Here is a 144,179-nt window from a genome sequence, read left to right as displayed (position 1 = left end):
ATCCTGTACTTCAGAAAGGATTCCCCTTATACCTCCTCTTCTAAATTATATAATAAAGTGATTTATGTCTATGACTCCGAGCAACATAATCTAATCAGGTCTGGTGTGTAAAGGGCAGGAAAATATTAAAAAATGTTGTGATGCAAATTGTTAAAGACATCGATGTTTCTCCTAGGTTGACCTGTATCCTTCCTGATGACGATCCATGATAGGAACTGAAGTTGTGTGGAAAACAGGGAGCAAGGAATGAGAGAGTTATCCTACATGAATGAATTCCTGACACACAAAGAACCCAAACCTAAACCCAGAGGTAATCTTTATATGGTGTGACATCTTAGTGCTGTTTAACTTAAAGTGAACAATTAATAATCAGTTGCATGTGGGGTGATTATTTATCATACTCTTTTGTTTCAATTTCTGCCTCCTTCTAAAATGTGTTTTTCTATCCTATTCATGATGTTCTAAAGCATTTTTATATATTTTTTTATGGCAGGCGCATTATTTTATCTTTATCAGTCTTGTCTTGCATTTCATTCCATTCTCATTTTCTTTTAATTCTGGCATATGTGGACCTTATTCCTGTCACGATCAGCATGAAAGTTTTACTTGTGACATCCTGAAATTCATCCTGAGGAAGAATTAAGCAAGGCTGCAGCACACTGCAAACACTGAGGTAGGAGTCTGCGGCTCCCTTCCCAAGTCCCACTGCATTTAATGAAAAGCTACAGACTTGCAGCAAAACCGATGATGAGCTTTAAGTTATTGACCTGAAACTGAATTATCCATAGAAAACCAACTAAACAAGCAATGATATTACAGAGTAGGTAATTGCAGATTACAGAATGGTTCACAGCTCATTTTACTTTTTCAAACACTTATATTGATACAAACATTCCATTAATATTTAATTTTCAATAAGTATGCAGAACTGCTTAGTTATTTTCAATACCTCTTGCTAATAGCAACTATTCTAATGAATTATTTTATTTCAAGATTCTATTATGCATCTACTTCCATAAGAATAGAGTCCTATTTAAATTACCCGATTACTTAAAGTTACAATTTGCTCCCGCTTTATCACCTTGTTTGGCAATATGCACTTTGACTCTAATTAATAATATCAGAATTGAAACTCATAATCAAACATGGCAGATTAAAAAATACCCTTCACTCTCCCCTCATGTTGCTCAGGGTCCACAGAAACATTTGCTGTTTTGAGTTTTGTAATTAGCAATGTACCAATGTTCACTGATCACTTATCAACCTGCAAATTTTGCCATTGAGCACAACAATTTTGCGGACTCCAAGATGGAATTTACTTAGAAACATGATCGCAGTTAGTTATTAGGTATGTTGTTCTCTTGAGCTTAGACCTAGGTCCATTATGCATACAGCTGTGAATAATGAAACAGACACAAACTAGAGAGTTGAGATTTGATTTTGTGTTACTTAAAGGCTCTACCTTTACCTAGGCCATACCTGGAACCACCAAGCTATTCATCAGGTAAGTTCTGTGAGATACATGGTTACTAATGACCCTCAGCGACCATTGCTGCTGGTATTCTTGTGGTCCCTTGCTCAATCAATAATGTAATCTGACAGGTATCAGCGCCTGGATCAGGAGTGTTACCTTGAGGCCTTGTGCTTGTCTCTTTGGTGAAAAAGGCTGACAAGAATGTCCTCCAACGAGCAGGGCTCCATTGGGGTTAGTTTTCCTGACTACTTCCATGCCAAGCAAACCTTGTCAGGGGATTCTGATCTTTCCTCCAGGGCAAAGAAACAACTCTGCAGGCATCTGAAGACCGAGAACCAGCAGAAAGTCAAAACAAGAGGGCATAGTTTTAAGGTGCTGGAGATAGGAGCTGAGGGTACCTAAGAGTAAGTTTTTTTTTACACAGAGGATGGTTGACATGGTGATGAGTGGGCAGACATGGTGATGAATGGGCAAACATCGTAGTGTGTGGGCAGACATGGTGGTGTAGCGGTTAGCATGACACTATTACAGTGCCAGCGACCCGGGTTCAATTCCGGCCACTGTCTGCACAGAGTTTGTACGTTCTCCCCATGTCTGCATGGGTTTCCTCCCACATTCCAAAGACGTACGGGTTAGGAAGTTGTGGGCATGCTATGTTGGCACCGGAAGCGTGGCGACACTTGTGGGCTGCCCCCAGAACACTCTATGCAAAAAAGATGCATTTCACTGTGTGTTTCGATGTGCATGTGACTAATAAAGATATCTTATCTTATCTTATATCTGGAGCACACTGCCAGAGAAAGTGGTGAAATCAGACAGAATTACTACACTTAAGGGGCATTTAGACAGACATTCAAATAGGCAAGACAGCAAGTGCTAATGTGGGCAAATGGGATTAGTGTAGAAGGGCAAAGGTCAGCATGGTTGTGGTGGGCCAAAGGGCCTGTTTCTGCGATGTACAGATCTATGATTCTATGACTCAAAAACTCATGGCCTAGAGAACAGATGGTGGGTAGAAAGAGCTCAGGAGGTCCAGGAACTCCCTGATAACCATGATCTGCTTGGAGTTTTCAGCGCTGTCAAAGATCACTGTGAGCCAAGACCAGAGTTGAGATTATCAAGGACAGAGAGGTAGTCAACAGCCAATGGAAGGAGAACTTCAGAGAACTCCTCAAAAATAATTCTGTCCTTAATATGAGTACCTTTGACTCTATTCCATAGGGAATTGCTTCAATGCCACCCCTGACCAGTAAAAAGCCAGAAAGTGTATCTACCAGCTGAAAAATAACAGCTCATGAACTGACAGCATCCCTTATGAAGTTCTAAAACTTGGCGGAGAGGATCTTCCATCACAAATTCAGAGCAGCATATCCCGCATGTGGGAAGAGGAGGACATGCCAAGAGTCCACAGAGACTTAAAATTATGACCTGCTTCAAGAATGGAGGCATATCTGATTGTAATAACTACAGAGAGGCCTTTTTGCTAACTGCGAAAAGGAAATCAATCACCAGGGTCTTCCTAAACCATCATTTCTCAGTGGTCTCGACACCTGAAACATATCCCCACAAAATATCTCCAAATGGAATCCCCTCTCCTCTCTCTAACCCCTCGTCCATTGATTTCAACCTACAGTGATTTTAATTGCAATGTCAGCATTAGAGCCATTTCTTTCATATTGTTTGATTTAAAAGGTCAAATATGTTCATCTCTTTAAGGAAATAACACATTAGTAATCTTACTATTGTTTTCGAATCTCGCTGTAGTCTCATCCCTCCCTCCCATTGGTACCTTTTCCTGAACTATAACCATCATGGGCAACCACACTCCTCCAATGCAGACTGCTTGAACATTCCCAATTTTAATCACTTCAGCATTGATCACCACGCCTTCACTTGCCAGGACCCCAAACTCTGGAATTCCTTTCTTAAATCTCTCCACCTCTCTTTTCTCTTTCAATCATTCTCTAAAAACAAGTGTCCCAGACCAAGCTTTCACTAATCTGTCCTAATCTCTCCTTTGTGGCTAGGTGTCAATTTTCCCTCAAATTTCTCCATTACCTCCCACCCCTCTAGTTCCTCCATTGCTTTTCCTCCCTGTAAATTATTCTATTGTCTCAGAGCCTTTATAATTACAGCTTTGACTTTCATTCCCTGTAGCCATATCGCCTCTCCACCTGTGCAAATTATAATATTGTTACTCTTTCTCTATAATTACAGCATCACCTCCTGGCATTACTGTTTCTCTGAAGATAGATTAACAAGGTTGATTAGATAAAGAAAGAGCTTTCATGACTTTTTTCACAAAAACTCTTTACAGTTTTATTAAAAACCTCCAAGAGAAAACATTCAGTGGTATCATAGTGTTGCTATTACACACTTGGTCTTTTTTTTCGTATAAATGCAATCTAAGAAAGAGCTTATCACATTCAACTTAGTGCAATGGGCTTGTTTTTATTGGTTTCATGTATTTCTGCTGAAAACCTTTTTTGCATAACTTCATTCTGCAACTCCAGATAGTTTTTTTTCTAAATGCATAGGTTTCCTGGAGGTTTAGATGAGAGAAGAGAAATGAAAAACTATTACATTTATGTATTCGCAAAAATATGAAATGCCTTCAGCAGAGGACAGCAGAGGAATAAACTACAAATTTAACAAAGTTCTATTGTTACCGAATAAGGTACTGGTTAAATCTCAGATAAAGTAATATATGCATTATTGGTTGCTTAATCTTAGAAATAATTTGACTTCCTTGAAGAGGAAAATGGAATTAAGCAAAGGAAAATCACATTTTATCTGCCATTATACAAAAACACTTATTCTAACATACTTAGTTTATTTTTTTCTGCTGGTACTCAAAGCAAAATCACACACAGACCTGGCACTAATCTGTACAATGTATTCCCCCTGAAACTGAAAAAATCAGAAGAGTTGCCTCCAAATATTTCATTTGACCATACTGCTTTCAGCATAGAAAGACTTATGATTTCAGTCCAAATTCTAGAAAGTAGGCGGTAACTTGGAATAAAATGGATGTCTTTTTAATGCAGGGCTGAGGCAATGTTGCTATGCCAAGGGCACCATCTTTCAGGAGACACAAGAGCCTGCAGATGCTGGAATTTAGAGCAACACACAAGCAAAGTAGCAAAATGGACACGGACAAGTGGGGGAATAGACTTTTGTCTATTTTGCTACTACAATGTGAAGTCTCTTCCAGTTATGCCCACTTTAAAAAAGTTTTCCTCTCTTGTGTGTTACACCATCTTTCAGTCCTTGCCATCTCTCTCAGATTCTGTGGCAACATTTCAATGAAGAACAAGAGAATTCTCCCAAAGTCCAGACAAGTAGTTGCCCTCGATCTGTATCACTTAAAAAGATCTGATTATTATTAGATTGCCATTTTTGGGTGCTTGCTGTGTACAAATTGCCTGCTATATCTGCTATGCCCCACAGTAACCAAACTTTAAAACTGGTCCCTTGGCTGGGGAACAGCTTGAGATGTGCTGAGACTATGAAAAGTTCTATATGAACAAATCTTTCCTTTGTTCTTTTCAACCCCTGAGCTCACCATCTCAATTCCTGCAAGTGAACCTTGGAACCAGCCAAGAGCCAGTCAACTCAGAACACATCCAGGTAGTGCAGCCTGTTGTCTCTGCAAAGCAGGGTTTGCATGCAAATATTTCAGTACCTTTTAATATCACTGTTGATAGATTAAAATAAAACACGAACTGAATGAAAAGGCAATCCATGATTCCAGGATATTGAAGTTTCTCACAACGGGAAAAGAACATTTTCTTCTGCTGTGATTTGGGGCTATAAGTGAATACCCAAACATACCTTAGTGAACTTGATGAATAGAAAGAGGATATTTGGGAACTTTGGTCTTCACCCATGATTAATGGTAGCCTGATCCTCATCACTTGATTGTCATCTTAATATAATGGTGCTGCTCTTGACAATTGTCAGAGGTTTGTAGGTTCAATTCCCTGATCAAGCTGTAAATAAACAATCCAAGTTGATGCTTTAATGAAAGCCTGAGAGAGTGTGGCATGGTCAATCGGACATTTAATAAATAACATTATTGCACAAATGCCTTAACTTTCTCGAGAAAAATGTCAAGGAAATCTTACTGTCCAACTGACAGTAAGATGCCATTAAAATAAAACCCAGTCTTTCCGTTCAGTTGGACAATAAGAGTTCTTTGACATTTTTCTAGAGAAAGTTAAGGAATCCATCTTCCAGCAACTAAGATCAACTGATTACTTTTCCACTTCTATTCATGGGGCCTTGCTGAGCATAAACTTATGGCTCCTTCTACCTGTAAAATTGTAGTTCAAAAGTAATTCATTAGCCGTGAAGTGCTTAACGACACCCTTAAGGACATGAAATGCGCTTTCCCTCATAAAAACATAATCACATCATTGAATGCTGCTGCATGCATTTTCTGATAAGAAGAAATTATGTTCCAGCAGTGTCCACTGTCCTGAATATCATTTTTCAGTAAGCATGTCAAGACCTGCTGGGAGGGGTTGGAAAGAGATAAGTTAAATGCATATTAGCATAATTCAAGGACAAGCAGTAAATAAAGGAAACAAGGAAGTGCCAGGAACAGAAACTTTTAACAAGCTCAAGACTAACATTGAAAAGGCAGTTGACGCTGAGAGGAATGTGTCAGTTTAATTGGAGAGCAGGCCCTGATTGGGCTAGACAGCTACTGCTGTAATTTTGTTTTTAGCCATGTAACAATTTCTCATAAAAAAAATCACATGGCTGAATTTTGATGTATTGAGTTATTGGAATTGTGTTATTTTAAATAATGCAAAATCTGACTTGGAGTCTCACCCACATTATTTTGCTCTCTTTGATTTATTTGAAGTGAGTGATGCAGCAGCCACTGTAAAACAGCTACTTGCCCAGACAACGCACTCAAACTCAAAGTCATATTAATTCCAAATATCATGAAGGGCAAGCATCTCTCTTCAAGGCTTCAATTTTGAAACTATCAATTGCATCGAGATCTCCAGCTGCAGTCCTCTTTAACAACCAAGCAAATGACTAGCTTACAAATCAAGATTTGTGAGGGCCAGTTCTTCCAATTCATTCGCATTCCCAGATAAAGCTGTGTAAGATCACAGGTGGCACGATCCTGGTGGCTTTCTGTTAAGAAAGTAGCCTGGGTAATTTTAACTATCTACCTCCTAGTCTGAGTTGTGCAAATAGGTAAAAGCTACCCTCAGAGGAGTCTAATGAACCTTCTGAGGAGTCACCTTCTTTACACATTAAGATCTGTTTGGCAGGTTGCCATTAATATAATTCATCTGTTTCCTAGTCACCGGTGGAGTAACTTGGAGACTGTGCTGAGCAACAAGAGAGAAACATGGAAAGCTTTAGAAGATGCATCAGGTTTATTTAACATTTCGATGCATGCATGTGGTCAAATAACATCATACTTATTTACACATACTATGGTTAGCAAGTTCTTCTTCCAAAAACCTCATCTGTTCAATGCACGTATTAACATCTCTACATGGACACATTACAGCAGCCACATACACTTTCATCAAAATCAGCTTCTGCAATAACTCAGCTAAGGATCCCATTGTTAATTTACTTTTACTTTATTCTACAATATCCTGAAAAATTTCTGGAACATGGATGAAACTAAGTGCGTTCAGGCCTGTCAAAACTCATCCACACAGAAACATATGAACAGTAAGGGACCATTTAACTCTGAAGCCTGTTCCATTATGCAACACCATTGCTAACCAGTTCCTCATCATCTCACTTCAACTAATAAAAGTATCTCAATCCCAGATTTAAAGTTAATTGCTTTAGCATTAGTGGTTGATTACAGAAGAGATTTCCAAATAACTATGCTTGCGTATGTGGTAGTGAATCCCAACCTTCACTTCTGTAACATAGTACATAGTCTGATAATTATCTGTCACAGGTGGTCCAGAAAGTTACACAAATATCAGTTCATCAGTCACATCCAGTTCTTCCATGAAATTTACTTGTCCTAATATACCTCCGAAAGATCAAGTGCCACTGTTTTATGTATTATCTGTTTAATACCCCAATCTAATAACAGGCAGCCACAGGAGACTTCATGTGCATATTAAAATAATGCACTAGATCACCACAGTAGCAGCCATGCATGCACTCTGAATGTTACTTCTGGGCCCTCTTACAGCCATGTCCACGGCACAAAACGTTAAGTACAACACATTACCTAACAGGGCAATGTGCAGCACTATTTAGCAAAATACTATAAACACTAGAAAACTCAAAAGGAAGCAGAAAGCACTATGAACAGTCTGAAGGTTCATTGATCTGAAAAGTTAATTCTCCAAAGATGCTGCCTGACCTGCAGATACTTAGCAGCAGATGGTAGCAACACATTAGAGACTAAATACAAACAAGTTCCTTGTAACGATTCCGCATTCAGCAACACACAGAAATAAACGTTGCAAAATAAAACAACATTTAGCAATACTTTAACAGAATACCATCCAGCAGCCCAGCATATCACAACCCTAGGGCTAATGCACAACCCACTGTCCATTATTGGTATTGGTATTGATATTGGTTTATTATTGTCACTTGTACCAAGGTACAGTGAAAAGCTTGTCTTGCATACTGATCGTCAATTCATTACACAGTGCAGTTACATTGAGTTAGTACAGAGTGCATTGAGGTGGTACAGGTAAAAACAATAACAGTGCAGATTAAAGTGTCACAGCTACAGAAAAAGTGCAGTGCAGGTAGACAATAAGGTGCAAGGTCACAACAAGGTAGATTATAAGTCAGAATTCATCTCATCGTATAAAGGAACCGTTCTTATCACAGTGGGATAGGAGCTGTCCTTGAGCCTGGTGGTACGTGCCCTCAGGCTCCTATATCTTCTACCTGATGGAAGAGGAGAGAAGATAGAATGATCTGAGTGGGCGGGGTCTTTGATTTATGCTGCCGGAATCAGTGAGGATAGGCAGCAATACCTCCAGCACGATTATTCTCAACACTGTGCTCACAAGGCTGCGTCCTCAGCCCTCTACTCTACTCCCTATACACTCACGACTGTGTGGCCAGATTCTGCTCTAACTCCATCTACAAGTTTGCAGATGATACCACCGTAGTAGGCCGTATCTCAAACAACAATGAGTTGGGGTACAGGAGGGAGATAGACAGCTTAGTGGCATGGTGTCATGACAACAACCTTTCCCTCAATGTCAACAAAACAAAAGAGCTGGTCATTGACTTCAGGAAAGGGGGCGGTGCACATGCACCTGTCTACATCAACGTTGCTGAGGTCGAGAGGGTTGAGAGCTTCAAGTTCCTGGGAGTGAACATCACCAATAGCCTGTCCTGGTCAAATCACGTAGATGCCACGGCCAAGAAAGCTCACCAGCGCCTCTACTTCCTCAGGAGGCTAGAGAAATTTGGTACGTCCCCTTTGACACTCACCAACTTTTATTGATGCACCATAGAAAGCGTCCTATCTGGATGCATCACGGCTTGGTATGGCAACTGCTCTGCCCGGGACCACAAGAGACTGCAGATAGTTGTGGACACTGCCCAGCACGTCACAAAAACCAGCCTCCCCTCCATGGACTCTGTCTTTACCTCTTGCTGCCTTGGTGAAGCAGCCAGCATAATCATAATAACACAGTTCATTATTGGTGTAGCGCAGGACCGCGGCAATGTAGCCCATTACCTGCCGGCAAGGTATTACCACATATTATTTTTCAGCAGAGTAAAAAACGGGCTATTATCAAAGTTAGTAGCCCAATGAAACAAAATATATTATCTGGAACAAAAATGAACAGTTCTAGCAACAGACTACAGTACAGGCCATTATCTCACAAAATAAAGGCCAACTATTGACCATCACTAATTCGATAGAGTTCAGCCCCTACCCCTTGACATCTAATGGCCATTGTTAAACAAGACCACCATCAACAGGACCAATGCACTGAGAGTTGAAACTACAGGAACAGGTCAGGCGAGGGTGGCTCACTTCCAGCCCTCTCGGAGCCTTTCCACCATTTGCATTGGGCAGGGGTATGACGGAAAATCTTCAACTTGCTTGAATAATTGCAGCTGCAACACCAAAGAAACACGTCACCATCCAGGACAAAGCAACACCCTTGTTTGGCACCACATTCACCACATTAAACCATCACTCCCTTCAGTGTATACAACTTATAAGACGTGTGGAAATAACTCAGTAAGGATTCTTCAACAGCAACTCCCAAGCCCACTTCTACCACCTGAGAACAAACGTAGCAGACACATGGGAATCTCACCACTTGCAAGTTTTCCTCTAAGCGCTTCAGTATCCTAATTTGAAAAGGCATCACCACTCCTTCAATGTTTTCAGGTCAAAATTCTGGATTATCTCTACCTTCATTGCATAAACTACAGCGTTTACAGAGGTGGCTCACTATCACCTTCTGAATTTCAATAACGGAAGGGCAATAAACAATGCCCATGATGTCCACATTCCATGAATTAGAAATCCCAAGTCTAAATAACACCAAAACCGTAACGTGGCAAATTATTTACCAGTATGTGATGGCACAAAAGCTAACAGATCACAAAGCAACAACAAGAACACTGACCATGAGAAGAAACCTCTTTCCATAATCCATTTATTATAAATTTACTCTCAGCCTCTCTGGATTGAGGATAACTTGTTTCCACTCCAGTGCTGGGGTAGTTGATGAGGCCAATGTGGGATCCACAGCTCCAGGTGGGGCTTGACAGAGCAGAGCTTTTGTGTTGATTGTGCATTGCATTCTCTTTCTGCTGTTTGCACTTGGACTCCATGTACTCCCGGGAAAGAGCCACGGAGTGCTTGGAATTTCCTGTGATACTTCTCTCCCAGTCTGATCCAAGGATTCCCATGGATTGATGAAGATATCAACATTTTTTTAAAGGAGGCTTTGAGAACATCCTTGAAACATTTCCTCTGTCCTCCTGGAAGTCACTCCGTGACAGAGCTCAGAAGAGTGCGCTTATGGCGGGAGTCTCGTATCACGTATGTGAACGATGTGGTCTGCTTACCAAAGCTGGTAGAATATGATCATCGCCTCAAAACTGGCAATGTTGGCCTAGAGGAGAATACTCATGTTAGTTTGCCTATCCTAACTGAGGATTTGGAATATTGTGGAGGAACCTTTGTTGGTACTTCTCAAGTGCCTTGACGTTGCTACTATAAGTTGTCTATGTCTCCAATGCATACAAATAGATATAAACACAAACTAAGCACTCACACATTAAATAAATCAAAATAAATAGTTGAGTGCCTGAGTTTAATAGAAATTGATCTATTGCAAATCACGAGAGTGTTGCAAATTAGCATGAAATGAAAATAGTCAATGCAGAATATAAATTTGAATAGCTTTCTCTTCAGAGGTCTGATGGGACCTTCCTTGCTGCCTTTTCCTTTCGCAGAGTAATTATGAGAAATTTGTCTATTCTCAGTTGTTTTTTTTTAATCCAACTATTTTTCAGCCTATTGAGGTACAGAGAAGAGCCAGAGTGCTAATCTGCTGAACAAAGTAGTCCATGCATTAAGGCCACATCCCAGTGAACAATATAGCTGAGGCACAGAGGAGAACCAGCCAACATACTGAGAAACTACAGTTTAAAGAGTAACACAGATATAGTACAAGGAGGCTGAAGTGTTGAAGATAATTTAGCCTGAGAATTGAAATAACATCCTCAAGATTAACACTGAATATTAGACAGAAACCCACCCAGGACACAGACACAGAGCAACACAGACAGTAATCATCCCTGAATGGCCACAACCAAAATTCTGACAGAGTGCAACCTAAAGTTTAACAGCCACGGTACAGAGAGACTGCAAACATGCTTGTAACCTGATTATTAAAAGACCCTATGCAGAGTTTTGGGTGGTGATACAGAAATTGAGTAACTGAACTAGTAATCCAGACCCTGAACTAACAATCCAGAGACTTGAGTTCAATTCCTTCAAGTGAAGCTGTGGAATTAAAATTAATTAATTAACTAATGGTAACCACAAATCTATCGAATTGTCATAGAAACCCATCGGGTTCATTCATGCTCTCCTTACCTGGTTTGGTCTATATGTGACCCCTAGACCCTGCTACTCAGTTGCTTCAAATCACCCCATTAAAACACAAATAGTACTAAACCAGACATTCTAGATGGGATCCACCCAGGCACCATAGAGTAGGGTTGGGGAGGGGGAATGGTGTCTTTATTTGGAAAACTGGTGTCTGAATTGGAAGAACCGTCACCGAGACATAGTTGCACTCACAGAATCACACCTTACAGACAACATTCCAGACTCCTCACAATCCCTGGGTACATCCTGGCATTCCTTCTGACCCTGCAGAGGTGCTGCAACAGATGTATGCACTGGAGAGTGGGAGTGACCCTGGCAGTCCTCAATGTTGACTCTATGTCCATGAAGCTTTATGGCAACAGATCAAATAGGGATGTAGAAACCTTCTCCTGATCACCATTACTATCCTTCTTTAGCTGATGAATCAATGTTCCTCCATAACAACAATGCTGCAAGTAACAACAGCCCAGAATGACTTCTGGATGGAGGATCTCAGTGTCCATCAGAATATTGTGCTGGGTGGTAGTCTCAGTGTTACTGTTGCAGAGCTGATGAATAAATACATACCAGGAATTACACACATGTTAGACCTTTATCAAAATTAACAACCATAACATGTACTTACATCACATGTACAGTTACATCATTGCATCACAAGTACATTTATATATTTGCGTACAAATAATATACATTGCATTTGCTCTTTCAGAGGATGCTTCAAAGGAAGTTATGAGTTCAGTTTGTTAACTGGTTTTCTCTGACACTTGTAACTTCTTGTAACTGTTTGGGTCTTTGGAGCAGTAGTCGTTGCTCAGTCTGGAGAATGTGCAACTCAACACACAATGTTGACTTCTGAATCTGCGTCAGAGCTGTGCGATGTAGAAACAGGCCCTTCAGCCCACTGCATCTATGCCGACCATCATGCCTATCTGTACTAATACCACTTGCCTGCATTAATTCCATAATCCTCTATGTCTTGCTCATTCTTCTTTAATGGTTGTTTTGTATGAACTTCTGATTTCGACGATATGTTCTGGAGAGTCTTGCTGAAACATTTGCTCAGTGAGGACACTTCTGTGTGTTCCTCTGATTCAAACAAGATATCATTTAGTACAGCAAGCTTGTACTTTTCAACTTCTGCATGTCACACTTGTTCATAGGTTTTAGAACTTCCACTTTCTCATGTTGATTGAATTGCTTTTCTTCGTTCCTTGTTATTGACTTGATTTATCAGGCTGAAAATCATGATTTGCTTTTGTTTCAACTGCTGTTCCACATTCTCTCTCCAACCTCAACCATAGTAAAACTCAAGCACATTTGGAGTCTGCGACACATTGATAGCTCCTCTGGGATAGATCTTGTGATGGAATCTGCTACTGCACGATACTTGAATAAGGCATTAGCTAAGCAATGATTCAAGGTCAGGCTCAAGCAACTTTGGAAAATGTATCTCTTCAAAGCATTGTTGAGAGTGTGTGGAGAATTATCAGCTGCACCATTAGAAGATGGCTTGTGTGGTACATTTGTTCCACCATATAAAGTATTTAAACAGTTATGACCTGAATTGAGGTCTGTTATCTGCCATCAATTCTTCAGGTATGCCATGATATACAAAAGTCAGTCTCTGCTGCTTATTTGTATGTTCTGCTGTTGTGTATGATCTCATACCTTGAACTTCAATACATTTAGAATGAGTGTCGATAAGGTCCAGAAGGTTGCTGTTGTCTTTCAAACAAAAATCTAAATGGTTGTGTTGGCCACCTCATTATCTGTAGAGTTGTTTCTGGAGTTTTAATTCTGCACTGAGAGTCATACAGCATGGAAAGAGGCCCTTCAGCCCAATTGGTCCATGCCAACTGTGTTGCCCAGCGAGCTAGTCCCATCTGCCTGCGTTTGGCCCAGAGCCCTCCAAACCTCTCCTATCCATGAATTTATCTAGATGCTTTTAAATGTTGCTAATGTCCCCGCCTCAACCGCTGTTTCTGGTAGCCCATTCCAAATATGCACCACCATTTGCGTGAAGAATCTGCCCCTGATTTTCCTTTTAAATCTCTTGCCTATGATCTTAAACATATGCCCTCTTGTTTTTAGCACCCCTCCCTGGGAAAAAGACTATGTGCTTTCACCCTGTCAATGCCTCTCGTGATCTTATATACCTCTATCAGGTCACCCCTCAATCTTCTGACAGACTTTTAGTACTGAAAATTTCAGGTGAAGTACTAATGGTACAAGATCTAATACAGTACATCATGTGTTATAATGTCCAACAATTAGATTTGCCAATAGTCATAGTTAATATACAGAGCGACCAACAATACTGGAGAAGGATTATGTAAAGAAGCTAAAGATCAATTGGACAGATATATTTAGTGTCCATGCAGATATTGCAAAATCAGAAATTTTGTTAAACAAATGTGAAGAAACATTTAAAGATGTTTATGCTGGCTTAGCAGCTGATGCCAAATCAGTACATTCTGTAAACTGTAAGTATTAGAGGTGTGTATGAACTCACACTTATGTGGACAGACTCAGACAGCTGTCCACACTTTAACCACTCACAGACAGATTCTAGCCACATGCATACAGATGGATCTAAAAACAATGCTCTTGTCTACATGACTTGCCTCAGTCCTCTTCACTCATCTCCCTCCTCAACACCCCCCATTCATCACTTTCACATTCATCACTGATGGGCAGGCACGGTAGTGTAGCGGTTAGCATAACGCTTTATGGTGCCAGGGACCCCGGTTCAATTCCAGCCACTGTCTGTAAGGAGTTGTATGTTCTCCCTGTGTCTGTGTGGGTTTCCTCCGGGTGCTCCGGTTTCCTCCCACATTCCAAAGACATACGGGTTAGGAGCTGTGGGCATGCTATGTTGGCACCGGAAGCGTGGCGACATTTGCTGGCTGTCCCCAGAACACTCTACACAAAAGATGCATTTCACTGTGTGTTTCGATGTACACGTGACTAATAAAGATATCTTATCTTTCCCCTTCCCGTCGCTCACCCACCTTTCCTACCTCTTAGTCCACTCCACCCTTCTCTCCTCCTTTCCAATTCCCCCCCCCACTCTCTCCTCCTACTCTAATGCTCTGCCAGCTCACTCCTCCCTTCCACTCTTGCTCTTCCATGCTTATATTATGCTTACATAGAGAGGCTTCCAGATACACATAATGGCATCAAATGAAATTCACTGCAAGTTCAAGCATTATTTACCTTAAATTATTTTGCACATCGAGACACAAGAGTCAAATAGAACATAGAAACGGGCCCTTCGGCCCACCACCTTAATGCTGACCTTTTGCCCATTTTCTCTAATCTCATTTGCCTGTACTAGGTCCATGTACTTCTATGCCTTGCCTCTTCAAGTGCCTGTCTAAATGTCTCTTAAACATAGTGATTGTAACTGACTCCACCACCTCCCCTGGCAGCGAGTTCCAACCACTCTCTGTGTAAAAAACTTTCCCATCAAATCCCCTTTCTCCTTTCTCTCACCTTAAACCTGTGCCCTCTTGTTTTTGATACCTGTACCATGGGGAAAAGATTCTGACTATCTACCCTAGCTCTGCCACAAGAACAGCCCAGGCCACTGCTCCTGTGCTACTTAAGTGGAAACTGGCTATTGTGGTAGAGTTCGAGACCCAGATTCTCTTGAAAGTAGATCCCTTTTAATATTTTTTCTTACCCCTTACACACGACCATCTCCACACTGCAGGTTTCCTTCAAATAATCCACCAGTGGGCCCCGGCTTGATTGAATCCATAACCCACCAACCAGCAGCTAGTTGAGACCCCTCTCACCAGAACTGATTACCCAGCCCGACCTAAACGTCCAGGAACCCCATCCTTCACTGCGTCCCGCCAAATGAGACGCAGACTTTCCCTCCACTGTGATCCCTGCCAGTGACCCACAACTTACTTGGCTTCTTAGTTATCTCAACAATGACGGAGATAGCAGTGAAAAGGTGCCAGCCCTGTTGTACTGTACACCTTGCCTTGGGCCTCTTGCACAACCAAATATAAACAAAACATGGAATTGTCCACAACACCTTAACAGCTTGACATACTGAGCTTGATATACTGACCTTCTGAGGTACTGAGCAACTTTTAGGTCAGTTTATGCAATGAATATATGTGAAGACAGGTTTAGATTTTATAATTTTCCTCTTGTATTATTCAACTGAGGGAGGAAGAAATTAGAATAATCAGTTACCCAAGATTATAAAATCCTAAGGGGACAAGACAAGCTAGGTGTTGGGACACAAGTAACTGCAGATGCTGGAATCTGGAGCATAAAGCAAACTGCTGGAGAGACTCAGCAAGTCAGGCAGTATCTGTGGAGGGAAATGGACAGTCAATGTTTCGGGTCGAGAGCCTTTATCAGTTTCCAGGCAGTGACTGAATGGGTGATAGATCTGGTCAAGAGGTAAAAATAGTTACAGGGAAAGCAGATGACTGGGTAGGGTAATGATATCTGGCGCTACCCTCCAGATAATCAGGCTGCAACAAAACAAAATGCTGGAAGAACTCAGTGGGTCAGGCAGCCTCTGTAGAGGAAAACGTATAGGCTACATTTTGGGTTGAGACCCTTCATCTCCACTGGGTTGAGATGGTATTGAGATGCTTCCACTTGTGGAGGAATCTCCAATGAGGGCACATGGTTACAAGAGAAGGCAGCTGTCACTTAAAACGGAGATACATTGGAACTTCGTCACAGAGGGGGTGGTGAAACTCAGGGATTCTCTAACCCAGAGGGTTGTGGAGGGTAGATCACTGGAGGTATTTAAAAAGGAGGTAGATAAATTTTGAAAGATCTGAGGATTGATGGTTAATTGGAACTGGCACAGAAGAAGAGTTGATACATCAACCATGATTATATTAAAATGCAAGCCAGGTTTTAGGAGCTGGAATAGTACTGGAATAAAGACATTTAAGTAATGCTCTTCAGTTCCTTTTGCAATCCATTATTACTTTGCATCTACTGCCTTCAGAATACGTGAATGCTGACTGGGAGAATGGAATGCATCAGTTTATCCACCTCTTCCTGTTCCTCTCTCTAACCTGTAGTTTGAGCCTGTTACAGGTGGAAGGATATCTAATCTCATGGTGATGGATGCTCTCCGATGACTGAGTCAGGAGATCCTCCATGTGCCTCCACTATCCCAGGAGGCCTTTTCAATTCTTGTCATGAGCGAGGTGAATATAAAAAATACGTTTTGCCATCTTGTAGCAAAGAACAGTTTGACTAACCATACCAACTCTTTGCAGGAAGCCGTGAGTCACTATGAAAGCAGATGTAAGGAAAAGAAAAGCTAAGAGAGCAGTCTTCAAAGCCACAAGATATCTATACATATATTGCAATGTGAGTCATGCCTGATCCCAGCAAGGATCAAAGAAAATTGAATGTAGTTAAAATGATAGATTCTGCTTAAAAGACCCTTATCCCCAATAGATAAAATGGTGATTCAAAAAAGGTGGGGATGAAAAAACCTTTACTGATCCTTCAAACACGACTATCTCTGACAGCAGCTTATCACCTTTCATTCTAATAACTGCAAAATGTCACTGCAAACGTAATTTGGCTGAGCTGTACCGATCAAGGAATCTAAGCTGTCGCTCAGTTAATAGCCCTCCCTCTTCTGAAAAGGTTCTGAGTTCAAGCTCCACACCTGAGGCTTGAGCTCAGACAGCTGGGCTTACACTCCAGTGCAGTATTGAGAAGGTGCTGCAATACCAGAGGTGCATTCTTTGTGTTTTGAAATAGTTGTGCTGAGAAGCTATAATCCGCACAGATAAAATTAATGTTTTTTTGGTAAAAGTGTTTGCCAAGCAGCTATTAAAACTCGGTATATCATTAAAAGCTCACTTGGACCTCCAGGAGAACATAAGCCAATGCTGTTTGTAGATCATTCTGTAATTTTCCTAGGTTGCCTTTCTTTAACCCCAATTAGATCTGAAGTCAGTTTGTTATTATTAGACCACAAATTAAAAAGGTGTGGGTAATAGCAGTTTAATGACTATGTTGCTGAACTAGTAATCCAGAGTGTGAACTAAGAAAGGTGGCAGGCAGCATAAAGGAAATTACGGACCTATTAGTCTGACATCGGTGATGGGAAAGTTATTGGAATCGATCCTCAAGGATGAGGTTATGGAATACCTAGAGGTGCAAGGCAAGATAGGTCCTAGCCAACATAGTTTCGTGAAGGGAAGATCCTGCCTGACCAACCTATTGGAGTTTTTTGAGGAAATCTCAGGTAGGGTGGATAAGGGAGAGGCTGTGGATGTTGTGTATTTAGACTTTCAAAAGGCCTTCGACAAGGTGACACACAAGAGGCTGATTAATAAGATGAGAGCTCATGGAATTACAGGTAGGATAGTAGAATGGGTGGAGCATTGGCTGGTTGGCAGAAAGCAAAGGGTGGGAATAAAAGGATCTGTTCTGGTTGGCTACTGGTTACTAGTGGTGTTCCACAGGGGTTGGTGTTGGGGCCGCTTCTTTTTACTTTGTACATTAATGATTTGGATGATGGAGTAAGTGGTTTTGTGGCTAAGTTTGCAGATGACACCAAGATAGATGGAGGAGTAGGTAGTATTGAAGAAACAGGAAGGTTGCAGAGAGACCTAGATAGTTTAGAAGAATGGGCAAGGGAATGGCAGATGAGATTCAATGTTGAGAAATGTGCTGTTGCACACTTTGGAAAAAGAAATAAATGGGCAGATTATTATCTAGAAGGGGAGAAAATTCGAAGTACAGAAGTACAAAGGGACTTGGGGGTACTCGTGCACGATACCTTAAAGGTTAACCACCAGGTCGCATCGGCAGTAAGGAAGGCGAATGCCATGTTGGCATTCATTTCGAGAGGTATTGTGTATAAAAGTAGGGAAGTGTTGATGAGGCTCTACAGGGCACTAGTGAGGCTTCATTTGGAATACTGTGCACAGTTTTGGGCCCCATATCTTAGGAAAGATGTGCTGATGTTGGAGAGGGTTCAGAGGATATTTATAAGGATGATTCCCGGAATAAAAGGGCTTACGTATGATGAGTGTTTGTCGGCTCTTGGACTGTACTCACTGGAGTACAGAAGAATGAAAGGGGACCTCATAGAAACATTTAGAATGTTGAAAGGACTGGACAGAGTAGATGTGGCCAAGCTGTTTGCCTTGGTGGGTGAGTCCAGGACCAGAGAGCACAATCTTAGAATTAAAGGGTACCAGTTTAAAACAGAGATGAGGAGAAATTTCTTTAGCCAGAGGGTAGTGAATTTATTGAATTCTTTGCCATGTACAGCAGTGGAGGCCCTATCATTGGAGGAGTTTAAGGAGGAGATAGATAGGTATCTAAGTAGTCAAGGTATCAAGGGATATGGGGATAAGGCCAGAAATTGGGGCTAGAAAGGAATAGTTTTTTTTTCCTTTTCTTTTTTCTTTTTCTTTTTTCCCTTTTTATATTTTTCTTTTTCTTTTTTTCTTTTCATTTAGCTCATGGAGCAGACTCAATGGGCCGAATGGCCTACTTCTGCTCCCTTGTCTTGTGACCTTGTGAAAATCCAAAGAATTTGAGTTTGAATCCCACCAATGGCAGCTTGAAACTCAGAGAAAAGAATTGAAATAAGGGTCAGTACCAGTAATATTGACTGTAAATTGTCAGATGAAGCTCGTCGTGTTTTGTTCAGAGACGATCAGCCGGTCTCACTTGACTGTTCCTCGAAGGAAAGGCTGCTGAGAGAGAGTGAGCACACCAGCTCAGTGAGCTGATCAGATTTCTGACACCCAAGGCCTTCAGACTAAGTTCAGTGCCTGTCAAATTTTAGCAGAATGGCATTGAGAACTCCCAGAGCAGCAATCTGTTAGCAAGGAATGTTCTTTTCTCCTAAGCAGCAGAGTTCAACTTTTTTGATCATAGACTGTCCAGTTCTTGATATAACTCTGTCAAATTGTGAGGAGACTCTGTAGGAGGATTGCTTTGGTCAGCGATGATTTTCAGGACACCCTTAATGAGAGTCCCAATCACACACCTGTAACCCTTCCAGGTTTTATCTGAAATTCATCTACATAATGGCATGGAAGTCAAGCAGAACAATAACCTACATCCACCAACGCAGACATGAGCAGCTACACAAAGAATATTTTCTTCTGTGGGGTTAATAAGCTTTTAGTGTGATAGTTATGTTTATTTTGCAAAGGGATCTTACTTAACAGCAGATAGAAAGAGCAGGTAAAGCCCGATTATTAGAGACATCAAGGTGACAATATGAAAATCTAACACATATCAAAGCTGCTAAACTTTCAGTGTAACGGCTCACTAAATGTGCTGGAATATCACAAATTCTCTTTAATATTTCATCAAGGTTGAATTTTTTATACAATAGCTATGTTATTGCTTCTTTTCTTCAAACGGGAAGCTATTTTTGATGCATGTAACAGCTACACATTTATGAAACGTAAATCAGAAGAGGCTTGCTTGTTTCAATATTGAGATCAGTCAGTCACAGCTCAGCAACACAATGATCACATGTCCCATCAAAAGCATTGACCACTGACAGCACTACTTCTGATTCACTCCTGTACTCTCCACCGCCCATGCCAACTAGAAGTCCAGGACATTGGACGGCACAGTGGTGCAGCTAGTGGAGCCACTGCTTCACAGTTCCAGTGACCCAAGTTTAATCCTGACCTCCAGTGCTGCCTGTGTGGAGTTTGCATGCTCTCCCTGAGGCTGCATGGATTTCCTTGGGTCCTGCAGTTTCCTCCAACATCCCAAAATGTGCAGATTGTTAAGTAAATTAGCCATTGTGTAAATGCAAGGTTGAATCCAGGAGTGAGCTTCTCGGAATGTGGGACGAATAAAACGGATTGGGGTAGAAATGGGTGCTTGATGGTTAGCATGAAGTCGGTGGACTAAAGGGCCTGTTTCCGTGCTGTATCTCTCTATAACTCTATGAAATTCTGGAGTAAGCAAGCAAAGACAAAATCAGCATGGAAGTACATTCTGCTGCCCTTAATGGTCCAAGAAATTCTGTGCCTTTGTTAATTTGATTTCATATAAAGCCTTGTCTGAAGAGCTCCTACAAAGTTGGCCCTTCTGATCTTTATTATAACCTTCTCCACATCATGAGTAATGACCCTTGTCTTCATTCCAGTTGTTGAGGTCTATAAACAGCTTGATCACAGCCTAATGATACTGTCTCCCCAGTGATCGATTCACTGACTACATAGCAGTACAGAAACAGTAGAAAATGAGCTTATTTTGTCCTAAATCTCCCTCACTAACAAACCCAGTATATTAAGGATGATCTTAATAGTACATGATTCATTACAATGGTCTGAGAGTATAAGAAAAAAGAGAGCAGATGAAATAAGCAAATGAAGAGACTGACGTGAGAAGCAGAAAACCAAGAGGAAATAATGAAAGGGTATGAGAGGATCTAGTAATATGAGAGTTGGAGGAAATTAAGTACATTAGGAACACAAGAATATGCCACCAAAAGCAGGCAGATTTAAAGTCCTGCACTCTGTCCTGGTGGAAAGGTGAGGAGGTTATGAAGATGGAGATCCAAAAGGCCAAAGTCTGAGAAAACTAGGAATCAGGGAGCTGAAGCTAAAACAGAATGAATTAGCGGTTCAGGAATCAGAATCAGATTTATTATTACTGACTCATATGACATGAAATTCATTGTTTTGTGGCAGCAGTACAGTGTAAAGACATAAAATTACTATAAATTACAAAAATAAATAAGTAGTGCAAAAAAGGGAATAACGAGGTAGTATTCATGGGCCATTCAGAAATCTGATGGCGGAGGGGAAGAAGCTGTTTCTGAATTGTTGAGTGTGGGTCTTCAGGCTCCCGTATCTCCTCCCCGATGGTGGTAACATGAAGAGGGCATGTCCCAGATGGTGAGGGTCCTTAGTGATGGATGCCACTTTCTTGCGGCACCACCTCTCAAAGATGTCCTCAATGGCGGGGAGGGTTGTGCCCATGATGGAGCTGGCTGAGTCTATAACCCCCTCCAGCCTCTTGCTATCCTGTGCATTGGAGCCTCCACACCAGGCAGTGATGCAACCAGTCGGAATGCTCTCCACCATATATCTATAGAAATTTGCAAGAGTCTTTTGTGACATACCAAATTTCCTCAAACTCCTAAAGAAGTAGAGCCGCTGGCATCAATGTGTTGGACCCAGGATAGATGCTCCGAGATGTTGATGCCCAGCAACTTGAAGCTGCTAATTCCTTCCACCGCTGACCCCTCAGTGAGGACTGGTGTGTGTCCTTCCGACTTCCCCTTCCTGAAGTTCACAATCAATTCCTTGCTCTTGCTGACATTGAGTGTGAGGTTGTGAAAGAGATGGGTTGCACAAATATTTTGTGGATATTCTAACTGGATGCAGCCCATTGGTCCCTGGTTTGCATGTAATATCAGCTCAGCTATAAGGAACTTTCCTATATCTTTATGGCCCAACGCTAATAGAAGGAGGGGAGCTACATGTCCCACAACAGAGCTGTGCCATCTGCTTGACCTGGACTTGAAATTTACATCAGTCTGGAAATGCAGTTAGTGTCCAATGCTACGTGTGTGGAAAATTATGATGCCACTGCTGGATACCTAAGGAGGTGTCCTGGTTCTGTTATATTAAGAAAGCAAGGAATCCCTGATATCAGTAGGATCTGAGGCATGAGTCTGGTTGATGGAGGAGTGAGGGCTGCCCTTCATAGAACGTAACGTGGGTGGTTTGAATCTGACGTTAGTCGGCTTATGACTTTGAAACAGTTTACTGAGCCAGATCTTCCCTGTGCTTCTTCACTGAATGTTCAGCATCCAGCCTTGACAAAGAGCTACATCTTCCACACACCACCAGCATGGAGTCCCAAGGGGCAGTGGTATCTTCCACAGGCTCCCCACCTCCCCATGCTGGGAAAGTCCATTCACACCGAGCTTCCAGCAGATGAAACCTATGCAAGAAGCCTCATTCAAATGAATGGAACACATTGGCTGCTAGGAGAAAGTTAAATGGACCTACTTTTATTTAGTTAAGTTAGTTTACATGTTTTAATTTTCTTTCGGTATATGTGTGTACTTTTACTATTTTACAACAGATCTCAAATTTAATTGAATGCTTCCAAATATAAAAGACTTTCACAAACATTCAATAAGTGCAACACCTTCGACAGCTGGTGAACCTCCAGGTGGGACCTCACCAGCTGTCAAAGCCTTTCTGTGAGAGCAGCCAACTGCCTGGGCTGAGATGGCCCCAGTGCCACACTTAGCCAGAGAGAAGTACTGGGGTCTGGGCTCCCGGTGGAAGACTGTGCTGGGGGCCACATTAGAAGAAGTAGTGCAGCCCAAGTAGAGGGGACCAGTGTTCTCACAGCAACAGAAGATCTGCCCCTTTGTGTTTGACCATCTCCAGCCATACACCAACTCTTTTAAGCTGTAAGCATACAGTGGCACATACAATATAATGCAAGGCTTTTTCCCGTGTTGAGACGTAGCCATGTCAAAACCAATGCTCTTTACAAATCATTAAAAATACCTTCAGAACTTTATAAGCTGTCTCTCATGTACAATCCCATTGCTAATTTTTAAAGGCATGAGAAGTACAATTGTGAACATGACTCCAGAAAGGAAATATTCCCTTCAAAAGTTGCCAACCATTTCAGAAGTAACTAATTATTCTGAGGTCCATTATCCCAATTCCTTTCCTAAACACTTTTGCTGGCTATCTCATTTCACTAAATGCAAAGTGTCTAGGAAAATGAGACAATGCATCAATCATACATTTGCAGTTTCAGCAAAAAAACAAGCACCAAATGTCAAAGGGTGTTTAATTATGCAGACAGAGCAATTTCTATTGCTGTGCTCCCCTAGAACTACAATTAGATATTCATTTAAATTATGCCTTCTGCTACTCCTTGGTGCTATCCACGTCAAGAGATTCAGAGGTTTATGGTTGATTCACAGTACCTGAGATATGTTCTTAAGGCACTTACTGACAGCTGTAAGAACTGTACTGCTGAAACTCAGATTCACCAGGCTTCATGCTCTCATGTACATGGGCATCCGAGGGCACACTTGTCATGTTACATTGAAAAACAGTATCCCCATGTAAAGTTCATGCCTGCTCCACCATTACTTCTGGTTGAGGTTCTGTCTGCCGACTGATCAGAAGGAAAAGGGAATGAATGGTTCCAATTAGATCTCAGAGACTCTGAGATTCTTGCTTTCTTCAAGAGATGTTCCTCCAAGACCTGACCCAGTTTCTCCTTAAGAAGTCAGGCTTCTAGTCACATTTTCTTTCAATTCTACATTGATTTCCTTTCTGCCTTCTGATTTTTTTAAAAAATCATCATATTAGTGACTCTATTTAATATATACACTCGATCCACATTAATTGCCTTTTATCTCAGCGGTTTTATCTGTAAAACAAAGCAGTGCTTTATTTAAGCATACTGGCCCAGGAGTTCTAAATTGTTACTGGCACTGGTTTAGGGTCAAATCCACAAAAGATAATATTTTTGTTGGACGTGGTGGGTGGTGGAAGCCACTTCTGCCAGCTTTACATCCCAAAATCAATCCCTCCTAATTCCTTCCTGGATCTTTGGCCTTTTCTGCAATCAGCTTGCTGAGTGTCACATCAGTTCATTTAGCTATGTTTTAATGTGGGCCCGTAGAACTGAAGCCTCAAGGTTCCTGCTTTACAATGCACACAGGGTAGGCTATACAGCAAATGGTACAGGACAACTGTTGTTTAGATCAGCAAATGGGGGTTCTGGAGAGTTTCAGAAACTATTGTTGGGAACTCTGTTTGCTTATCACCAGTTCACCAAGACATCTTTAGAATTGCTCCCGACTGGGTCAACTGAGAGAGTGTGGCACCTCACCAATTTTTATAGGTGCACCATAGAAAGCATCCTATCCAGATGCATCACAGCTCGGGACGGCAACTGCTCTGCCCAAGACTGCAAGAAATTGCAGAGAGTTGTGGACACATTTCAGTCCATCATGTAAACCAGCCTCCCCTCCATGGACTCTGTCTACGTTTTCCACTGCCTCGGAAAAGCAGCCAACAAAATCAAAGACCCGTCCCACCCCAGACATTCTCTCTTCTCCCCCCTTCCATTGGGCAGAAGATACAAAAGCTTGAAAACACGCACCACCAGGCTCAAGTACAGCTTCTTTCCTCTGTTATAAGACTATTAAATGTGCCTCTTGTACAATAAAGCTTAACTCTTGACTTCACAATCTACCTCATCATGGCCTTGGCACTTTCTCTGTAACTGTAACACTATATTCTGCATTCTGTATTGCTTTCCCCTTGTACTACATCAATGTATTTATGTTTTGAAATGATCTGTATGGATGACATGCGAGAAAAGTTCTTCACTATTCCTTGGTATATGTGACAATAATAAATCAATTACCATTTACCAGCTCACACCAAAGCAGAGTCAGCAGCAGGTACTGCATTCCTAATAAGCAATCCCCTGCTTGGCATTGTAATGGAGAGCAGAACACAATGGACTTCGGAAGAGTCAGGAGACTTATAAGAAAGATGAACCCCAGAAGATATTCTTTCTCCTCTTCATAACCTCTGCAAGAAACACAGGTAATCTGAGATACCGCATTTGGGTCTGTTACACAATAAACACAGTAGACATTCTTGTAGAACTTCGGACCACACCAACACAACTCTTTCACCAGTTCTTTATAATAAATATCTTGTGGATGATAAAATAAAAGGTATGGTTTTCTGGTCTCCTTACTTGAGGAAAGATATACTGGCTTTGGAGGCAGTGCAGAGGAGGTTGATTCCAGAGCTGAGGGGTTAGCCTAAGAGGAGAGATTGACTCGCCTGGGATTATACTTGCTGGAATTCAGAAGAATTTGATGTTCACAATATTTTGCTGATTCTTTTTTTGGCCAAACTCTATCTATTTGATCTCTAGTTTCTTCAAAACTATTTTTAAATTCAATCAATCCTCAGTTGCATTTTTGTTAATAAAAAATTAAATGTACTAATTTGATGATTTACATAGTTTGCTATTAACTTACTATTTCCCTTATATATAGAAACATCCCACATTCCCCTGTTTATATGAAGTTACTTCAGAAAAAGGCTTGAGATCGAACCAGGGAAGGAGCAACTATCAGAACCTTTCGATTAAGAAAACATTGTTGTATCTGTAGTTGGTTTCCAATGAGGAACAGTGATGAGCAATCTGGTGTAGAGTATCAGTAGGTATACAAGTTGGCAGTTCCCTAAGGTCGGTGACCTGATCTGTCATTATTACTGTGATCCATTCTAAAGCAGCTTGCCTGGAATGATTTAGGATAATAATCCCATGCCTTATAAGAGAGCTTTTAATCCTCTTAACTTTTGTTTTAACGTGCGTCACTTACTCATTATCATGAATTAGTGGAACAGAGCATAGAGTTATACACCCTGGAATCAGTCCATTCCCCCACCACATCCACACTGACTGGTGGGCACATATCCGTATTAATTAATCTCATCTTCCAGCTCTTGGCCCATATCCTTCTAAGGCCAGGCAATTCAAGTGCTTGTCCAGACGCTTCTTAGGTGTTGTCAGCGACTCTGCTTCCACTACTCTCTCTGGCAGTGCGTTCCAGGTACTCACCTCTCTCTGGGTGAAAAAGACCCACTCCAGGGAAAACAGACCCAGCCTCTCTGGTCTATCCTCATAACTGAAACACTCCATCCCAGGCAACATCCTGGTGAATCTCCTCTGCACCCTCTCCAGTGCTATCACATCCTACCCATTGTGTGGTGACCAGAACTGCACACAGTGCTCCAGCTGAGGGCTCACCAATGTTTTATAAAGTTGGAGTATAACCTCCCTGCTCTTGTATTCAATCCCCGACTAATAAAGGCAAGTATCCCATATGCTGCCTTAACCACGTTATCTGCCTGCGCTATCACCTTCAAGGATCTTTGGACTTGTACACCAAGATCCCTCTGTTCCTCAATACTGCCTAGGACCCTACCATTCATGGTGTATGTTCTTGCCTCATTAGTACTCCCAAAATGCATCATCTCACATTTGTCTGGATTAAACTCCATCTGCCATTTCTTAGCCCATTTCACCAACGCATCAATGTCACCCTATATCCAAAGACTAGCCAGCACACTATCAAGAACTCCACTGATCTTTGTGTCATCTGAAAACTTACTGATTAAGTCTCCTACATCCACATCCAAATCATTCACATACATTGCAAACAGCAAAGGTCTCAGCACCGATCCCTGTGCTACACCACTAGTCACAGGCCTCCATTCACAAAAAACAATCCTTTACCATCAGCCTCTGTCTCCTATTGCTAAGGCAATTTTGGATCCAATTTGCCAACTTGCCCTGGATCCCATGGGCCCTAACCTTTTGGACCAGTCTCCCATGTGGAACTTTGTCAAAGTCCATGTAGACTACATCTACAGCACTGCCCTCATCAATACACTTTGTTATCTGCCTTAAAAAATTCAATCAGATTGGTCACGCAAGATCCGCCCTTATCAAAGTCATGCTGGCTATCTCTGCTTAGTCCCTGTCTTCCCAAGTGACCATTAATCCAGTTATCTGAGAGTAACCAAAATGGTCGACAATATTATGTCATGTGATTATTACCTAAGCTGTCACTCCAGCCCCAGCATCGAATTGAAGGATGCAGCAGGTTACGGTGGGACCTCAATTCCCACAATTTTCACTTCAGAAGGGAATCACGCAAAGTAATATTTTTCACATTTGTCCTTGGTTAAAGCTCTATGGCATTTAAAGTTGAATTGTTTGGTTTCTTCCAAAACAAACATCACGTGTGGAAGCTGGCTGTTAATATGACAATATTTTGCTGAACAACTAATGATCCATTTCCTGAGATATATTTTAATATTTTATTATCTTTTAAGATACAATTTTATATATTGCATTTTTACACAATACATACTCCTTTTATTACAAATATGTATTTCTAATTTCTCAAACAGCCACTCCTTGTAATTTTAATATGTGTTTACAATGGGAGAGAAAATCACTAAAGTGCCTTTGAGCCTGCTGTGACTGATTTCAAGTGGCACTGTAACAACTGTGTGTTTCTCAGCTTCTGAATACAAATGTTATGTGTTTTTAAATAATCCTAATAAAATGATTCTTCGCCACTTTGAAGTAAGTGCTAGCTCCATTTTCTGCAGAGGCCGTTGTGTTGTGCACCATGGGCTCTCGCTGGAACAACAAGCAGACATTCAGAGATCTCTCCTCACACTGACCTTTCTGCAACTGGCTGGTAGAGACATAAAAGAATGATTCATAATTGAACCCAAGGCAATTTCCACTGTGCTGTGACCCCCACTTATATGAAACCTAATGTGTTTATTTAGCTGGTTTTCTGAACACTGAAGTTGACTGTTAGACCCCAAGGTACAAAGTTCAGAAGCTGGCAAACCCCAACCCCTGACCCACATTAAAAACTAAAGAGAGACCACTTGCACTAAACTTTACACAGCTCTATTAATAAGAAACATTCTTTTCTTTCCTGTCTACGCTTCTCATAATCTTATAAACTTCTATCAGGTCTGCCCTCAGCCTTCGCTGCTCCAGAGAAATCAATCCAAGTTTTTCCAACCTCTCCTTATAGCAAATGCCCTCTAATCAGGCAACCTCTTCTGCACCCTCTCAAGCCTCCACATCCTTCCTGAAATGGGGCGACCAGAATTGCATGCAATACCAGAGTCATGGAGTTATACAGCATAGAGGTAGGCCTTCAGCCCATCTAGTCCACGCTGACCAAGATGCCTTCCTGAGCTAGTTGTATTTGTCTGCATTTGATTCGTATCATTTCACTGTGTGTTTCGATGTACATGTGACTAATAAAGATGTATTATCTTATCTTAAACCCTTAAATCCTCCAAACCTTTCCTATCCATGACCCTGTCCAAATGCCTTTTAAACATTGTAATTGTACCTGCTGCTACCACTTCCTCTGGCATTCTCCATTTGTGGCCAACCAATGTTTTATAAAGAGAAACAAAGGACTACAGATGCTGGAATCTAGATGAAAAAGACTATGATGCTGGAGGAACTCAGCAGGCCAGGCAGCATCCGTGGAGAAAAGCAGACGGTCAACGTTTCGGGTTAGGACCCTTCTTCAAGACTATTCTTCAAGATAAGTTCCCAAAGACTATTATTAACTTCTTCAGAGCTCTCTATACTGGTGGCAAAGTGATGCACGGTGCCTGTGCCTCAGAGCTGGTGTTTCCTGTAACTCAGACACTTTTCTATCCATGTTGCAACTACACTTTTTATTTCCATGGGCTTCAATTTTGATGACAAGCCTCTTATCAAAAGCCCTTTGGAAGTCCATATGGACCACATTAATCACGTTTCTCTCATCGGCCCTGTCACAGCACCAGTAACCCAGCTTCAATCTTCACTCTGGAGCTGTCGGTGTGGAGCTTGCACATTCTCACTGTGACCACATGGCTTTCCTTTGGGTGCTCCGGTTTTCTCCCACAACCCAAGGACATGCAGGTTGGCCACTGCAAGTGAGGTGTGGGTGTGGGGTAGAGTCTGAGGGAAAGTTGATGGGAATGTGGGGAGAATCAGCTGCAGGGAAAATTAATGGAGGGATGGGATTGTTCTGTGAGCCAGCAGACTCGATGGACTGAATGGCCTCTCTGTCTGTCATGGGAAATGTGGAGAACACCTCCAAGTTTTGGAAATTCTGCCCTCTATACCCACGTCCAAATCATTACATTATATCGAGAAAAGCAGTGGTCCCAGTACTGACCCCTCTGTGCATTGTACAATGATCTCTGTTTCCTGCAACTCAGACACTTTACTATCCATGTTGCAACTACCCTTTTTATTTCCATTGGCTTCAATTTTGATAACAAGCCTCTTATCAAAAGCCCTTTGGAAGTCCACATAGACCACATCAATCACATTTCTCTCATTGACTCTGTTGGTTACTTCAACAGAAATCACTGTAATGTTAGCTGGACAAAATTTGCCGTTAACAAATTCACGCTGACTTTCCCTAAACTATCTATCCTTGCCCAAGTGATGACTAAGTCTGACCCTGATTATTGTTTCTACACACTGTGAGGATCATTGCTGCACTTTGCAGATGACATGCAATAATAATTTGCAAACTTAATTCCACTCATTTTGCACAAGGTTAATTCTTTCCAGGGCAGTATGTGTTAATTCTTCCAAATGATACTAATTTCATTGATTAAAAAAAAGCAGAGTTTGAAAACTGTTTCAGATTTTAGTTATCAGTCCAGATCTCTACTGACCCATTTGGTATCTTTATAAACTGTTCATTTGTGTTCCTGCAATTTTATGATGTTAGTGTCTCAATATTCATGCTGTGTAACCAGTAGGTTAGATGTATTCATGGATGTTAAATAATGCAGCTTTTCCTTGACCAGTTAACATCCAAGTTATTCATTTCTTTTCGTTAATGCTTTGAAAAGGGAGGAATTGTTTTGCCGCATTTGTTGTTTTATTATTTTCATTTAATTCAACTATCAGATATATTACTCTTTCATCGATACGGTGAATGAATGTCAATGTGTTCGCAATACTTTTTATAAATTGGTAAATTGGTTTATTATTGTCACATGTACCGAGGTACAGTGAAAAACTTTGCTTTGTATGCCATCCATACAGATCATTTCATTACATCAATGCTTTGAGATAGTATAAGGAAAAACAATAACAGAATGCAGAATAAAGTGTTACAGTTGCAGGGAAAGTGCAGTGCAGGCAGGCGATAAGGTGCACGGTCATAACGAGGTAGATTGTGAGGTCAAGAGTCCATCTTATTGTATTAGGGGATCATTCTGTAGTCTTATAACTATGGGACAGAAGCTGTCCTTGAGTCTGGTAGTACATGCTTTCAGGCTTTTGTATCTTCTGCCCGATAGGAGGGGGGAGAAGAGGGAATGTCCAGGGTGGGTGGGGTCTTTAATTATGTTAGTTGCTTTACCGAGGCAGCGAGAAGTGTAGACGGAGTCCGCAGAGGGGAGGCTGGTTTCTATGATGTGCTGAGCTGTGCCCACAACTCGCTGCAGCTTCTTGCGGTCTCGGGCAGAGCAGTCCTAATTAAGCCCCCTTCGTTTCACCCAGGGCAAAAAATATTGAGCTACCTGTGATAACATCGCCACCCAAACTCAGGTCAAAGATTTCCTTCCTCATCCTGCTGATTGGCAAAAACAGGAGTGCAGACCCATCCTGTCTGTCAGAGCACCGTACATCCACTCTCCCTTAAGTCTCTTGAGCCCCTTGTGGCTGTTAAACCAAACATACGTTTTTTGCATCTCCTGCAGTGTCGCAAAGATAGACCTGTTCTCCTGGAAACAGATCATTTCACAATCTTCCTTCCAAAGAGTCTGTCAAACATATTAACATTTAAGGCATTTCAATTCCTTTAGTTTTGTAGCATTAAGCTAGACACCATATCATGCTTTTCTCACAGAAAGTAATTTTGGTAATTGGTTTATTATTGTCACATGTACCGAGAAACAGTGAAAAGCTTTTGTTTGCATGCCTTCCAGACAGATCGTTCCATACACAAGTACATCGAGGTAGTAAACAAAGGAAGCAATAACATAATGCAGAATATAGTGTTACAGTTACGGAGAAAGTGCAGTGCAGGTAGACAAGTACAGTGCAAGGGCCATGATGAGGTAAGTTGATAAGATTTCTTTATTAGTCACATGTACGTTGAAACACACAGTGAAATGCATCTTTTGTGTAGAGTGTTTAGGGGACAGCCCGCAAGTGTCACTGCGCTTCAGGCACCAACATAGTATGCCCACAACCTCCTAACCCATACATCTTTGGAATGTGGGAGGAAACTGGAGCACCCGGCGGAAACCCACGCAGACACACGAGGAGAACATTCAGACTCCTTGCAGACAGCGGCTGGAATTGAACCCGGGTCACTGGCGCTGTAATGGGGTTACGCTAACCGCTACACTACCGTGCCTACCATGCCTTGAGAGATCAAGAGTTCATCTTTAGCATATGAGAAGTCCATTCAAGAGTCTTATAACAGTGGGATAGAATCTGTCCTTGAGCCTGGTGGTACGTGTTCTCAAGCTTTTATACCTACTGCCGATCAGAGGGTGGGATGAAGACAGAATGACCGCGGTGGGTGGGTCTTTGATTATATTGTCTTATCTCAAATATCTTTGCTGCTCGTCATAGTAAAAGAATGGGAATTAAATATTTCTCAAATACCTCGTCTCAGCACCAGGTCAGATAGTCACTGCATGAGCTGGTTCTAAGCTCTGGTTCCCCCCACTCCACCAAGGCACCTCTTTTCAAGCAGTCCTTTAGGCTTGAGGGTGACTTGGTTCCACTGTGGTTCTGTGGGTGGCTGAATAATCCCACATGGGACCTGCAGACTCTGTCCGAAGTGAGACAGGAAGTGTTTGACAGGGCAGCTTGTCAAGCTTTTGGGCTGGAGGTGTAGATAAGAGCAAATATTAATTAATTTCTGTTTGTGGAACATTACTGCATATTGAGTATCCTCGCCTTTGCAATATTGACAAAGCTTCAAATATTGACCATAAAATATTTGGGAATGATTCAAAATCATGGAAGTTGCCAACAAGCACAAAATGCTCAATATCGGAAATAAAAACAGAAAATGTTGGAATTATCCAGCAAGTGAGACAGCACTTGTGGAGGGGGATGAATATAGTTAATGTTTCAGAGGCTGAGAAAGATGAGAGGGAAGGAAAGAATGAAAGGGAATGTCTGTGATAAAGTGGATAAAAGACAAAAGAAATCAAATGCAAAGGGAGATGGTAATTGGTCAAATAATAAAAAAGGGGTCTTGAGAAAGCATAAATGAGATAGCAGAATCAACACAAATAGCTGCTGGCTGCAAAGCATTCGTTATGACATGAAATTCTTGATCTCACTGTCGAGTCCATAAGGTTGTAAAAAAAGGGGCAAAATATTCAGTCCAAGGTGCTGAATATCCACCACAATCTTCAACTCAAGACCTTGGTTTTCATTAAATTGACCAACGTATGATGCAGGGTCTCAACCTGAAACTACCCCTCTGTTTCCACAGATGCTGCTCAGCCTGCTGTGTTCCTCCAGCAGTTTATGTTTTTGGTCAGAGAATGAGCTGATAATGGCACAATGAGGAAAACAAACACAAAAAGTTAACAAGTATGTGCTTAAGGCCTTTAATTCGCTTGGCATTTAAACTGCACTAATCAGCAGGAAGATGAGTACCTGCTTTTGCTGGTAATTTATTTGCAAATAATTATTTCCAGTTTTATGTTTAATTTATATTTTCTTGTGAATGCTGCTTATATGTCATGTGCCTGTAATACTGCTGCAAGTTTTTCATTGCACTTGTACATATGTGTACTCATGCATATGACAATAAACTCAACTTTCCTAGCTGGAAAAAAAACTAATAAAAATACTCTTCAATTATTTTCAAGAAACTTCAGGTCTCATCTAATTCTGTAAGAGAACTTTTGCAAAAAATATCTTGATCCCCCCCGTGAGTATGATCCAAAGACATCAGCAACACAATTCCAACCTCTCAGTAACAAAACCATAACTCAATTAAGTCAAGGGCAAAATAAAGTTCCTGAAATTGTTTGTAATCAGAAGATGTTTGTGTTATTTTACACATGCATTGAAGTGCAATGGGTCAGAATTTCAAGCGCCCACTGCAAGGACTCCTCGTCCCTGCTGCAACAGCGCCCCCTGCAGGCAAAGGAAAGCAAAATCCACCGCTCCCGGCGGCCGCAGCGCCCCCTGGCGGTGACGAGCGGTAAGGTTTCCAGTTTTTTTTTGCACTTGCAGCGCCCCCAGCAGGTGGGGAGGAGCAACCTCCTCCAGTCGCCCGGCCGCAGCGCCCCCGGCAGGTGGGGAGGAGCAACCGCCTCCAGTCTCCAGGCCGCAGCGCCCCCGGCAGGCGGGGAGGACGGAAGCGGCGACCCTCGCCTTCCGTCGGAGCCTGAAGCGCCTGCGGGTTGTTGTTTGGAGCCCGGAGACCCCGCGATGTCCACGGAGTCCGTGAAGAAAAGGAAGACCAAAGTCATCCGGAGCGAGGGCGGGCCTGTGGAGAAGGAACCCAGGAAGGGCCGAGGTGATGGCGACCAGGTGAGCGGCGGGATGGGGGCGGGCGGCAGCGGGGCCTGGGCCTGGCGCGGCAGCCGCTCTGCTCCGGGCCGAGGGAAGCTGCAGAGCCGCCCCGTCCGTCCCAGGCTCCTCGCCCGCTCCGGCCGCTCCTCCTCCACCTTCGGGAGGGCGAACGGTATCGTCAGGAGCAAGGCACACGCAGTGCCGGAGGGACTCAGCGGGTCGGGCAGCATCTGTGGAGGGAAATGGACGGTCGACGTTTCGGGCCGAGACCCTTCACCTGGGCTGGAAGGGATGAGGGCAGAAGGCAGGGAGGAGGCAGGAGCGCAGGGTGGCAGGTGATAGGTGAGTCCTGGTGGGAGGGGGGAAGGTAGGTGGGTGATGTGAGAGGCTGACAGGTGATGGGTAGAAGAGGCAAAGAGCTGAAGAAGAAGGAATCCAGTAGGAGAGGGCAGTGGACCCTGGAATAAAGGGAAGGAGGTGGGGAATAGTTGGGGAGGTCGGGGGGGGTGGTAGGAGGGAAGGGAAAGAGGCCACAGGGAAAACAAGGGGGGAACAAAAGGGGGGGGGGTTACTGCAAGTTAGAGAAATTGATGTTGATGCTGTCACGTTGGAGACGACCAAGGGAGAATATGAGGTGTTGCTCCTCCAGCCTGTGCCTGACCTCAACATGGCGGTAGAGGAGGCCTTGGATAGACACGTCAGTGTGGGAATGGGAAGTGGAATTAAAGTGGCTGGCCACCGGGAGATCCTGGCTGTTGTGGTGGACAGAGCGAGGGATGCCTGCCACCTTGGCTGTTCCCTTTTCTCTCTCCTACCTTCTGGGAGAAGATACAGGAGCTTGAAAGCCCAGACAGCAGACTCAAGAACAGCTTCTTCCTCACTCACCCTCTGGGACATGCCCTCTCCTCATTCCTACCATAGGGGAGGAGGTGCAGGAGCCTGAAGACCCACACTCCATGATTCAGGAACAGCTTTTTCCCCTCTGCCATCAGATTTCTGAATTGGAATTAGTTTATTATTGTCACTAGTACCAAGGTGCAGTGAAAAACTTGTCTTGCAAACCATTCATACAGATCAGTTCATTACAAAGTGGATTGAGGTAGTGCAGGTTAAAACAATACAGAATGTGGAGCAAAATGTCTCAGCTACAAGAAAGTGCAGTGCAGGCAGACAATAAGGTGCAAGGTCATAACGAGGTAGATTGTGAAGTCAAGAGTCCATCTTATCATACTAGGGAACTGTTCAATAGTCTTATAACAGCAGGATAGAAGCTGTCCTTGAGCCTGGTGGCACATGCTTTCAGGCTTCTGTATCTTCCGCCTGATGGGAGAGGGGAGAAGAGAGAATGTCCCAGGTGGGTGGGGTATTTGATTATGCCGGCTGCTTTACTGAAGCAGCGAGAAGTATAGACAGAGTCCATGGAGGAGAAGCTGGTTTCCATGTGCAGTTTCTTGTGGTCCCGGTCAGAGCAGTTGCCATACCAAGCTGTGATGCATCCAGATAGGAGCAATCCATGAACCCTTGGACACTACCTCATTATTCCTTCTCTCTCTCTCTCTCTCTTTTTGTTATTCTGTTATTGTCACTTTAGCATTTCTTTTTGCACTACTTCAGATTGCACTACAATCTTTCCACCATTCTATTGTTTTGTGCTTGTTGTTGTATTTATTCTTGTATTTATTATTACCGTGTATACTCTTTACTCTGTGAGCTTCGGACAAGAAAGGAATTTCATGCACCCTGATGTATATGACAATAAACTAATTTATCTATTGCCCCTTTTGTTCCTAGGCTCTACCCGTATGGCCTCATTTGAAGAGCCTTCTAGGATATCCTCCCTCATTACTGCATGCCCCCCCCCCCCAAATGCACCAACACCTCTCTTCTCAACTTTCCCATTGAGTAAGATACCAATATTTAGTACCTGCACACTGTTACTGTCAAAAATTGTAATGCTTAACCAATTAAAGTACTGTATGCTCACCTGCATCAATCTTCATTCTTACTAGGTACTATTGATGGTTGATAGTTTGTTTGAAATACTGAAATACAAGTTTGTTTTAGGAGAACAAATCTTATAGTGAGGAAGCAGAAGTGGACACAAGAGATCCTGCCAAAGACTATGATCTGTACAAGAAAACATGTGAAGATCTTCAAAGACTGATGGCCGAGATTCACGAATTGAAGAGTAAAGGAGGAAAAGATGCCGTAAGTATTCAGTTGCACTAAGTAAAGATTATTTTAAATAATATTGAATGACTTCAAGACCTGTGGAATGTGTGCTGCTATCTGTAGCTCCACACCTTGGATCCTAGACTAGTACAGTTGGTGTTGGTTGTATGAGGAAAGTGGTTTGCGATCTTTTGCAGAACCCTCAAGCATTCGTTTCAGCCAAAGAGTGCAGGGTCCCTGAATTAATCTTGTTTCCTGAGATGAACCATAACTGTTTGCAAGGACAAAGAAATAGAGATTGGTAAAATCGTCTAATATAGACAATTTTAATTCATTAGGAATGTATTAACTAAAGTGAAAATAAAAGCAAGTAAAAATAGTACACAGTTGCTTTTTGTTCTAGTCTTGTCAAACATTACATAGATAGTTGCATCCAGACCCGGATACAGAAATAGAAGCTCCAGCATCTACATTATTATATTGTGATTTACCAGGCAAGACATTAAAATGGCGAACTAGGGAAGTTAAGGATGAGATAAAAGTTAACTGGGAAATAATGTTGAAAGCTACCTAGGTTAAGGACAATTCAAGAACAAAAGGCCACCAACACAAGAGTTCGCGAGACAACAGAGAGGCAAATAAAAGAAGTCTTTCCCTGCAACAAGCATCTGCAGCAGCCATTGGGGAAAAGTGTATCTTCTCTCAAAGCTGTTGAAGAGGAGAGGAAATAAAGGAGTTGCAAAGGTTCTCTAGGACCTCGCTAATAGAAAATAATCTTTCTGAGCAAAAATAAATCAGTGGAAGCTGGTGATCTGAAACAAATGCAAAAAATCCAGGAAATACTGAGCAGGGTAGAGAGCATCTGCAGGGACCTTTCTCAACAGTTAATTGAAAGCCTCCACTTGAATCTTGTCTGTGATGTGAGTAGCACATCAAAAAAAAGTGTGAATTGAAATTTATGTGCAACATTTATACAAGAGGTGAAACATTCTCGAGTATCGTAATGATGTCGAGATGTTGTTTACAAAGGTAGTTCAGGCACAACAGCGTGTTCAGCTTTTAAGATGCTAAGTGAAAGAAAGAAAGTAGTAACTAACAAAATACACAATGTGTTCGCCAAATCAGAGTCAATTAAATTCTTTAGACTGTGGATGTTGTAATATAAGAAATGCGGCATCTGTAATGTGGTCAGCACGCTTCCACAAATAGCAATGTGATAACGATCAGATAAGCCGATATGTTTCAATGATGTTGGGTGGAGGGATACGTCTTAGCCAGAACTACAAGGTATATGTTTGTGCTTAATTTGACTAATGAATTGGGTTCTCTTATATCCATATAATTGCAAACAGGTCTTCAGTTTAATAAATCATCTTAAACAGTGCCTCTTGCCCTTAACACAGTTTAGAACTGTCAAGCTACATTACGCATCATGTTTCTGGATTGCATTTTATTCACAACTCATTGGCTCATACTGCCTCATTGGTCAAGGTATAACATTTCCTCTGTGTGCTTACCATGCGCTTTACAAATGCTTATTCAACTTTTAATTCTCATTTGCCCTCTTGCAGGCAGCAGAGATTGATGAGCGGCGGATCCAAAGCTGTATTCACTTCATGACTCTAAAGAAGTTAAACCGTTTGGCTCATATCAGATTAAAAAAAGGCCGCGATCAAACACATGAGGTAAATACTATGAGCATGAAGATGGGATGGAGCAGGGCAAAGTAACAATCAGTTAATGGGAACATTTGCTCAATTTTTTATAGGGTAGGCGCAAAATTGTGCAGAAGCAATTTTATCTTCCATCATATTAAGTTCAAGCCAGTTTGCTTTTAACAAGTAAAATAGTACCTCTCTTGTATGTACTTCTCTTGGGTGTTCTTGTGCCTGGTGTTAACTTGAAGAGGAATGGCAATCCTGATTTGTAAAGTGTCGATTTTTGAAGTAGTAATGTAAATAAGTTGGTTTCTGATATTAGAGATGCAAACTGTTTTACAGGCCAAACAGAAGGTGGATGCTCTTCACCTTCAACTTCAGAATCTTCTTTATGAGGTGATGCATCTTCAAAAAGAAATCACAAAGTGCTTAGAATTCAAGTAAGTTTCCCCTCTTGCTGGGGGCGATTTTCTAATGTTCTGGTTTTTGGTTTTGTTGAAGTCACATAATCTGTTTTGATGATGATGTCAATTCTAAGTAACGTATTTTAAGTAAAGTAAGTGCGGTAAAACCGACAACTAAAGCATCACTTAGTGAATTGGTAACAATTAATTTCAACGTTGTGGTAATCCACTTATTTACAAAAGAACAGAAAATGCTGAAAATACTCAGCAGATCAGATCATATTTAGAGAGAGAGAGAGACAAAGCTAACATCTCAATTCACTGACTTTCAGTACATAGTCCTGTGTATTTTACCCTCATTGTATTGCTTAAGAAGATCCTTAAATTTAGGCGGATAATAATTAAAACTTGTACACCTTGGCAAGGTGCATTATGAGTCATTCAAAAGAAAAGGTTTTTATAAACTTGTATTGTCACTGGCATTTGTTACTTATTCCTTTGACAAGGTAAGTTGTGAGCTTTGTTCTTGAACTGCTGTGGTGCACTATAGTAAAGGTGGTCACATAATATTGTTGGGAATAGAGTTTCAGCTGCAATGAAAGAACCGCAATGACTGTCCAAATCAGAACCTTGCGTGATTTGGAGGGAAATTGGGACGTAGTAGTTTTCCCATGCACCTGCTGCCCTGATCTCAGTTCTGGTTGGCGCTACAGAAGAAACCTCAGGGATATGTTACAATGTATCCTCCAGATAGTACACACCAAGATCATAAATCATAATGTTGTAGGGAATGGGTAATCCGAAGTTGCAGATGAGCTACACAAGTCAATTGACTCTGATCATTATATTTAATGTCAGATAGCTTGTCAGTGGAAACAATGGATTGTGATTGTTTCTAACTTCAAACCACTTGTTTTGTCTTTTAGATCTAAACATGAAGAGATTGACTTGGTGAATGTTGAGGAGTTCTATAAGGAAGCTCCATTAGACATTAGCAAGCCTAATTTTACTAAGAATGATCCTCATCAACAAACTCTGTCACGTTTGGATTGGGAACTTGAACAGCGTAAAAGGTAAGGAACAGTTGTTGAATCATGGTTTGATATAATCACAGAAAGGGTGCACTTATCTCATTATGCTTGTACTAGCACTTTGGTAGAGTTAACCAATTAGTCCCACTCCCCCTGTTTCCCTTTTAAAGTATCTGTTGGATTTCCTATTGAAAATTGAGTCTGCTTCTGCTACTTTCTCTAGCAAGAGGCTTTAGATCATTACAGTGCTTTTCCCTTGCTAATTATCTTCAAATCTATTCCTCTGATTACTGATCTTTCTCCCATTGAAAATAATTTCATCTTATTTATTCTGTCAAGACTTTGGAAATTCTTAACCAAGTCTCCTTCTAACATTCTACGTACCAAGAACATTCACGTTTCTTCTAGCCTTTCTTTTGTGCCTTCTCCTGGACCTTGACATCCTTCTAAAAGTGCAGTGTACAGAATATCTTTATCCAGCTGGGGCAAAACCACTGCTTTATAAACATATGCCATTATTGTGTTTCTTTTGTATTCTATGCTGCTTTATAAAGCAAAATATCCCATATGCTTTTTTTGAACAGGCTTCTCAATTTTTCTTCACACTTTTAGTAAGCTGTGGTCATACACCATCAGATCTTCCAGCCAAAGTGAAGCACATCACATTCTTCTCCATTGACATTTCATTCAGATGTGTTCCTGCCCATTTCATAAACTTGGAAATAGGAGCAGGATTTGACTATTCGCGTGTTTGTTTCTGTCCTTGCATTTATTTACATATCTGAGCTTTACATCATTTGCAAGCTTTGAAATTGTATGCTGTATATCCAGATTATTAGTATGTATCAAAAATGGATGATTCCAACATCATACTCAGGGTCTCAGTCCTGCACGTTTTCCTCCAGTCTGAAAAGTATCCATTCACCATTACTTTGCCTTCAGTATTGGTATTGGTTTATTATTGTCATTTGTACCGAGGTACAGTGAAAAACTTGTCTTGCATACCGATCGTACAGGTCAATTCATTACACAGTGCAGTTACATTGAGTTAGTACAGAGTGCATTGTTGTAGTACAGGTAAAAACAGTAACAGTACAGAGTAAAGTGTCACAGCTACAGAGAAAGTGCGGTGCAATAAGGTGCCAGGTCACAACAAGGTAGATCGTGAGGTCCGTCTCATTCAATAGTCTTATCACAGTGGGGTAGAAACTGTCCTTAAGTCTGGTGGTACGTGCCTTTAATCCAGTATACCTTTAATCCAGTGGAATTTGTGTAGCACTGTCAAATACCTTGTACAGGTTCATTTCACCATTTCGCCCTATCCTCATCCATCCTTTCTGCTATTAAGGAAGAATTCATCCAGTTAAACAACACATTTAGCCTTTAATACATGTGCATTATTAATCAACATATTTCCAAGTGTCAATTAGTTGTGTTGGAATTAATGCCCCTAAAATTTCCCATTACCACCATTGTGAAGCAGATAAGTCTATAATTGCTGCGTTTATCCCTTTTGTGAACAAGGGTGTAATATTTGCAATACTCTGGCACCACTCTGATATCAAACAAAGCTGAATTACTGCTGCTACAATACCTCATCCAGACTGTCAGTTTTTTGCTTTGCAATCAACTTATGTGCATATTTTTATCATATTAAGTTCCTTTAATACATCCTTTATTGTGATATTGACAGCATTGTCTTAAGTGTAGTATTCCCTGAGTACATTGACCATGCTCTTTCTCCATAAGATTATATTTCTATTTGTTTTTCTGTTTCATTTGACTACCTTCTTGCTATTTATAGAAGAACTTTTAGTTTAGTTTTGTGTTGCATGCTAAACTTTGCCCCTGACTTTCTTTATCTTTTGCAGTTCTTCTCTATGTACCCTAAGAATCTCTGCATATCTAACTGAGCTTGAATCTTGTTTATTTTTGTTATAGGTTGGCAGAAAAATACAAAGAATCACTAGCAAATAAAGAGAAAATTATGAAGGACATTGAAATCAAAAAAGAGTATTTAAGCAGCCTGCAGCCAAGACTTAATGCTATTATGCAGGTATGAGGGAAAAACTGTAGCTTAGCTTTATATGAATCAATGTTTTGACAAGTATAATGATTCAAGGGTTTTTTTTTTGCTGTTGAGTGATGATGTAGATGTAGTTCAATCCATGTACAGCCTCCAATGAAATAAAATCCTGCATTCAGTTTGTTTGCACAATAATGATGGGGAAAGATTGCAATAGAAATAATGGCATCGTCAGTAATCGACAGGCTCCGTCCGTCCTGAAACTCAAGTAACTCCTATAATTTTGGAGTTTAAGAATTTAGGGCTTTTTTTTTCTTACTGAAGTTTTGTGAAATATTCTTAAATCAAATGTAACACTGGCATTTACACTTCTGTTCTCAACAACGTATCTTAGCTACAAATACTGTAAAGCAACCCCCATCTGTCCCATAGAGACCCTCCCCCACCTGGTTCCATCTTGCCCATCACCCACATACCTATCCACATGGGTTTCTTCTCCATTGGTTTACCTTTACCACCCCCTCCCCTGCCCCCACCTGGTCCAATCTTCCCCTCACCCCTTCCTTATCTGGTTCCACCTATCACTGCCTCTGCCTCACCCCTTCCTCTCACCTCTATGTACACATCTTCCCTCTACGATCTTGGACCTGATGCAGGGTCTCAACCCAAAAATGCTGACCATCCCTTCACCTCCACAGATGCTGATTGACCTGCTGTGGTCTTCCAGCAATTTGTTTTCCACTACCCCATCTGTAACATTTCTAGTTTCCATACCAGTCTTCTGAAAATCGCATGTTACATGTCTACTTTTGTGCTAATGACAGATACTCTCTCCTCGGGCAAGTGTATGTAAACCTATTTTACATTTAACTTTCCAGAAGAGGCTTATCCTCTCAGTCTAGGCTGTATTCAAACTAATGTTTCAAATAGATGGACTCTGATCAGAATATTACCATGTACATTAATAAAATTAGGCTTTTAGGGCCCAGTAGTTTCCACGGTAATAACTATAGCTTAGCACCTCATTAAACTCTCAGTTAGACCTCAAGCAACAAAGTATAAGATTATCTTTTCTAACAGGACAGCAGTCGAAGTGATATCCCATTGGTTGAATTAGAGAAGCCTACAAAGATTGCAGCCTGTGGAGGGGTTCTGAATCATCAACAACAGCATCGGGATTATAATTTAAACTATACTTGTGCAGAAATCCCAAAGTAACTGTCAGTTTTGCAGAGTAATGCTTGTGAATGCCTGCAGTTTCTTCATTACTGCTTGAGAATCCAGGCCAATAAGTTCTGCAGCTTCTTTGCTGAAGGTTGCATTGAGTCTAACTACATTGTAATACTGTCAACCTTTCAGCAGAAAGTGGCATTCATTTTATTCATAGCAACTATCATGATTGCTCCAGTGGTTCATTATATGTTTTATGCAGCTTTAGAATCTTGTTCTCCATTTACCTCTCCTGAAGGTAGTATGATTCTGTTCAGGTGTGCAGGCCTCTAACAGTTAGAGTGTGATTGCTCATGCAAGTCAGGAGAGTGATTATTAGCAGACTGTTTTAAGAATTGCCGTCTGATCAATAGAGAGTGAAAATCTAATAGTAATTTAGCATCATTAAAAAGTAATATTTACTGATGCTAAATACTTTTATGGGAATATAGTACACAGAATCTCTAGGACCAAAACAGACAATCCTGCCCATTGTTTCAGCCTTGAGCACAAATAACCTCCTCCCAACACCCCCTGTCTGCACATCCCACTATTTTTCAATAATGCTGATTCTATTTAATTCTATTATTTCAAACTGGAAGTTGCTTCTGATCTTCTTCATTTGCTATTTACTCACAAATCCATTTTGGGAGACATGAGCACTGCTGAAAGAGCCAGCATTTATTGCCCATCCCTACTCCTCCTTGTTTTTGACTTAACTGACTGGCTTGTTAAGTCGTGTCAGAGGAGAGTTAAGCGTCAACTCTGGTGGTTCAGCGGTCACTTATAAGCAGATGGATTTCTTCCCATGAAGGGTATTAGTGAATCAGATGGATTTTACAATCTAGTAGTTTCAAAGTGGACATTACTGAGATAAGCAGTGGTGGTTGCAATTGATGCAGGCACAGATCTGAGATCATAAAAGAGTCATCCCTTCTGTGTGGATCAGGCTTCAATAATTCAATTTTGAATAATCAGGAAAATGAGGTGGTGTGCAATTAAAATATTTACTTTCAGTGTGAGATTAAGTGCAAATCTGTTTGAAATTGTGGTGTGTTGAATGCTAATAATAAAAGAAAAGAATTGGTTTTGTACTGTAGGTCTTGACTTTCAAATGTCCATTGACAATTTATTTCACTGGCTCATTAGGCATCTTTACCAGTCCAGGAGTATCTTTCTATGCCATTTGATCAAGCTCATAAACAGTATGAAATTGCCAGACACCTGCCTCCTCCGCTATATGTGCTGTATGTACAAGCAAATTCGTATGGACAAGCTTGTGGTAAGTCAAATGTAACATTGATTGAGTGTTGTGGCATGGAAGAAGTCCAGACCAGTGATGCATATTTTTTCCATCATTGTTCCTAACATTGGTTAAACTTATTTCATACAAATGGTGTATTAAATATGTTAAACTCTCTACTCTGGTTCTAATGTATCTGCTGTATTGGTAAATGTTACATGTTAAATAGTACACATTTTTATTTCATTTGTGAAATTTTTTGTAGTATTATTTATCTTTAAGATTTTATCAGCACTTTTGAAGTTTTCTATTCTTTTATTTCTGAGCAGCACTCTTCTGACCAGATCTTTAGAAACTTTTGCAAATAAATAGTTCGTCAAATATGGCATCATATTCATGACCTTCCATCTCACCTTTTGAATAATTTAAGTGTTTTATGCTGTGGATGGCATTTGTAAAGCAGAAAAGTTTCTTATGTTCTACATCAGTAACATTAATTGCTTTACTATTATTTTCCTAATCTGCACATTGACTAGTGGTACTACTGTTTAGCTTTTAATTTAGCTTAAGAGATAAATATTGAATTAATTTCAGCTTTGTTGCTGATCTGTTTTCTTTTACTGACATCGTGTCTCTCTTTCATAATCCTGTTTTTTATTTGTAATCCTCTTCTGGCTGTGGTGGTGGATGCCCCATTAGCCCAGATGAACAAGGCCTCCCAGCCCTATGGGCGGGGTGAGTATTGGGACTTGAATTTTGTTAAAACTAAGCTTTGAATTTTTTTGCATTTAGAACTGTGCTACTTGTAACGCATAAAAGACAGTACAAGCAATAAAACTGATGATTTAAATCAAAATTAAGATCTTTGAGCAAGCAAATTTCAGAGGGCTTGGCCATTTCTGACTAATTTTTGCCAGAGATATAATGGAATAGATTTGTTTTTGTTTTTTGAAGATATTCTACAAACAAAGGGAATTTTTTGCATTTAGCCCTAATTACCAGAGAATTTGTTTAAAAATGCCATGTATTCATACTTGGAATTAATAAATGGAATATTTTTAATATTCCCTCATGTGCCGCTAGGGTGTCTTATCTTAAGAACAGTATCATTGACATTTTATGCTGGAGTTCCATAACCAATTATTTCACTTGAGAAGAAACTACCACTATTCACTTGCATTATGTCAATTTCTCAGAGTGTATCAATGTATTTATGCAAGTATGTATTTTAACTGAGAATGTGTACTTGTGTTTTATGGTTATTCCTGGTAATCTGGATACATGTGCTTATATAGCTCACACAATCTAAATTTTGATTTGACTTAATGCATTAACTTTTAATTTAAACATGCTGATTATTACTTCCAATGTCCTGTCTTACTGCTGTTGCAAAAATTAAACATAGAAAATACAAATGAAAACTATCTTTAAGAATTGTACAGATGATGTTTGTATGGCAAGGTCCAAATGTATTTTGGTGTATTTTTCTGACATGGTTGACATAGATTTCAGGAAAAATAATACTAAGTTTCAAATAAACATCTAAACAGCCTCAAAATGGATGAAAAATAGCACAAGATCCAAAATTAATACCTATAAAATTAACATTTTTAAAACTGGGTTGCAAACTGGAAATAAAAAAATATGAAATTCTTCCTGAACTGTAATTTGCATTTGTTCACTTGGGCACCAAGATCTTCAACTCAAAAGATAATTCAGTACGCATTTTCACACAATCAAATCTATAGAATTAGATAAACTCAGTTTTGATTTGGTCAAGTCTTTATTTTGTTACTCTTTTTTTAAGTGGGTAGATGGTCATAAACATCAGCACTTTTGGTGTTTTTCCTAATATACTTAGAGAATACAAGATGGACATGTGTATTTATTTTCCTTGTGATTGGACTTCATTTTTGACTATAATCTGGCCATTATTAATGGCCAGTTACTTGAAATAAGATGGGGATCATTTTGCTATTTTAATAAAGTTTGCAGAGGCCACTGATACATATAATGAATAAAATTGCAGACAAATTTGTGAATCTTATAAATTTCACTGCCTCCTACCAGTTTCCCTACGATACAAATAATCAGTGCACATTCAGAATATGGATTTTGAAAAAGTACTATGCTTGTGGAAGATACGAGGAAGCATTCACATTTTGCAGTATCTAAGGATTTTTATCTTAATGGTAAACATCTTAAATTGGTAACTTCATTGTAAAATTTAACAGAAATTTTTTTAAATAATAAATTATTAATATATTATTTATAGTACACCAGTACATGCCAACAGGACCATGCACACAAATTTAAATTTGACTGCTTTTAGAGACCTACATTAAGTATGCATATATTATCCCTATTAAACCAGATCAACATATGCATATGATTCACTTCTGTGCATAGAATAAGTCCTGTTTCATCACTCTTTTAGCATACCTGTGCATCATAACCAGCAAGTGCTGGTGTATACAGTACACGGTCTTGCATTATTTTCTAGCGTTCCCCTTCTTGTCCTGTGTTATGTCCACAGTTTTTTTTAATTTAATTTTTGGAATTTGTGCATCCCTAGCAAGACCAGAATTTATTGCCCATCTCTAGTTGCCCTTGTGAAGGTGATCCCCCACTTTAAACAGCTGCAGTCCTTCTGGTGAAATTACTTCCATGGTGCTGTGGGGGAGAAAATTCCAAGATTTAGACCCTAATATGAAGGAACAGAAATGTACTTCCAAATCAGGGTGATGGGTGATTTGGAGGTAGTGGTGGTCCCATGCAATTGCTGCTTTTGTCCTTGGTGGCAGGGGTTGCAAGGTGCTCTCCAAATAGTCTGGGCAAGTAACTGTTTTGTAGATGGTACATGCTGCAGCCACTTTGTGCTGGTAGTGAAGGGCATGATTGTTTCACATGGTTGTTGGGGTGTCAATCAATTAGGCTGCTTTGTCCTGGATAGTGTTGAGCTTCATAAGGATTGTTGGCAGGGGGAATACCAGTGGTAATGCAATTGAATATGCTTAGACTCTGTTGTTGGAGGTGGTCATTGCTTTTCACTTCCATGGTACAAAATTTACTTGCCACTTATCAGCCCATGCTGAATGTTGTCTAGGACTTGCTGCATGCAGGCATGGATCCTTAATTTGCTGAGAAGTTGCGAATGAAACTGAACATTGTCTATCATTAGCAAACTTCCCTACTTCTGACTTTACAATGAAATGAAGTTGATGGATGAAGCAATAGAAAGATAGTTGGGCCTAGAACCCCTATAGTGATGTCCTAGGGCTAAGATGATTGACTGCCAACAGTCACCACCATCATTCTTTGCACAAAGTGTCACTGATCATTGGAACGTTTTACCTTGATGGCCATTGACTTCATCTTTATTAGGATGCCTTGATGCCTTACTCTGTCAAATACTGCCTTGATGTCAACGGCAGTACGTGTTACCTCGCCTCCAGAATTTAGCTGTTTGGTCTGTATTTGGCCAAGGCTCTGATGAGATCTGCAGCTGGCTGGTCTTGGTGAAATGCAAACCAAGCATCAGTGAACAAGTTACTTATTGTCATTTGCTGGTATTGTTGATGACAGCTTCCATCACTCTTAATTGCAGTCACACAAAACTGCATATTTTTGACTAATTAATGCCATGGAAATATATTGTACTTTTGGAGTTAGAATATATGCCCCTCAGAATATAGCGTTTGTTTTTTTACTATAAAGTAATTCATTGGTTTCAGTTTTGATCTTAGTTTTACTTCTGTATAATTCAGAAAGCTAATTAATTTTAAATCTGTACAATGTTATATTTTAAATATGTTTTGTACTCCATTTTAGAATTTAAAAAAATAGATAATACAGTCCATACTTATGAGGTAACTATATAATAATTGGTTTTATGTAATAACTGGTTTTATATAATAATTCTGTGACATGAAGGAAAAAAAAACAAAAAGCTTGCGCCTGCTCCACCGTTTAATAAGATCATATCCAATCCTTCCCCTCAACATCATTTTCCCTCACCCAGCTGTTTCCCTTGATTCCCTTTGAAGGGAAAGGTGAAACTTTTTGCCTGCAAATACACTGAGTTTAACATAACATGGAGACAGCAAGCACTCTTGTTCCAGCCAAAGGAACAATAAGATTAATAAGACATTGGAGCCAGTGAGCTGAAATGTCAAGCATGCCAATTTAGCCATAACACAAAATATGACTGGCTAAAGTAGGGTGCTGTCATATTATTCCATCATCAATATGGACTCTGATCAGTCATGATCATATTTACTTGTGAGACCAGCTTGGTGGATGGGTGTGGGGTGGGGGAGGGTAGATGAGTGGTGTACTTCTGCTCCCTTATGTACTTTGATTTCCTTGCCTTAAGTAAAAGCCTACTATAGTGTTGCTCTATCACTGTATGTAAATTGCTGCACTTCTGTTGTTTTCCTGCCCTGATTATAAACTGCATGGATAGTTTGAATCACTATCCACAGGGCTATTGGATGGGCAACAAAGAAATTAAAGCAAAAATGATCAATTTACCTGCTGTCAAGTATAATAATACTCAGTATATTAATGATACCTCCAGACTCCAAGCTGGATATTTGTAGAAACATTTTTATACTTCAAGATATTGATACCAGTTTTTTGTGGCAGGCACTTTCTGCAGTTTCCTGGTACTCAGTAGTTTGATTGATTTTTGTGTGTGTAAGATGCTGTCACAGGAAAAAAGATGAGTCTTATTTTTTGCTAATGAACTATTGTTATGGTGGCTTTTAATTATAAATAAACTTTAAATATCTGAGTTTTCCATGAGTACATTCACAACTAAATAGATGGAATTTTTTTTTGCCAGATAAAAATCTTACAGTCGCTATTGATGGGGATGTGGAAGAAGCCAAGGCACTTGCGAGACCACCAGAGGATTCCCAAGGTAATAACTAATCTTATTTATTAAGACTTCAGAACTTCACTTCAAAATTAGTGTTTGCTCTGATTAGCATGCAAACATTTTTTCTGTAGGGCATGGCATATGCCTATTAAGCCATGCACACCAGTGAGGCCCCAGGTATCACTCACAGTCAGATCTCATTGTGGCTGTTTTATTAGAAATGAAGAACTGGCTTCAGCTTAAAGGGGGAGGGGATTATCAACCAGAGTTTTGCTCCTTATCACTATCCATTATTTCATTTAAGCAATGTGTGATTATCAGTTTCTTTTTGTCATGTTTCTTAGTTTCTTTGCCTTTACATTGCAGATGATGAAAGTGACTCAGATGCAGAAGAGGAGCAGACAACAACTGTAAGTAACAGTAATTTCATCTGAAGTTGATCTATTCAGATTATGTTCACTGGCATTGATGCATTCCTAAACAAAATCTGAGAAAATGCTCCTTTGACCAGCAATTACTAAACCAGGCAATGCTGGAAAGTTTTGCATCTTCACCAGAAGGTAGTTGTGTGTTTGAGATGACAAATTTACTTCTTAATTTGGACCTGAAATTTTAAAAGCATAACTTTTTTTTATTGATTGTTAATCAAATTTTACTACAAGTACCTTGACATAATGAATTCTCAGCAAAGAAGATTCATTTGGTGCCCTTTAATTAATCTGTAAGCAAATGAAACAAAGCCATGCCTGTCAGCCTAGTATATACAAAGTGGAGCCATGGTGTATGAGATATAGCCTGTCAGAAGTCGCTTTTAAAGGGGGACTTTTTTTTGGAAGAGGTGAACTGAAGAGGATGAGGCTTGAGTGCCTGAAGGCATGCCCTCTAATGATGGGACAGCAGAAGAATATCAGAGTTACTGTGATCTGCAATTCAGTTAGGAAAAGATTTTAGATATGCGCGTTACCATGTAAATGACAATGGTAAATTTGAGTTGCCGGGATCCGGGAGCCAGCAAAGACCTTGATGATATGTGTGTGGGTTGGTGCATGATAACGTCAAGGAGCAGAATTTTTGAGTAGCCGAACGTCATGAAGGTTGGAGGATGGGAGGCCAAACAGTAATGTGTCAGGTCTAACAGTGATGAGAGACACAGATGAAGTTTCAATGACACAGAGACTGAAGGGTGCCAGTAAATTATATTATGGAAGTAGATTTTGAAGTGGATTAGAAGGTATATATTGATAAGGGTTCATCACTGGCTCAAATAAGTTGTTATCTTTTTCTTGATCTGTACCTAATCATGGTTTCTAGTTGATTTTCAAACCCTAAATATGCGGTAATGTAATTATATAATATAGAAACAAAAACTTCTACATCATGGGAGGAAAGATTCATTAAGGAAAATTTTTGTTGAGCTGGTTCTTTACTAAAGTTGTCATAGGCCATAGATTATTTTAATAAACAGTGTTCCATCAGAAGGAAGTAGCCAAATGGGGATTTTTGAAAAGTATTAGATTTTGCACACTGTGGAATTTTAACATGACATTTTGTTTTAATTTTAGTTTTGTGTATTCATTTAACATAGGAACTAGAAGCTGATGAAAGGAGGGGAGTCTTGCTATTAACATTTTTTTGAAGTAATCTGTAATCGTCACCGTTTTCACTGGACAAAGCACTTAAAGCAATGAATGGTTATTTTTGCAAAAGTGTGCATGAAGTTGTTCCTATATGTACCCTTTAAACAGTTATGTATTATAATATTTACTGCTTCAACCGTTACCTGACAGGAAAAGCTCACCTTGATGGCTATCAATCTGAAGGTTTCCTGCAGTGCTGAATGGGAAAATGAGGTGCCTCTTGAACTATACCTTAATGAGCAAGTGAATATAACGATTCATGACAGATGGTCACAGTGGCAACCACTTTCCATTGGAGAGTAGAATACTGCAGATTTGTTTAATCACTGTTCACTTTTTTCATATGTTTAATGCCCTGGATCTCTGTCCTTTACATCAAAGGCATTACATGATTTGGTCTCTCCAACTTCATGAATATTAATTGCTGTTTCCCAGAATGGATAATGTGATTAGAAGCACATTTGCATTGATTTTTTTAAATGATTGGGAAGGTCAGTGTTGCTGATGACTTTTATCTTAAGGAGAAGATGGCATTGTGTTGAATGGCATCTGGAAGAGCTATTCAGCTGAAGTATACTAGTCATCCCTGACGTCTTCAATTTTTGTGCACCAGCTATCAGAGCCAGAACAGTATTCTTCAATGTTGCACATCAGACTATCACAATACAGTGTTTTCTGGCTCTACTGCCTTTGAGACTTGTCAACATCTGACACCGTATGGGGTAAAGGTTAATTGCAGAATGTTTCCACAGTCATTAATTGCCACAGAGCTCTTGATCTTCCTGACAGCCTAATAAACAACAAAAATGTCTACCTTGATGACAGTCTTGGCAGAGTGCAGACATTCAACAAATGCCTGCCACTGGAGTTCATTTTCACACTTAAATGGTGGGTGTTCTCTGCAGGAGATCCCAGAGGTTCATCCAGACTGGTACAAGCATTGGTACAAGCAAGCTCGTTATGTGAAGAAATTAGGAGGCTCACATGCAACTGGGTCCCACTGAAATTCTTTTTCTGGATCTGTTGCTTCTACCCAGTGTTCCATCTGAATATTACTGTTAATCTGTGTAGGCAAGTTACCCATGACCCCTTCTCAAAATATATTACTGTCATCCTAAAAGAGATCCTCACAGTCCCATCTTATCAACACCAGGATGAACCAGTTCAGGAAACCTACTGGAACTGCATATAAGTGAAAGAGAAACACATTTCATTACATTTAAATGTACCTCATGTCTTCACTGTCATGGGGAATTACCTAATCTAGCACTGAGTTACTATCAAACAGTCTAGGTTGATTGTCTCCACTGACAGTTATGTTTCTTTAGGCAATTAATCCCGATGGGTCTATCAAGTATGTGCTCTTGTGTCATTATCCTCCTTCCCGGTGTCAAAACAAATGCATTTTAAAAATTATCCTTATTAATTTGTTTGTGATTCATTTAAGAAAGGATTACTTGAGATAGTTTTCTTCTAAGGCAAATAAGTTCTATGCTTCAAAAAAAATGTTAGGAATGTGTTCTGAGAAGCATCTTCACAAAGCGAAATGTAAGTTCTTAAGATATAACCAAGAATAAATATGATAAGAAGATACTCAAAACGGTTGGCCCTTTTACTCGTCTAGTTATGTCTTATTCTAAAGTTATGATTTTTTTTCTTGAGCAGCTGTTGTAATAAATGTATTAACATTGTTAATGCAACTTCATTTTTTAAGTCAACTGGGAGTGTAAATCATTGCCCAAACTATTGATCTGTTTTTCAGAAACGTCGTCGCCCAACTCTTGGCCTACAGCTAGATGATAAACGCAGAGAAATGTTGAAACGGCACCCTCTGTCTGTTGCTTTAGACCTGAAATACAAAGGTTAGAGCTAATCATCCCTTCATCGTCTTAAGTAGTACCAATGAAAAAGCCAATGTACCTTCAAATTATCTAAAAATCACAGAAACCAAGTGGAAAAATACCAAGGCGAAATAGGCTATGTAAGATCAACACTGCTCTTTTGTATTTAATGTACTATCTCCATTGCTTTTTAATGTGCTCCTACAGATGAAGATTTGTATCTGCATTTATTGCTAAGGGTGGGACTGTCATACAGCATGGAGCCAAGCCATTTGACCCACCACATCCATGCCGACCAGTGGGCACCATCCATATTAAATCCATCTTCCAGCACTTGGCCCATAGTCTTCTAACCCTAGGCGATTCAGGTGCTCAGCTAGACACTTCTGAAATGCTGTCGGCGACTCTGTTTCCACTTCTTTCTCTCTTTCAAAGATTTATGTACTAGATAAGTGCTGTGCTCAGAATTAAAAAAGATCACCTGTAACATCAGTTTTTTGTTCTCAAACATTTGGATTCCTCTGGTATTGTGTTTTAATTATCACAATGTATAGCAGCTCAATAATCTGTGACGTGAAGGGAAAAACTATATAACAATAAAGGTTGGTTGGTTTCATTTCATTTGCACATATTGTAGTTCTGCACAGTCACATATCTAATATATGTGGAACTATTGCTTAGTGCTTGAATTGAAATAATAAGGGATACATCTGGTGTTACTTAATTGGATGCTTTTAGATGAGTGAGCTCCAAAATACTTCTCCCAAGTGTTTCCATTTTCATGTGTGTATCGGAATACAGTTTGATCAGATTGATAGTTTTGTTTTTAATCTTCATTTATCTTCCCCATTTTGCAGATGGCAGTGTTCTTCATCTCTACTTCTATTATTTGATGAACCTCAATATAATGACTGTCAAGACCAAAGTAACCACAGCTACAGAGATGTCCATAGCTATCAGTGCAGGGTAAGGGCTGGGGGAATGAACCCTAAACGTTTTATCTGTCAGCATTGACTTGCAAAAGTAGTGTTTCTGCTTTGGACTGGATCAGTAAATCTGCAATCACAAATATAAAATCCATAGTGAGCCACTGCAGTAGGGCACCGTAATAAGACATAATGGCTTTATTTTTCTTTCCTTTAGACATTATTTTTGATATATTTAAAAGTGATAGTCTGGCTGAGTTTTATCAATATCCCTTGGGATGGGTTTATCATGAAAAGTAACCATTTTTAATCAGTGGAAATTCTGCCACCTATGAATAATCTGGGTTGCATTCAGTAAAAATGACTTCTAGTGCAAAAACTATTGTTAACTGTATACTATTTTCAGGAGTGTATTATAGTCAATTTTTCAGTCACTGGAGTTGGATAGAATTTTATAAGCATGCCTTCTGGTGCCTGTGCACCCAAAAAAAAACACATTTTGAAGAGCCTTCCCACATCAGCTTCTCTCAATTTCAACTCAGGCAAATTTTGTAGACCCAGGCAAAATTAGCATAAAAGATCATGGAAAACACAAGCTTAAATTGTTTGGCCTAAAAATTCCCAGTCTTTTCACTGGTTCAGCCAACTCTTTCCAAGTTGAGTTAAATGTTACTGGCATAAAAGGAAGTTTTAATTCTAACCCAGGTCACTGTTCTGTCTGAGGTTCAATCCTGTTCCAATCTCCTGCTGTCTGACGTAATCTAAAACTGCCACTTAAAGGAAAGACTGCAACACCTGCTCTTCGAGGACAATAGCCTCTTATCATGAGGCAAGTATGGGTATGAGCATTTACAATACAAGTTATAGGAATTTGGCCCAAGCACCATGTTAGTCAACATCATTCATAAATTTCAAAAGCAAAATACTATGAATGCCATATTCTGGCTTAACCTCAAAATACTTTCATGAAACTTGGAAGTATCTGACTTTCCTTGGATTTGTGTCCTAATTATACAGAAAATTGTATTTTATGTAATTATTTGTTTTATTGCTCATATGTTATATGCAAATTTAATCATATTCTCCACTTATTTCTTAAAATATTTGATGAATGTAGAGATCTATTGTCTCCAGCCTCACTACTGAGTTGCCTGTATCCTGGGGACCATGGCAAGAAGACTCCAAATCCAGCTAACCAGTATCAGTTTGATAAAGTTGGGTAAGTGCTTTCTTTCATTACCTTTCACTGCAGTGTGCCAATCGAAACAATGTGACAACATCGACACATCTGCTAGTGAGACTGTTCATTGGAGGCATGGTGTTTCATGGCCATTAATGATGCTGCCACAATTCATTCCTAACTTTTCCTAGGCTGATGAGCAAAGATGTGTTAAATGACCTCCCTCCTAATAATTTGTGGATAACTCAGCAGGCAGAGATGAACATTCGCACCATCAGTCACCACTTCATTAAAGTCATTTTCATCCATCAAACAGTATGATTACTCTTTACCTATGGTTAATAAAATATGAGGCAAACCTGATGCGAGAAAGGAATTTAGAGTCTAAATATTCTCATGTCGTGTCTCTATATTGGTTGGAAAAAAATAAACTTACTTTTTTCTTCGCAGAATCTTATCTTTTAGTGACTACATTGGAGAGCTGGGACACCCCTATGTTTGGGTTCAGAAACTTGGAGGTCTGCATTTTCCGAAGGATCAGCCACAGGTAAAGTGTCAGAATTTAGAAAAGTGATTGTTGAAATGTAAGTACATACAACATGAGGCGATTTTGTTTGGATTAAGTTAAAACATAGTGCAGTACACTATCTGTGAGGAGTTTTGCTGTGAAAGGGGTAAGATGTTGTATCTAACAATTTATGGTGAAGGGATTTTTTCTTACAGGACTTACCATTAGGAAGCAGTATATTCTAACAGCGACCTTCATTCATCTACCAAAGACCAGAGTTATTTTAACTTTAGTTGTGGCCAATAGGGCAATGTGTCTATTCCATTAAATAATAAACAAACACTGGGCTATCAGCTCTTCCATCATTTACAATGGGCCTTGGCTTTAGACTTTTTATTTTACTTAATGATATGGATTATTACTTATAACAAATAAAATGAGAAAAGTGCATGACCGTTAAATGAGGGAGAACTCCATGATTATAGTGATCGTGGTTGCTGGTCTGAATCATACCCAAGCACGTATTAGGATGACTTATGATTGAGTAAAGTATGACCACACAACTGTGAAATTGTCTTCTATCAACTGAAATTGTCACTATCTATGGAAAATTTTCCATTTCACATGGAAATAACATTTTTTTGTTAATTATATTCAGAGAGGGCATTTCTTTTTCATTCCATCCTGGGATGTTTATCAATTATCACTTAGCAGATAGAGTAAGGAGATGTTAATGTACTCTGGTCAGATGTGAAATTAGGTATTACACAGGAATCAGGACTGAGGCTTTATGTTTTGGCTGTGAAGGAATAGAATGTATATCCAAATATACAGATAACGGCTAGATAGGTGGCACTGTTATTTGTGCAGATAGGAGCAAGAAATTATGAAGGGATATAGATTAAGTAAATTTGTAAAACTACAGCATGTAAAGTTAAATATGGGGAAGACTGACAGTTGGATCGAAGAAGGTGAAATCTTTTTATAAGAGAGAGACTTGGAACAATCAAGAAGCATGGGTATTTGGTATCCACAGTGTAAGATTCTAAACTTCGCTAGGAAGATCATATTTTACTAAAGCATTGAGAAATAATGAAAAAATGTATTAGTTTAGTGAAAAGCAACAATTACAATGTGACATTTAATCAACAATTACAATGTGACATTTAATCAACAATTAATATACAGCTACTGACTGTGCTCCTCTCTCGTGTGTGTGATATGTGTATACACATACATTCTCATTCTCAAAATTTGCATTTCCCTTTTATTTACAAAATACGAGAAAATTAGAAAATATTCTGTAAAATTATGATTTGGGGATATATTCGAAGATTGTACCAAAATTACCTTTTTGCAAATATTTTCATTTCTACTCTTCCCACAGAAATCTGTGATAGCAGACAATTCATTGAGTGCAAGTCACATGGAAACAACAATAAAACTGCTACGTGTAAGGTTGCAGTCCCGACTGGCTCTGCAGAAGCAATTTGCTTCACTTGGTGAGTAATTTACGTTGGCTTCCTTTTCCCCAAGTTTCTAGGAGCCATGAACTAAACTAAAATCTTGGTTCCGATTAAGTAGGGTGGTGCCACAGTGGAAACCAAACAGATTATGTAGTTTTCTACCTTTTTTGTTTCATCAGGACAAAAGTTTTTTTTCTCTCCGAGTTCACAGCAGAGGTAGATGCTTTGAGTATATTTTTGTAATAATAACCTAGAGAGAACCAAAGCATTCTTTCAGTCACATTGCTTTTCCTGGCTTAAATATAATCTCTGTTCATCATAAAAAAAAACAAATAGTTGTAGCTGAACACAAAAATATTTCAATAAAAAAGAAATATTTAAATAAAACTAGAAGATCCTGAGTAATGAAAGTGTGAATTAACATTTACAAGGTTTGTTCCATTACTTGGGTTTCCTCTTTCTTTTCCCTCCCACAAATAAGCTGGAAAGAGTGCAAAGAAGATTTACGAGAATGTTGCCAGGACACAAGGACCTGAGTTATAGGGAGAGGTTGGGCAGGCTAGGACTTTATTCCTTGGAACGTAGGAGACTGAGGGGTGACCTTGAAGAGGTGTATAAAATCATGAGGGGCATAGATAGGGTGAATGCACACAGTCTGTTTTCCCAGGGAAAGGGAATCTAAAACTAGAAGACATAGGTTTAAGGTAAGAGGGGAAAGATTTAAAGGGGACCTGAGGGGGAACTTCTTAATGCAGAGGGTGGTGCCTATCTGGAACGAGCTGCCAAAGGAAGTGGTTGAGGCAGGTACAATGACAACATTTAAAAGACATTGGGATAGGAAAGGAACATGGGTCAAATGTGGGCAAATGGGACTAGCTTAGATCGGCATCTTGGTTAGCATGTACGAGTTGGGCCGAAGAGCCTGTTCCCATGCAGTACTACTCTAATTAGATCTTCACTTGCTCTCCTTGTATCTTGTGTTTTCTCACCAAGATGCTCTACAGATGCAACTTGTTATTGTTATCTCAGTAGATTTTCTTTCTGCCAGCTCTGCTTTTTCCAGTTTAAGTCAATTTTTCCCTTCCCCGTGTTTCAGTTAATGCCCAGGCCATGAATTGACAGTGGTGAAAACAGACAACTGTTGGCTTCCATCTGTGCCTCAGAGTTTGCTTTAAGAAGGTGCATGTGCAGTGGGAGCTCAGGAACTGTCTACTTTCAGGCTATTATTGCTGTGTGTCTCATAATAGGCCTGAGGACCATGATGTTTATACTTAAAAATGACAATTTTCAATTTTAGTTAAAAGTGAACTTCTGTATGTTTGAAATGCCTGGTGAAGTTTTCTTAGCTGGGAAATATATTAGTTGCTACATTTGTCAAGGAGACTACAGTTACTTCACAGCCAAGGTAGTTGCTGGTTTTTGAATTAGAGACAAATTGAGAATCAACTCAACAAATTTGGATTGGAATAGTGTGGAGAAAGAGCAACAGGCAAGATGGGTACTGATCCATTCAGTCATCCCATGTCCACCATAAATTTCTGTCATGATTGGTTTTCAATGGGAAAACTAATTGTGCAACATTGAAAATTGGCTAAAGCTGAATGTTAAATCATTTGCTACAGTTCCAAGCTGAGAGGCTTGTGGGTGTTGAAGATAATAGACAAGATTTGAAAACTTTTCAATTGTTCTTCATTCGGTGTTTTGAATGTTAAAATTAATAAATCTAAAATGCATAGATCCTGATACTGGAATTTAAATACCCAAATATCAATAATGTTGCTCATTGAGGATTTTAAGAAAATATGAAAGCCTTGTTTTTATTTCAGTGATCCCATGGATTTACTTCATAAATTTATAGTGATATTCACATGCTCTTTAAGTTGCTGTTATTTTACAGAACACAGTATTGTTCCAATATCCAGTGAATGTCAGCATCTTTTCCCAGTGAAGATCATATCCAGATTGATCAAATGGTGTGCCATTTCATATGAGGACTATGTGGTATGTGTGCAGTGTTAATCTCATTATTTTCTATATTTCCTCCCTGTAATAGTCATACTCTTTCAAGGCTTCACTGAGGATGAGCGTTCTTAGCAATTGCTATCATCGATAGGCAGGAACGTTCAATGTTTAAGATAAGTCATCTATTTAACACAGATGTTATAATTTGTTTTCTCCCAAAGGGTAGTGGAAGCAGTCTTTGATGATGATTATTAAGGCAGAGGTAGATAATTCTTGATTAGGAAAGAGGTGCAATATTTCCAGGCTGGTCTGGAATGCAGGATTGAGGTAACAATCAAGTCAGCCACAATGCAGATGAATAGCGGAGCACACGATGGACCAAGTGAGCTGAGCTGTTACTGCTCTTAAGTCGTACATGCCTGCAGAGCAATCGAACTTGTACTTCAGTGTGACTTCTCACGTTGACTTTAATACTTTTACCAAAGCTTGGAAGTTGTGTGTCCCCGAGTGGTTGTCCTGAGGCTAGCAAGGGGAAATATCCGGGGCCAAAACTCTCATCCATCATCTTGTGCAGTAGAAACATGGTTTAAAGACCAAGGGAGAAATGAGCATCATGTGATGGACACAAGAACAACTGATGTACTCTGTACTTTTTAGTGGCATTAATTTCTAAACAGTCTGTGTTTTCACATTTATTTTACGAATGCTTCAGCCAATTTAATATCCTTTCCCCAGACATTACCAACATGAACTAGTGGAAACCCAATACTAGCTACTTGCGGAAAGATTCTGTATGGCAAAAGTAGAGCACAATATATCTTGCTGTTCAGTGAGAGCCATTCTCAACCTGCCTGTGCATTTAAGAAAATGAATGACTGTTCTGTGAAGCCTTAAGAAGGTGGTTCACCACTGCCACCAGGGCAATAAATGGTAGTCTTGCTTGTGGTGTCCTCTTCCTAGAAATTAATTAAAGAACCATAACTGGCCTGGCTAAAATAATTACACTGGTACTTGCTTAGTGCTCAGAATGTGGTTACTGAGAACGCTAGTGGAATTAGCATTAAACGAGGTCATTATAGCATAGAATATATAGTGGTGCTGGGCCGGAGACCTGGAGTTTACCCCTGCCCTCACAGCAGCTGCACCAGTAACCTGGTTGAGTGCTCAGCTCTCCAGTGGCATTCCGGCAGCAATGAAAAGTTCAAGTGATCTCATTGCCAAATGGCACAGTGTGGATTGAAGCTCTGAGGTAATGTGCAGAGGAAGCGTGTGAGGGTGAGTGTTGGGCAGGCTGGGGTGAGCAGACAGCTGCTCAGAGTTGAGATGCAGGGCTCACCTGTACTTCCCAGTTAGTAGTGTGAATGCTGGGGACTGATATTGGCTATTCCATGTGTTAACAGGCCACCTGGAGTGTTTAGACTATAATGAACCAGTGCTCTGCAAGGTACCACTAACCAGCATTCCACTTTAGAAACAAGGATGTTAAAGGTTGCAAAACTAAGATGAACAGATGCAATTAAGATACAAATCAGTCATTATCTAATTGATTGACGAAGCATGTTGAAGGACTGAATTGACTTATTTGTGTTCAGGTGTATTTTTGAGCTAAATTAGGATCTATTGAACGGATGGATCAAAGAAGGAATCAAAAGGAAAACCTAGAGATAAAGAAACAGGATTATAAGAAGAGTAAAGAGGAAGGACAGAAGGATACAGAGGAGTGGGACAGTCTGAAATAAGGGGACATAGTTAAAAATAAGGGGCATTTAAAACTGAGGTGTGTTGAGTTCTCTCTCAGAGGGTGGTGCATCTCTGAAATTCTCTGAGCCCCCATAATGGTAGAGGCCAGATCATTAGCTATATTTAAAGTGGAGATAGGTATATATTTGAAAGATTGAGAAATTGAGGGTTATGGGTAACTTGCACAGAAGAGGAGATGAGGACGGTATGGATCAGCCATGATCACACTGAATGCCAAAGTAGACTAAGGGGCCTGGCTGCTTACCCCTGCTCCTCTATGATTACGTCTTGCGTTCTTGTGAAAACTTTCTCAAATAAAGAAAGTCACTTGTACATCCAGTAAGGAGTTCTGAGCAAGCTTCCTTACTCATCATGGTTAGAATGTGAAACTCAGAACCACATGGAGTACTGAATCAAATACCCTGTTGTATTTAAGGTGATGGTAGATAACCATATCAAGAGTAAGGTGAGAGGTATTCAGCTGGGAGGAGGCTGTTGTGGAGTTTAAATATTGGCATAGATCATTTTATTGGAATATCTTGTTTCTGTGCTAAATTTCTATGTAATTTTATTGTTAATGATTGGACAACTAAGGATATCCACATGGATTCAATACTGAATTCCATACTGAATCATTTCACAGCAGGTGAAGAATTAATCTCTTGTGTTCTGTCTTAGGCACTGCCTTTTACCAAGCATGTCATAGAGGCAGACATGGCTCAAGAGACTGATCTCTTCTTTTCAGCTTTGATAGAGCGAGGGACAGGTAAGAAGCAGGTTTCTCTAAACTGGCTGCAACTGGAGTCAAAGCCATTATTTTGAATGCATAACCTTTAAAGTTTTGACCAATTACACATTGAGCATTTTCACAGTGCAGTTTTATATGAATTAAGTTAATATTTGAATAACTTGGATAATAAGAATGTAAGAAATATTGCCATATGGCCCTTCGAGCCTGCTCCACTAATTAATACCATAGCTGATTCTGTGCTCATCTCCACTTAACCTGCCCAATTACTAGGTACCTTGATCCCATTATTGTCCCCAAATCTCTTAATCTCAGCCTTGAGCAGACTCGATGACTAAGCATTTACAGCTCATTGAGGCAGAGGATTCCAAAAATTCCAAAGGAATTTCTCCTCATATCAGTCCTAACTGGTCAACCCCTTATCCTCATTGTCATCCACTGAGAGAAAGCACCGATCTGAGATGCTTGTCAGAATCCTGTATACCTTAATAAGATCATCTCTTAATATTGTAAAATCTAATAGAGGCCAAACTTCCATCACTCTTCATAGTTAACCCCCCACTTCAAGAATCAATTTTATAAATCTGCTCTGCACTCACTCCAAGGGAACGATGTCCTTCCTGAGGTACAGAGAATAAAACTCCAAATGTGATCTCACCAAAGATTTGTACAATCTCGGCAATCTTGTACAATTTTCCTTACTTTTGTATTCTAATGTATTTTCATCTGCATTCGGTTAATTCCAAATAATTCTGCTTTAGAATTCTAAATTAATCTGTCTCCTGGCTAAATCTTATTTATCAATTCCCTTTACAATCATTTTTTAATTGCTTCTCAATCTTCAACGGGATTTCAGCCCTGTACTGAACTGTACTGTAACCATAATATCAAAATGCTGCTATAGTTTCTGGTATGTGAGGGACAAAGGCCAATACAAAAATGGTATTAAAATATGAAGAGGCATAATGAAAATTTAAAAAATTGGAAATGCTGGAAAGGTCAAATATGAACACAAAATGTTGGAAGCACATAGCAGGTCAGGCAGTACCTATGGAAAGAGAAACTGTCAATGTTACAGAATCAAGACCTTTCATTAGAACTGGGAAAGAGAGAAAACAAGTTAGTTTTCAAAGCACATATAGATATAATGGTCCTGTTGAAAAACTCCAAATTGTAAGAAACAATAAACAAAGCTCTGACAATTGCAACTTGCTGTAGAGGATGAGTTTGTCTATGATTAAACAACTGCTGTGTTTACTGAAAAGCTTTTTTTATATACTTAGCAAAGCTTCATGTGGCTGTAGTGTTGAATCCAGGTTATTCAACCATCCCCCCCATCTTCAGTATATGTTTAAATTGGAAGGGAGAGAAATCAAGTCGTAATGATGATAATCTAAAGGTAAGGTGTTAAATTGCTAACTGTTTTATGATGTAGAAGTTTAGGACCCAACCTATCATAGTCTGAATCACATACATGATTTAGTTGCAAGTTTTAGAATAATAAAAATCTGAGTATATAATTATTTTTTAATTTTCCTTTCAAAAGTTTCTGAAATCAACTAACAACACATTCACTTGCTACTGCGCAGTTAAATAAAAGCTGCTTTAATTTTTTTAATTCATTTTCAAATCACTAGATGACAAAATTTGTATTGAATAGCTTTTCAAAAAATCACTAAGCTGAGACACTGGGAAATTCTTACACCAGTTTTGCTTTGCGTAGGCTTATGCTTTTTTTTGGGCTGGAATTCTTACCAAGTTCCCAGTCCCACAATGTTGAGTGGAATTTTCTTGCTTTAACATACAGTCTCCAAGCTTGTAACCCTCTGCAAGCAACATTTGGAAACTAGAAAGCTGTCATCCATCTGATAATGTTTAAGTAATGCAACTTTATTTTTGAAATTAGTGCAGAGAAACAGTAATGTGGTTCTTCTCCACCAAAGTGCCTATCACTGGGCTTCACTGCAGCACTCCTGTAATATTTAATATCTCCCCATAGACCATCAATATTGCTTTCAGAACTAACTCATCACCTCCCTCTTGGGGGTGGGGAGAAAAATCTTTCAGCCTTTCTGTCCTTGTAAACTACCAGTTCATCTCCAATCTCCCTTTTCAAAGTCCTTGAACGTGTAGCTTCACAAATTCATGCCAATACTTTTCACTGCACCAAGTTTGAACCACTCCAACCAGCTATGTATCCCTGCCACAACACTGATACCGTCAGAATCAAAGTCATAATTCTGTATGGCAGGTAGCAGTCTATTTTCTTTCTTCATTCTCTTTGACCTTTAACAGAATTAATAAACCATTATTCTCCAACACATTTCCTCCATTGCACAGCTAAGTCTTCTTGGTTGTTTCCATTTTTACCTATCCTATCACAGTGAGAGCATCCTGCAGCCCCAACATTTCAAGGTACTTCACTCCCTGTCTGTCATGTCTCCCAAACTCTCTTTTTGCCAATTCCAGCATTCCAAAACTCATTTTCAAAACCCACCACAAGCTGTGCATCGCTACCAGAAGCTCCAACCTCTCCCTAGTCACCATCACTGTCTTGGTAACCTCTCCGCCATGAGTTAAACATCTGAATTCATGCTGTTCACTACAAAAAACAAGTACTTGCATTTTCAGAGTCCTACCAGTTTTCACTTCTGCATCAGGATCCTATAAAATGTATTTGCCGATGAAGTATGAGGTAAAGAACAGAGTAGAAGGCATAAAATGCATCCTTGTTGCTTTCATAGAAAATTCATACTGTTCAAAAATGCAAATGTTTAAATTTTCTATTTACTGATACTAAAGAAGTAAAGAACATAGATGCAGCATTCCCATTACAATTTATGTCAACTGCACATTTCTGAAAGCTCTGCTATGCTGTTGATAAATGGTTAGGGCAAATAAAAACATTTCAGGTATTTCAAATGGGGGAAGAGGGAAAGATTGCACCACAAATGAGGCATCCACATTATCAGGAACCCAAAGTAGACAGCAAATGCTGTCAGTAAGTGCAGTGGGGACCAGTCAGAGTAGAATGACTGTGTGAAAATAAACTGTAGATGTATCAGCAGCAAATGAGAAAAACAATATCGGCTGTGCACCCTTCAGAATGAGAAACTGGCTCTTGCCAGATAATAATTTTCCAAGGTTAGAATGCAAGTTAAATTGCATCACTGTGCTTTGCCTATTGTATTTGCTATCACTATCATAACTACAAATTAATAGCATTCAAAATGTGCTAAAATGGTTCCAATTATATTTACTTTAACTATTTGTATTGGATTTTTTTTATCAGGCAATAGAAGGTGAGGTTAATGTATATTTCAAGGAGTTGCTGGGTCCCAAGCCAGGCCATCAGCTGCTGACGAATCAGGTCCAGCGTTTATGCATGTGCTTGGATGTATATCTGGAAACAGAAACTCATGATAACAGTGTGGAAGGGCCAAAGGAATTCCCACGAGAGAAGATGTTTCTGCGTCTTGTTAGGTAATTTTTTTAATCTATCCTAGATAAAATAATTTCCTCCAATATACATTCATCTAGTACTTCAATTCAGGAAATTACATTAAATTTTTTAAAAAATCCACCCCAATGTACTCCTTTCCACTTAATTCCCACTTGGGGCACATTATGTGTGCATATGGTTCTGGTAATGCATTGAAATAGGTAATTGCTGTGAGCCCAAATCATGATTGTCAAAGAAAGTACATTTCAATCCTGGTCCCTAGATAATAATAGGAAGAAACTTTGCAGATTTTTGCTGTGGATAAGGTTAGCTTCCAACCACCATCCTAACTAAGAATAACTCATGATTCCAGACCCTTCATATTCTATGTGACACTGTACAATCTCATTAAACATGAATTAATTATACATTGAGTACAAATTGGTCTTGAATAGCTTGCAAAGCAGCATTTAATGATCGCTTTCAGACTATTTTCATTTTGTTTATTTTGTTAAATTCATTGTTTATTGCTGTTTTTGTGTTTTGCAGCAATTTTATGTGTAGTTCCAAACCTGAACTATATCAAGTCTTCAAAAAGGAACTAAAATGTGTAGATTAGATTTGTGTATAATAATAATTTTACAATTTCAAGGACCTAAATTTGATTCCCAATTACATTTTACTAATTTTATTTGGAGAAATGGTTGATGGCTACTTGAATGTGGTACCAGAGCTGTATGCATACATAATGTGTGCTCCAAGAGAGAATTCAGGGGAGGAAGCTAGGGTGGCTGTAGTGACCTTGGACAGAGTAGGGACCTGTGTGTTCACATTTCTTATCAGTCACCATGACTCTGCTATAGAATACATGAGAGCAGATCTTGCAATGGTGTTCTCACAATTGAACCAACCAGCAAGTGCTGGCCTAGATCACATTAGAATGAATGTAGCAATTGAATGAGAGAGGATTATTGCAGCCCACGAACCTGAAGGAAAAGGATGATTGAGGAAGAGAACCTTTAAGAATACCGAAAGCATTTAATCATTCTGGAGAGGAAGTATGTTGAATTATTTTAATTTAGCTAATTTACTTTGTTTTATTAGTTGCTGAAGTCCCAGATGTACAGAGATCTTTATGCTTTCACTCTTTCTTCCTTCTCCTTTTAGGGGTCCTAATAGAATCAAGCCATTTAAATATAATCACCCACAGGGATTCTTCACGCATCGGTGACTCAACGGTACTTGAATGAAATGGATGCATGCTGCAGCCCACTGCAGCTATTAACTTTATGATGGACCTTCCCGAGCAATTTGGATTAAAATTTAGATTTGAAACTAAGAAAACGATGTGCATCAGTGTTAGAGCTGTGTGCTTTGTACTTTGGATTGAATATGGTAATGATGCAGATTTTGTTGTGGGACTTGCTTTTTGTCTCCCAAGATATTTGCAATTTAGTTTGTGAATATGTTGGCATTTGTTGTACAGTATCTGTTTCAGTTATCGTTGAAATTCAATTTAAGTTGACATTGAGTCTAATTTACAAATAGCAGTTTTAGCTGCTAAGTTTCTTAAAGTTTAGTTTTATTATTGAAAAGATTTGTAAAGCAATGAATTTTCCATTTTTTGTCACATGACTGGCAGCAAACCATTAAATATTTTTGTCTTGTAATTCAGATCTGAGGAGTTGTAATAAAATAATTACATTCCTCACTATAACTGAGAGTGTAGTGAGAAAAATAGTACTTCAACTTAAAGTATTCTCACTTGTTTCAAAAGGAAACACTGGACAAATTAATTCTCATGAAAACACATAATTATATAGAATAAAATCTCACACCCAAATAAAATTAATTGAAGACTAGAAACCATTTCACTTAAGACAGGAATCATTAATGTAGTTTCATTTCCAATGTGAAAATTGGTTAATTTTTATTTGAGTGATGAGTGAGACTAGTTGCCCCATTCAGTTCACTTTCCTATAGAAGCTGTTTGGCATCCACCACAGAATTTGATATCAAGGCAACATTTGCCATACTCAATGGCATTAGAGAGCCCATAAAAATTGAAGTCAATGGAAACTGAGAATTAAATCACCCCTGGCTGGAGTCATTCCCAGCACAAGAAAGTTGATTGTGATTCTTGAAGGCAGTCATCTCAGCTCCCAGTACAGTAATGCAAGTGTTGCTGATGGTAATATTCAAGACCCTGTCATCAATTGCTTTGTCAATGACATTCCCTCCATTATAAGGTAAGAAGTGGGAATATCCCCTGATGATTATACAATGGTCAACTTACTTGCAATTCCACAGTTAATGAAGCAGCCATGCCCACATACAAAAGCCCTGCACCACATTCAGGTTTGGGCTGATGAGTGGCAAGTATCATTCAATGCCAGGCAATGACCCTTTCCAATAAGAGGACAAATTATCACCTCCTTTGATAGCCTCACCTTTGCAAAATACCCCATCATCAACATGCAGAAGATAATTACTGACTGGAAATTTAAAAGACCAGTACAAAAGCAGGTCAGCAACTGGATATCGTGTTGAGTACATGCCTGACTCTCCAAAGCTGTTCCATGATCATCAAGGCATAAGTGTGATGGAAGAATCTACTTGCTGGATGATTGCAGCTCCAACAATACTCAGAATTTACTTTAGTGATCAGCTCCACAGTAGTGATGTTATACAACTTTAATAAGCCCTATCAATTTTAGGTGAAAAGGCCCTTGAATTTTCAGTGATTGTAAATTTCATTGTTAAAATAATCAGAAAATGCTTGTTGACGTGGAAAAGTTGTGATGCTACACCTTTCATGCTAAGTTTCAAAGTCAAGAAAAATATTTTTTTCATAAATTATGAAAACCTTACAAAACTTGTCTTTTTCTTCTAGCCCTGTAAATGAAAATGAGATTTTGGAGTGATGAATAATTGACTTGAAGTCATAGAATGTCATTTGACAATCAGAACTATAATAGGACCACATTTATAGGTAACAGCAGCAGAGAGTATGTTTATATTGTGTTGCATTGGTGCTTTTTTTTAGTGTAATGAAATTTGGTCCACATTTAATTTTGACCAATGTGGGCATTGTAGACTCCTCCACAGATGGGGCAGGTATATGAATAAGTATGACTTCCCAATTACATTTTCACAGGAAATCATCCAGCTTGTTTACAATCTCCCTGAATTTTCTTCTAGAGGTAGGGCTATCTTAGACAATTAAATAATGCCAGCAATTATAGAAATCCACCTTAACCCTGCGCTGCCCCCATCCACTCTAATAAATGAAAACTGGCAATATGAAAAGAATCTGGGTTACATTAGTGAATGAGTATTATATGGACATGTGGAACCACAATTAACAAGGTCCCTAAGCCTAAAGAACACAGTGAAATACGACATTGGAAGTCTTCAGACTGATTATAGCAATTTTAGAAGTACTGATATTTGTATGGCCACATTTATGAACAATACAAGTTACTAAAATTAACATATTTAGCATATTTTGTAATCATTGAGGGGAAAATCAGTGGTGCTTGGAAATGCAAAATTACATCTTTGTTAGAATATTGCAAAATTTGTATTCAGACATTCTGGATTAGCAGAACTTAAAATAAAAATGGCATGCTCTACCCAGGGAGGACATTAATTTAACAAGCGCAGGTTCCTTCCATTTTTGTGCCTTCCAGTGTTTTTTTTCTAGTTGCTTTCTGCTGCATTCCGTTTTACTTACTTTCTCCAGAGATGTAACCCATGACTAAGAATAACCATATCTTCACTGCAGCACAAAAATTATTTGCATGTGTTGATGGGACCAAAGAGAAACTGAAAATGTTGCAAATAGATAATAAAATCAAGTTTAATGCTGATTATTTTCCAGTGTTCAATACAAATTGCAAGCTGGAAAAAAATTGAACTGCAAGTTGAAGGTCATGATGACTCTTAGTTTAAGAAACTTGAATTTTAGGTCTTCCTTGACACCTCTGTTTTCTGAATTGTCAGACTATTCCAAAATTGAATGAACAGAAATTTCCTCCAATTAAATTTAGGGAAGACTGAGGTGGGTGAGGCAGATCCTCTGGAAACCCCACCAGCGTTTACTCTCTTAACTCCCAATACCTGTGGGCTTTTCTTCTCAGAGGGTGTTCGCCTTAGCCTTTGTCAGCTCTTCGATTCCCTGCCCATTGATTCTACAGCAGTTCATGTGGGAGGAAGGGGGTTAGATAGTCTTAGGCAAGGTTTAAAGGTCAGCACAACATTGTGGGCTAAAGGACCCGTATTGTGCTGTACTGTTCTATGATTCTATGCTGAGCTAACCCTTAGCATTCAGCATTCCAGCACAATCTTTCTCTGCATCCTCAGATGGCCCCTGCTACTGGAAATCAAGAAAGTGACAAACTGAATCAACACAACAAGAGTTACATCCATGCACTGTCAACTACCATGTAACTTCTGTAAAGATCACCTATTTTGGACTAACAACCTTGTTAAGGCTCAATATACCTTCAATTATGCTCTGAAAAATATAAGAATCAGTTATCCTGGCCATTAAAACTCCTCTGGTCATCTACACCTCCTGAACATTTGCTTAACTGCAGCACTATTGCCAAAGATGTTGAATCTATCCAGCCTTGGGCAAATCGGTATTTCCTGCTTGGGGCCATTTAAACAGATGAGAAGAAATACAATGGTAATAGGGCCTAATGTCCAGTATAAGTGCACTAAAGTCAGAGTCAACTGCAGGGCTTGAGTCTTGGGGCTATCAGGTTGGTAATCTCCATTGCCAACCAGGAAATCCTAATGGAATTACAAACTTCCGAGCTGAACAAAACAATAAGTATGGCCAGACTTTCAAGTTGAGAACCTTCTGCACCCTCCCAATATCCATCTTCCCTCAGTCCCCACAAAACCCACCATACCAAGGCTTCTTGATATTCCAGTATCTCTTAGCCCAACCCTCACTTCCTTGAACCATTTTGGGAAGCTTAATTCGAATTTAGTGAAGCTTGACACCATTCAGAACAAAACAATTTATTTTGAAAAGACTCGAGCAGAACATTCATGTTAAATCTATTGTATTAAGTTTTATTATATTGCAGTTAAGTACCATTGCAATTGGAGCTAATAATTCAATAGCAACAGTTCAATGCCAAGGAACACTATGGAGATAAATTCTGGGATTTTTTTATGTGTTTTGCTGATTGAGTTAATAATAAAATCCAGTAATTATAAAGGTGAGGATTCTGGAGTACAAGATCAGTATCAGTAGAATCAAAATTTTAATTGTGGAATGTTGATGCATGAATATGATTCTTACATAGTGATAAATGCATGTTCATTCTGAACTTCCCTTGAAATCTTCTTTTGTAATGATTGTATAATGAATAGTTGTACATCATTTCTGCAGTGATGAAAAAATATGTTTAGTAAATGAAAATAAAAAAACTGCAGATTCTGCAAATCTGAAATAAAAACAGAAAATTCTAGAAACACTCAGCAAGTCAGACAACATGTTGAAGTCATATAGAATTTTGTCATTGAAATTATATGTATCTTCCCATTATCAAATATATCTGCAACATGTTTCAAACAATGTCAACAACGTTACTTATATCTAACTATTAATGGCAAAATGTCCCAAAGCACTTCACTGGAATATTATCAGAAAGGAATGTGATACTGCGCCATATAGTATGATATAACCACAAGTTTGGTCAGATGTAGGTTTTAAGACAAGTCTTAGACCAAGAGTGAGAGTTAGAGATTTTGCGAAGAAATTACAGACAGCAGAGAAAGACACGGCAACCAGAGATGGAAAAACTAAATTTGTGGGTGACCAAGATGGCAGAATTGGAGTTCAGATATCTCAAAAGGTTGTAGATTGGAAAGAATTTAGAGAGAGAAGGAAAGGCAAGCCATGGAGGGATTTGAAAACAAGGACAAAAATTTTGAAATTGAGGTACTGCTTAACCAGGCATCAGTACAGCACGTGGGAGATGATTGAATGGGATGGTGTAGCTCAGGACATGGGCAGCCAACTTTTAGATGACTTCAAATTCATGGAGATTAGAGAACAGGAGACCAGCATTTTGCGCTTTGGAATTCTCAAGTATAAGAATAACAAAGATTTGGAGGTGGGTTTCAGTTGCAGATGAGCTGAGACGGATGAATTAGGCCTTGGGGAATGAGGCGGTGGAAAAAGACAGTGCAGAATTGTGGTCCAAAGCTCACTGCAGAGTCAAATATGGTACCAAGGTTACAAGTGACTAATAAGAAAATCAATCACAGTTAATAAAATTTGAAAGTCAAATTTTTTAATTAGAATTTACCTCTATTAGCATTGGGGAATTTTAGCTAACTTTTTATAAAACTACTGATTACTGAATTTGGCTGCTGGTCTCCCAGTCTCCTGTTAAAAAGAGAAAATCATTCTATCAGGCTATATGACAGGTTATCTACAACTCATGTTTATTAAGAAGAAAAATTAAGCAGTTGGAAAAGATTGATATGGTGGATTCTACTAAAATTCAACATTTTACCTAAAGCAGATTTGCAAAATGATAAAAGATGGAAAGCATTCCAATAACTTGGAATCCAGTGGAGTGAGCCATCGTATGTTGATCTTCACTCATCCGGCTACAGGGGAAAATCCACATTCCTCACGTGCCCGACACCAGCTGCTGTATTCCGAGTTTTGTCATGGGAGGAGATTACCAGGCAGACAGAGGTAAAGATTCATGGAAGTGCTCAAAGTCTCCTTAAAGAAATGCAACTTCCCCACTGACTGGGAATTTCCAGCCTCTGACTCTTCAAAGTGGAGAAGGAGCATTCAGGATAGCATTGAGAAACTTGAGGCCATGCATCAGGAGCATACAAACGTGCATAAGTGGTAAAAGGAGCTCTTCACCTCACCAACTATCCACTCAACCACACTAACAGCTGCCAACCTGCCCCGTCTGTGGAGGAATCTATGATTCTCACATTGGCTTCTTTAGTCACCTCAAAACCCACAAAACCAGAGTGAGAGCAGGTAATCCTCGATCCAAGGGACTGCTAAAGACGAACATTATATTGATATTGGTTGCAACTAAGCATGAGGACAGAAATAACTTGGAAGTAAAAATAATTTTTAAGGTTATTGAGAGTAATTAACAACAAGATATCACATGCTAATAAATAAAAGTCATCAAATGTTAACCTAGCCCTATAGGTAATGCTTCCTAAACACAATTCCTTTCATCTGTATTTCCAAGCATCTTTAATTGATTGTTTTCATGACATTGCAAGCAGATTTATAGGAAGGCTTCTGATTAAACTCCTTGGAATCCCAAGGTATTAGCATATCACTCTGTCATGTTCCATCAAATGGTTGCTATGGACTCATTACAGCCAGAGGAAAATCTATATCCCATTTGCCATGAATGTATCAAAAAGGACTCAACAAAATACATAGCCCTAAGGCATCCTCAACATAAGAAAATATTCCATAACGTTAATAATTTCTGATTTGTCCCAGTTAGCTCTGGAAAGGAAAATCATGCTTTACCTTTTTCTTGAGATCTATATAAAAATAACTCCATGGTATTTTCAGTCTTCATGTTGCTATTAGTAGTCAAATTATTTGCTAATGATAACAAGATATTAACATGATGTAACACAAAATGTGTTTTATTGCTAAGGTGAATTGGTTCCTTTAAGGATATAGATTGTAATTACTGTTAACTAAAATCTCTGGATGTGTTCATGCAGATATGCATTACTGTTTAACTTAGTGTTTTAAGCTTGATCTACATATACTCAGCCTCAGGAATTTTATCTTTGGAGAATTTATTTGTAGAAAAGCAAAAGGATGATAGAAGTATGTTATACAAATCCGTTTAGAAATCCTGACTCCTGTATTTGGAAAGACCATGTTATCAAAGGCAGGAAGTAAAGTGCCAGATGTTACTTTTTATTTCACTTGAACTATGAGTTCCGAAGGCTAATGCATATATCTGCCTTTAGTATATTACTGCGTATTTTTCTTAGAAATCTTTGCAAGGTTGATCCACAAAACTGCAGTGGAAGTAAGTCATCTTCAATTCCAAGTAACTGCCAAAGAAGATTATATATACCTGGGTTGCAACACAATGCAAGTACAGGAAGAACTAGCAAGTAAAAGTTATATTTGTGGTTATAATTACTGTGACAGAGTATTATTGTAGGTTGTTTGTTGGCTGTTTTTTAGCAGGCTCCATCTGAAAACTTGTTGGCTTCACTAATACGCATAAATATGATTTGTACATGTAAAAAATTTGTTTCCAATAAGAAAAGATCCAACCATCATCATCAATCTACAATGACCCACAATGACCAATCATCAGTCCACATCCTACACCATCAGCATTAAGACTTCAACCATCAATATCCTAGTAGTCACCATCAACCATGAACTGGACCACCTATATCGACATTGTGACTAAAGCATTGAAGCTGAGAACTCCACGACAAGAGATTCACTTCCTTTCCTTCAATTCCCCTCCACCATCTACAAGGTTCAAATTAGAAGTCTATTGAAGTACCGATCACTTGGAGGATGTTGTTGCAACATGCGACAACAATGAAGCTTGACACCATTCAGAACAAAACAATTCATTTGATCCGTAACCTCACTACTGAACTCAGTATTTACCATCTCCACCATTCACACAATGTGCTCACCATGTGTTCAATCCACAAAACTGTGGCAGCGCAGCAAACCTATTTCAACAGCACTTTCCATCAAGAAGGGTAAGTAAACAGATTGTCGACCCCCATATTCTCAGCGAAACTAGGAGGAACCATAAATAAGGCTCTGTTACTGCAACTCAAAGAAAATTTAAAAAGAGGTTCAAAATCATAACTGTCGTATCAATTTTAAATATATGGAAATAAAGAAAATGATTAACCTGGAAATATATGTAGAATATCTAACCTTTTGGAGGTGGTTTGGCTGCTAAAACTGAGCCTTCTAAACTTAAAAGTGAGGATGACAGTAAATGAAAATCAAAAATATTCAGATGCTCGAAAACTAAAATAAAAACAGAATCGCTAGGAACACTCAGCAGGTCAGGCAGCATCTGTAGAAAGAGAAAAAGAGCTAACATTTCGGTTCAAAGATCCTCTGATGACAAACTTATTTTACATAGATTGAGAAAGCAATTAGCGTGACGTTATTACAGCGCCAGCAATCGGGGTGCAAATCCCGTCGCTGTCTGTAAGGAGTTTTTATGTTCTCCCTGTGTCTGCGTGTGTTTCTTCCGGGTGCTCCAGTTTCCTCCCACATTCCAAAGATGTATGGGTAGGTTAACATGGGTTTAAATGGGCGGCATAGACTCGTTCGACCGGAAGGGCCTGCTACCATGCTGTAAATAAAGTTTTAGAAGTTTTAAAGTCATTAGTGCTTACTTAGAGGAAGAAGCATTCAAACAGATTGCTGTTTCGGTAGTTGGCTATATGTTTAACAGGGGGTTTGTAAACAATACAATATTATATCTACCTTCTTATGACATTAAGCTCTTCTATTGTATCATGAAAATTAATGTGTAATGAAGCAAATCCACTGCTTTTAGTAGCTTTTAGCTGTATATTCATTTTACTTTTACTACTGTTCAAGTTCAGGTTATTACAATGTTTTGACTTCCTTGCACAAGATGGGTTCTTAAATACACTACCTAAATGCTGGAACAACCGCAAAATAGTAATAGATCATTCAGAAACTCCTTAGAATTCTTGCTGACAAGTTTCCCGATGCATTATATACTGTACATGAAGCTTCGCTGAGTTTAATGCAAAAGTTTTTTGTTTGAGTTGTTTATCTTTTCTAAACCATTCACGCGTTATTTTGTTTCAAATTGTCGAGAAAAATCCTTGTATTTCTGGAATATTGCTTTGACATCATTACTCGCTTGGGTTGAATGTTTGTCTTTTTCATCGGTGGTTGAGGTGTTGATTAAATACAATTTCACCCTATGAATCAAATTACTTCCAAGTGCGTTCCCACAATCTTCTTAGACTGTGACTGTAAATTTTGTGAAAAGGGTGATACATTATTTTTAAACACTTTCCATCTCCTTAGATTTGTAGGAGGTATTTCTGAATTAAATGTAGCCTATCACTGCTAAGTATTCCATTTTTGATCCTATTCCTTCAGTATGGACTACTTGTAACAATTAAAAGTACTAAAACAAGTACTTGGATATGTACTTGAAGAAACATGACCTGCAGATATATGGAAGGTGGGATTAGGTGAGGGACGGGCTCCTTTTCCACTGACAAAGACACAATGGGCCAAATAATCTCCTACCATGTTTTACATTTTCTATTATTACAGGTGTATTTAATTGCTTCATTTATGTTTGATTTATGGTGTGAAATTGCATTCATATGAAGTAAAAAAAATGGATCTGTAAACCTCCACTAGATTTTAAAGGCAATCATTAAACTACCAAGTGACCAAGAGTTTTAATGTGCAGTTTTCACTCCTGTGCAATAGGTAAGTTTGCTCTTTAAACCACTTGAATCAATGTTTGAGTTGTACAATGCTGATAAGCCTATTTTTCAGAAAGCAACCCCCATTGGCAAACATACTATGATGTTAATACAATGTTGATGTGATTGGTTTTTCCAGGTTTCTCAAACTACTGATTAGGAATCAAAATGGGCAGGTAAAAAAAGCAGAAATTGAATTAAAAATACAAGTCTCAATCTCAAAAAAGCAAGCAAGATTTGAATATGGAAGAATCCTCTTATAGTACCTAGTACTCCCAGACTCTTAAGTCATGCTGGGTCAGACTGAGCAAAACTCAACTCAGCATGATCTGGAAGTAGTTGATATTGATATTTGTTGTCCAAAATTGGAAATTATTTTCTGCACTAATGTCAATTAATCCTCATCTCATGTAGTTCTCTGGAATAATATATTGAATCACAGAGATCAAGAAGGTTTCAGGTTCAATTGCTAGTCTTTGCATAGTAAGGTGCCTGGTTTGTTTTTCATTATTTTTCAGGATCTTGGCATTGTTAGTATTCCAGCACTTACTGCCAATCCCTAACTGCCCTTGATAAGATGATGATGAACCACTTTCTTGAAACAATGGAGGTACTTCTATTAATGCTAAGGTGCAGTGAACTCCAAAATTTAGACCCAGCAGCATAAAGGACCAGTGAAATATTGGAGGGAAACATGTAGGTGATGGTGTTCCAATGCATTTGAAGCCCTCATCCTTCTTGGTGGTAGATTGTGACCTTGGCAGGTGTAGGTCTCAGTCAGCAGTTCCAGTGCATTTTGTAACTTGTTTACAACGCTGGAAGGAATGAAAAGTTATGGTGTGGACTTTGCAACAATCAAGTGAGCTTCTGTATCATGAATGATGCCAAGCTTCTTGAGAGTTGTTGAAGCTGCTCTCATTCACACAAGTAGAGCATGTCCTAACACACTCCTGACCTGTGACGTAGGCGGTGGAAAGGCTTTGTGATGTCAAGAGGTGAGTCACTTGCTACAAGATACTCAGCTGCCAACCTGCTCTTGTGGCCACAGTATTACTAAAGCTGTTCTGGTTGAGTTTCTGGTCAGCAGTGACTCCAGAATATTGATGGTAGGGGACTCAGTAATGGTAATGCCATCGAAAGTCAAGGGTAGATAGTTAGACTCTCTTTTGATGATTATTGCCTGGCAATTTAATAGCACAAGTGTTACTTGTGAATATCAGCCCATGCCTGAATGTTGCCAAGTTCTTGCTGCATGGAGGCATAGGCTGCTTCATTTGGGGAGGGAGTTGCAAATTGAATTAAACATGATATAATCATCAGTGGACATCCCTATTTCTGACCTTATAATGGAAGGAAGATCCTTGATAAAGTAACTTAAGATGATTGGCCCTAAGACACTGCTTTAAGACTTTATTTTATTTATACAGCATGGTGCTGGGGAGTAGATATAGAGGAGATGTCAGAGGTAAATTTTTTACTCGACAACGGTGAGTGGAGGTGGATACGATAGTGACTTTTAAGAGAGTTTTGGATAGGTACATGGAGCTTAGAAAAATAGAGGGCTATGGTTAAGTCTAGTAATTTCTAAAGTAGGGACATGTTTGGCACAGCTTTGTGGGCCGAAGGGCCTGAATTGTGCTGCAGGTTTTCTATGTTTCTATGGTAACAGGCCCTTCCGGCCCAACAAACCCGCGCCGCCCAATTACATCCTTGTTAACCTACTAACCCTTATGTCTTTGGAATGTGGGAGGAAACCCACGCAGTCACGGGGAGAACGTACAAACTCCTTACAGACTGTGGCGGGAATTGAACCCCGATTGCTGGTGCTGTAATAGCGTTGCGAACATCAACAGTGATCTCCTTTGTGTGAGGTATGACTCCAGCCACTGGGGAGTTTTCCCTTTGATGAAAAACTTTGGAATATTGCTGCCTTATGGCCAAGGCCAGTCACACCCACCTTAGCTCTGGTATTCAGTTCTTTAGTCCATGTTTGGACCAAGCCTGTGATTAGGTCTAGAGTCAGGTGGTTCTCATGAAACCTAAACCTCATCCACAGCTGCAGTGAAGATAGGATTGTGCTTGGCTGTGGTATCCATCAATAAAATATTTCTGTCAATACTCGTTATCAAGGTCCACACATGAATGACTGGTCCATTTTGTGAGAAAGCAACAATGTCCCAGGAAGAGTCTTCTAAATAGATGGTGAAAAATTGATAAGGAAAAAAAAATTTAAATCCTAATGCCCTTTCATTTAATTTTCAAATTCACATTGCCAACATACCAACACATTGGATCCTCACTACCCTTCAGTCACCCAATGCAGATCATTATTTCAACAATCTAATAGAAGCTGAACCTTATAACATGATTACAACCATGACACCATTCCAGTTTTTTATGTCATTTACTTTTGTTCAGCCTATTGTTCTTATATTCAAAGTGATGCTTGGTTTAGGTTTTATCTATGATGCATATTGTTTTATATCTTACGAATCCATCCAAAATATTTTTCACCTCTCTCATATATCTAAAATAATTGTCCTCATCCTGTTAAATTTATTTCTATCGAGTACACAATAAACATTTTAAAATTTAAATTTAGTAAAGTTAATCAAATGATTGACCTAAACTTAGTTGTAAATTCTGAAACCTATTGATCAGTAAAACTTTATTTATTTTTCTCTTGACAACAGTAGCTTTTTTTGGGGATTTAGCTACTCAGATACCAACTCGTCTTTTGTCTCAGATGTTAGTCCCTGAATTTAAACCTGACCAATGAGGTTTATTCACTGGTGATTATTCAACTATAGCCCATCAAAACCAATCCAGTCTCCTTCTCAGCCATCATTCACTTACTTCATTAGCCTGGAACAGCAAAGCCAGTTATACTGCCCCACAATAAAGCCGACACAGAACATTCCTCAACTGGGATCTTTTGCTTTATGTATCTCAATGCCACATCACAGTGGATTTACCCAATGATTCTCTTGAGTACTTTCAGGCACATATTTTTAATTTGTCATATCTGTGGATGTGTTATTTTCACTTGGTGTTTTAACTTTCTACAATCATTTCTCAAATTCCAAAACTTTAGATTCAGATGGCTGCTGCAATCAAAACCTCAGTACCAGTAAAGCCAATTTATTTCAGCATTGTTAGTTAGAATACTACATACTGTGTTTTATTGTTTGACAATCTAGTGAATCTCCTATGACCTTACGCACGATTCAACAGAGGAAATGGTACATCCTTCAGCTGTGTTTGTTGTACCAGGCTGAGAGAGGTTACACTGCCACCTCTTGACCAGGTTAGAAATATACATCTTCTTGACCATTTGATTATTTTTTATGGGTTGCTGTTCTACCTGGAAAAGTAGGTATAACAGATATTGGCATTAGTACTGCCATTAAGTTCAGTAGACTAAGGTGATAGCATACTAACTTATAGTTTCAATATTTAGCCTGAAAAATCTTGTTGTTTTCTTATGCATGTTAGCACACAAATTGCAATCATTTATACATGCTACCAGTCTCCATCTGCTTTCTTCTTCCTTCCAACAGTGTGCATCAGCATCATGCTGAATCTGAATCCTGTGTGCTACCTTGATGCTGTACCAAACTTGTTAAAGAAGCTGCTTCTGATAAAAGCAAAACAATGCCACATAAACATTGGAACAAATGACAGACCTTGAGAATACATAATGTTCCTATTTAAAAATTGCTGCTTTATTCAAAGAAAATGCAATCATTTTAATTATATGTTGTTGTAATACATATATTTTAATTATGTAAGCATGTATTAGCATTAATATATACTTCAGAGGCACATTGTATCTGTTAAGCTCTTTATTTATATATTGCACTTTGTAAGTAATTGACAATATTTGTTGGTGCATATTTTAAATCGTGAATGTGACTTTTTAGGTTTAAATCATGACTGTTTCATTATTTGATTAATATAACTCAGCAAACACTCTTTATCTGTAGGTGATAGATATACCTCAAACAATCAGTCATCTTAAATGCACTTATTAATGAGGCAGGATACGTATTCATACTCTTCAAGTGCTTAGCATTCTGCATACATCACATTCTGCTATATAAGTTATCACGATGCATTCATCTGCCTCTTTAGTGAATGTCTATTGCTTACCAGCCCCTTGTATCATAAACAGGGTACGATCTTATCTTGGCAGTTTGTCAACATTAATTGCTTAATTCCTCAGTACAGTATTTCTTTGGTGATTTTTCTCCCCTTTAAGTATTTGTTATGCTTTTCATTCTTCTGCTTTTTTAGTTTTGTCTGTTGTCTTTGCTTCTTCTTTAGTACTGGAAGATTTCTCTGATTTTCCCTCTTTGCTATCTTTAACTTGTGTTTCTTCTTTAACTTCAGATTTTTTTTCCTTTACGGACTCCTTACTAATGTGTTCTTTTTCTGATTTCTCTTCCTTTTGATCTTTTGTAGACTCTGAGACTGATTTCTCTACTTCTGTTTTTTTCACTGTCTCTGTCGGCTCATCTTTTGTTTCTTTGTCACTTTCTTTACTTTGGTCTGTAATGTGTTCTTTAGCATCTGTTGCTTTTTCCGACTCCTTTGCTTTTGTGGACTCTGTTTTAGCTTGTTCTCCTTCTGAAGTCTTCTTTGATTCTTCTTTTTTTGCTTCATCTTTGGCCTCTGCTTTTACATCTTTTTTCACTTCCTTTTCTTCAGGTTTAGGCTCTGCTTTTGCATCTTTTTTTGCTTCCTTTTCTTCAGGTTTGGGCTCTGGTTTTGCATCTTTTTTCACCTCTTTTTCTTCAGGTTTGGGCTCTGGTTTTGCATCTTTTTTCACTTCCTTTTCTTCAGGTTTGGGCTCTGGTTTTGTGTCTTTTTTCACTTCCTTTTCTTCAGGTTTGGGCTCTGGTTTTGTGTCTTTTTTCACCTCTTTTTCTTCCAGTTTTGGCTCTGGTTTTGCATCTTTTCTCGCTTCCTTTTCTTCAGGTTTGGGCTCTGGTTTTGCATCTTTTTTCACTTCTTTTTCTTCAGGTTTGGGCTCTGGTTTTGCATCTTTTTTCACCTCTTTTTCTTCAGGTTTAGCCTCTGGTTCTGCATCTTTCTTTCCCTCTTTTTCTTCAGGCTTGGGCTCTGGTTTTGTATCTTTTTTCACTTCCTTTTCTTCAGGTTTGGGCTCTGGTTTTGCATCTTTCTTTACCTCTTTTTCTTCAGGTTTGGGCTCTGGTTTTGCATCTTCCTTTACCTCTTTTTCTTCAGGTTTGGGCTCTGGTGTTGCATCTTTCTTTACCTCTTTTTCTTCAGGTTTAGCCTCTGGTTCGGCATCTTTCTTTGCCTCTTTTTCTTCAGGTTTGGGCTCTGGTGTTGCATCTTTCTTTACCTCTTTTTCTTCAGGTTTAGCCTCTGGTTCGGCATCTTTCTTTGCCTCTTTTTCTTCAGGTTTGGGCTCTGGTTCTGCATCTTTCTTTGCCTCTTTTTCTTCAGGTTTGGGCTCTGGTTCTGCATCTTTCTTTGCCTCTTTTTCTTCAGGTTTGGGCTCTGGTTCTGCATCTTTCTTTGCCTCCTTTTCTTCAGGTTTGGGCTCTGGTTTTGCATCTTTCTTTACCTCCTTTTCTTCGGGTTTGGGCTCTGGTTTTGTATCTTCCTTGTGTTCTGCTTTTGATTCCTTTTCCTCTTCTTTCTCTTTGGTTTCAGATTCCAGTTCAGAGGGTTCCTCTGCTTCCTTCTTTTTTTCTGCTTCTTTAGTCTCTGGCTCCTTTTCTGGGCTTTCTTTCTCCTTGGGTTCATCTGGCATTTTATCTTCCACCTTTATTGTTAGTTCCTTTTGATCTTTGGCAGGTTCTTCTTGCTTTTCCTCTGCTTGTTCCTTGCTTCTCTTTTCCAGATCTTCTTTGTCGACTAATTTTTCTTTTCCTTTCTCTTCCTCCTCTGCCTTTTCACCTTTAGTGTCTTCTTCTTTTGTACTTTCTTCATCAGATTTCGTTTCGAGTTTGTCTTCGGATTCTGCTTTGCCAGCCTCTTCCTCTGCTGCTTCCTCCTTTTCTTCTTCAGCCTCTTCAGATTCTTTAGCTTCTTCGGTTGTAATTACTTTCTCATCCACTTGCTCTTCTGCGGCCACTTCTTCTGCCTCTTTGTCAGTTGGTTTGGCTGTTTCGTCAGGCTTGGGTTTAATATGGTTTGGCACTGAGGGAACTTTATGATACCCTTCAATAGAAGAATAGGGACTTGACCCAATAAATCTCGATTCTTCACCCTCCAGAAGTTTCCTTTACAAAATAAGATGACAATAGTAATACATTATTACTAACATGATTGTCGTTTATACTTTACAATTCTGAACCTTATGTTATCAATGATCAAACAAGAAAAATATTGAGTACAAGTGCATCAGAAGTTAAAATGGTAGAAGTGCGTGGCAGACCATTGCGTCATGAAACAGAAATAGGGTTGCAATGAAAAAAGGATACCATGCTCTCTTTGTGATGACAACTCATCTGTTGTATATTTCTAGCATTGTTGCTTTTGTTCAATTCTGCAGACAAGGTTTGCTGCGATGCCTCAAGAGTTAAGGGACATATGAAATGGGGAAAGTTCGGAGAAGCTGTGAATTGTCCTCCACAGAGGAAAGAAGGTTGAGAGTTGGGATAGAGGCGTTCAAAATAGTCAACCAACATGGAGTAGCTAGAGAGAAATAGTTCCCGATGGTGAAAATATGAGGAACCAGAGAATTCAGAAGTAATGATATTGGCCCAATAACTGAAGGCAATCTATACACAATCATGTTTGTTCAATGAGTGGATGGCATCTGAAACTCATTACCTAACAGATGGCAGAAGCAGATACAAAAGGGAATTGGAGAAGTAGAGTTATAGAGTTATACAGGATAGAAACAGAATTTTTGGCCCAACATATCTATGCCAACCAAGCTATCTGCTTGGGCTAGTCCTATTTCCCCATGTTTAGCCCATATCCCTCCAAATCTCTTGTATCCATGTACCTATCTAAATGTCTTTTAAACATTGGAATTGTACCCACCTCTACCACTTCCTCTGGCAGCTCATTCCATATACCACCACTCATCAGATACCTTTTAACTGTTTCCCCTCTCACTTTAAACCTATGCCCTCTAGTTTTAGACTTCCCGGCCCTGGGGAAAAGACTGTGACCATTCTCTGTATCTATGCTCCTGGTGATCTTATAAACCTCTCTAATGTTTTAACCTCCGCCGCCTACACTCCATGGGGGAAAAAAGTCAACATCTATCCAATCTCTCTTTGGAGCTCACGCCCCCCAGTCCCCACAACGTCCTCCTGTATCTTTTCTGCCTTTTCATTTTACTGACATCCTTTCAAACCCAGGTGATCAGAATACTGCACATAATATTCCAAGTGCGGCCTCACCAACGTCTTGTACGGCTGTAACATGACGTCCCAACTCCCATACTTTTTTTCCGCGTGGGGGAGGGAAACAGCTGGGGTGCAGAGAAAGGGTGGGGAAGTAGGATTAGCTGCATTGTTTTTGCAGAGAGGGGTCATGGAATGGAGAGTCAAAATATCCTCCCTCTTTGTTTTCCCACTTTGTTTCCCACTTGCGTGCCAAGGTTAAAAAAACCACCAGCGATTAATATTGCAAAATCTCGGGGCATGGTTACTCTGCATGGATATTGTGAGCCGTTATATTATTTGCCCATTCCTCTTGCATTTAATCCTTGTGCCTTCACATTCATTCCGCACATCTCGCATTTGACACCATACCTGTAAGCCGCAATTTCAATATCCAAGGCCATTTTAACATTGAGTAAGTCTTGGTACTCCCTGAGTTGCGCAGCCATTTCCCATTTTGTATTTCTTAATTCGTTTTCAAGTTGTTGTGTCGCATCCTGCAACATTAATTATTTTAAAGAAATGTAAACGCACACTAAGCCTATAAACGGTGTAAAACTCGTAATCAGATGTCTTTGGTATATTAACATTTAGCATTGGGAATTTGAGGACACCAGCATGTATTAAACTTTGACTAATTTACAGCTAATACAAAATATATACGTTACTCTCAAAGTCGGTTTTGCATGTTAAATGAATGCAATTAGGATTTTTTAAACCTCGTCTATTGTGAAAACCATTAAATTACTGAAAGAAGTCACCAAAGACTACCTGATAGCTGGAAATATCCGCATTGTGTCTGTCTTCCATCTCAATCCTTTGCCTCTCCAACGAGTCTTTTGTCCCCTTCAGCGTCTCCAGTTCAGTGTTTTTGGACTGCAGATGTCTGCGATATTCTAAGATTTCATCCTGGGCTGCGTGGATGGCGTCCGTGTTGACCTTGGCGGCTTGGTTGAGTTTTTCTAGCTTCACTTTGAACACCTCCTCGGTCTGACTGGTGGTCTTGACTGCATGACCTTCCATCTGCGCGCGGATCTCTCGGAGAGCCGCCGTGATATCAGACTTCAAAGAATCCCTCACTTCCAAAGTTATCTGTGAGCCCTGGATCTGATTCAGCAAATCTCGAACTTCCTCATCGTGATTCGCCTTCATGAAAGAAGCCTCGTCGGTGAGGAAGCGGAGCTTCTTGTCCAAATCTAGCTTTGTCAAGCCCGCATCCTCAATATACTTGCTCAGGGCTCTGATACTGGTGTCGATCTCTTCCCTCATCCTGCTCTCATCCTCGTATCTCTGCTTGATGTGCTGGATGTCCTCCTCCAGGTGTTCCTGCTCCAGCTGTAGTTGCGCCTTGTCATTGCTAATCTGCACCACTACATTGCGCAGGTCTTTGATTTCTCTCTCGTACAGCTCCCCTATGGCCGATCTGCCGGCTTGCTGCTGCCTCAGGGAAGCGGCCTCTGCCTCCAGACTCTTGTTCTGAAGCTCTAGGTTCCTTACCTTGTCGATATAAGTGGCGAAGCGATCATTGAGTGTCTGTAGCATCTCCTTCTCGTTGCGCGATCTAATGTCTCCATTTATGGCCCCGGATTCCAGGCTCTCGGTTGAGGCTGTGATCTGAGAGCTGAGGTTGGCAGTCAGGCTTGGGGTAACCCGTTTGTAGGAGGTAATTGTGCTGGGGCTCCGGGACCAGGTCTGTGAATGGAAACCGCTACTTGCTAAAGAGCCTGCGGAGCGGGACGCGGGCCGGGGTGAGTCCCCCAGTATCCTGCGGTAGGAGCTGGTGCCGAACATTGTATCCAGACTGTAACTCATCGTGTGGAAGGAAGAGTTGCACTGCAGTAGCGAGGGAGGAGGCTGCGCCTTTTATACACCGCAGAATGTGCTAATTTGGCAGCAACTGCTCCAGCCACGCCTCACTCGCCAATCTGCTAAAGATAGCTTAGCCCCCCCCCCAACACCCCACCCCGAAGGACAACCATATTAAACAGTTAAGGCTACCGAGATAGTTCCCCTTACAGATAAAGGTACCTAATAACAGCAATATATTTTGAATAAAATTTGTATCTATCTTTCATCCTCTTCGATATAATTAAATCGTGACGAAACAGTTGCATTGCAAAATTACAGCTCTGATCATTTAATAATGTTAAAATAAACATTTTATTATAACAATGTATTAGTCAAAGTCTAGAAGGTTTCCCGGAAATGCTAGTCGTAAGAAAACTTCTTATTTTGCCTTTTGCCCCAAGGTTTCATTAAATTCCGCATTGCCATTAATTATTCAAGTTTTTTTTAGGGGGCGTCTTATTCCTACATTATCTCTTAAGTTTAAATCATTGCAAAGTTTGTGTAATAAATCTGAATTAAACTTATTTCTTTAGTAGAAGTGTATAGCTCAATCAGAAAATTTCAGATTTCTTAACTGTTAGTGGGCAAATTTTGATTCGAGTAAAATATGTTTTGTGTTAATGTTATTTTCATTTATGTGTATTTTAGGGGGAAAAATACCCCCGACAAACACACAGTGCGGAGAAAGTTTTATTTTATTGTGAGACAGAACGTATTTTCAGCACTACGTTTCAGGACAGCGCCTTCCGCAGTGCTGTGTTTGAGGAAGGTGTGACCTTTGGTGTAGAGTCATAAATACTGTACAGCTATAAAAAAGATTTACTAATAAGTATATCGAGCTTTTAAAACAGAGGAATGATGTACATTGCAGTCTTTTCCTTTCTTTGATTAGATTTTGATTAAAACCTGGTAGGGTCCAGTGACTGAGTAACAACCATCACTGCACAGAATCGTGTCAGTTGATTTTGAGTTTGCTGCCAAAGATTAAGAGGTAAATTCCATTTCTGAAGCGAGCTTTAATACTTTATGGTAAAAGTTAATCTTGTTTAGGAGTACGATTATTTTTAAAGCATTGAGTAATTAAAAATAAGCAGTATAAAGTCGACTTTCTAGATTTCGTTGCATGATAATTCCCTCCCCACCACCCCCACTCTCGCGGTGAAAAGTCCCAGCTACTGAGAAACAAAGGAAGATTTAGTTGGTTTAGTTGAAGATTGTCTGTTGCTAACGCTTTTCTTTTAATTATATAAAATATTGTACTGCAGACTTCGCTCGATCCACTCGTCATTAATGTGGCAAATTTTAGGGAGAAAACATCTTTATGCACAACCAAAGCATTAAAGGCAGAATGGGCGCTGACCCAAGGAAACTGGAATTAGGAGAAAAGTCCTTCACGTGCATTTTTTTTGATATGTGAAGCTTCAAAGTCAGCATTGTGGCGATGACGTTGTGATCCTGCATGTGTGCATTTAACAGAACAGGTAACTGAATTAGCTATCAACTCAGCGGCATTAACTATTCCCCAATCCACCTCACCTCGCTACTCAAGGGCGACATACCCGATTGTCGCATCCTTTCTATCAAAATCAGCTCAGAATAAAGATCAGATTGGGATCCTCTCTGCTCTCTATGACTCAGCATTATATACAAGAAGCCTGCGCCTGCTCTTTGAAACAGCTTTGCAATTATTCCTACTCTGCTGCTAGGTTCCTTCAGCCCTGTGAATTTTATCTTTTCAAATACATATTTTTCTTTCTGCACTTGTAAAATTTGTAATAATTTCTCAAGATGTATGCAGCCAATAGAGCCTATGGTTATCCTGACAGCGGAAGAATTGTACAAAACGTAATGTATAGTCATTGGATTTCTCTCTCCAAACATGTTCCTATTTATACATGTAAAAGTTTAATCGGTATATACTGCTATCGTTGCACAAGATGATTTTCTGTCGTTTATTTATGGTACATTAATTGAGTCATTTTGTTCTCCTTATGTTCCTAGGCTTATACTTACAATTAATTCCATTTGTGTAAACATGTTACCCTTGTTTCAAAAGACTTTCTGACCTTTTTTATATTCTCAGTGACTGAAGTTGTAAATGTCTGAGTTAGGCTTTAGACAAAATGAAAGGTGCAAAACATAATATTTCACAATAAATGTTTGCACAGAAATGCCTGGTATTGTCTTTTAATATCTTCATTTAACATTTTTGGAAGGCTTCATCTCTCCAAAAAATTCACTTTTGACTGGATGTGTTTTTCCTTCAAGATGGTTAAAAGAGGGCCTTCTGACACATCTATGCATTCTGAGCATGTGCAATGTGTAGTAATCGAAGAACATTTTTGGCAAAGTCTCCTGTGTTATTCATGGGTAAACTAGAAATGACTCTAATGAGGAGGATACGGCAAAAATGAGCCAGTGAGAGGTCATAATAGAAAGAATGAGCAGAAAAGGAGAGGGGAAGTAAATGGAGGAGGAAGAGTGGGCAGACTGAAAAGGGAAAAGCTACTCTTCGTGATGTCTACTGTTTTCTTCCATTCTGATCTTAGCAATTAAAAAAATTATGCCCTTTCATCTGCCTTTCATGTCCCTTCTCCCTCCCTGCTCCCTCATCTCCCTTCTATGTCACTGTCTCACTCCTAAGGATGGGTGGAAATGGCAAAAGAAGCACAGAGAAGGGGGCAAGGCAGGGCCAGGCTGGATGTTTCAGGAACCAACACCATTGCTGTAGCTAAGAGCAGACATTTGTATTCTGCAGTTTCTCCACATCTCCCACTTGGCTCCTTTCCATACCACATTATTTCTGACCCAAATTGGAAGAAGAAAAAGAACAGAAAAAGGAGATGATAAGCACAAAGGCTAAACAGAAACAAGAGAGTCAAGAAAAGAGAAGCCAGTGAGGTGAATAAGAAGGTGAAAACATAAAGCCAGATAAGAGGGGGGAGCCTGTAATCTTTAGTTTACTGCATCTTCTTTGGACAGCATAGCTCAAATTTCTAACATTTTGTAATAGATGCAATAAATAAAAGGTAACATTCATTGTCGCTTCTTGAGTTTTAGCAAACATATGCCTTCAAAAGACAGTTGTCTTCTGTTTGACCCTGATGTGGCCATGTTACACGAAACAACAGAATATGTTATTTTCTTATTTAATACCATGGCACTGGGCCTCTGGCTCTGTGAGGCAGCAGCTCTGCTAGCTGCACCACTGTGCCACCCTAAATTGATGATTTCTCATCAGTGGCTCTATCCTTATTATAATTTTCATATTTTAAAAAATCTTACTTTCATCTACTATAATAAGATAGCCCCAATGCTTGTTGGTCATTATAACTGTAGATTAACTTTAGATAATTGTTCCTGGCATGATCCTAGTGTAACTGTGCTCTACACTGTCTTTGTATTTGTCTTTAATGTCCTTTCTTTAATGGAGACAGCAGAAGCAAGGCACAGTACACTAATTGTGCATGTATCATCACCCTTTGACCTTGAACTCCATGTCTTCATCCATAAAATTCACATACTTCCTTACACAAAGTGATCTCAGTCCACCTTTCTCCAAGCCAAGCATCAGCCATTAACTTCTAGACATCAGGTTCCTGTCTGGCACATGATTGGCTTTGTCACAAAACTGTTTGAGATTGGACCCCTGATCATTTATTCCAGAGTCAAGATTGCTGAAGCTTACTCTAATTTTTATCTGTACATCATTTCACACTAATTGTCTTTGTATTGTTTTATTTCCATCCAATCTATGCTGCTTTGCACTCAACTCTTTTGATACTCTTTCTGCTTTATGTCTCAGGTAAACTATTTACAGTAATGAATCCTAGAGAAATAAGAGACTGCAGATGCTGGAATCTAGATGAAAAAACAACAAGATGCTGGAGGAACTCAGCAGGCCAGGCAGCATCCATGGAGAAAAGCAGACAGTCAATGTTTCAGGTCAGGACCCTTCTTCAGGACTGAAGATAGGACAAGGAGAAGCCCAATATATAGGGGAGAAACGGAGGGGAGGTAGGGTGGGCACAAGGTGGTGATAGGTAGATTCAGGTAAGAGATGGTGGTAGGCAGGTGAAGGGGAGGAGGGGAGAGCAGATCCACTAGGGGATGGTTCAAAGGTATGGAGGCAGGTGCCCCATGGGGGGAGAGGAGGAGAGGAAAAGGAGAGAGAGAAAGAGAAAAATGTCAAGGAGAAAAAAGAGAGATAGCGGTCCGCCCGAAGGTGACGTAGTCAGAGTTCGCCGTTGGGTTGAAACCGATGACGAGCACACACAAAATGAAGTCGGTGGTGGTGATGCTGACATTTTAACCAATAAACCGCCAAATGGTGGAGCGGGGGGTCCCGCTCGGAATTGGAGGAGGGATATGACAGCTTTCATTGTGAGTACCGTACCCGGTGCAGGCTGAGCGGGTAGCGGGCCAGTGCCGTGTGTGCGGCCTGGGAGGCATTCCTAAAATGGCGGGTATCCCTTCCAGACCCCTTTAGATGTAACGCCGTGGGTTTTAGTTCCCAGTGCAGGGCCACCTACTCAGATCGCTATCCTGCCCTGGTGACCTGTTGTCCACTCAGTGCCTCTTCGGCACTGCTGAGGTTAAAGCGCCCTGGTGCAATCGCAGGAATTTTTTTTCTCCTTCTGCAATTGTTTATGGTCGACCCCCCGGCCACTCCCAACCATCTGAAGGACCGAGTTCATTGAGCTTAATATGTCCTTGTGATATATACCAGAATCAGGGTTATTATCACTGACATGTCGCGAAATTTGTTGTTTTGCGGCAGCAGCACAGTGCAAGACATAAAAGTTACTGTAAGTTATAAAAACAAATAAATCATGCAGAAGAGGAACAACGTGGTAGTGCTGTTGAGTTCAGAAATCTGATGGCGGAGGGGAACAAACATACCACCAGCAACTATTTGGTCCTTCAGTATGAACATAACGTGAAATCATCGGGGTTTTCTGCATTTTCGTAATAAAAGCATAAGGTGAAACTGATGCACAGCGTTAGGTTCCCTTGGATGTGTGAGCTTAGTCACATGTATTGCACATGGTTGTAAATAATTTCAGAGTTTTTGAAGGGTATTTCAGATTTGTTTAAGTTCAGGGCAATTTTTTTTTCAAAGTCCTACTTTAATCACTGGAATTAATATGTCAGCCGTTTTTAGCTAAAACTATGCTGATATGCCAAGTAATACGCACAAAATGAATGTATTGTGCTGATATCTCAAAACTTTTGGATATCAACAAGCTGTTATGGCTGAGTGCAGTATTGCATTGCTTTGCAAATTTTGACTCTTCAGTATCACACTTTACAATAGGTAGCTATTAGAATTTGGCAGGGTAGAAGCTAACAAATATTTCCCCCATTGGTAACATACCTGATTGGCAGCATAATTTGGGTTTGAATTATACAAAATGGCTAGTAATTGGTTTTAGTATTAGCAGTTGGGTTAGTGTTTGAGTAGAATTGGGTTTAAAAATCACTATGGACACAACCATTGTGGATGTGTTCAGAAATATTTAAGTATTATAGTCGTGCATTTCCTCAAGGTAGATGAAATATGTATGGTCTATGTTGGTTACATGGGGGTTGTATGGCAGATTAAAGAATTTATAAAACTATAAATGTTCAAATCTACTTCAAATGCAGCAGATGTGTCGGAGTCATGGCCGTCTCCATTCAGGAGAGTGTGTCTCCATTCACGAGAGAGTCTATTTAACTGCCGTCACAGCTCTTTACCTTTGGGGTGACAAGCACTTGAACAGTTCCAGGACTGGCTGATTATAGCTTGTAACTTAATACTTTGAATAGAAAGATAAGTTGTGTCCATCTTATTTCTGATTTCATGTTGGACTCGTACAAAATTTCACCTCTGTGCCCTCTGTCTTTCCACATCAATTCCACTGATTCTAAATTCTTCATTTCCTTTGTCCTCTGCTTGTTGTGGTCTTGGATGTCTAATAAGTAGGCTATTATTTCTATGCTGGATTCTTGGGGGGGGGGAGGTGTTTTGTTTGGCAATGTCTACTTGTTTACACTTTAATGCAAGGCGTATAAGAAATAAAGGTGAGCTGAGAGCAGAGATAAGCATGCAGGAGTATGACATTGTAGCCCTAATTGAAACATGGTTTAAGATAGGCAGGAGCTAGAGCTCAACATTCCTGATTAAAGGTTTTGAAGGAGAGAGTGGCAGTTCAGAAAAAAAGCAGAAAATGCTGGAAACACTCAGCAGGTTATGCGGTGCCTGTGGATACACAAACCAAGTTAACATTTCAGCTTGGAAACCATTTATCAGAACAGGGAAAGAGCGAAAATGTAGATAGTTTTTGGTTGTGGAGAAGATGGCAGAAGGGGTGGATTTCTGTGGGAATTTCTGTGATAGGGTGATGTCAGGATTACTGTGGGGATAAGTAGGTGTAAAGAAAAAGGGGGGGGATGTAGCAATATTGCTTAAGAAAACGATTGCAGCTGTGAGGAGGGAAGATGTACCAGAAAAATTCTATGGGTTAAAGTAAAGAACAAAAAGAGGGCAGTCACCTCGCTACGATGCAGTTTAGGCCACAAACAGAATTTCTGAACACCATTCCTAAGTCATTAAAGAACAATAATACAATCAATGCTCAATTGGAAATTCCTGCCTAGTATCTCGTGTCTCTGGGAAACAATGCATTGTTGTATTATGAGCTGCAGTTGTTGTGAATTGTGAGAACAGTGGGAATGTGGAATTGCACGAACCTTTCCTGTGATCACGTGCAGCTTTTGCTTGGACCTGCTACATATTGAGGCATTGAGTTCAAGAGTCAGGAAGTTATGCTGCAGCTTTATAAAACTTTAGTTAGGCCACATCTGGAATGTTGCATTCAGTTCTGGTCGCCCCATTATAGGAAGGATGCCGAGGCTTTGGAGAGGGTGCAGAAGAGGTTTACCGAGATGCTGCCTGGATTAGAGGGCATGTGCTATGAGGATAGGTTGTACAAACTTGATTTGTTCTCTCTGGAGTGAAGGAGGCTGAGGGGAGATCTGATAGAGGTTTATGAGATTATGAGAGGCATAGATAGAGTAGACAGCCAGTATTTTTTCCCCAGGGTTGAAATGTCTAATACCAGAGGGCATGCATTTAAGGTGGTAGGGGGTAAGTTCAAAGGAGTCTGGGGCAAGTTTTTTTTACACAGAGTGGTGGGTGCCTGGAATGCGCTGCCTGGGGTGTCGGTGGAGGCAAACACAATAGGGACGTTCAAGAAGCTCTTAGATAGGAACACGAATGTGAGGGAAGTGGTAGGGTATGGACATTGTGAGGGCAGAAGGGATTAGTTTAGTTGGGCATTTCATTACTAATGTAATTGGTTCAGCACAACGTTGTGGCCGAAGGGCCTGTACCTGTGCTATACTGTTCTATGTTCTAATAATACCACTCCTCTTTCCCCTGTACCCCTGCAACTTACTCTTTCTCTCTCACACATGCCCATCAACACCCTTTGATTTTTTTTATTATTAACCTGCACCAAGGGACTATTAAATTAGCCACGTTCGTCATTTTATGTTTTCAAGTACCTGTCTGAAAAGTGGGTAAAGAGTTTCAATGTAACTAGCAGACTTTCCTTAGTTCCATGAAGTTATGAGCATTGTAATAGAATGTATTTCTGTATCATGTAATGAGAATTCTGTTTCTTTTGAGAAATCAGAATGTTAAATGTGAAAGCAAGAATGTGATGGATGGAAAACTTAGCAAAGAAAAAAAATCAAAATAAGTTAAAAGGAACTGAGGAATATGAAAAGAGTGAGAAAAGAACAAATGATCAAATGCTTTCTGTGGGTTCTGCTGTAAGCCAACTTTTAGCTTTCATGTTTTGGCACCAGACAAGTGCCAGACAAGATGCACTGTTGTTTTATGTTGCAGACACTGGAATCAGTTTGCATTAACCAACTTGTGATAGATGATCAGCCTTGGCATCCTAGTGACCTACTCATGATGACATGAAAACAGATTCTTTGGTCATGAAGCTCATTGACCACTTAATATAGGATTTTACTGTGCACATACAATATTTTCACACATTTCAAAAGTACTTCATTGGCTGTAAATGTCCTCATTGTGAATTTCATTTTTAAATGGATGCTTTTGGCTCTGCTTTATTAGTGAACCATCTATGTGCAATCTTTGATATTACTATTTATTGAGACATGCTAGCTTTTTGGAAACAAAATTTTGTTGTATTCTAAGTAACTGCAGGCATTGAACATGAAACTCTCCTTGGAGATACAAGAGATTGCAGATGCTGGAATATGTAGCCACAAATAATTACTGGAAGAACTCAGCGGGTCAAGCAGCATCTGTGGGAGGAAAGGAATTGCCGATGTTTCGGGTCAAAACCCTGCACCAGGATCTAGAGTTCTGATGCAGGGTTTCGACCCGAAATGTTAGTATTTTCTTTCCTCCTGCAAATGCTACCCGCTGACGTCTTCCAGCAGATTGTTTGTTGCTGCATGAAACTTTTCTTCTTTTGTTCAAAGATTCCTTTTAATCTCTGTCTCTCCCTCCCCTCCCTCCCCCCCTCCCTCCCTCTCTCCCCCCCTCCCTCCCTCTCTCCCCCCCTCCCTCCCTCTCTCCCCCCCTCCCTCCCTCTCTCCCCCCCTCCCTCCCTCTCTCCCCCCCTCCCTCCCTCTCTCCCCCCCTCCCTCCCTCTCTCCCCCCCTTCCCTCCCTCTCTCCCCCCATCCTTCCCTCCCTCTCTCCCCCCATCCTTCCCTCCCTCTCTCCCCCCATCCTTCCCTCCCTCTCCCCCCCCATCCTTCCCTCCCTCTCTCCCCCATCCTTCCCTCCCTCTCTCCCCCCCTTCCCTCCCTCTCTCCCCCCCTTCCCTCTCTCTCTCCCCCCATCCTTCCCTCCCTCTCTCCCCCCCTCCTTCCCTCCCTCTCTCCCCATTCTTCCTTCCCTCCCTCTCTCTCCTTCCCTCCCTCTCTCTCCTTCCCTCCCTCTCTCTCCTTCCCTCCCTCTCTCCTTTAATTCGGTGGAAAGTTCTGCTCATTCCATCCATGAGTGAAACAGCATTGATTTTGTCCAATAGTGTAAAGATGGAATCCATTGTCTTTGGATCTGCCACATATGCTGTTTCTTAACCACAGAATCCTTTCCTGCCCCAGGTGCTCTATCCTCCTTGGCTGTTGCCTGGTGTTCACAATCTTAGTGTCCTGTTTTGCCTGAGCTGAGTTTCAAAGCCAATAACACCCTTTTTGTCACCACATAGCTCACCTCCACAATTGTAACATCACCCATCACTGCTGTTTTAGCATATCTGCTGCTGGGTCATCCATTGCTCTATTATGTATGGATGTGAGCATTTCAGCACTTTTTGATGTTCCATCTTGCCGGCTCTGTAAACTTGGGATCATCTGAAACTCTACCTGCAACCTAATTTACACCCATTCAGCAACCACCTTGTTCTCTCTGAACTGAATGGGCTACGGGTCTGCTTCTCTCTCATTCACCTCTTTAAAAGTGGTCAATACCTGTCATGTCCTCATCTGTCCTTAGCATAATCTCCTTCAAACTGAGCATCTTGCATATCCTGACTTTCACTGCTCCATCTTAATCAAATGTACTGCTTTGGTCCTGAGTTTTGTAATTTTTTTCAGTCCCTGCCTCGCTGTGCTTTCTTTTAAGATGCTCCCCAAAACCTACCTGTTTGACTAAATCTTTAGCTATCTATCTTGATATTTAAGTGGCTTGATAAGAAATTTTGTTTGATAAGGCACAATATCCTGCATATATTCAGAATAAACACTTATCTTTGCACCATAATTATAACTATTTAATTTATAAAGCACATATAACCTAGGAAGATTTTACTGTGCTTTGTAAATTAAATTGTTAAAATTATGATGCAAAGATAAGATTGTTATGCTGAATATATGCAGGATTGAATCAACAATGATTCTGAGCTTTCAAGGTCAAACCTAGCAGTGTATACTGTTGGATGATTCTGTTCACTATGCTGTGATGATGTAAGGAAGAATCAAATTTCACTTGATTGCTGCAGTAATTTTTTTGTGCATTGGCTGCATCTTTTATAGTTCTGGCACAGCTTGCAGTAGCTATCATGGGAGTGTATTATTGATCATTTGCACGCTTGCTGATGCAGTAAATGTTTGCTGCAGTAGTGGATTTTGCAACCTTGATCACAGTGCAGTATTCTCAATTCCAGTCCTTGGTGCATCAGGCACAGATTTTCTACATGCATGCCATGGTCCAGTCTGTTTTGTATTATTTCTTTCATTAGTTAGCTCTGCAATGGTAAGAATCCACAGTGTTTATTTGATAGATGAACATGTGTCAATTTCCAGCCCTGTCCCCATAGAAATTAGATTGAAGGATAGGTGAGCAGCATTCTTCTGTTGGTCTATCACAAACGAAGTGCAGATAAAACATTACTTTTTAAATTTATGTTCATGAGGGATAATAGCTCTCAAAATACCTTAAGTTTGATTTTACTGATTTCTCTTTAATGGAATATTATAGATAATTAGTTGGGTTTGACTTTAAATAAAGGTGTATAATTAAGTTTTATCTTGTCAATAACAATCTCAAAAAGGACTCAAATAATAGGGAAAAACTAGGGGCAGCAACCTGTCAGATATTAGGATACCATGATAGATAGCAAACTAGTAATGCAGCAAAATTCAGAAAGTTAATATGGAAGAATTTTTAAATACTTGCTATAATTTGATTGAGCTTGATATTCTTGTAACTGAGCGAGAGGCTTTGGGTTGACATGTATTACAGAATTTGAGCACATAATCCAGGATGACACTCTGGTACTATTATTGGATTGTGTTTTTAAATATTAAACAAGACCCCAAGCACTTATGTTTAAAAAAAAGCTCCCTGCTAATATTTGTAGGGAGTTTCCCATAATGTTTTGGCCAAAGCATATCCTTTAACCAATATCACCTGGAACAAATTATTTGGGTGTTTGTTTGTTCTTTATGGGACCTTGCTGTATATTAATTTGGGTGCAATATTGGCTATATATTAAAAAAATTGCTTTGGGTATCCTAGAGATACTTTGAAATGAAAATCCATTCTTTCACAATTTGTAAATAGTAAGTCATCTATTTACATAATTTCCAAAGAAGTGAAAACATCCAGTCCAATGAATGACTAAATTGATTGTCCTTAGTTGAACTTCAGTACAATTACAATGACATTCTGATTCTGTAAGGCAATCATTTTGCCATACTGGTGCATGTTGGGAGCAGTTTAGAGAGCAATGAACTGAATCTGTGACAGATAAATGAAGAGAAAGCCTTCCTATCAGTGTTCAGAAATAAATATGTGTTTGTAACGTTAGGTGAGACCTCTTGGGTACATCAGTTTGATGGAGCAATTTTTAAAAACTGTGTCAATGCTCTTAAGATGCTAAATGACTTTTGTAAAGATATCTATTCAGGATGATTTGAACTATTGTCAGTTTGAAAGGAGAACAATTTCTCAGAGTAATAATGTTAAAACTGTAGAATTAGTATTTCCGTTGTTTTGAAGCTTTGATGGCTTATCCTTTTGTTCCCCCAGGTAGGGAAAGCCTAGAGTGGGGAGCTTGTAAGATTACTGGAGAGGATGTCTGTAATTTCAGTTTGTTGTTTTTAAATTAGTAAATACAGTAAAGTTCTGTTAATCTGGTATGCTCAGTACCTTGGTGGTGCTAGACTAGCAGACTTCCGGACTGTTGAATGTTATTCCTATTAATTCTCCAACACACTTTTAATTCACTTTAAAAAAAAATGTTACATGGTAGAATAATACATTTTCTGGTGAACCTGATAAATTTGGAGGGAGCATGGGAACCAGAGCCTGTCGAGCCAGATGCTGAATCATTGGGATATCCAAAAAGTCAGGCATCATATTTTCAGAGTTTTACTGTATCTACACTGCAAACTTTGCCATGTGCTTATTTGACAGCATAACTTCTAAGCTTTAATTCAGTAGCCAAACAGCTTAGTGTCTGGTTAATAATCTAATTTGGACAATAATCTTTCTTCTGTGATGTAACAATTCTATATCCACTACCCTTATAGGCAGCAAGTTCCAAATCATAACCATCGTGTGCATAAATAAAAGGATTTTTATTCTTGCATCTTCCTTGTATATTTTGTCCATCACAACAAAACTGTTTCCTTTGGTCCTTGAATCATCTGCTAACAAATCCCCTACCCAAACCAAACTTGTTCTTGTGTACCTTTGTCAAATCTCCTCTCAATTTTCTTTGGTCCGCGGAGAAAAATCTCTGCTTCTTTAGTCAAAAATTGTAGCTGAAATCTCTTTCTCTCATCCTAGAACCATTTGAATAAATATCTTCTATGTCTGCTTTTCCATATTAAATTGGTGCCTGCCTGCCCGCCTGCCCATGCTGTCAGCTTGTTCATGTCTTCAGCTGTGTCTCATTGTCATGGTTTAACCATATCTCTGTTTGATGTTGTCCGTGACTTTTGAAATATTACTCCACACATCCATATCAAGGTCATGAATATATTTCAGAAAAAACTGGTCCTAGTGATGATCCTTGCTTATTTACCTCCAGTCAGAAAAACTGCTATTTACCACAAGAAGTAGTTTTTTCTTAAATCATGCTGATCAGTTTTTTTATGTAGGTCTTTGTCATCCATATGGATTTTAAGAAGTCATTTGACATTTGCCCCGTTCTCTTTGTCAACCTTCTGTCAGAAGGTCAGGGGTGTTTGGAATATTCTTCCTCAAGGGGTACTGGAAGCAACCTTTGAATATTTTGCAGGCAGAGATAGATTCTTTATAAGCAAGGAGCTGAAAAGTTGCTGAGTATAAGAGGGAATATGGAGTTGAGTCATACAGCATGGAAAACAGGCCCCTTGGCCCACCAAATCAGTGCTGACCACCAAGCACCCACTTACATTAATCCTACATTCACCCACATTCCCATCAACTCCCCCCGGATTCTAACACTCAACTACACAGAAGAAATTTACAGTGGCCAACCTACCATCCCGGGATGTGGGGAGGAAACCAGAGCACTTGGAGGAAATCCACTTGGTTATAGTAAGAATGTATAAACTCCACACTTCCAGGTAACCCTAACTTCGTTTCCCCCCCCCCCCCCCCCCGTCCTTTTGATTGTCCTCCAGGCCACCTATTTTTGTCTGCATTTCCAACCCCCCTTCCCCCCCCCCCTCCCCCCTGCCCACCATTACCCATTTTCAGCACCCTCCCCCTCCTGGTTCCATCTACTTACCACCCACACATTTCACCCACCTCTCCTCGCCCTCCAGGTGCTGCTTCCATCTGCCTTTCACCTCTCCCCTAATGATTCCCATTGTCACCTTCCTTATTTATGAGATTCCACCACTGGCCTTTATGGTTCTGCTTATCACCCTCCAGCAGCTGTCTCCAACTTCACCTCCCCTGTCATCCTTAACCTTAACCTTACCACGCACCCCCCCCCCCCAGGTTGATCTACCTATTACTACTGGCCCCTGTCTCACCACCAACTTTCCTTTGTACTGGCTATCTCCCCTCTCCAGTCTTAGGCCTGATGCAGGGCTTTGACCCAAAATGTCGACAATTCCTCCCCCACAACTCCCCCACAACCCCCCCCCACCCCCCACCACAAATTCCGCTCAACTTGCTGAGTTCCTCAAGCAAATTGTTCGTTGCTCCGGATTCCAGCACCTGTAGTCTCTTGTGTCTCCACACAACACTGGAGGTCAGGATTGAACTCTGGTCACTGGAGCTGTGAGGCAACAGCTCTACCAGTTATGTTCAGATCAGCCATGATTTCATTGATTGGCAGAGCAGACTTAAGGGGCTGCGTGACCTTTTCCTGCCTTTGGCCAAATGTATCTTTATATGTTACCTCATGATGTATAATCAGTTCAGTCAAGCATGAGTTGCCTTTTAACAACTGTGTTGGCTGTCCTTCATTAACTCAGACTTCTCCAAAATGTCTCATAATTTTGTTCCACGTAAGTGCGATTATACTTGTATGGACGTAAAGCTTTATAATTCTATTTCTTTCAAGTCTAGTTTTTTATTTCTTTGGTTATTCTTGCATAGGAGTTTTAATATTCTGCAGCATAAGCTAGTTTCTTGATGTATTATTTCATAGAGAGCTGGCTCTATTTCAGCTGGCAGGAAACTCCTAGATCAGCAGTATAAGCTGTCCTCCCAAGACATTGGCAAGCTTTGTGGAGAATCTTTTCCACATCCACTTAATTGTTTGCTGCTGTCCCTGCAGCAATTGCAATTGCATAGACAAGACTGAGAGGAGACAACAGATGCTTTCACCATTGTTTCTCATCAGTGGTGATATGTTTTCCAATTATCTGTCTTATTTACTTACCTATGATTTCTTTTCTGCACCCTGTTACAGATACTTTTTTTGGTCCCACAAAGAAATACTGCCTAGGAAATGTGATCAAAAATGTTTTAACTGTCTATATCAATGTATGAACTCTGACTGATTTGGCTACAGAATTCAAGTGCTAAAATCCTGAACAGTTGTCAGACCACCTCTTGATTACTTTATAATCTATTCTACAAATGACACATATGACGCGGTACTTCAGTACAGATGGGTTCAAGTTTAGGACTGGTGTCATGACATTCTTTTTTGCACAGCAGCCAGGCATGATGACAAAATGAATAAACTTCTGAATCTATTAAGAAACAGCTGGATGTTTTTTCTAGATAGATCATTGAAGATGGGGCCAAATGTTTTTTTTAATCCTTATCAATCTTGTAAATGGCAAGGAAATGTTCTGTAGTTTTTACCTATTATTTACCTGTTGGTGTGTTTTTCGGTCATTTATAACATCTCTGAATGCTGTTAAGAGAATAACTATTACTTTCTTAAATCGTGAACTTGGTGGCCTGTCTCCTTTCGTTTGCTTGAAGATTTTTTTTTTGGTTGATGGAGAGTTTTGTTTTGCAGGGATAATAGCATGGTATTTTTGTGGACAAGCAATGCAGAGCCCAAGACTCATGATGAGAGACATGAGTTCAAATCTTGCAGTGGCGGTTAAGAAATTTAAATGCAGTTAATTAAATAAAGTCTGAAATGAAGAAAAATATTAGAAGGTCATATTAGCAGTGGCAATCATGTAGTTATGGGATATTGTAAAAAATCTCATCTAGTTCACTTACAGCCTTGAGGGAAGGAAATCTGCCCTTGCCTGATCTGGTTTATTTGTGACTCTGGACCACAACTAAATGGTTGACTCTTGAATGCCTTCTGAAAATGGCCTAGTAAGCAGCTCATTTGTATCAAACCACTAAAGTCAGCTCAGCCCCAGGTTCTGAAGGATAATTATGGATGAGTAATAAAGCCTGTTTTGTCACCAAATCCCTTAGACCATAAAAAAGTAAAATTCTTCATTTATCTTCAATTGCATCTTCATGAAACGTGATTTTCTAATAATGTGATGGACATAAACTGTTATAGATAGATATACAGTAGGCTTAGAGGACAAGTAACTATGGAGCAAAGCTTCAAAAGGGAAAGTTGTTATCTCTTTGCAGGATATTCTGCAGATACTCATGGAAATTGCCTTAGTAAGAACAGTTGAACTGGATCCAGAAATGGATTTAAACTTCTTAAAACGTCTGATCTGTTCTGAATATTTGTTAGGGACCAGTGGTTAGAGATAAAATACATTTGTTGCGACAGATGTCTATTTGAATTTGTATTCTGTGCAAGCACCGTCACTGCTTTATGTTTGTGCAGGCTTTAGGTTTGAATCTGTGGAAATATCCTCCCCTACTACTTGTCAGGCAAAATCGTAGTATTCTCTTCCCACTTTTCCTCTTCATCTCCCCCCACTCCAGTTCACATTCCCAGTAACTTATTGCATTGTCACCTTATTTGATAAATGCAATCAAAGAATACTAGCCTTTACCTGTGCTACAATCTGTTTGTGATTGTAGTTGAGGAATTCACTGTACATAGTAGAAATCTACATATGTCTAGGATGTCATTTTAACTTAAATGTGAGCTGACATCTGTCGAGAGACTTTCATGTTTGAAAACTGACATTTGCAAAGTCTAAATTAAAACTATATTAGCTTTGAGAATAACTTTTGACAGGTTATTTTTGCTTTTGTTTGCTATGGATTTGTCTTGTGCAAAATAGAAAATTTATTGCAAATGAAAGTTATAAAAGCCACATGCCGGTATAGCACATAGTCTATAATGCAATACAGTGGTAGGTAAACATATTAAGGCATTTTAAAAAAAACTTTTGTTAATAGCTCTTATGAAAATTTAAGGATTATGCATGTAGAACTTGAATAGTTGGATGTAGTTTGCGAAAGAGTGCCATAATTTGCTTTGAGTTAGAGAAACTGTCACAAAATGGCAATTGGTTTATATTCTTCATAATCTTTGTATAAGGGAAGTCTGTTCAAATTTATGTTTATGAAGTATTTGTATATATATCTATAACTTGTAGCTGTTCAGTGAAGTAAAGATTTTACTTTTTTTTAGACTTTGAGGATTGAAATGGCAAAATAAGAATGGCAACAACTGTAACAGTGGCCTAGAATTTTTTAGTTTTATTGGTGACAATGGTGTGAACAAAGTCAAAGTCGAGTTTATTGTCATACGCACAAGTACATGTACACAAGGTGCAATGAAAAGCTTACTTGCAGCAGCATCACAGGCATATAAGCAGCATTCACAAGAAAAACATAAATATTATATACCATTTTTACAAGAAAAAAACAATTAGAACAAAGAAAAAAAGTCCATTTTAGTGCAAAGTGATCAGAGTGGTCAGTGTTGCTAAACTGTAGTGGTGATTAGGATTTTGCTAGTCGGTTCAAAAAGAGAATGGTTGAAGGGAAGTAGCTGTTCTTGAACCTGGTGGTGTGGGACTTAAGGCTTCTGTACCTCCTGCTCAATGGTAGCTGTGAAAAGATAACATGACCTGGACGATGGGGATCTTTGATGATGGATGTCACCTTCTTGAGGCAGCACCTCCTGTAGATACTACCAATGATGGGGAGGGATATGTCCGTGATATATTAGGCAGAGTCCACTACTCTCTCAAGCACCTGTTTCATTTAGTCTGGATGGTTCAAATCCCACCACAGACACCAAAACAGGTATGTTGATACTCTAGTGTAATACCTAGAGAGTGCTCCCCACACTGAGGTGTTTCTTTTGGATGAGCTGTTAAACTAAGACATTTGCTCTGTCAAGTAGGCATAAGGTTCCTGTAAAGTACAGGGGAGTTTTCCCTGATGGTGTAGCAAGTATTTATTCCTGAACCAACAAATAAAAAAAATTGATTATCTAGTCATTATCACATCGCTATTTGAGAGAACTTAATGTTTGCAAATTGACCACTCCATCTCCTTTATCGTAAGAGTGAGTACATTTCAGAAGCATTTTGTTAACTTTAGAGTTATTTGAGATTTCCTGAAAGGTTATGAAAAGCACTATATAAATGGCAGTCTTTATTTTTTTTACAGTTACTGCTAAGATCCAAAACTAGTATTATATATGGAGTATAATTGGCTCAGCATAAATATTTCCTAATTCCATTTTTTTAAAAACAAAATGTTTATGATATTTCAGCTTCCATTTTATTCCTGTCTATATGTAGCAGTCTTTATTTCTTTCTCAGTAAATATTTAAAAAGTTACATTTTTTTTAAATTTCCTGGTTTACTTTCTGTGAAAAGTCTTGACTTTGCCAGATGGTGATATCACTGTGCTGGAAGGCAGTATACAGAAAATGATATCCAGAAAGGTAGAAGTATGTGCTGTGTAGCCCACATAAGCTTTGTGAACTGATTTCTTTGAAGTCAATGGCAAGCACCATCCCTTTTGCACTGAATGGAAAATACAAGGTGATATTTTTGATTGAACATAAGGGCGAAAATGCTCTACTTCTTTACTTTTCATTTAGTCCTCAGATCATCCTAGTGTTTCACAACCAGTGAATTATTTTTAACATGCAATCTCTTGGTATACAGGAAAGCATGGCAGCCAATTTGAACGCTATGCAATCAATAAACAGAAAACAAGATTAATAACCATTTGATTTGTTGTTAATATTGATTGATGGAGAAATGCCCGCAACCTTTTGTGCCAGTACTGTGAAAGCTATTGACTAATTTCAGATTATTTTTATTTATTCATTTTTTGGAATCAGGATATCTTTGGCAAGGCCAGCATTTCTTGCCCACTCCTAATTGCCCTTGAAAAGGTGGTGGTGAGCCTTTGCCTTAAACCTCTGCAGTTGTAGTGGTGAAGGTACTCTATAATGCTGTTGGACAGGAGGTACAGGATTTACACTGAACAACAATGAATAACTGGGGATATATTTCCAAGTCAACATGATGTGCCACTTGGAGAGGAATATGCAGGTGATGTTGTTTCCAAGCATCCTCGCCTCGTGACATTTTTTTTCATAGAACTCATGGATTTGGCTGGTGCTGTTGGAGTAGTCTGAGCAGGTAACTGCAATGCATTTTGTAAATGGTATACAGTTGCAATCACTGCGTGATGGTGGAAGGAATATATGTTTAGGGCAGTAGATTTAGTACCAAGCAAGTGTACTGCTTTGTCTTGGATGTTGAATGTGTTGAGACTCATTGGAGCTGCAGTCATGCCAGTAAGGGGAGAATACTCCATCGTGCTCCTAACTTGTCCCTTGTGGAAAGCCTTTGGGGTAGAGCAGTGGAGACAACACTGAAATGGGCCCTTCGGCCCACCAAGTTTGTGCTGACCATTAAGCCCTCATTTTTACACTAATCCTACCATAGCCTATGTTACTCTCTTTGCCCTTCCCTCACCAGATTTTACCACTAATTGATACACTAGGAGCAATTTACAGTGGCCAATAAAAAAAATTAATATACTAACCTTCACATTTTTGGGAGGTGGGATGAAACTGGAGCACCAAAACATCCCTATTCTACCTTTTATGTTGGAAAGAAGGTCATTGAAGCAGCTGAAGATAATTGAGCCTAGGACACTGCCCTGAGGATCTCCTGTGGCTGGAATTACTGATCTCCAGCAAATTCTGAAATGCAACCATCTTTCTTTTGTGCAAGGTATGACTCCAATGATTGGAGTTGTTTTATCGTGGCTTCTTGATGCACTTGGCCGAATGCTGCCTTGACGTCCTGGGCAGTCACTTTCACCTCTGCTCTGGAATTCAGCTCTTTGATCAGCGGTTGCAGAAGGCTTTGATGAGGATTTGAAAAGAGTGCTGCAAAACTGAAATTGGGCATCAGTGAACTGGTTATTAGTGAATAAATGTAGCTTGGCACCTCTGTTGACGACACTGCCATTATTTTGTTGATGATTCAGAAAATTGAGCTGAATTGGACTTGTCTTTCTCAAATGAAACATAACAGTTCCAAAAACAAAGACAAATGTGATGGTTTAGTTATAAAATTTTAAAAATGATGAAAATTGGGTAACTTATAATGCAGGTGTTAAAGCTGTCTCCTGACTCCTGCATTACATTGAGGTTGCACTGTACTTTAGAACTGCCAGTCATCTTGGTGACCTTATACAGCTTTCAGTGGGCAGTTTTAGATACTTCATTTTTCAAATACTCTTAATAAAATTGATAATCCATTGTAATGATGTTGTTTTCTCAGTTAGTTAATGAGTGAGTAAACTGATGCTCATGATATTCCATTAATCCAATTATGGAAAAGCAAAACTTAAAATTTAAAAATGGATGATGTGTTTGGAAATCTCAGATTATAAATAATAGCATGGAAGTTTGCATCGAGAAATTAATCAGTGAATTTCCATGTAGGTGAAGATTGTCGACAGGGATATATTTAGGTAGTTTAGTTCACAGAGAAGAAACTCAGCTTAATGGAGTTCATTTAAGGAAAACATTTTTCTTCCAAATTGCAAATGTAATTTTTGACAGTTGGGCAGTTAATAAGTTTAGTAAATCAAATGAATCTAATATTTTAGTAATAATCTCCTGTATCTCTTCTATGCAGTGTAGATTTTCACTCCAACAAAATTAACCAGAATTCAGTATGTGCAACAACTGTTACTGAGAATCTTAATCTCACTTGCAGCAAACAAAAAGAGCACATGGACTTCAGTGTCACTAAGATATAGACCCCTATTGTCCTAGCTCTGAACCCACATTTTCCTCACTTCATCTTGTTAATGTTGCACTTGTCCATTAGACCTATATCCTGCTTTCTCAACTCAATTCTTACCAAATTATGAAACACAACTTCCCTTACTGGCCCCCATACTGACAAGAAATGGTTTCTTTTCCTCACGTACTGCCATCTTTTTGGAACTGCTGTCATCATCCCAACTCAGAAATACTGCCCTCGAACCCATTGAACTTGCAAGCTACCTCCCCTTCCCATCTTTGATCACCCTTTCTTTGTGATCCTTGATCATGTCAAAGTGTCAAATTCAATCTTGTCTTGCCGACAGCTTCATTATTGAATCTTTTCCCATCTGATTTTTGTCTCTGATTCAATACTAAAGCAGCATAAATCAAAATTCAAAGTTAAATCCCACATGATTGTGACTAGGACTGGGAAGCATAGTCCTTTGCTCTTCTTGACCTCTCTGTAACCTATGAATTGTGGATTACAACATCCTAATCAAAGCCACTTGCTTTTCTAGCAGAGTGGAACAGCTTTTGTTGGCTGCTTTTTCACTTACTGGGTCACAGCCTGAGCATTGCTAATGATAGTTTCTCTTTTTTTCAAGTCATGTCTCAAATTTTCCAAAGGTCTGTCCTCAACTCGTTTCTCAACTAAATCTGAAAATTCAGCTGAAGATGGGAGGCTCTGTATTTTGACAACTCCCAGCTTTACATTTTCACAACTTTAAACAATTTGGTTGACAGCGCAGACGCAGTGAAAGGATTATGCCATCAACCAAAATATTCAACTTTCGGTATTGGAGGGTGCCTTAGATTTCTCCACTTAAGCATAAATGCATCCAAATTAATTTTCTTTCAAAAAGAATTCAATTTTTTGCCTTAAGTTCTATCGCTTTCCAGCCACTCTTCAGCTGAAACAAAGTGCCTGCTATCCTGGTATCCCTTTTGATCTCTGATGTGCAATCCCCATTTTATGTATGTGTGCCATTTTTTCCCCATCTCACCATAGTTTACAGATTTTGTTTCAAATATTGAACTGAATGAGAGTGTACTGTAACATCAAAAATATTGTATTGACGACTGAATAATTTTGAAATGGGGGGTTTAAGTTACATTTCTCTAATCATGTTTTCTACCTTGATTTTTATACACAGACTCATCCATCAGTGAGGGTTAAAGGAACAGAGCATAACTACAACCCAGTTCTCTGCCAGGATGAGAAATGTTCTGCTAATTCTAAAGGTAGTCACATGCACTGTCCCTTTTGTAGTGTGACCGAAGCCTACCAGGACCCTGTCATCTTGAGAGCACATTACAGAGTTAAACATGTTGATAAAGGGCTTGATTTTGCAGGTAAGGTAAACTCCATAATGGCACTTAAGGTCCCACAGATCTCTCTATTATTACTTTAATTCCTCTGAAAATTGTTGAAAGGGAAGATGTGAAATGTACCATCCAAAGCATGGCCCTGCATGGTTAGGCACCATAAATAGTAAGTGAAAATCCAGGGCAAATGCAATGTCAATAAACAGATTATAAAACATCATAGTTTGTGGAACAAGACGAAGCTTCCTTTTTTCAGCTAACTCCTGTGGGGCAGTTTGTGCTTACAGGCTCAGCATATGATAAATAAAACAAAGTGCTGGAATTACTCAGCAGTTTAGGTAGGGTCTATAGGGGAGAGAAACAAAATTAATATTTCAAGTCAATGTGAGCTGTCCAAAGCATATTTGTTACAGAACAGCAGTGTGGAAGCTTGTTATTCAGGTAGCTCTCGCAAAGCCATGGGAGGCTTGTACAAGAGGCTGGAGTGGGTGATTAATTCCAGCACCTTGGTTAATTTCATTTTTCAATTATGTGCAGTATTTTGGATATTGAAAATGGATTTCTTAAGGAATTTACAGTACTACACACTATGATATCTATTTTGCAATTTGCAATCTATTGAGACAAGTAGAAAGTAGACAAGTAATGGTGAATGAATTTGAAGTTATGAGTCATCTTTAGTGGCATGTGTAGCACATAAACTTGACTGTTTTTGGAGGAGCCTGTTAATCTTGTACACATGCTGTACACATTACAGGCAAATGCAGGTGTCTGTAATGTGCTTAATAATTATTTGAAAGTGGGAGGAGAGGGTAGGGAGGGGTTGGGGTTCCTGAACCTTGTATGTGATCTTGCTGAATAAAAAAAGTTAGCAGATATAATAAGAAAACACAAAGCACATGTTTTATGATGTCTTTAATTTCTCTTCTGAAACATTTTTTGACATCAGTAAGTCCTGATATAGTGCATCCTTGATTTTCCATATTACTGATTTATTTGCCTTTTTTTTTGCTAATGCCAAGTTCTAGTTAAACTACCTGATGTCTATCCTTGATGGAGAAAGGAAATTGGGTAATAAATTGTAGTCATAAAATATCTGAAGTACAGCAATTAAACCCTCATCCAGATTGCTTGTGCTGGCAAATGTTGGTTTATTGTTATCAAAGCTTTGGGTAGTGGAACCTCATGAAGAAGTGGGGGGGGGGGGGGGGGGGGGTGGGGAATGTGTGTATAGGAAACCTCTACTACACTGTCCTCTGGGTATTTGCCACCATTTATAATCCTTTGTTCTGCAAAATGTCTATTAAGTATCCATGTTTTTTGTCCTATTGTTAAAAGCATTTGTATAATAGCAAACTTGCTCATTTTGATGGCTATTCAATGGTCTCTTTACTTTCTTATTTTAATCTGTATTAATTTTCCCTATTCATTTCTCTTTAAAACCTGTAGTAATTTACATAAAGCTAAAGCTATTTGAGGTATTACAACAGAATATTGATAAAAATAATTTAATTCTGAATTTGCAGTTTATTCTGATATTATAATTTAAATTTTAAATGTTTTAAATATAATGCCTGACTATGAACTGTACTTCTATTCAGATTGCAAGCTGGGTTTACACAAGTATTCTAATGCCTTCTGATTGTATTTGCACTGATCTGTTTTGGCATTTTAGCTTCAGGTTTAGGATGCTTGACTCCAGCCTGACTGGAAGCTTAAATGTCCTGAACAGGAATGAGAGAGGTCACTGCATGCCTGGATACATGTTATAAATTTAAATGTCTAGAGATTGGAAAGGAGAGAGTTTCTGAATTTTAACATATAAATAAGGGTTTGAAAACTGCTTGTCAACTGAATATCCTCTTGACTATCTGGGGATTTAAACTAAAGAGGTGTGGATCTATTGCATTTGGAAAGTTCCCCACTCCATTGTTTCAGATTTGTATCAGGTTTAACTTCACTGCCAATTTGGTGGAAGTTGATTCACACCAATACTAAACTTGCAAGGTAAATGTACTTTGTTATCATCAGAAATTTCAGATGTAGTTTATAAAATAAATGGTCCAGTAAAGTTTATCATGACAATAATTCCATAATGCTTGATACCTAAATTATCAAACCTCGCATCTTTTCTTAAATATGCCGTATTTTACTTGATCTCTGAATCATCATCATCTGCTCATCGAGAACCTTTTTCCTCAAGGGCAGAACAGGAAATTGGCTGATTATTGCAGAAATTTCTTTTGCAATCTCCAATAAGGGAGAGTCTAACTATCTATCTTTGACTTTCAATGGCATTACTCTGCCATCAACATCCTGGAGGTCACCCAGGATTGATTAGAAACCCAACTGAAACAACCATGTTGCTAAAGGAGTGGGTCAGAGACTGTGTATCCTGTGATGAGTGACTCAACTGATACTCCAAAAGCCTTAAGGTATAAGGTAGGAGTGTGATAGAATACTGAAATAAATAGAGTGGTTGAAGTACTCAGCGGGTCAGACAGCATCTGTGGAGAAGAAAGGAGGTTAATGTTTCCATTCAGTCATTGGTTAATCAGGATGCTTTCCACATGCTAAATGAGTACAACTCCAACAACACCCAGGAAGCTGGATACCATCCAGGACAAAACCATCCACTTGACTGTTACTCCATCCACTATCCTAAAGATGCATTCACTCTGTCACCAATGCACTGCGGCTGCAGTGTGTACTGTCTATATAATGTACTGTTGCAATCACTTAGGCTACACCGGTAGTACTTCCAAAAACATGACCTCTATCATCAAGAAAGACAAGGAAAGCCTGCTGATCAATGTTACTACCACACTCCTGTTCTCCTCTAAATTGCACATTATTTTGATTTAGAAATAAATTGCTGTTCCTTCTTTGCTACCGGGTCTAAATTCTTCACCAGAAGGACTGCAGTGGTTCAAGAAGAGGCTCGCCACCACCTTCTGATGGGCATTTTGCCGTGGGTAATAAATGCTGGTCTTGCCAGTGATATCCAGATCCTAAAAAATGAATAACTCTAAGACTTGGGAGTTTAGATACATACTTTTTTTTAACAAGGTAGGAAGTTGAATCTACAAGTTGAACAAACTAATTTCCCAACAATTGCTGAGAAAGTAGGAAAGGGACTAATTAGCAAGCAGAAAGTAAATGTTATCAGTAAACATCTAACAAACATGAAATCGTAAACCTGTGAAATCACTTGAAGTACTTTTGAAAGTGCTTTTATGCACTAATTCAATATTGTTGATATTAAATGTCCTGTATCATTTTCCTATAGCCTTGCCTTTTCTATGTTTAAAATTTCCGAAATAGTGCTTTCCTTCGCACTCCACAGTACATCTGAAGCCCTGGTTTTCAAGTGTTCAATTTTGCTATCAGTCACTTCAAATATATTCTGATTTCCTAGATGGATAAGCACAAACAATTCTCTCAAATTTTGTTTCATCCCTACCTCAAATGATATATGTTCTTTTTATTTGCTTTGTACAGCTCTCAAGCAGATAGTACTTAGACTTCTAAAGAGCAGTGGCCCAAGTAATTAAGATTGAGCATTCTGGGCAATATCATGTGAAGAGGGATGAAACACACTTGTTCCGACTTGTTTTTATTGCTCTGAGGCATGTATAGATTTATTATGAATAATCCTGAGTACGCTAAGAAGTGCTTCATAATGTGCCATACTCTGGCCTGAAAGCACCCCATTGTTCTGACTCCTCTTCTACTTAAAATGCATCCAATTTTCTTTCAGTGGCTTCTATCTCAACTTCTATCTATGCTAAAGCATTCCATGTCTCATCAGCAATGCAATCTTTTTCATTGAATAGTTGGAGATAACTTAAGCTTTGTAAAGTGTTTACCAATAGTGTTTGTAAAACTGTTAATTTCCTCTAGTGACACCCTGCTTTCAATGATGCAAGAATATTTGGATATCCAAACAGCAATTTTAACTGGTTATTAAAGGAGTGAAAAGGATGATTTTGAGGGTTAAGTTTCCCAACTAATTTTCAAATGTGAATGATCCACAAACCTGCCCAGAGTGCAGCACTGCAATTTTTTTTGTTTAAGACTCATCCTAGTTTCTGTTTAGGCAAGCAAGATATTATCTTACAATGTTCACTTGAACTGTGGGGAAAATACATCCAGCAATACATTTGGTTTGCGTATGTTAGAATCCACAAGACTTAATATTAAATTCTATAAGTTCAGGCAACCTCCCCCCACCCCCATTTGATTTGTTTCATTTTTCTCCTCTGTCTCCACTGCCTGTTTATAAAATAGTTGTTACCTTGACAACTTTGCTCCATGTCATTGATATTCTCTTTCTTCTCTCCATCATCTGCTTCTCTAAAACTTCAAACACTCTTCTCACTTCTCCAGTTTTGATAAAGGGTCCTTGACCCGAAACATCAACTCTTTTCTCTGCCTACCAATGTTCTTGACCTGCTGATTGCTTCCAGCATTTTCAAATACAATTGTAAATGTTTATTTGTGTCCAGAAGGGAATTTTGATTTTCAGGATATGAGGTTAAATTATTAGTAGTTGCACATTCCTGTCTCATACATAGAACATAGAACAATTACAGCACAATCCAGGCCCTTTGGCCCACAAAGCTGTGCCGAACATGTCCCTACCCTAGAAATTACTAGGCTTACCCATAGCCCTCTATTTTACTCAGCTCCATGCACCTATCTAAGAGTCTCTTGAAAGACCCTATTGTATCAGCCTCCACCACCGTTTCCAGCAGCCCATTCCACGCACTCACCACTCTCTGAGTAAAAAAAACTTACCCTTGACATCTCCTCTATATCTACTCCCCAGCAGCTATGTCCTCTTGTGGCCACCAATTCAGTCCTGGGAAAAAGCCTCTGACTATCTACCCTATCAATACCTCTCATCATCTTATACACCTCAATCAGGTCCCCCCCCCATCCTCCGTCTCTCCAAGGAGAAAAGGCCGAGTTCCCTCAACCTGCTTTCATAAGGCATGCTCCGCATTCCAAGCAGCATCCTTGTAAATGTCCTCTGCACCGTCTCTATGGCTTCCACTTCTTTCCTGTAGTGAGATGACCAGAACTGAGCACAGTACTCCATGTGGGCTCTGACCAGGGACCTATATAACTGCAACAATACCTCACGGCTCCTAAATTCAATTCCCCGATTGACGAAGGACAATACACCATATGCCTTCTTAACCACAGAGTCAACCTGCGCAGCCGCTTTGAGCGTCCTATGGACTCGGACCCCAAGATCCCTCTGATCCTCCACATTGCCAAGAGTCCTACCATTAATACTATATTCCGCCAACAAATTTGACCTACCAAAATGAACCACTTCACACTTATTTGGGTTGAACTGCATCTGCCACTTCTCAGCCCAACTGCATCCTATCTATGTCCCTCTGTAACCTCTTGACAGCCCTCCAAACTATCCACAACATCCCCAACCTTCGTGTCATCCGCAAACTTACTAACCCACCCCTCCATTTCCTCATCCAGGTCATTTATAAAAATCACAAATAGTAAGGGTCCCAGTACAGACCCCTGAGGTACACCACTGGTCACCGACCTCCACGCAGAATACGACCCTTCAGCAACCACTCTTTGCCTTCTGTGGGCCAGCCAGTTCTAGATCCACACTGCAATGTCCCCTTGGATCCCATGTCTCCTCACCTTCTCCATAAGCCTCGCATGGGGTACCTTATCAAACGCCTTGCTGAAATCCATATACACTATACTGCTCTCCCTTCATCAATGTGCTTAGTCACATCCTCAAAAAATTCAATCAGACTTGTAAGGCAGGACCTGTCCTTAACAAAGCCATGCTGACTTTTCCTAATCATATTATTACCTCTCCAAATGTTCATACAGCCAGGTATAATTTGAGGTGATAGATTATGAATAGTATGCAAGCATAATGACTGTACCTCAACTACTTTTTGGTTATATTGCATCAAAGTTGGTTTGCATATCTGAGCTTAAAATTGTTCTTTACACTATTAGCCTCAGCAACCTCCCCAAGTATTTCCATTAATCATTACTTGTATTTCCAATAATCAAATAAAATTAGTTGTTTCGAAAGAAAACTTAGCTGATCAGGATACTTCCAATTAATGCTTTCTTTCATTTACCATTTTATCCAGTGTTTACATCAGCATTTGTTATGATGCGATTGTCATTTATTGTGAGTAATGAGGTTTATAAAGATCAAAGATTCATCTGTTATAAATGACATTCAGTGTAACACTGCCTGTTCAAATACAAAATTGTAAAAAAAATTCCTCACTGCTATATTTTGTGCGAGCTGAAGATCAAGACTTCAGACTGGCACAAAACTCGTGGTCTGCTGGGCAGTACTGATTCCTGCCCTCCTATATTGTTCTGAGATCTGAACTACCTACAGTAGGCATCTCAAGGTTCTGGAAAAATACCACCAATACTGTCACTGCAGAATCCAAATTTGCTGTAAGAATAATCGAACCAATGTCATTATCCTCTCCCAGGCCACAATTCCAGTACTGAGACTCAACTTACACATATTCAGCCAAATTGGACAGGCAAGATCAGACTCGCAAAACATAGCTCTGGCATGGGAAGAGATAACTAGGCATACAAAGGAAAAGTACTCAAAGCCTTGAAGAAATGTAATATCCCTAGTGACTACTGGGAGTCTCTGGCTCACAGAAATGGAAAAGGAGCATTCAGAATAGTGCTGAGAACCTCGAGGCTGTGCATTGGTTGCACCTGCGTAACCTGATGAAGGAGCAGACCCCTTGCCTATAACTACCCACAGGCTTACTCGAACTGTGGAAGAGTCTGTGGTTGCCAGATTGGCCTCAGCCACCTCAGAAGCCACAAAACCAGAGTTCAAGTAAGTCATCTTTCATCCCAAGGAACTGCCTTATAAGAAGGCGAATTCATATCAAAGCTTAGCAAAGGGCCATTCCTCTTTGAAAAGGGAAGAAAAGCATTGTTACAAAATATTTTTGTAAAGTGATTAAAACTTCACATTTGGATTCTTTTTAATGGTTACATTACAGAACACAATGGATTTTTTTTTTAAATTGCAGGGATCATAGAATTCTAAAGGAGATTTGTGAAGCATTGAATGAGACCCAGGAAATTTGATGCTCAAAATACTAAACACTAAAAATAGGCAATCAATTAAATACTGAGCTCTATAGCCAAAACAATAGACTACAGCAGAAAGGAGGTGGTAATTAAACACCCATCATAGAGTGACTTGTCTGGAGTACACTGTCTGGTCCTGGAGAAGGTGAAACAAATGAGAAATGCAGGCAGTGAAGGGTACAGAAATGGGGTTTATCTCTGGTCTTTGTGGGGGGGGGGGTGGGAAGAGGAAGAATCCCCAAATTTAATTCCTCCACCACTGAAAACAAAGCCTTCTGCTACTAGAGACATAAATTCTGGATTTCCTTCACTACACTTGTTTGTTCCCTATTTTTGATGTTTCTTGAAAGCTACTTCTTTGATCAAACTTTGGGTTATCTGCCTTAATGTTTCTGTGTCTCAGTATCCAAATTTTGTTTGATGAATCTTTGGGGCAGCCCGGTAACGTAGCGGTGAGTGTGACGCTATTACAGCGCCAGCGATCGGGGTTCAATTCCCGTCGCTGTCTGTAAGGAATTTGTACATTCCCCTGTGTTTGCGTGGGTTTCCTCCGGGTGCTCCGGTTTCCTCCCACATTCTAAAGACGTACGGGTAGGTTACTATGGGTTTAAAATGGGCAGCGCGGACTTGTTGGGCCGGAAGGACCTGTTACCATGCTGTAAATAAAATTTTTTAAAAATTTAATTTAAGAAGCAACTTGTAATGCATGTTCTTATAAAAGTAATTAATGCTTTAAGTTAGAAAAACTTGGATTTTTCAATCTTGAAAGAGCAAATGATTATTTTATGGATGAGTACACGGTTTTAAACTGGGAAAGATGTTGGAAAATTTCTGAGTTGAGGAAGAAGACAGGGGTCATTAGCTTAACTAATAGAAAGCAAGTTTACTTTTGAAGCCACCAGGATTTTGTTAACAATAAATGCATGGAATCAGAGAGTAGTGAAGGTAAAAACACCACAGTCATTTAAGAACCACTTGGATACAGTCGTGGGAGGTCTTGAGGTTCTTACTAGATGTATGAATTGCAATTTGATCATGTGGGCAGGCGTGGTAGTGTAACGGTTAATGTAATGTTATTACAGCGCCAGCGACCCGGGTTCAATTCCCACTGCTGTCTGTAAGGAGCTTGTACGTTCTCCCCATGTCTGCGTGGGTTTCCTCCAGGTGCTCCGGTTTCCTCCCATATTCCAAAGACGTACGGGTTAGGAGTTGTGGGCGTGCTATGTTGGCGCTGGAAGCGTGGCGACACTTGCTGGCTGCACCCAGAACACACTACACAAAAGATGCATTTCACTGTGTGTTTCGATGTATATGTGACTAATAAAGATATCTTAACTGGTTTTTGCCTTCCAAATTATCTTGCAATTGAATATAAAAAGACCTTGGAAAACAGAAGAGAGGAGGAGGGTTCACAGTTTGAGATAAATCTGATATGGAAACTTGCTTCCTGTTTGTTGGTTTCTCTAACGTAAAGTGGAATGGAAGAAGCCATGTTGTGAAGTTAGTTGTTTAGAAAATAATTTAAGAAACAGGAGCAGGAGGTAGGTCATACAGCCTCTTAAGTGTATTCCACTGCTCATGTTGATCTGAACTCTGCCTCAACTCTGATTTCTTGCCTGTTGCCCATAACTCTCAAGTCCCATACAGTCCAAAAAATTGCCAGTCTTGGTCTTGAACACACACAATGATTCAGTCTCCAAAGCTCTGAGAAAGAAAATTCCAAAGAGTCACAACCCTCTGAGAGGAGAAGTTTCTTCTCATCTCTATCTTAAATGGGCGACCCCTTATTCTGAAACCATGTCCTTGGTTCTAGATTTCTCATTGAGAGGAAATATCCTCTCTGGGTTTACCATGTGAAGCCACCACTCAAAATTTTATTTGTTTCATTGAGATCATCTCTTATTTTAAACTTCAGTGAGTAGAGGCCCAGATGATGCAGTCATTCTTCACGATATGAGTTGGAGAACGTGCAAAATAAGTTCACAGTATTTCTAAGAAATAAAGGAGATACAACTATGAAGAAAGTTCATAGAAAAGTAGAGATATTAAAACTTAAAATTAATATCCGCCTAATAATAGAATTTTTTGCACTAATAAGTGGAATTTCAAGCAAATGACATGCAGTGCAATATAACGTAGAGGATGCAGCTTGACAATATAATGCAACTTGACAGGAATATAACAACAAATGGAAATGTGTTTGGGTTAATGATACTGCACGCTGCAGAGTGAATGAACCACAAATGCAGATAAATACATAATTCTTTAAGTGTGAACAAAGGAAAATAGAAAAGGCTGTTGGCATTTGATTTTAAAATGCAATTTATGATTTTACATGGAATACGGGAACAGAGAGTTTATAGTAAATTTGTATAAGCCTATGATTAGGCTACATTTAATATACCATATGCAGTTTTGAGCACATTGTTTTTCTCATTAAATTCCTCAGAGCGTTTACAGACCATGGTGGGGAAAAGCTTGGAGTATTGAGATTGTGCTTTCAGTGGAATAGAGAAGGCTACGAAGAAACTTGATGGATATTTTAATCATTAGAAACTACACTGATAAATTGATTAAAGAAGGAGCATTGATTGTGGGATCACTGACAAACGAGTTTCATCAAATTAAATTTGTTGGACAGGAGCTAGGAGAAACATTTTATATAGTGAATGAATTGATGTAGCATACAAACTAGTTGAGACAGGAATTATTTTATTGAAACCCTTAGAAGAATAAGGTAAACATTTGAAATAGAGCTATAGGAAAACAACTGGATATTGTAATCAATTCTGTATTGTGCTGACAGAGCAGAAATTAACTAAACTGATAAATGGATGGCCCCTTCTGTAAAATTCTATGGTTCTAATAGTGACAATATGATTTTATGTAGTGCTTTTAATGTACCAAAATACCTCAAGATGCTTCATAGAGTTGTCATCAAACAAAATTTGACGCATGGGGAAATATTGGCCAGATGGATGAAGAGCCTAAAGTGCAGGCAGTCTTCTATCTAATTGTTCAGAAATCCCAATATTTTGTGATCATTAGTCTGGAGAGTGGGCTCAGTGTGCAGTCAGGGTCAGGAACGTAGGCAAGTTTAATGCCAGAGACAGATCTGCAATGTTTGTATGTTTTAACTTGTTATGACAATATTATTATCATACTGTGTTTATTATATTACTGTGTAATTTTTTAAAAAAATAAAACAAGTGACATAATGTTCCTGGGATATTAATTGGAGTAGTATTCAGAAGTTCAGAAAATCTGCTGATTCAGCATCATACGTCCTGATGGTGCTGGATTGTCAGAATTTTACTGCATATGAATAGGAAGAATTCAAATCTGAGACGCTTAGGACTAGAGTAGGTTAAAAGAAGGGGAGGGGGCGATGGAGTGGAGGGGTTTGAAATTAAATATGAGAATCTTAAAAACTAGTGGCAGTATAAGACAATGATCAAGGGGGGTGGGTGAGTGGGTCTTGGAGTGCAGGAAACTGAGTTTTGAACAAGTTTAGTTTTATTTGATGCCGGCCAGGAAAATTTTGGAATAGGCCCATGAAGAAGTAACAAAGACAGGAGAGTAGGCTATCTTGGAAATGAGGTGAAGCATTCATCTCTGGGTGAAATGGGAACTATGGCGACAAACAGTTTGGTTCAACTTCAGTCACTTGGGCAGTCAACACAGTTTGTGGTGGGAAATTATGGCAATAGCTTCAGTCTTCCCAATATTTTGCACCTCTGTAAAATGCATATGTTTGTAAATATATTTAATAACAAATCAAAATAGTACAGCATTTAGGTCTGTTAAAGCTCATAATTGATTTTATAATTAAGAAAAACATCTGCAAAGATGCAGACAGCACCACTAATGTGCAGATTTTAAGTTATTGTTCTGTTTGGCAAAGGAGCTCTTCAGTGGTACATCATTCTGATTGTGCATTCGTAGAATTCAAATGGAATTCTTTTCTACAGTGTTTTAAGTCAGGACTAATGGTTCAGGAAATGCTTTTGTTTTGTTTTTCTGAAGTCTAGAATATCTGTGTTTCTGTGTAAAAAGCTGATTAAGTCTGAAAAGTTCTCACGGCATTTTCTTCCCTATTTGATTAGTACTAATTAGTCATTTAAGTACTTAGTGGTCAATTTCCTTTCAAAAATGATCCCAGAGTAAGTATATAATGTGTGGAATTATTCAAATTTTGAGAACTGTATTGTATTCAAAATTAGATATAAAACAATAAGATAATATGAGAAACAAATTATTGCTTAGGGCAGCAGTTAAATTTCTTCACACAATACATTTCTCATCATTTTATTTTGCTATTCCAGCTTAGGATAATAATTTTTAAAAACTTGAGTTAGGATCTGTGCTTAGCTTTATTTTTACTGTGTTCTGATTTTGATTTTGTTTGTTGTTGCTTAACACAATTTTATAATTTTTCTCCATTTTAAAACCTTCATGCCGAACACCATTCTCTGGCAGGAGAAACTGCCTAATTTTAGTTGGCTTGGATTGCTAGTGTTGAGTCAATTGTTATTAGACGCTTTGCTTTCTTAAGACTTGTGAAAGCTAACTAAGATTAAGAGCTAGGATGATATCTGGGATGAATATGTGTGCTACATTTTGTGAAATTACACTGCCATCATGCATCACCTGGCTTAATTGGAATGTATATTTAAATTCTTCATCTGGATTCCATTCTATAATGTAAATCTGAATAGGGCCACCACTGCAGTGTAATTTTATCAAGTGGTACATACAGATTTACTTCAAAGTGTCATGAAGGGACATGAACTATGGACTAAATTCTAGCTACAAAATGGAATTAAAAATATGAAATCTGTACGGAGGAATGGAACCATTTTTATTTTGGCATCTAGACAGACTTTAGTACTTCTGGATTATTTACAGTCCATGTCAGACGTAAAATATTAACTGAAAAACAATAAAAACTGCAGATGCTGGAAATCAGAGATAAAAACACAAAATTTGGGAAATACTCAGCAGGTCAGAGTGCACCCAAGGAGTGAAAAACAAAGTTAAATGTTTCGGGTAAATGATCTCTCAACAGAACTGTTCTGATGAGAGATTATCAGTCTGAAATATTAACTCTGTTTCTCTCTTCACAGGCACTTGCCTGACCTGCTGAGTAATTCTACTATTTTCATCTAAAATAAAGCTGCTGCTTATCAATCTCAACAATGAATTTTAAACCCCAGTGTCAGTGAAGAACCTACAATAACATTTTGTGAAGGCTTTCACTTCTCAAATTAGCCATTAACACGTCCTTTGAGTAAGACTGCTGCTTTGTGCTGAACTGTAGGCAATATTCTAGTTATTTGGCTCCCCAGCCTTTTACTGGCTTAAAAGTGATGAAACTTGCTAAACATGATTAAATGACCACAGACAGAAGGCTAAGACTTTCTTCCTGTTCATGCAGCCTGGATTCAACCCAACTTCAGGAGACGAGGAGACAAAATCCAAATGAAAATGTTGCCCAGTTCTTGGAATAATTTTTTTATTTGGAAATTCATGTCTGCTTTACCAATTTACTTCAAATTCCACTCCACTTTATGGGGGACTTCCTAATGCTTGTGTAAATTGTCACTTTTCCTATTTTCCAGGCTTGAAGATTCTTCGTTGCTGTAACCACTGTGACATTATTGGAACTATTAAAGGAGAGAAAAAATTTAAAGGTGCACACTGGCATTGCTACCGCTGTCGAAATGGTTTCAATAGACGTGATGAAGCAGTCAAGCATTATAAAACTCATTTCCGCAACCCTCATACCACTTTCCAAATTCAAGTTACACAGGTAAGTCTGCTTGCTTTACGTCAAATTTTGCATTACTCAAAAGAGTCAGTGACGGCATGGTAAGAATATTTTTTTAATGCTACACAGAAACTTAAGCTTATTGAAAGTCAAATAGGTAGCAATCCTAATCAAATGGCCCCACTCATATCTTCAGATCAGAAATTACTACTACTACTACTACTACTACTACTATTACTACAACAAATGTTCCCATTACTAATTCAGTCATTTGGATACTCTACCATACCCTACTACACTGCAGTTACTCACCTCCAGTTGCATATTCCTGGGACCTCTGGAGTAGCTTGGATAATGTGGCTCCAGTCCATTATTTGATGTTTTCTAACCAGGTCTTCTTTTGTCTTCCTCTCTTTCTTTTCCGTTCAACTGCTCCCTGAGGTATTGTTTTCGAGAGGCTGCAGTTCCTCATGGCCAAAACATTGCAGTTTCGTTTTTGATGGTGTTAAGAAGAGGCTCTTTTTTTCACCTATAGACTTAATTGTTTGCTGTACGTATCCATTAGATTTCTTTCTAGATACAAAATCATCAGGATCTTATGATAATGTTTCTTTTCAAATGCTTGTGGATGTTTCCCAAATGTGGCTTTCATAGCTGTCCATGACAATGGACGTGACAAGGGTTTTGTATAATCTGATTTTGGCAGCAATGCTAATATCCTTACCTTCTCACATGTTGTCAGTTTGGTCATAGCCATGGCTTCCATCGCTATCCTTGTCTTTATTTCAACAGTTGATATTCTGTCCAAGGTGATGGAGGAGCCTAGGCCAGTGTCAGAAAGTCATTGGTTAAGACTGAATTCCAGAGACTTGAACGCATAATTTAGGCTGATACTTGGAATGCATTAAAGGTAGAGTGTTGTGTTTTTGCAGATCTTGTCTTCCAGATAAGAGATTCAAATGAGGTCCCACCTGAGGTTTTTGTTTGGACATAAAAATATTTGGTAGCATCGCTATATTAGCTGATCCTTCCTCCTCAAAGACCTCTGTCCAAGGCTGATTATCTGCAAGTAATCCAATTTAAGCTTGAGAGAAATACTAACAAACTGGAGAAAATCTTTGAGGCATTTCAGTAAATTATTATAACAAGTTAGCTGTTATTTTTCCTCAGAAAATGAGGGTGACTGTAGATAATTACATGACTGGAATGTGGATAACATTTTCCATATATTTTTGATTAAAATGGCTCTCCTTTTCATAGTCTATAAATGATGCATCTACTTCCTTTGTATTAGCAGCCATAAAAATTACTTCCTGTCTGCATTGACTACATTTATAATATCACTGAAATCCAATACCTCCAGTGATCTAAAAAGTTTGCACATTGGTAGTGCTTTGGAGTGAAGGGTATTTTTTTGACAATGTTATGACACAGCACAATGAGATAGAGACGATCAATGGTTAAAATTGTAGGACACGCAAGTATTTTTATGATTACACTTTTCTATGAAATTAGGTTTTAAGACATTGCAAGTTATGGAGTGTTAAAAATATTTTCTACATAATTTCCCTATTTTAATCTGTTGCTTCACTTTAACCAGCCATCCATAATGATGAAATTTATGGAATCGTATTAAACAAATGTAATGCTCGAGGAAGCACCTACTTGGGTCTGTACATTTCCTACCTGGTTTTACAAGTGTCACATCATATTAACTGGGAGTGGGAAAATGTCATTTCTATATCTCCTTTACAAGGCTGTATATTGGAAAAAGTATTAATTTTAATATTTATTTTTATCCTTCATGTGAATGTGAAGTTAAAAATAATATAATTTTGCTGTGCATGTAATTGTCAAATACTGACAACTGAGAGGGAAGTATTACCAAGCTTTAGAACCACTAGATTAATATAACACTTTGTTAAAGGGTGTGGTTCAAAATTAGTGTCAGAACACTGATTGACGATCAGTCTAGAATTTGGTTTACATGAAACACAATGTGTTGCCATTTATTTATTTATGGCCTTGGAATTACTTCACACACATGAAAATAAGCCACTTGGCCCCTCAAGCTTGATTGTTGTGATGATTGTTGATTTGTCCCAGCTTTTACTCCTCTTCTGTGCTAGATCCATAAAGCCCTTAATTCCTCAACCTGTCAACAATTTATCTGCCTCCTCTTTAAATGCCTCGAGTGATCTAGCCTCCACTATGCTCTGAGGTAGAGAATATCAGCGATTCACCATCCTCTGTGAGAAGAAATTCCTACGCACCTCAGTTTCAAATACTACTTCTGTAGATAAATCACTCTGTAGTGCATTTTCTTTTGTGTTCACCAGATTTCACTTGCTATAATTGATATGTGACAGTGGGCACAAATCTGTATTCAGTGATTAACATAGAATTCCAGTTTCTTTGGAAATTGATACATTTTTTAAAAAGTATTGTTATGTTGTATATGGAATAGTTCAACTGTAATATTGTTTCATGTTTATGTAATTTTTACTACTTTAGTAGATATGATTTCCATTGAATGTCAGATTTGAGAATTGAGTTTTCAGTTTGATTTTTTTACCTACAATGAGGCTTGTTTCTCATAACTTGAATGTTTTATTGGCCTGGATTTTGCTGAGAAATGCCAGAAGTTCCAGTTGTAATTTATGGCATTACCTCACGTAATGTACCAACAAATTTGGGATTTTATCAGTCGAACACTTGCTGACAATTGTTTGACTGCATTGTATTTCCCATGGAAGTTGCAAAGTTTCAACATTGCTTTACTATCAGTCTGTGTCAGGTTTGACCTGATGCAATGAATTTTTCATTAAAATAGATCAAGAACAAGGTGGTATGTGGTGGTAATTATTAGATCTTTTTAATTGTCCAAGTTCATATAAATGTTCTTACATGCTTTGGTTTTCATTAACATTATTCAAACATGTATTTAAAAAATTATAATTTTTTGTGTGTTTAGAATGCATTTGAGGGCTACTGAATGTCCCTTGTCCTCCCCACATGATGTAAAAAGTCTTGTCAATGGCTTTGTTCTGCAAGTTCACACTGAGTTGCCATGTAAACCAAGTGTGAACCAAGTGTGCAAGCGGCTTGCCATTAATCACTAATTTATTTTTTCTAGTCAGTCAGTTTTGATACTCAGTAGCCAACTGTTGTTTTAAAAGTGATCACTTGAGGAAAGTTTACAATAATTTTATTAAACTTTAGATTTTTTTTAAAAAAAAGCTTCCTTCAGTGAAGCATGAGAATATTTGGTTTTTATTTTGTACAGATTTCACAGATTAACGTAGTTTAATGCAGTGTTCCACTCTATAGGTTAATAACAATAATACATATAATCAATGTGAATATACCTTTGAATCTGTCCAATTAGATTTTCACCTATGACAATTCTGAAACAGTTCTTATCGAAATCACAGATTACATTCTGTGTGACTGTGACCATTGGACACCATACCTTCTCATCTTTCTCAACTTGCTTTGATCTGGTTGGTTACATAAGCTTCCTCCAAATAGTCTCCTCTGTGTTCTAGCTGGTTTTCCACATTTATCTGACCAGTCATGACTAGAGAATCACCGTCTGGATTCTCAACCATTCTGTGCACCAATCTGGGAGCTACAGGCCAGAAAATCAGCTGCTCTTTCAAGTCTCATAACTAGTTATGAAAGTCGGGCCAACCAGCCCCCTGGATCTGCAAAAAGTATGTCACTCATAGTGTGGAGCAGGCAATACACTGCACAAAAACTCTGACAGGAAAAAGTTCATTTTGAACATCAGCCTCTGCCATGGGGCTGACAACTGTCATCTAGGCCTAGACTAGTTTTAATCATCTCGGAACAGGTGTTAAAAGGGAGCATTTACTCTTGATACCTATCCAAAAAGGTTGACTGTATATTCCATGAACACCCTTGTGACCCTGGATGCCTAAGGTTTTATTGACCAGATGTACCCTCACACCTGTAATATTTGATAGTAATCACGGCAACTTCATCGTTACTATCACGTGCAATGGTTTTTCATCCCACTTCTGGACATGAAGACATGCTATTCTTTGGCATGTCATCCTAAAATATAAGGGCATCTCTATTGAAACCCAGATCTACCTCATCACAACCTTTTGAGAATCCCCTATTGTCTCTAAGTTGTCAGACTGCTTGTACAATATTTACTGCTAGATGAGCAGCAATTTCCTTCAACTGAACATTGGGAAGACATAATCCAATGCTTTCGGTCTCTTTTGCAAACTTCTTCAACAGGATAGGTTGAGAGAGCTAGGGCTTTTCTCTTTAGAGAGAAGAAGGATGAGAGGGGACTTGATAGAGGTGTACAAGATGATAAGAGGCATAGATTGAGTGGACAGTCATAGAGACTTTTTCCCAGTGTGACAATGGCTAACATGAGGGGACATAATTTTAAGATGATTGGAGGAAGGTATAAGGGGGATGTCAGGGGTAAGTTTTTTTTAAACACAGAGAGTGGTAGGTGCGTGGAACCCACTGCCTGCAGAGGTTGTGGAGGCAGATACATTGGGGACATTTAAGAGACTCTTAGACGAATGATAGAAAAATAGGGGGCTATGTGGGAGGGAAGGGTTAGATAGATCTTAGAGCAGGATAAAATGTTGGCACAACATTGTGGGCCGGAGGGCCTGTACTGTGCTATAGTGTTCTATGTAACCACTAATTTCCACTGCTCTCTCCCTGGCAACTCTGTGATGCTAAATATGAGAAGTAGGAGCAGAAATAGGGCATATAGCCCCTGATCCTGCTGCAATACTCAGTAAGATCATGGCTCATCTAATCTTTGTCTCAACTTGATTTTCCTTCTTAAACCCCTTCATAATTTGATTCAAACACCTTTGGCCTTGAATGTACATAACGCAGCATCCACAGTTCTCTTAGGGAGAGATATCTAAAGATTCACAAATTTCTGAGAGAAGAAATTCCTTCTCATCCTAGTTTTAAGTGATCAACTTTCTATCCAGGGATGACAAACCTAGTTCTGGGCTCTTCACCAGGGGAGGCATCCTCAAAACATCTACTCTATAAAGTTCTCTCAGAATCATGTTTGTTTCCATGAGAACACCTCTGATTGCACTAACCTCTGGAGACTATTAGCCCTATCTTGTTCAATTTTTCTGTATTGGACAACTTTCTGAAATAGACTCTGCTATAATTTGTTTTTTTTTCCCCTGGGGTGAGATTGTGACTATGCATTCATGTACTCACCCAGTTCTGCTATTGAAAAGCCAATTCATCTTCCAATATATTCCTGGCCAGTCTCTTTCATTCTAATGGATGCTAAAAAAATGTGGTCCAATTTGCTCTATAATAACTTAAGTGCTGACAGCCTTGGCTTTATTTCATCTGCAAAATCTAGGCCAATATATATCAAATTTGCAGAAGCAGTCCTGCCAATGAGAGTACATCAGCTATGATACCAAGTCATAGATTCAGTGTGGAACTGCTGTAATAGAAAGCTGTTATATCTGGATGTAGTCAGAAAAACTTTTTTAAACAAAAGAATAGAACAATCAGGGTTGTTAAATGGCCCATTGAGTCCACAAGTCATTCTTTAACTACTGGGCTGTATGGATCACATGCAAAATATGTCTTGGTGGCTTCATTTGACTTGATAATGGATTACAAAAGACAACTGACATCAAGTTAATAACTTCACTCAAAGGGTTACTGGATGGCTTTGAGGACAAATTGGATATGGTTTCTGGTTGGGTCTGTGCAAGATCCCCTACATTTAAGTAGTTGTCATTTTCTGGTTTTTTTAACCCCTTGTATTTAGCACATTTTGAAGAATGCAAAAATATACTTAAACGTAAAAGTGACAGTGTTTAAGCCAATAGAAAATACTTAACAGGTATATACAAGTGTTTTTTGTTTTTTTTTGTTTTGTTTGTGATTCTAAATACCTGGAAGCATGTTCTCAGCTGAAATTTGAACTGGACAGTGATACATTTATTCTTAATTTGTAATCACCAAAAGTATTTGAAAACTATTGCCAATTTCAGAGTGAAAACATATGTGCAATATTTTCTAAAATAATCACTTTTTTAAAGGAGGTAAATAGTCGACAATATTATGAACAGAGTGCGGAAGCTCACCATAAAGCTTATGGAGGCACCCAAGTTACCTCTGGTGGGGCAATGAATATCGCATCAGTTAGTTCTGTTATTACGGAGACTGTCATTAGCACATCAACCACAACTCTTGCCACTGAGAATAGTGATGATACCGGACAAGATGGAAAGGTATGTCATTGAGACACAAAGTGAACATTGAACATTAAATATAAATGCACTCAATCTTGTATATCTTTAAACCATTACTTACTTCTCTCAAAATACAGCATTTTTTTTAAAAGAGTCCTATTTAATGTATACAAAGAGAGCAGGGTTTTAATGTTTACATGTAAAAGTAAAATTCTAACTCCTTTTCAGTCAGTAACATGACAAGCAGAGACCTGAGAACAGGATCTTGTGTTATGTGTACAGAATACCGCCATCAGTCTTCACTTGCAAAGGTCAACGAGCATTTGGAATATGCTTCAGTTTAGAGTGTCAAGGTCAACTAGGGTAATATTGAAATAGTATCGTCAGGGAGTGAGAATTGCATTGATGGAGTTTCGGTGGCAGATATCTTACCAAATTATTTTCCAATATTTCTTCATTAAATATTGTGCTAAACTGTTTTTGTTCCCTTATAAATATCTAACCTAACAATTTTTGAGCTTAAATTGGGACCAGAATAATTGGTTCTGTGTAAATTATTTCCCAAAATAACCCAATAAAACCTGGAAACATTAAGCTTGGCATACTGCAATTCTGCTGTGATGCTCAAGGCCACATTCCTGTTTTAGTAAGTGCATGAACAATTATACAGCTGACATCACAAATAACACAAAACATGGAAGATTTGCCATCACATTCAGCTAGCACTGCAAAGATCAGAAAACACTGGACTGCAGATTTCTTTCAGCATGATGAACCCCTGCATCAAACTGTTAGCAAAAGGAGCAGACCAAAATGAATTTGTGAGAATAACTCTAAATTATGAGAGGTAAACAAAGCCATGAAAGAGAACAAATTATATCATCAAAGTAATTTTTGATTATTCAAGTAAATTTTGAAGTCAATATTCTTGAGTAATTTTTATTTTGCACAGTTGCTTACCCAAGGCATTGGGAAATTTTTGTTTAATCTTTACTTTTTTGATTACCAACTTAAAATTCTGATTGCATTGTCAATGCCTCACAGTTTTATGAGTCATTTAAAAGGACAATGTTATGATGATTAAACACAACTGTGATGCTTAAGTGTATGCAAAACAGTTTCAGTTTCTATTTTTTTAAAGTGCTCTTGAAATAGTTACACATTTTAGATGTAAGATCATTAATTTTGCACCCTCAATATCAGAAGAGTTCTTTTGCATCCTTGTAATTACTCAACAGTGGCCCTCCATTGGTTGCAGGTAAATTTATGGAAAAATACAAACAAATTGCGTATGTATATAAAAAAAAATACAAATAATTGCAGATCTACACATTTTAGGTTTGCATTAAAAAAAACTCAATGTTTTGTTTGTTTCCATATATTTTCTCAATTTTTTCATTTATCATTGCTAGTTTCTTGAATGAGAAAGATGAGTTAATTTGTGAGCGCTGAAAATATTAATGAGATAAAGTAACAGTTTTAAATGCTACAATTATGTGGGTGCTGCCTTTGTTTTCTTGATCCAATTTTCTGTCCTCCATTCCTTAAGATTCTCAAAGGTTTTTGGACTTCCAGCAATCCTTTGGCCATTTTATATATAAAACCTTTGGTGATGGACGTCAGTTTTGGAATAGTTTTACTGAAAATATTTTTAGCAGAGGGAAACCAATTAGAACAAAAATTAAAATACTGCAGCTACTAGAAATCTGAAGTAAAAACGGGTCAGCCAGCACCTTTACCAATGGCTATGCAAATGTAAAATGGAATCTGTGTGGAAATAAATGTAAAATTAGGAACAGAGTGAAGATCAGTAATAATAAAGGCTTGTCAAAATAATTAAAAATGCATGTTAATTACCACATCTGATTGGAGGATGCAGTAGAAATCTAAATGACACATTTTGGATGTTTGCAGTTGTTAATTTAACACACTGGAAATACTAGATTTACTCATGGGAACTCTAACAATAACCAAATAATTATTCAGGAAAAATAAAGACAACAAAGCCTTGGTCTTACTTGAAACAAATATATTAAAAATATTCATGTTTTTTAAAAGGACAGCAGGTTGACCAATAGCATTTCTCCTGCAGAAGATACCTTGGGCTCTACATCAACTATGGGACATCAAACTCTGGTGCTAATGGACCCAGATGGAGAAAATGGAGAGCTTGTCTATAATGACAACACAAACCTAATCACTGATCAGGTGAAATTTTATTAATTTCCTTCATGTTTACCATAACTTTATAGAGTGGTTTAACAAATGAATTAAACCTGTCGTAGGATTGTTGGAATTGGAGTTCATATTTATTTTGAGATTTTATTTATGTCTTAGTGAGTAGATGAGTTATGCAATTTGAGCTATAGGCTGCGCTGAACTGACATGGCAGAATGATAGTTGTCCAGCCTCCCAGTTTGTCTTGGAATTTTTTGGAATGAGATGTTAATCTTCCAAATACTACTGCTAACAGCCTGGAGATGTTTGTACTTTGTTTCCTGCTTTACCAGGGCCGGTCTGTACTCCGTGACTTCAAATCCTTTCCAGCTCTACAGAGCTGTCTCTAGCAACTGCTGCAGAGAATGATGACTGTTTGGGAACAAATGGAACCCAGCTCAGAAGTTGGGAGGAAAAAAAGTAAGGCTGTTGACAGAGGGGTAGATTGTAACACTTCCAACTCAGTAGCTGCCAACTCTGTTTTTTAAATGGTCGGGCTAATCCCGTAGAGAAGACTTGATAGTGTGAATGTCAGCAAGAGGCAGATGAACTAGTTCACCAACTGTGTAGAAGACTCATCATCTGCACCAAGAGCAAATAGTTAACAAATATTGCATGAACAATGTTATGTTTTAAAATACTGCTGTATTTTCCTCTCTCCCTTCAGAATCACTAAAACTTTCTGCAGATCTGCCAAACTTTATCTTGGACAGCTAAGTTGCAAAAAATATCCTTACAATGACATTATGATTTCAAAACTGTGGCGTGATATTTACTTTTTGATTATTTCGTACCAGAAGCAGTATTGGGCTGTTTTTGAAATTATAGAAATTTATAAAATCCTAGATGAGAAAGGATCAAGGAAAAGTGTCTTGTTGAGGATCAAGGAGAAATATATTGTTTCTGCTTCAAAATAAGTATTAGGAATCTTCTTTATTGCTTCTGAGCATTTTCTGGAACAGTTCCATCAGTAAAAGAGGGGAAATCAGTTACCTTCTGATCTTAGGCTTTGCTGCTCATTCACTGCTTTATTTAAAAACCACAGTGAGTCAGCATGGACGTTACTTTAGGCAGATAACATTTCATTGTACTTTAAGAGGCCTGGATAAAATAAAGTATGATAATGCAGCAGTCTAGACTGCTGCTACAGTTCCCTGTAGGTTGTTGCTATTTTAATGCATGTCCTTTTTTTTGATGCATTGCTATTACACTTTGACCAAATGCATCAATCCTACAGAATATTCTAGATTCCTCCTGCTTTTAAAGTAACCCAAGCAACACACTCAATATTCAGACAAAATGCAGGCATTTCCAAATATCCTTTAGACATGTAATGGATTATTTTTCACTCATAAATAGATTACCTGCACATTTGGAAAATGGTATTAATTTTCCTGTTATTACTTTCCTAATACCATTTCCACCTCAATCCATTTCCTTCATTGTCAAGGTACCATTTACAAGATGGGCAGACATGACCTGTCCTCACTCCCTTTTCCAGCACAATATTTAGCCTCCATTTGGGCACTTTTGTCTCGTAGTATGTTTGAAATCAAGAACTTGTATTGTGATTATGAATCTAATTCCTAAAAGACTTTAGAGCCCATGACTTGTATTAACAACCACATCCTGACCCAAAGACCTGTGAGGATGGTTAAATATTAGATGGCTAAAAATGAAAGAATCTGAATAGCACACCAAGCCTGTGATGGATGGCAGACAATGTGTTTGTATGTCATCTTGGAAAACAAGGGTTATACATCCGCTACAATCCACTACAGTCCAATTGGAAACAACTTAATTTAACAATTGCGGACTGGAATTCTCAGATAGCATAAAACCCAGCATTGAAGGGAGGTGAAACCAACAGATAGAGGAAATGCACTTACAGTGTGCTTGGCTCAAGAAGACTTATTGAGTATTACTGCACTTAATAGGGCCTCTCCTGCCAAGCACAGCACGCCTATCTACCCTTATGTGATTGCTGACCTCCCTTCTTCACCACCCACCTGCTAAGCCCTGATCTTTAGCGCTCTGCTTCCTTATTACCACTTTTCCTCCACTACTTCCACCCTCACCTCAACGGGCTTTAATTTCTCTTCCTCACCCCCCTCAAAAGTAGAATTGAAGAAAAACATATTATGGAGATTCTGTAATTAAATTTGGCAGGGTTTCCGTGTCTTGAAAAATGCAATTTGTTGTGATTAAACCAGGATTTCTACTGCCCAGTAAACATTAGGGTCCAGATTTATGTAAATTTCCAGTTATTCTAGTTTTGTATACATAAGAGCCAAAGTATTTATGTTATGTAACATAAAAGCGATTAGATCCTCATAAAGGAGACACGGTAAAGATCAATGAAATCAGGACATATTTGACCCAAATTTATTGCAGCAAAGCACTTTACGGTTAGTGCCATGAACTGAATATTTCCTCACTGTTCCCTTCCAGTTATTTTTGCTGTGCTGTGAACTCCAGGAAGTGTGAATTGATAACACAAGGTCAATAGAGTCCTTTGTAAACAATAGGACTGATTGTGTATCCTTATCTAGGAAATTTAAGGATTTGCATGGTTAGCAAAGCTCTTAAAAATAGAAGATTTGACACCTGATAAATGAAAATTACAGGATTACATGAAGAAGTGTTTAAAAATTTTTTTTGCTGTTAGGATATGTCACAAAAACCTGTCCAGGATTCAAATTAAATTTAACTTAAGGGATTCAAACTAAAGATAGCTGTATCCTACACATGAAAAACATGTTTCTAATGCAGTTTTCAACAAATCATATTTGATGATCTTCCTCATTTGGTCAGAAACAGTTCTTGCTTTGTTAGCCAGTTATTAGGTCACATTTTCTCAATTAGTGACTTTCATATCCAGTAAAACAGTTTATAATCTGTTGTTTTTCATTGTTTCTTTTCTATTCTGTCAATTAGTGATATTCACTAATACATTTATGAGGGACTTATTTCTTTTTATAACTTTCCCATTTTTACTTGCATCATGTTTAAACAATTATCATTAATAACAAACAACTCCTGGAAGTGATTCAAAACCTAAATTACCCATTGATAGCTAATACCATGAAATGGCAAGCCTAAACCTTCAGTGTTAATTTGTTTTTGCAGCACAATTGCAGCAATTCTTGAAGTTCACTGGGAAGTTGATGGTGAATCCATTTCTTTGCTAATGGAACAGTGCAAACCATTCTGCAACTTGTGCCAACTCTTAACTCCTACAATAGCACATCTTTGTCAGACATTGCTGACATTTCTCCCCCACACACTAATGGCATATGCCCTGGATATTTTCCAGCATATTTTGTCCACTGCCATCTGTAAAAAGTCTTTATCAGCTACTTTGGTTTATAAACATTTAAGAGACTAAATCTGACAATTCACTTCAATTATATTGCACTTTATTTTGCTAGAATGATTTTGCTAGAATCATTACAACTTTCACAATCAAAAGTAATGTCAACATTTTGTATCAGATACCATGAATCAGTTGAAAAAGCCAAAAAAAAACTGCTCTTGCCTAGTAGTCTAAACCTGAAAATGCTGGAAATACTCAGACATCAAACACATCACTGGAGAAAGAAGCAGAGTTCAATTGGTTCAATGTCCTTTTATCAGAATTAGAATAGATCGTAAAGAAAGCATACTTTAAGTTGCAGAGAAATGGGTGGATTGGAGAGAACAAAGGAAATGTCTATGATAGGATGGAGATGATTTGACAATGCTGGTAGTGCCCATTGGGAGAGGGTGGTGAAGATTTGTTAATTGCAACTAATCTGTCTGGAGGAGGAGTAGATAGCAGAAGATGATTGAGGGCAGAGATGGATGGGGAAGCAATGATGTAACCGAGATACAGAACACTGCAATTACTGAAAATGTCACATACAAGAGAACGCTGGAAATGAGCAGCAAGTCGAGTATCATCTGTGATTAGAGAAAAACTGAATTCACAATCTGTTGATGATCTTTCATCAGAACTGGTGAGTTCTGACATGTGTAGCAAGGCTGGTTACCTGAAATTGTTGAATTCTCTGTTCAGTTCTGGGGACTGGAATATGCCTTCTCAGAAGATGTGCCATTTCTCGAGCTTGCATTGGGATTTGTTGGAACAGAGGCCAAAGACAGAGGTCAGAATGGGAGTGGATGGGTATTTGAAGAGGCAGGTAGCTGGAACCTCGGTTCCACTACAGACTGAACAGAGGTGTTGTGTAAAGTAGTGACCCAACCCGTGTTTGGTTTCTCCAATACAAAAAAGACCACATCGTAAGTGCTGAATCTAGTACTCTGTACTGGAAGTGCAAGTGAATTGCTGCCTCACTTTGAAGGAGTGGGCCAAATGCAGGCAAATGGCACTAGCTTAGATGGGCATCTTGGTCGGCATGAATCGCTTAGGACAAAGGCCCTGTTTCTATACTGTATGACACTATGACTGAGTGATTGGGTCCCTGGGATGGTGGGATGAAAAGAAGTAAAATGGCAAGTGTTGCATCTCCCGTTGTTGCATGGGAAGATGCTGTGGAAAGGCACTTGAAATTGGTGGAGATGGAAGAGTGAACCAGGCAGCTGCAAAGGAAATGATCCCTTTGAAGTGCTGGGAGGGGAAGGCAAGATGTCTGATGTCACTTCGAAGGTGTCAGGAATTATGGAGGTTGGTCCATTGAATGTGGAGGGTGATGGGCTGGATATATGGAGTACAATGAGAATTCTGTCTTTGCTCTGGATGGGAACAAGGGGTTGAAAGCAGAAGTATGGGGAATGGAACTGGGACAATTGAAAGCCCCATCAACTATAGCGTGAATCAGTCTATAATATTGAGATTACAGGAATCAGAGCTGCATTTCAGGTATCTTTCACGAACTAGTGTCATTACTTTGTATCAGATACACCAAAGGCAGCTTTCTTGAATGAACTTTTTGTTACTTAGATACTAATTGTCTTATCTTGAATCTTTTATCTTGTATGTATAAAAGGAGGGATGTTTTGTAGCATTTTAACATTGGGTTTGCTAGGTGTTAGTGAATTGGCATTCTACCAAAATCTCCATTAGAGCTGTCCATTAAGAATTTAATTGTTTCAAAGCCCAAGATTACAACTTTTTTCTAGTTCTTCATGTAATGCTCTCTTTTAGAAATTGGACATTTAAATCTACCTGAATCTTTCAGAATGGTGAAGCTTTGGATCAGAATCTGCTAATAGAGAAGCAGCTGTTAGAACTACACCAGCAGAATCAGCAACTACGGGTAGAGAAAGCAGAAAATGAGCACAGACTACAAATGGAAGTACAACAGCTGAAGGACCAGGTGTGTAACACAACAGCTATCCGAGAATCCTAACCTATTTCTAGTGTGTCATATGTTAGAGTTTTAGTCATTGAAAGGACAGGGTATGGCATCAGGACCGAAGACCACTGGTGTAGAACAAGCGGCACCGCTAACCAAGTTGTTCAAGCACAGTTACTACACTGGTGTCTACTTGAAATGTGGAAAATTGCCCATTTACATCCTGTTCACTAAGTGCAAGTCAAATTCATTCTGGCTACTTCAGTATCATTCTATCCAAATCATCAGTGGCATCGTTGACATTGCTATAAAGCAGCACTTACTCATCAACAATCTACACACCAATGCCCAGTTTGGCTTTCAGCAGGATCACTTGGTTCCTGAACTTAACACAGACTTGGTCCAAACATGGGCTAAAGAGCTGAACTCCAGAGGTGAAGTGGAAGTGACATTAAGGCAGCACTAGACCAAGTGTGACATCAAGTAGCCCTGGTTAAACTTCAGTTAGTAGACATTGTGGGGAAGATATTCCAGGGGTTGATGTCATACTTTGCACCAAGGAAGATGGTGGTATTGTTGGAAGTCAATCATCCCAGATTTCCACAGGGCATTGTACTAGACCCAATGATCTTTAGTTGCATCATCAGTGATCTGCTTTCTTTCAAAATGGGCAAAAGTGAGGGTGTTTGCTGATAGTAAAATTTTAAATTCCATTCCAAATTCCTTAGCAAATGAATGTTGAGATATTGGCTGATAATGGCAAGTAACATTCATACCACAAATATTATCAGGCATTGGCCATCTCCAACAGGAGAGAGTTTAACCACTACTCTTGATGTCGGTGGCATTACCCGTTCCAAGTTCCCTGCCATCCACATGCAGGGATTATCATTGACCAGAAACTCAATGGGATTAGCACACAACTGCTGTGGTTCAAGAGCAGGTCAGCGGCTGGGTGTCCTGTGGGAGGCCTCCTGACACCCCAAAGCCTTTCCGCCATCTACAAGGCACAAGTGTGATGGAATATCCTCCACTTGACTGGATGAGTGCAGCTTCAATAACACTCAAATCTCTACACCAACCTAGGACAAAGCAGTCAATTCAATTGGTCCTCACCCGCCACACAAGACATTAATTCACTTCTACCACTGCACACGTTGGCTGCAGAGCATGTCATCTATAAACCATCTGCAGTTACTTGCCTAGGCTACTCTGACAGCACCTCCCTAACCCATAGCTACTACCAGGACTAGGGCAAGAGGCACATGGGAATGCCACTACTTGCCTATTCCCTCCAAGCTATTATACCATCTCAAATTCAAGATGTATCAGTATTCCTTCATTGTTGCTGTGGAAATCCTGGAACTCCTTCCCAGCAGCATTGTGTAAGTACTTTCACCAGAAGGACTGCAGCCAGGTTCAAGATGACTTACTACCACCTTCTCGAGGGCAAATTATAATGCTGTTTCTTCGACCTCTGGATGACCCAAGGTACTAAACCCTTAGTGAAACACGTTGAAATATTATTATTTTTATAAAGTAGAGAAATACTCTCAGACTTTGAGCAAATCTTATTGGCTTTATCTAATCGTCAGGGCAGATTAGACAGTTTCTGTAAATTCCTGCACATTTTTTTAGGTATAAAGATGACACTTATTGGAAATTGGAAATATTAACCAACAATATTGTGGGCTTTGTAGGAGTGAAACAAGAAAAATGTTTTCATAAACTTTTCAATCTTCAAAAATGTAAGATTCAAACTCATTAAGAGTGGCCAGTATTTTTTTTAAAGAAAAATCTAAAACATTAAATTGTCTGTCCTCATTTTGCTAGCAGGTCATTAATAACAAAACAAAAATATATTTTCTATTTTTAATTCTTAAGTCTGCCCTAAAGTTTTCTCTGTTCTAGCTTCAGCAGCAATCGTAAACTTAATGTGTCTTGAGTTAGTTTCCAATTTACTCAGTGCACAAGAAATTACAATAGCTCGCTGAAAAACTGTTCATGTAACTTGTTTTAGATTGCAGGTCTCATGGAGTCCAATTGGCAAATGGCAGAAGAATTAAAGCAATACAAGTGTTCTGAAGACATCGAGAACAAAATAAATCAAATGGTGATTATGAATTTTTTTCATTTTTGGTTTTGTTTTCTATGTATAAAAATACAGTGGTCCAGAGTTTATAATGAGAATAATTATGAAACCATCAGCAATCACTGTTATAACAGAGAAAATCTGAGAGCAACATCTAGTGCATGTTTTTGTATAGTTAAATGCAGAAAATGAGAAGTTATTTCATAGAAACCCAGCTTCTCCATGTTGTAATCCTTGTCTGTAGTCTCAGCATGTAAACACGTGCAATGCTGTGAACTTGCTGTATTTTCCATACTGAAAACAGGTGGAAAAGTTAGGGTTGGTACTTTTAAGAATAATTGTATAAGTAATGATCACTACTGAACAATATTTCTGGCCCTGATAAATTAATGTCAACCTTATTCACTTAGAAGAAAATCAGTAATGGAGACTTCTAGAACTTATTACATTTTCTGTCTCCTTTATCTTCCTTTCTTAATCCCAAATGTACATTTCTTGCTTTATGCTACCTGATTTGAACTATCTCTCACTCTCTTCAATCTGGCTGAGGAACATTGCTATTGCTTCTATTCAGGTACATCACAGATGCACTGTAGACATGGTTGCACTGGAAAAGATCCAGGGTGAGAGGAAATCTTTGCTGACGTGCATATAAAAAGTCTGTAGGCAGCAGTTAGTGAGGTAAATTCCCAGTGTATTTCTTCACTGCTGAAATCAGGAGATCTAAAAATGTTATCTCTTAAGGTTTCACATCTGCTGTTGCTGGTCTTGTCCAATATCTATTGGATCTACACACCAGAGTCAATTGCCCCTTTTTGCTTTTACTTGGGTTAGGCCAACGAGTTCCTATTTTTTGGGCCAGTAATTAATTAGATATTGGTCCTGATTTTCCAGTACGTTCATTCAGTAGTTCATGCTGGCATTACACTTGCCCGCTATATATTTTGTGAATTGAACAATATAGCATATGACCTTGGGTAGTGATATATTTGTAGATGTGATAAGGTGTAGACTTAGCATTGTGTGACTCCATGATTGTAAGAGTTATCAAATTTTCATTTCCTTCTGGCCCAGATTATGAGCAGGACTCTTGTTAAGTCTCAAGTGGTCATTTGTTATCTTGGTGGCAAAATAATTTTGTAGCTGAACTTTCTCTTGAATTCCTATGGCATTTTCATTCCCAGGAAATGGTAATTCATGCATTACGTTACTTCCAGTTTGAAATGACTTGATTGAGTTCTCCCCACAAATTTTGGATCATTTCATATTCTAGCAATGGATATTCCATCACCAGCAGAAGTACCAAGCGTCTGTAGAAGAGGCTGTTTCAACTGGGAGATTAGTAACCAAAGGAGAGAGGTTGAAGGGAATTAACAAAGCAACAGAAGAAAGATGTTTTTTTGTTACTTAGTAAGTTATGATTTGGAATGTGTTACCTTAAAGGGTGCTGGAAAAGATCTAATAAAAACTTTCAAAAGCAAGGCAAATCTACACTTAAAGGAAAACTTTTGCATTGCTATGGGGAATGGCCAAAGAAGTGGGACTAAATGGACAACTGTTTTCAAAAGCTGGCAGTGTCTTGAATAGCTGCCTCCTGTCTTGTGTGATTCAATGAGTAACCTAGTTGTAGATTTATAGCACAGAATTGTTTAGAATACAAGGAAGGCAGTTGGTTCTGTTTAGAAGATTTGTCTACAAACAATCTCAATTTTTAATCCAATGCATAACTGAGATGCATTCCATAAAATGGTCCATTTTTACTCTCTACAGAGACGCCAAATTCATCTGACATTAATGTTGACAAAGGTTTAAAATTCTGCAGGCTGAGTAAGTTGCAGATAAACTATTAGCATAGTCCCTTGAGCAAACTTGCCATAATATTCAGGAGCAAAAAAAAACAAAGCATAATATTCAGGAGCAAAAAAACAAAAAAAAATCAACTCAGCAGGTTAATCAGCATCTGTGGAGGCAAAGTGATGGTTGACGTTTCAGGTCGTGACCCTGCATCAAGACCTCAGCAGTTCCTCTGGCACTTTATTTTTGCTCCAGATTCCAGCATCTGTCATCTCGTGTCTCTCCACAATATTCATGTCTCCTTAGAAAATGCCAGCATTTTCTCAGATTCTAAGAATTGTTATTTATGAATGCCCAACAAGCTTCTGTCTTTTCTGTCTTCATGAAGTTCAGCTATAAGGATCACACTGAGCAAAGCTGCTTACATCAGGTGTGCAATGATTCCCCCTGAAACCCTACAGTCTAGTTTGGCTTTTGAGAGAAACCATTTGATACAGAATTGCTTCTGTTTTGTGGTGCACATTCTTAATATGCTGAAATCAATTAAAATCCTTTGCCCCTAGTTCGAGGGGAATTCTTTCAACCCACTGAGCTGTGATTTACTGATCATCTTCAATTACATTTGCTGGTTAGTTAATATCCATGTGATATTGCAAATGTACTGTTGTGTCTTAGAAAGTTCAGCTGGAGACCACCCTTATAATTTAAGTTTTATCTGGAAGCATAGCTCTTGCTTCTCCTTGGGTTTTGGTCATTTTACCCTAACAATTTTTATTCAAATTTGTGTTACTCAGTGGAGTGGATTTTCATTTTCTTTGCTTGGATGGTAATCTAGTTAGTGTTTCATGGACACCAGTTTTTCTTCCATTTTATTGGAAGGCAATGGATTGAAAACTGCAGAATTTTAAAATAGCCTGCTGTTTGCCTTGCTAGATTACTTCCATTGGTATAATAGCATCTTCCATTTTGTGCTATGAAAACCTTCATACTTCTAACTCGTATAATTACAAAACCAGGTGAACATCATGCATTTTACTTCGGCTTTTAATGAGTGATCAGAAAAGGTAAAGTATCGCTGTGTTGTAGCCACCTCTGCAGGCCAATGTGAGAATGGTTTCAATTAACTATATGCAAGGTAGATGTAACTTGCATGTATTTATGAAGTATTGTTGTTTTGACTAAATTTTTTTTTGCGCCCGCCCCCCCCCCCCCCCCCCCCCAATTTCTCATTTCTTTTTCTTTTTTCCCTTTTCCTTGGAGCAGACTCAATGGGCCGAATGGCCTACTCTGCTCCCTTGTCTTGTGATCTTGTGAATATCAAGACATTAAATTTAGCCCTTTTATGTTCCAAACTGGTCTCCAATTTAAGCCATCATTGACTGTATATATGGAAGATGAACAAGGGAGATTGTTAAATTATCTATCTTTGATGTTGTCTTCCTCATGTTGTTCATTTTTCAACATGCAAAGTTTACACTTTTCACTCTCTGACCTGAAATGCTATTCTTTACAGTGAAAAATACTTCAGGCCAGAGTGTGAAAATGGAGAGTGAACCACTGGAAAAATCATGATTTGGTTGGTCTACTCTTCTACCTTCAAAGAATGAGGAAAGAACTACTGAGAGATTCTGATCTAAAATTTAAGATTATCAAACTGATATAAGAAAACTAAATAGTTTTGAGCTTGCGTATGGTAGTTCATAGTTGAAAAATCAACCCATTTGCTGTGTTTTAAATCATAAAGAATCCAACACTTAATATTGAAGGCAAAGCTGAGCTATTGTAATAAAACATCCAATGATGAGTTATGTACAGCAGGACATTGGTATGTCAATACAAATTTACAAAGTATGTTAAAGTATTTTTGAATTTTTTTCTCAGTTGTTTACTCATTTTGCTGAGGCTCCTTCTGAAGTCTGCTTTCCTAACTTCAAATGTTTCTTAATTGGTTAATAGATCCATAACTTGCCTGGAGACCAATCAGGACAAGGTGCATTGTATTTTAACTTAAATGCAGCATTAGATTTACCGGATTGCACTAATCATACAAAAGATGACTGGTATGCAAATCAGTTCAAGCATTCAGCCAGTTTACTCATTACTGTCAAAAGTTTAATGCAAGAGTGAGTCACCAATTATGGCACTTTCTCCACTCGCTCTCTTTTTAAACTTCATCCTGTAACACAAATTATTGTCCATCCAGGAATTAATTTACTTCTGCATTGCTTACTTCAAGAAATTTTATAGAGCTATGTGGCAGAGGGTTGAATGGGTATAACTCAAATGATGACATTTGTCACATGCATTCTAACATGCAGTTGTATTAACATTTTTTCATTTAGAGCACACTGTGCCTGCCCAAGTTTGTTACATGATGTATTACGTACAAAATGTAGATGAACATTAGATGCCATGCCCAATCACATTGTCTTGCAAATCCATCCTAGATATTCATTATTGAAATGTAATTTACAGTACTCTCAGTTTTAAATACAGTTCATTTTTGGACAAGTGCATAGTAAAAATCTAAATATTGGACAGAATCATATTGTGATTCCATTTTTTATTATAAAAGCCTGAATGAAATTAAGTAATGTGAGAATAACTGGATATAACACAACAGGAATTTATCAAAAATTTATGGCTGCAATTAATTTGTTTTCAGATTGAACAGATGGAGATGCAGCACAGGGAACTCCTTCAGATGCAGTTGGAGCTACTACGGAAGGAGTACAGTAAGCTAAAACATCAAACTAATGGAAGCCCTGTTTCTAGTCAGGACTCTACAACTGACTGCACTGATGGAACAACAAAACGAGCATTAGTAGGAGCTTCAACTTTGTCTCCCAGAAGTCACAGCATTAGTCTGACCATACCTACCAGCATAGTGACATCAGCACAAATTATGGCCTCTGAACATGAGATCATGACAACATCACAAGATGAAATTGCGGGATCTGGAGTGGACCTCGGTTCTGGGAATGTCATATCCTTCATTGAACCTAGTGATAATTCATCAAATGGGTCAGCAGGTTTGACAACACTCGAAATTGTGGAGGTCCATTTAGACAGTGAGTCAACCATTTCAAATATTGAGTCTTCTTCCCCACCACACGTACATTTATATCCAGTCACACAAGTCAATGATCATATCGAACTTTCAACCAGCAAACGGGTTTCTGAAGATGACTCTGAAGAAGAAAGTCAACCAAAAATCCAGAGAACTATTTAAAGCAGGATACGACTAAGACTATGACATAGTATCTATGTTGTATCTAAATATATGCCTTATTTTTAATTCATATTTTCAATGAATAATTTATTTTCAGAATATTTAATATTTAGATCCACTCTAATTTCTGTATGTTTTTAAGTGCATTGTAGGTGACTTACAAACTGTAACCTTTTCTGGCTTCTGTCTGTCATAGAGGTAATGTACAACTTCCCTGTGAGGTAGAAGATCTTTAGGCAATAAGTCCTTACTCTTGAAGGTAAAAGAGCAAGAATGTTGACAATGCCTGATCTTTCCCAAAAAAAATATAGATAGCAGCACTGCAACAACTACCACAGGAAAAATAATTGGGAACTCGGAAAATAAGGTTAACTTGAATAGTGAGAATTACTGTCAATTTATTTCAAGGCCTTTTTGCAAGTTCATTTCTACCTTTAGTCACAGCACTTAGCAGTTATGATCTGACACTACATCTGTATTTGGGTTATTTTTTTAAGAATCAAGCCATTGGCACTTTATCGTCAGTTAGAAAACTTGACCTGCAAATAGCCAAAGTACTTATTATCCTTTGACGGCCCCACATGCATACACTGGTTGATATATCCTATGCAACAAGATGATGAATAGGCAAAGAACCAGACAAAATTTGCATTGTAGTAATGTTTTTATGTTAGTGTCAATGTAGATGTTGTTAAAAGAAAATTAAATTTAAAGGCAAGAATTGTCCCTAGATGGTGCCAATAATCTTTTACTATGTTTTGTTTATTATTTTTGGAGTAATCCTGATTTTGCAGCAAAGTGCATTTCCTCACAATCTCCTTTATTCCCAGTACCATTATTGCATGACCCAACACTCCACCTACATATCCCTGAGTTACAGGTATAACTTACTCAGCATGAACTCAGTTTGGGTGGAGGGTGTGAGGGAATGGCAGAGATGGATATTTAATAGGAAAGAATCTGCCATATGTGGTCTTTGCATGATTTTCAGGAAAATATGAGGAGAATGTGCTGGAAGGAGATGAACCACCTTGACTAAATGCATTCAGCCCATACATACTATGCAAAGTGAATGATTACAGAGTTCCTCTGATGCTTTTGATGTTTTCAATAGACAGGTATCTAATACAATTCATCATCTTGAAGCTGTTGTGCATTAAATGGCCAAGTGACTATGTGCTGTTTATTTGTTTTTTTTACATGAAGCTAAATTGATGTAATCACTCCAGATTTCCAAATCAATTTTGAAGCTTAAGGTTGTTGCTGCACATATTTTATTCCTTGCTCAGTGTGTCATGAGGGATGAGAAGAATATTCCACCCAAGATGTCTGCTTATTGTGATATATTCATTATATTACATTTTGTGTGTTTTGTTTGTGATGAAACATCTTTGCCCAGTGCTTCTCCTGCATTACCTTTTTTCCTCAAATGCTTTAGTTTCAGTGGATATTAATGAAATGCTGAATTTATATTTTTTACTTAAGCTGCATTTTTATAATTAAATATGTATCTATAATGTTGGCAAAGTAGTATTCCTGGATTGCACTTTTGCATTAAACACAAACGTATATACAAGCTGCCTCCGTGTTACAGCGGGGTTGCATTCCTAGAAAATGGTCCGTATTTCAATTTTCCATAACGTGAAGCCGCAACATCTGCACATGCACCAAGAAACAGGAGTTGAGAAAAATAAACTTTGTGTTGATTTATTTATATTTCTTTCTACAAATTCTGTGAGAACAAAATTCACTCTGTATCTTAAATATTTGGGTAGTGATTTGTAAATTCCGTTAGGACAAATTTCAGTAATCCAAAAGGCTGTAATGAGGGAGTAAGATGTATATTTTGTTTTAAAATCAATTAATCCGATGTATTGTTGACATAAACCAAAGTGAGGAAGCATTTTCTGCCCAGTTAACAGCACTGGAGGGAAAAGAATGCTTCATTTAAATGTTCTCGAGGAGGATAAGAATTAACGTTCAATGTCACCTTGTATTCTTTTAGCATAAATATAGCCTCATAACTATTAGATTCTCTAAGCATTCTTCAGAGGAAATAATAGTGTTTGTTCATTTTAGCCACAACAATGTAGTTAACCCTCGTCTGCCCTCTTAAAGAGGCAAGCGGCTCAATTCGAGGACAATTAGAGATTGGCAATGGGTCCCATCCTTGCCAGGAATGCCTACATCATGCATTGAATCAAAAATTAATTTCTGGATGAAGATATTTTGTCACATGATGGCAATATATGAAAACAAGTTGCTGTCAACTGAGCCATTTTTTGAACTTTGAATTACTTTGGTTCATACTCTAACTACATGTGATACATAACAAACTCTAAATACCTTTGCGAGCACACTGGTACATTGTAAAAGATATTGAGGTGATTTCGCTGACGGGATTGAGGTATGTGAACTGAGAGTGGAATGGTGGACCAGCTTCATGCTCTATGCCAATGTAAGTCCTCAACCATTTCAATTCAGTTCACAATGACAGTGACAAACCACTGAATAGTGGACAGTGATGGTTAGATGACAGCTTTATCACCTGACCAACAATGTGAAAAGTTGCTCTCAAATACATCCTTTCTGCAAAAGCAGAATAAATGCAAACCAGCCAGTCATCACACTATCAGACTCAATAATCAGCAAAATGATGTAATCATCAAGTGGCACTTGTGCAAAATATCATGGTAAGTTCAAGTGACACAGCTTGGGTTTTGTCAAGGTTACTCTTCAAGGTTACTTGAAGCATTAGACCAAGCATGAACAAGTGTTGAATGCTAGAGGTGAAATGAGTGATTGTCCCAGTCATCAAAGCAGCATTTCACAATGTGCCACCAGTGAGCCATAGTAAAATCCAGGTCTGGAAAAAAAAGAGTAAAGTTTCTAATGGTTGTAATCTAGCTTAGCATTGAAAAACATGGGTGTGATTTCTAAAAACCACTCACAGAGGAAGATGGTAATGATTGTTGGAGGTTTTTAACCTTAACTCTGTTCGGTAGTTCAGCCTGGGTCTGACTAACTTCAGCTACCTCAATACATGTGAAATTCAGAAATTTCGTACCAAACATCAGCATAGGAGTATGTATATGATTATGGACTGCATTTGTCTGAGGAGGAAGCTTGCTGTCATGCCAACATTGCCCATATCCAAAAATTGAGATTTAAACATTATTAGCAGTCACGGTTCTGTGATTACAACTCTTTAAGTCAGAAGGTTGTGCCTTTCAGAGGCTGGAATACAAAATTCTAGGCTAACATACTGGAACAATACTGACGAAATGCCTTATCAGGTTGTAATTGTATCTGCCTCCCACCATCTCTGACAGCTTGGCGAAGTTAACCACCACCATTACCTCCCAAATCTCCCTTCAAATTTGTCTCCTCTCACCTTTACCCTGTGCCCTCCAGTTCAAGACTTCCCTGGCCTGGGAAAAAGATTATTTATCCAATCTCTGCCCCCTCCCCCAATAATTTTATGAACCTCTGTAAGATCACCCCCCGGCCTCCTATGTTCTGGTGAGAATAAATTAAACCTATCCAATCCCTCTTTATAGCCCTCCATTTCAGGCAACGTCCTTCTCAGCTATGACACCATTTCAAAAAACAGGACTTTATCCCTGGTATTTATCATTAAATCAAAGTCATCTTTAAAAACATTATTTGGAATAGCCTGAGCATGTGAAGGGAATATTTCTTTTCTTTACAAAGTGTCTTTAATATAGACAACCAAGCTGTATTCAGACAAAATTGAGTATAATGCCAAATGATGTGTAACAAGGTGGGAATGTAGGATCTTAAATGAGAAAAGAAAGATGGAGTGAGGATAGAGAGTGTGGAGTGAATTCCAGAATATTGACACTCACGAAATACTGTGGATTTCTAAGGCCTCAGAGTTGCCCCTCACCATGTAATTGTTGTTGGAAGAATCTATTTGCAGGCTAGCATGAGATCTGAGTTAGCTTCCACAGACCACCCTTTGGGACATGTAGCTCTGAACGGAATTCAGACCTATGTTTGGCAATAACTCACCTTCATGCCCATAGAAGCTGCAGCATTCTTCCAAATTCGGGAAATTAAAATGTACCCCTCTAGGAGTAATCCAACAAGAAAATGCATAATTTATTTAAGTTATCTCAAATGCATGTAGGTTTACAGTCTAGTTTTTGTTAAATAACTTACTCCAGACATGTACCTTATTCTCTAGATCTACTTCCACATTCCCTAATGGAAAACTTAAGAAACTAGTTTGTTATTCAACTTCAATAAAAATAACATACTGTACTCCTGCTAGATGTGCAACTGGTAAATAACCAGTCTATATAATTCATATATGATTGATAAATAAAATTCAACTATTTTCGTAATGCTTCTTTTGCAGGATTAGCATAATGTTATTAAAAATTGTTCATATATTCAAGTTACTTTCTGACAAATGCTTAATAAATGTTATATCATCTGAAGTCTGGAAAGAATGGGAAGTATTGCAACAAAATTCTGCACTTGTTAGTAAAAGTGTGAAACCCTAAAAGCAAATTCAGATTTGCTCCTCTGCTGACAGGGTGGAAAAGGTTTGTGAGAGAAATGCCATCTCTCGACAAGTTGTGCTGTTAATGTGCTTATTGGTTGGCTACAGAATGGGTTTGGAAGTGTTTGAGAGGTGGGTTTGCTACATGAATTTTTGCCAGGAGAAAATATATTTCCATCGAATTCTAAACAACCTCTCGTGTTTTAGTGAACTGAAAATATGAATGATACTGACATTTCTGCATTGGTCAAATGCAGAACGAACATTTGGTTCTTTTTCACTTCTGCCTTAATTCTGATTCAGCACAAAGATTTGGAATCACTTTTGTGTGATGGCTGTCTGAGAGTGGAGGAAAATACTGTTCTACTCCATCATTGTTGTGCTGGATGCCAAAATAATCTTCTCTTGATGAACCCTGTTCAGAATTACATCTAGAAATGTTCAGCTGGTATGGCTTTGATAAATACTAAAATTATTAAATGAATCCTGTTGTTTCAAGACAATATACATAATTTACGCATCAATAAAATTTGATTTAAAATTTACTCATTGGTGTCTTTCAGAGGGATCTTGGGGTCCAAGTCCAAAGACCCCTCAAAGTTGCCGCACAAGTTGATGGGGTGGTTAAGAAGGCGTATGGTGTATTGGCCTCCATTAGTCGGGGGATTGAGTTCAAGAGCCACAAGGTAATGTTGCAGCTCGATAAAACTCTGGTTAGACCACACTTAAGGTATTGTGTTAAGTTCTGGTCGCCTTATTGTAGGAAGAATGTGGAAGCTTTAGAGAGGGTGCAGAGGAGATTTGCCAGGATGTCGCCTGGATTAGAGAACATGTCTTATGAGGGAAGGTTGAGCAAGCTAGGGCTTTTCTCTGGAGC

General features: G+C 39.0%; 3 protein-coding genes across 4 annotated transcripts; 2 read left to right on the top strand and 1 right to left on the bottom strand.

The window, feature by feature from the left end:
- Positions 1–33,542: 33,542 nt before the first annotated feature.
- thoc5 (THO complex 5) lies at positions 33,543–69,314 on the top strand. 2 transcript variants are annotated; one of them, XM_052032410.1, is made up of 20 exons: positions 33,543–33,737; positions 35,784–35,927; positions 37,463–37,576; positions 37,892–37,989; positions 38,880–39,026; positions 40,926–41,040; positions 43,369–43,501; positions 44,162–44,197; positions 48,309–48,386; positions 48,711–48,754; positions 51,744–51,843; positions 52,680–52,788; positions 53,866–53,967; positions 54,379–54,475; positions 55,824–55,938; positions 57,800–57,903; positions 60,283–60,370; positions 61,636–61,751; positions 63,645–63,835; positions 64,962–69,314. In XM_052032410.1, exons 1-20 carry the CDS (start codon positions 33,636–33,638, stop codon positions 65,023–65,025), a joined length of 2,097 nt encoding a protein of 698 aa, XP_051888370.1. In that variant the 5' UTR covers positions 33,543–33,635; the 3' UTR covers positions 65,026–69,314. The 2 variants fall into 2 exon arrangements, with proteins under 2 accessions (XP_051888370.1, XP_051888371.1); XM_052032411.1 differs by lacking the exon at positions 44,162–44,197 and having other exon boundaries at positions 64,962–69,313.
- Positions 69,315–78,009: 8,695 nt separating this feature from the next.
- LOC127579557 (neurofilament heavy polypeptide-like) lies at positions 78,010–83,499 on the bottom strand. Its single transcript, XM_052032419.1, has 3 exons — positions 82,451–83,499; positions 82,052–82,176; positions 78,010–80,563 (listed from the first exon to the last, which is right to left on the bottom strand). The coding sequence occupies exons 1-3, from the start codon at positions 83,489–83,491 to the stop codon at positions 78,583–78,585; spliced, it is 3,147 nt and encodes a 1,048-aa protein (XP_051888379.1). The 5' UTR covers positions 83,492–83,499; the 3' UTR covers positions 78,010–78,582.
- A 4,264-nt stretch (positions 83,500–87,763) lies between these two features.
- Positions 87,764–140,342, top strand: zgc:193801 (uncharacterized protein LOC564476 homolog). The gene is made up of 8 exons (XM_052032223.1): positions 87,764–87,910; positions 104,816–105,014; positions 117,749–117,939; positions 123,987–124,178; positions 126,198–126,347; positions 131,537–131,674; positions 133,674–133,766; positions 138,205–140,342. The coding sequence occupies exons 1-8, from the start codon at positions 87,896–87,898 to the stop codon at positions 138,769–138,771; spliced, it is 1,545 nt and encodes a 514-aa protein (XP_051888183.1). The 5' UTR covers positions 87,764–87,895; the 3' UTR covers positions 138,772–140,342.
- Positions 140,343–144,179: the final 3,837 nt, after the last annotated feature.

Source organism: Pristis pectinata, chromosome 17 (genome assembly GCF_009764475.1).
Source record: "Pristis pectinata isolate sPriPec2 chromosome 17, sPriPec2.1.pri, whole genome shotgun sequence".
NCBI classification, from domain to species: Eukaryota; Metazoa; Chordata; class Chondrichthyes; order Rhinopristiformes; family Pristidae; genus Pristis; species Pristis pectinata.
This window is presented reverse-complemented; position numbering and strand designations above follow the sequence as displayed.

Coding starts and splice junctions, on each gene's coding strand:
- zgc:193801 (XM_052032223.1), top strand. Junction 117,940..123,986: donor TCCAAATTCAAGTTACACAG/GTAAGTCTGCTT, acceptor ACTTTTTTAAAG/GAGGTAAATAGTCGACAATA. Junction 124,179..126,197: donor ATACCGGACAAGATGGAAAG/GTATGTCATTGA, acceptor GTTTTTTAAAAG/GACAGCAGGTTGACCAATAG.
- thoc5 (XM_052032410.1), top strand. CDS start 33,636: ATGTCCACGGAGTCCGTGAAGAAAAGGAAGACCAAAGTCATCCGGAGC. Junction 52,789..53,865: donor TCCATAGCTATCAGTGCAGG/GTAAGGGCTGGG, acceptor TGATGAATGTAG/AGATCTATTGTCTCCAGCCT. Junction 54,476..55,823: donor TTCCGAAGGATCAGCCACAG/GTAAAGTGTCAG, acceptor CTCTTCCCACAG/AAATCTGTGATAGCAGACAA.
- LOC127579557 (XM_052032419.1), bottom strand. CDS start 83,491: ATGAGTTACAGTCTGGATACAATGTTCGGCACCAGCTCCTACCGCAGG. Junction 82,177..82,450: donor CGGATATTTCCAGCTATCAG/GTAGTCTTTGGT, acceptor TTAATGTTGCAG/GATGCGACACAACAACTTGA. Junction 80,564..82,051: donor ATTGAAATTGCGGCTTACAG/GTATGGTGTCAA, acceptor TATTTTGTAAAG/GAAACTTCTGGAGGGTGAAG.